We start from the raw sequence: 144,179 nt of genomic DNA on the forward strand, positions 1-144,179 counted from the left end.
ACTCGTTGATGTTGCATATGATGAAATATATCATGAATAAATACATGTGGTTTAAGGAAGAGAATTTTATGGATGTCAACTTCTTTATTATGAGGAACACAACGTTTCAGAGTATATACATACTCCTTCTTTACCTGATAATAAAATCTCTTCCTTAAATGTATCACTTCTAAATGCCAAACAAGTTTAGAAACTGTCACTCGTGCATAAACTGGTGCCACTTTTGGTTTGGGCTGCAAGACAAGTGCTTGTAGAAATAGTTTAAGGGGAGGAGCCCAGTCAAGCCTTTTACCTGTTGTTAGGGGATGCTTTACTTTTGGGTGACAGGTATTAGAAATTCCAAAAGTGCTTAGAAATTAATTTTAGAGATCTATTCTGGTGTTTTTAAGTAGACAGGAAGAGCACCGCCAACATGAAGAAATCAGAATATTACGATTTATCTTTAACATAAGAAATATTGTCACGATCCCTCTGTCTTCAAATTAGTTATTTTCATAATAACCCTGAATACCATTCTGAATAACAAGGCCATTCAGACCACTGCTGGTGACTCCAAACACTCACTATATAGGCAAGCAACTTTACTTTTCATGCATCTGGGCCTGTCCAGAAATAACGAATTATTTGTGCTGCTGTTATACCACATGGGAGCATGTTGTTCATTTACAGGTTCAGGAGGCCCAATGACAGGTGCCTGTTCCAAGATAATTAAATGTGAGCACGTGTCCTGTTACATCTTCCACCATGTCCCTCGGCTAGCTTCAATGGAAACTGACGACACCTACATTAACACCTGTCATCCATTCAAAGCACGATTGGGATGCAAGACAAGCAATGTCCTTCTCTCATAACACTGCCACACAACAGCAGCAATGATGGTTGAAGTTTGGGGAGTACATATACATGAATGTTAGTTAGGTCACATGGAAAATATGAATGAAAGTGAAACAAACACAGAAGATATTCAAGCTCATCTATGTACAATTTGATACAAGAGTTTGACATTGAAGAGTCAGTGACCAGTTTTTCTTCATTTAAGAGGCATTCAAAAATGTAGAGCTAAGTGTTGGCATGTGTGCTCTTACTGCTCATCTGATCAGTTTTTCTTCACATTTTATCCTGACATTTGCAATTACATTTGATAAAAAATCAAAGAGGTACGTTGGAAACAGCCATCTTGAATACAAACATTTGGAAGAATTGTTGAAACAGAGACAACAGTGGGTTATACTGCTTTCTGTAGTATTTCTTTAAGGAATTTCTTCATTAAAATTGAAAGGAAAAAGAATAAATTTTTCAAAATGCCAAAGGTTTTACTGTCAGAGAATACGACATTCAAATGGAAAACTGAGACAAGTATGCATCATCTATATTTTATATTTCATACTCAAAATAGATCTGATGTTAATCAATGAATAAAAAATTAAATGCCCAACTTCCAGGTAAAGTAAACTTTCCATGTCGGCCAACTATATTGTTCATTTCAACATGCCAACATTCAAGAAACAGTTAAAATTGCTGTAAAACAACTATTAAAATAAGTTAAAGTTATTTCCTCTGCCTATAATTTCATGTGCACCTAAAGAGGTACATAAAATTCTAATTGGCATTGACTGGGTTTGTTCTAGAGTTTGCATTTTGATATTGTATATATTGTTCTGGCACAATCATGCTTTGCAATTTTATCCAGTATGTAAGCATTGCAACAGGCAAGTTTGTTTCGATTTCAATGTGCATTCGGCCATCACTATTGAGTTATGATAATCATGTCACAACAAAGAATTGTGAGTTTCTTTGGTAGGGACCACAACTGACAAGCAGATAAAAGACAGTTAGAACTGAAAGATAGTAGTACAATACAAAACAAGCAATATGATCATGAAAAGTGTTACAGAAAACTGATTCTGACATGAAAAGTTCAATTCCCGTGGGTAGCATTTGACAATGAAAGAAATGCCAGGTAATGTGAGCTTTGAGAGAAATATCCAAGAGTTAACACAAACTTCAGAAACATACTTTTGCTGATGGCTGCAGGAGTATTCTTAGAAAGTCAAGTCAGAAGCCCACTTAGAAAGGCAACGCAGACTTTTCTGAACCTACACACATGAGCATTAATTAAGCACTACGTGAGTAAGTGAGTGAGTTTAGTTTTACGCCGCACTCAGCAATATTCCAGATATATGAAGCACTACCTGAATACAAGACGAATTTTTAAATTTTGTTTCGAACATATGATCATACCGTAGCATACTGAAATACATGTTTCACACAAAATCTCAACAGCTATTGTCATATGTTCACGTGTTGCGAAGGCAACAATCACATAGTGGTTCAAAGACACCAATCATAAACATTAACATTTCTTCACATCACAAGACATTCAGAAAAGGCATGGTGGCAAGTTATTGGCATGCATGACACAAAACCGTCCTGTCGCAATATCAGTGCTAACTTGAACAATAATCACAAAGTTATTGGACAACTTGCCAAGACGCAATCCAATGACCCATGCCAAAGACCCACGCCAGCAATGGAGGGTGGGAGTCTGACTTGAGGATATTGTGTATGGTTCATATCTTCTACCGACACAGATGTCGAATATGGAGACTATCAAGGCAGGTCACCATCTGATAATCCATGAAGCTGAACCCTTTGGTGATGGTTTAGTGATGGTGTGGGGCTGCGTCTAGTATGACTACCTGAAATATTCAGTGGCCAACAATTCCACAGGAAGTACTGTAGTCCTGTTCTATTACAAGTAAATTGTTACCAAATTTCAGTTCCAGCAGCATGTACAACATGTAGTGTTTTTGTAGCATATAACAAAGGTGGGTGGTGCTTGATTAATGCCTCTGTGCATAGTTTAGATGTCTGAGACTGCAGCTAAAGCCATGCCAATACTGAAGGCTTACAAGTCAACTGACGATCACATTAAACAACTAGACAGATTATTCATTACAGCTTTCCATACTGCATTCAGAAGAAAACAACTCAGTGACTTTGAAACAAGTTTCAGTTATTGGAATGTGTTGACGTGGATACTGGAACAAAATACAGAAACAACGCTGCAGCATGTGTGTTTATTAAATCTATTGCCAGTTCCCTCAATAAGGAATCCTTTCCTGATTTGAACGAGCAAACTATGTCACAATTCTCAGTCAGTACGGATTCAGCTGTCCGGTTTTGTGTAATATGTTAGTCAGTCTGATGAGGTTCTTTCTGTCCATGCTATATCAGTGGCAATAGCCCAATGTCATGAAGAAGGTGTTCTTGATGGGTTCAACTATGCTGTTTAGACTCTTGGCATCACTTAGAATGATCTAGTCAATCCAGAAAGTCTAGGGCCATATTTACTATCAGTGAACTTTGATGGTGCTTGAATTATGCCTGGCTCTAAAGAGCAGTAGCCGCAAATATACAGAACAATGCCAGTCCATTGTTTAGTCAACATACTAGAACTAGATTCAGTGAAGGATTTGCCTCAACCAGCTAATTTTTAACTGAAGCAAATGTTTTTATTTCATAACTACAGCCCAAAAGTGAAAAAGAGAAGTGAAGAAGTTGAAATATGTAATACTGATCTTGTGAACCTCAGTGATGTGAAACAAGTATGTTGGCTGGTCAGCAAGATAAGAGCATTTGTAAATCAGTTGCAACTGGCAGAACTGAACAAAGAGCAAGAGCAAAAAGTTGACTCCAGAGTTCTTCCTTTGTGAAAATAATGAACTATTCTGGCTTGATGTTCTTCATATCTTACAAAACATGAAGAACTTCTATGACAAGTCCAACCATGAGACCTGTTCATATGATGGCCTCAGACACAGAGATGCATGTAAGCCTTTGACTTCAAGGAAGACTTTCCTCATATCTATGGTTGATGGTACACCAAGTATCTTGACAAAAGGCTGAAATGCTTCAATGTGTCTGACTTTACTGAACCACGCTTTGATCGGGCCACACTTTGTGTACATGTAAACACAAGAGACTACAAGAGACTACAAGGCCATTTTATACACTGAATGCAAAGAACATTTGCAAGGCTACGAAAGACTTAAAGTGGAAACATATCAGGGATTGCTTACAAACAAACCTGAGGGATTCTTGCAGCTCCTGAAAGTAATTGACCTCATGCTTGTTATCAAGTCCTGGTCCAACGATTTAGGGGAGGCATGTATCCAGCATGAACATTGTTAACTACAACCATCGCAAAAGACTAAATTCAGAATCAATGAAAGACACATTGACAATAATGACACATGTCCAACAAAGACTTGCAGACCTCTCCCCAAGACCAGATTATTTCAAAGGAAGGAACAATCACATGGTAGTAGAGAGATCTTATGAATAGTTCAGGATGTAAAACCTTCTAAATCCTGACAATCGGCTACCAGCAGCAAACAAAAAGCTTTCTGAGCAGACTGAGCAAAAGGTGAGAATTATTTTAAAAGAACAGTAACTTCAACACATGTATATATTGGACAGTGACCTTTCAAGTTGATATTGAACTTAACATTAAATATTATTAAATATCCAGAAAAGTATTGATAAAATTACTAGAATAATAAAGGAAGAGATTTATTCAAATGCGAATGATATCACGATATCAATGCAATATTCAATGAGGTAAAAAAAACACAATATAATATTACGAGGCAGAATCTATTTATGTTTTTCTTATTTCTAAAATATGGGCAAGTTTTAAGTATGTCTATCATTGCCAACACTAAGTGGCAAACTGAGATCACCCACCAAAGTACAATCGACACTTAGTGGCAACTGAGATCACTCACCAAAGTACAAATGACACTTAGTGGCAAACTGAGATCACCCACCAAAGTACAACCTACCCTTGGGGGACATTGAGGTCACTGATCATAGTATAACCTACACTTGTCAGCCAATAAGTCACTCACACAACCACCATTTGCTAGCCACTGAGATCCCCATCTATCTTACAACCATATGCCATACTCATTGAGGACCTACAGAATGACTACACATACTACACTCGGGCTCACCCACCATCTCTCAATCTATCATTTTACTTGTCAAATTTTCTTTTTGGAGAAATCCCTTTCATATTTTGTTTTCTTCACAAAAAGATAAGCCATTAAGTAGCTTCAGCAAACAAAAAGACTGGCATTGAAAACTTACAGCATCAGGACAGATGCCTGCAAATGTAGTTCAACTATCTCTTCGTCATCACCTTTTCCATAAAAAATACACCTGACAAATACTTTGAATGATTGTATCTGGAACTGATGAAAACATTTTCCTCAAGGCAACTTAGTCATTAAAGAGATGACTATTTTGGTAGTCATTGTGACTCCATTCTTGGCTTCGCATTTGCTCCTGGCCATTTTCATCTTGTGATACTGTGTGCTTATCAGTAAGGCCTCAACAAAGTCAATATTTTTAATCAGACTTGCTGCTACCCTTTTTGTGTTTTTTAAACCCATTAAACATGCTGAGCTTCAATCCTCCCAAAGTAATAACTCACCTGAGTGCTTTTTTTAAATGTTCAACAAAGTCAAAGTTCTAATAGAATAAAGAACAAAACTATCCATGCAATATTTTAGAGTCTTCATTACAAGAGATGAACATTGCTATTTCATGAGAGGCCATAGAAGAGTCAAAAACAGACATATGCCCATAGTCATATCAAGTGTCACTCCTTATACCACATTCCTGGGAAATGTACAAAAGACACAAGTAATAGTATAAACATAACACAGGCAGTGCTACAACCAATAGTTCCAGTATAAACATAACACAGGCACTGCTACAACCAATAGTTCTGGTATAAGCATAACACAGGCAGTGCTACAACCAATAGTTCTGGTATAAGCATAACACAGGCAGTGAAACAACCAATAGTTCTGGTATAAGCATAACACAGGCAGTGAAACAACCAATAGTTCTGGTATAAGCATAACACAGGCAGTGCTATAACCAATAGTTCTGGTATAAGCATAACACAGGCACTGCTACAACCAATAGTTCTGGTACAAGCATAACACAGGCAGTGCTACAACCAATAGTTCTGGTACAAGCATAACACAGGCAGTGCTACAACCAATAGTTCTGGTACAAGCATAACACAGGCAGTGCTACAACCAATAGTTCCAGTATAAACATAACACAGGCAGTGCTACAACCAATAGTTCTAGTACAAGCATAACACAGGCAGTGACACAACCAATAGTTCTGGTATAAGCATAACACAGGCAGTGCTATAACCAATAGTTCTGGTATAAGCATAACACAGGCAGTGCTACAACCAATAGTTCTGGTACAAGCATAACACAGGCAGTGCTACAACCAATAGTTCTGGTACAAGCATAACACAGGCAGTGCTACAACCAATAGTTCTGGTACAAGCATAACACAGGCAGTGCTACAACCAATAGTTCTGGTACAAGCATAACACAGGCAGTGCTACAACCAATAGTTCTGGTACAAGCATAACACAGGCAGTGCTACAACCAATAGTTCCAGTATAAACATAACACAGGCACTGCTACAACCAATAGTTCTAGTACAAGCATAACACAGGCAGTGAAACAACCAATAGTTCTGGTATAAGCATAACACAGGCAGTGCTATAACCAATAGTTCTGGTATAAACATAACACAGGCAGTGCTACAACCAATAGTTCTGGTACAAGCATAACACAGGCAGTGCTACAACCAATAGTTCTGGTACAAGCATAACACAGGCAGTGCTACAACCAATAGTTCCAGTATAAACATAACACAGGCAGTGCTACAACCAATAGTTCCAGTATAAACATAACACAGGCACTGCTACAACCAATAGTTCTAGTACAAGCATAACACAGGCAGTGAAACAACCAATAGTTCTGGTATAAGCATAACACAGGCAGTGCTATAACCAATAGTTCTGGTGAAGATCCGGGGTAGAATAGGTCTTCAGCAACCCATGTGCTTGCCATAAAAAGGCGACTATCTTGTCGTAAGAGGCGACTAACGGGATCGGGTGGTCAGTTTCGCTGACTTGGTTGACACATGTCATCGGTTCCCAATTGCGCAGATCGATGCTCATGCTGTTGACCACTGGATTGTCTGGTCCAGACTCGATTATTTACAGACCGCCGCCATATAGCTGGAATATTGCTGAGTGCGGCATAAAACTAAACTCACTCACTCACTCACTCTGGTATAAGCATAACACAGGCAGTGCTACAACCAATAGTTCTAGTATAAGCATAACACAGGCAGTGCTACAACCAATAGTTCTAGTATAAACATAACACAGGCAGTGCTATAACCAATAGTTCTGGTACAAGCATAACACAGGCAGTGCTATAACCAATAGTTCTGGTATAAGCATAACACAGGCAGTGCTACAACCAATAGTTCTGGTACAAGCATAACACAGGCAGTGCTACAACCAATAGTTCCAGTATAAACATAACACAGGCACTGCTACAACCAATAGTTCTAGTACAAGCATAACACAGGCAGTGAAACAACCAATAGTTCTGGTATAAGCATAACACAGGCAGTGCTATAACCAATAGTTCTGGTATAAGCATAACACAGGCAGTGCTACAACCAATAGTTCTGGTACAAGCATAACACAGGCAGTGCTACAACCAATAGTTCTGGTACAAGCATAACACAGGCAGTGCTACAACCAATAGTTCCAGTATATAAACATAACACAGGCAGTGCTACAACCAATAGTTCCAGTATAAACATAACACAGGCACTGCTACAACCAATAGTTCTGGTACAAGCATAACACAGGCAGTGAAACAACCAATAGTTCTGGTATAAAGCATAACACAGGCAGTGCTATAACCAATAGTTCTGGTATAAAGCATAACACAGGCAGTGCTACAACCAATAGTTCTAGTATAAGCATAACACAGGCAGTGCTATACAACCAATAGTTCTGGTATAAACATAACACACAGGCAGTGCTATAACCAATAGTTCTGGTACAAGCATAACACAGGCAGTGCTATAACCAATAGTTCTGGTATAAGCATAACACAGGCAGTGCTACAACCAATAGTTCTAGTACAAGCATAACACAGGCAGTGCTACAACCAATAGTTCTGGTATAAGCATAACACAGGCACTGCTACAACCAATAGTTCTGGTACAAGCATAACACAGGCAGTGAAACAACCAATAGTTCTGGTACAAGCATAACACAGGCAGTGCTACAACCAATAGTTCCAGTATAAACATAACACAGGCAGTGCTACAACCAATAGTTCTAGTATAAGCATAACACAGGCAGTGCTACAACCAATAGTTCTAGTACAAGCATAACACAGGCAGTGCTACAACCAATAGTTCTGGTACAAGCATAACACAGGCGGTGCTGCAACCAATAGTTCCAGGTATAAACATAACACAGGCACTGCTACAACCAATAGTTCCAGTATAAACATAACACAGGCAGTGCTACAAACCAATAGTTCCAGTATAAACATAACACAGGCACTGCTACAACCAATAGTTCTAGTACAAGCATAACACAGGCAGTGCTACAACCAATAGTTCTGGTACAAGCATAACACAGGCAGTGAAACAACCAATAGTTCTGGTACAAGCATAACACAGGCAGTGCTACAACCAATAGTTCTGGTACAAAAGCATAACACAGGCAGTGCTACAACCAATAGTTCTGGTATAAGCATAACACAGGCAGTGCTACAACCAATAGTTCTGGTAAACATAACACAGGCAGGTGCTATAACCAATAGTTCTGGTATAAGCATAACACAGGCAGTGAAACAACCAATAGTTCTGGTATAAGCATAACACAGGCAGTGCTACAACCAATAGTTCCAGTATAAACATAACACAGGCACTGCTACAACCAATAGTTCTGGTACAAGCATAACACAGGCAGTGCTATAACCAATAGTTCTGGTATAAACATAACACAGGCAGTGCTATAACCAATAGTTCTGGTATAAACATAACACAGGCAGTGCTACAACCAATAGTTCTGGTATAAGCATAACACAGGCAGTGCTATAACCAATAGTTCTGGTACAAGCATAACACAGGCAGTGCTATAACCAATAGTTCTGGTATAAGCATAACACAGGCAGTGCTATAACCAATAGTTCTGGTATAAACATAACACAGGCAGTGCTACAACCAATAGTTCTGGTATAAACATAACACAGGCAGTGCTACAACCAATAGTTCTGGTACAAGCATAACACAGGCAGTGCTATAACCAATAGTTCTGGTATAAGCATAACACAGGCAGTGCTATAACCAATAGTTCTGGTATAAACATAACACAGGCAGTGCTATAACCAATAGTTCTGGTATAAACATAACACAGGCAGTGCTACAACCAATAGTTCTGGTATAAGCATAACACAGGCACTACTACAACCAATAGTTCTGGTATAAACATAACACAGGCAGTGCTATAACCAATAGTTCTGGTATAAACATAACACAGGCAGTGCTACAACCAATAGTTCTGGTATAAGCATAACACAGGCACTACTACAACCAATAGTTCTGGTATAAACATAACACAGGCAGTGCTATAACCAATAGTTCTGGTATAAACATAACACAGGCAGTGCTATAACCAATAGTTCTGGTATAAACATAACACAGGCAGTGCTACAACCAATAGTTCTGGTATAAGCATAACACAGGCACTACTACAACCAATAGTTCTGGAATAAACATAACACAGGCAGTGCTATAACCAATAGTTCTGGTATAAGCATAACACAGGCAGTGCTATAACCAATAGTTCTGGTATAAACATAACACAGGCAGTGCTACAACCAATAGTTCTGGTATAAACATAACACAGGCAGTGCTACAACCAATAGTTCTGGTACAAGCATAACACAGGCAGTGCTATAACCAATAGTTCTGGTATAAGCATAACACAGGCAGTGCTATAACCAATAGTTCTGGTATAAACATAACACAGGCAGTGCTACAAACCAATAGTTCTGGTACAAGCATAACACAGGCAGTGCTACAACCAATAGTTCTGGTACAAGCATAAATTCACAGGCAGTGCTACAACCAATAGTTCTGGTACAAGCATAACACAGGCAGTGCTACAACCAATAGTTCTGGTACAAACATAACACAGGCAGTGCTACAACCAATAGTTCTGGTACAAGCATAACACAGGCAGTGCTACTACAACCAATAGTTCCAGTATAAACATAACACAGGCACTGCTACAACCAATAGTTCTAGTATAAGCATAACACAGGCAGTGCTACAACCAATAGTTCTAGTATAAACATAACACAGGCAGTGCTATAACCAATAGTTCTGGTACAAGCATAACACAGGCAGTGCTACAACCAATAGTTCCAGTATAAACATAACACAGGCACTGCTACAACCAATAGTTCCAGTATAAACATAACACAGGCAGTGCTACAACCAATAGTTCCAGTATAAACATAACACAGGCACTGCTACAACCAATAGTTCTAGTACAAGCATAACACAGGCAGTGCTACAACCAATAGTTCTGGTACAAGCATAACACAGGCAGTGCTACAACCAATAGTTCTGGTACAAGCATAACACAGGCAGTGCTACAACCAATAGTTCTGGTACAAGCATAACACAGGCAGTGCTACAACCAATAGTTCTGGTATAAGCATAACACAGGCAGTGCTACAACCAATAGTTCTGGTACAAGCATAACACAGGCAGTGCTATAACCAATAGTTCTGGTATAAGCATAACACAGGCAGTGAAACAACCAATAGTTCTGGTATAAGCATAACACAGGCAGTGCTACAACCAATAGTTCCAGTATAAACATAACACAGGCACTGCTACAACCAATAGTTCTGGTACAAGCATAACACAGGCAGTGCTATAACCAATAGTTCTGGTATAAACATAACACAGGCAGTGCTATAACCAATAGTTCTGGTATAAACATAACACAGGCAGTGCTACAACCAATAGTTCTGGTATAAGCATAACACAGGCAGTGCTATAACCAATAGTTCTGGTACAAAGCATAACACAGGCAGTGCTATAACCAATAGTTCTGGTATAAGCACCAACACAGGCAGTGCTATAACCAATAGTTCTGGTATAAACATAACACAGGCAGTGCTACAACCAATAGTTCTGGTATAAACATAACACAGGCAGTGCTACAACCAATAGTTCTGGTACAAACATAAACACAGGCAGTGCTACAACCAATAGTTCTGGTATAAGCATAACACAGGCACTGCTATAACCAATAGTTCTGGTATAAACATAACACAGGCAGTGCTATAACCAATAGTTCTGGTATAAACATAACACAGGCAGTGCTACAACCAATAGTTCTGGGCATAAGCATAACACAGGCAGTACTACCAACCAATAGTTCTGGGGTATAAACATAACACAGGCAGTGCTATAGTTCCAATAGTTCTGGTATAAACATAACACAGGCAGTGCTACAACCAATAGTTCTGGTATAAGCATAACACAGGCACTACTACAACCAATGCTACAACCAATAGTTCTGGTATAAACATAACACAGGCAGTGCTATAACCAATAGTTCTGGTATAAACATAACACAGGCAGTGCTATAACCAATAGTTCTGGTATAAACATAACACAGGCAGTGCTACAACCAATAGTTCTGGTATAAGCATAACACAGGCACTACTACAACCAATAGTTCTGGTATAAACATAACACAGGCAGTGCTATAACCAATAGTTCTGGTATAAACATAACACAGGCAGTGCTATAACCAATAGTTCTGGTATAAACATAACACAGGCAGTGCTACAACCAATAGTTCTGGTATAAACATAACACAGGCAGTGCTACAAACCAATAGTTCTGGTACAAAGCATAACACAGGCAGTGCTATAACCAATAGTTCTGGTATAAGCATAACACAGGCAGTGCTATAACCAATAGTTCTGGTATAAACATAACACAGGCACTACTACAACCAATAGTTCTGGTATAAAACATAACACAGGCAGTGCTACAACCAATAGTTCTGGTATAAGCATAACACAGGCGGTGCTACAACCAATAGTTCTGGTATAAACATAACACAGGCAGTGCTATAACCAATAGTTCCAGTATAAACATAACACAGGCAGTGCTATAACCAATAGTTCTAGTATAAACATAACACAGGCAGTGCTACAACCAATAGTTCTGGTATAAACATAACACAGGCAGTGCTATAACCAATAGTTCTGGTATAAACATAACACAGGCAGTGCTACAACCAATAGTTCTGGTACAAAGCATAACACAGGCAGTGCTATAACCAATAGTTCTGGTATAAGCATAACACAGGCAGTGCTACAAACCAATAGTTCTAGTATAAACATAACACAGGCAGTGCTACAACCAATAGTTCTGGTATAAGCATAACACAGGCAGTGCTACAACCAATAGTTCTGGTATAAACATAACACAGGCAGTGCTATAACCAATAGTTCTGGTATAAACATAACACAGGCAGTGCTACAACCAATAGTTCTGGTACAAGCATAACACAGGCAGTGCTACAACCAATAGTTCTGGTATAAGCATAACACAGGCAGTGCTACAACCAATAGTTCTGGTATAAACATAACACAGGCAGTGCTATAACCAATAGTTCTGGTATAAACATAACACAGGCAGTGCTACAACCAATAGTTCTGGTATAAACATAACACAGGCAGTGCTACAACCAATAGTTCTGGTATAAGCATAACACAGGCAGTGCTACAACCAATAGTTCTGGTATAAAGCATAACACAGGCAGTGCTACAACCAATAGTTCTGGTATAAGCATAACACAGGCAGTGCTACAACCAATAGTTCTGGTATAAGCATAACACAGGCAGTGCTACAACCAATAGTTCTGGTATAAGCATAACACAGGCAGTGCTACAACCAATAGTTCTGGTATAAACATAACACAGGCAGTGCTATAACCAATAGTTCTGGTATAAACATAACACAGGCAGTGCTACAACCAATAGTTCTGGTATAAACATAACACAGGCAGTGCTATAACCAATAGTTCTGGTATAAGCATAACACAGGCAGTGCTATAACCAATAGTTCTGGTATAAACATAACACAGGCAGTGCTGCTATAACCAATAGTTCTGGTATAAACATAACACAGGCAGTGCTACAACCAATAGTTCTGGTATAAGCATAACACAGGCACTGCTACAACCAATAGTTCTGGTATAAACATAACACAGGCAGTGCTATAACCAATAGTTCTGGTATAAACATAACACAGGCAGTGCTACAACCAATAGTTCTGGTATAAGCATAACACAGGCAGTGCTACAACCAATAGTTCTGGTATAAACATAACACAGGCAGTGCTATAACCAATAGTTCTGGTATAAACATAACACAGGCAGTGCTATAACCAATAGTTCTGGTATAAACATAACACAGGCAGTGCTATAACCAATAGTTCTGGTATAAACATAACACAGGCAGTGCTACAACCAATAGTTCTGGTATAAGCATAACACAGGCACTGCTACAACCAATAGTTCTGGTATAAACATAACACAGGCAGTGCTATAACCAATAGTTCTGGTATAAACATAACACAGGCAGTGCTACAACCAATAGTTCTGGTATAAGCATAACACAGGCGGTGCTACAACCAATAGTTCACAGGCAGTGCTATAACCAATAGTTCTGGTTCAAAACACAGGTACAATAAACATAACACAGGCAGTGCTACAACCAATAGTTCTGGTATAAGCATAACACAGGCAGTGCTATAACCAATAGTTCTGGTATAAGCATAACACAGGCAGTGCTACAACCAATAGTTCTGGTATAAGCATAACACAGGCAGTGCTACAACCAATAGTTCTGGTATAAGCATAACACAGGGCAGTGCTACAACCAATAGTTCTGCAGTTCTGGTATAAACATAACACAGGCAGTGCTACAACCAATAGTTCTGGTATAAACATAACACAGGCAGTGCTACAACCAATAGTTCTGGTATAAAGCATAACACAGGCAGTGCTATAACCAATAGTTCTAGTATAAACATAACACAGGCAGTGCTACAACCAATAGTTCTGGTATAAAGCATATATAACCAATAGTTCTGGTATAAACATAACACAGGCAGTGCTACAACCAATAGTTCTGGTATAAGCATAACACAGGCAGTGCTACAACCAATAGTTCTGGTATAAACATAACACAGGCAGTGCTATAACCAATAGTTCTGGTATAAACATAACACAGGCAGTGCTACAAACGTAAGTTCCAATAGTTCTGGTATAAACATAACACAGGCAGTGCTACAACCAATAGTTCTGGTATAAACATAACACAGGCAGTGCTACAACCAATAGTTCTGGTATAAACATAACACAGGCAGTGCTATAACCAATAGTTCTGGTATAAACATAACACAGGCAGTGCTACAACCAATAGTTCTGGTATAAACATAACACAGGCAGTGCTATAACCAATAGCATAACACAGGCAGTGCTACAACCAATAGTTCTGGTATAAACATAACACAGGCAGTGCTATAACCAATAGTTCTGGTATAAACATAACACAGGCAGTGCTACAACCAATAGTTCTGGTATAAACATAACACAGGCAGTGCTATAACCAATAGTTCTGGTATAAAGCATAACACAGGCAGTGCTACAACCAATAGTTCTGGTATAAACATAACACAGGCAGTGCTATAACCAATAGTTCTGGTATAAACATAACACAGGCAGTGCTATAACCAATAGTTCTGGTATAAACATAACACAGGGCGCAGTGCTATAACCAATAGTTCTGGTATAAACATAACACAGGCAGTGCTGCAAACCAATAGTTCTGGTATAAGCATAACACAGGCACTACTACAACCAATAGTTCTGGTATAAACATAACACAGGCAGTGCTATAACCAATAGTTCTGGTATAAACATAACACAGGCAGTGCTACAACCAATAGTTCTGGTATAAGCATAACACAGGCAGTGCTACAACCAATAGTTCTGGTATAAACATAACACAGGCAGTGCTATAACCAATAGTTCTGGTATAAACATAACACAGGCAGTGCTATAACCAATAGTTCTGGTATAAACATAACACAGGCAGTGCTATAACCAATAGTTCTGGTATAAACATAACACAGGCAGTGCTACAACCAATAGTTCTGGTATAAAGCCTAACACAGGCAGTGCTACAACCAATAGTTCTGGTATAAACATAACACAGGCAGTGCTATAACCAATAGTTCTGGTATAAACATAACACAGGCAGTGCTACAACCAATAGTTCTGGTATAAGCATAACACAGGCAGTGCTATAACCAATAGTTCTGGTATAAACATAACACAGGCAGTGCTATAACCAATAGTTCTGGTATAAACATAACACAGGCAGTGCTACAACCAATAGTTCTGGTATAAGCATAACACAGGCAGTGCTATAACCAATAGTTCTGGTATAAGCATAACACAGGCAGTGCTATAACCAATAGTTCTGGTATAAACATAACACAGGCAGTGCTATAACCAATAGTTCTGGTATAAACATAACACAGGCAGTGCTACAACCAATAGTTCTGGTATAAGCATAACACAGGCACTACTACAACCAATAGTTCTGGTATAAACATAACACAGGCAGTGCTATAACCAATAGTTCTAGTATAAACATAACACAGGCAGTGCTACAACCAATAGTTCTGGTATAAGCATAACACAGGCAGTGCTATAACCAATAGTTCTGGTATAAACATAACACAGGCAGTGCTATAACCAATAGTTCTGGTATAAACATAACACAGGCAGTGCTACAACCAATAGTTCTGGTATAAACATAACACAGGCACTACTACAACCAATAGTTCTGGTATAAACATAACACAGGCAGTGCTATAACCAATAGTTCCAGTATAAACATAACACAGGCAGTGCTACAACCAATAGTTCTAGTATAAGCATAACACAGGCAGTGCTACAACCAATAGTTCTAGTACAAGCATAACACAGGCAGTGCTACAACCAATAGTTCTGGTACAAGCATAACACAGGCAGTGCTACAACCAATAGTTCCAGTATAAACATAACACAGGCACTGCTACAACCAATAGTTCCAGTATAAACATAACACAGGCAGTGCTACAACCAATAGTTCCAGTATAAACATAACACAGGCACTGCTACAACCAATAGTTCTAGTACAAGCATAACACAGGCAGTGCTACAACCAATAGTTCTGGTACAAGCATAACACAGGCAGTGCTACAACCAATAGTTCTGGTACAAGCATAACACAGGCAGTGCTACAACCAATAGTTCTGGTACAAGCATAACACAGGCAGTGCTACAACCAATAGTACTGGTATAAGCATAACACAGGCAGTGCTACAACCAATAGTTCTGGTACAAGCATAACACAGGCAGTGCTATAACCAATAGTTCTGGTATAAGCATAACACAGGCAGTGCTACAACCAATAGTTCTGGTATAAGCATAACACAGGCAGTGCTACAACCAATAGTTCCAGTATAAACATAACACAGGCACTGCTACAACCAATAGTTCTGGTACAAGCATAACACAGGCAGTGCTATAACCAATAGTTCTGGTATAAACACATAACACAGGCAGTGCTATAACCAATAGTTCTGGTATAAAACATAACACAGGCAGTGCTACAACCAATAGTTCTGGTATAAACATAACACAGGCAGTGCTACAACCAATAGTTCTGGTATAAGCATAACACAGGCAGTGCTATAACCAATAGTTCTGGTACAAGCATAACACAGGCAGTGCTATAACCAATAGTTCTGGTATAAGCATAACACAGGCAGTGCTATAACCAATAGTTCTGGTATAAACATAACACAGGCAGTGCTACAACCAATAGTTCTGGTATAAGCATAACACAGGCAGTGCTATAACCAATAGTTCTGGTACAAGCATAACACAGGCAGTGCTATAACCAATAGTTCTGGTATAAGCATAACACAGGCAGTGCTATAACCAATAGTTCTGGTATAAACATAACACAGGCAGTGCTACAACCAATAGTTCTGGTATAAGCATAACACAGGCAGTGCTACAACCAATAGTTCTGGTATAAACATAACACAGGCAGTGCTATAACCAATAGTTCTAGTATAAACATAACACAGGCAGTGCTACAACCAATAGTTCTGGTATAAGCATAACACAGGCAGTGCTACAACCAATAGTTCTAGTATAAGCATAACACAGGCAGTGCTACAACCAATAGTTCTAGTATAAACATAACACAGGCAGTGCTACAACCAATAGTTCTGGTACAAGCATAACACAGGCAGTGCTACAACCAATAGTTCTAGTACAAGCATAACACAGGCAGTGCTACAACAAATAGTTCTAGTACAAGCATAACACAGGCACTGCTACAACCAATAGTTCTGGTACAAGCATAACACAGGCAGTGAAACAACCAATAGTTCTGGTACAAGCATAACACAGGCAGTTGTTATAGGGACTAATTCAGGACAGCCATCGTCCAAATATTTAAAAAGTAAAAAACTATGTACTCAAGACATGTGAGACTTTATTGTAATATATATATATGACGCTAACCTGTATTCTTAATCACTACCGTATTGTACATTGACTTGTCAGCCCATTAATTACTGTATAAGACATTTATAACCTTAATTGGTCTCCCCCCTTGGCCGTGTCTGCCATCACATCAACTGGTCAAGGAAGTGCTATTGTTTCTCTATGTGTCCATTGTTGAGTCGTCACCTGTCCATTCTTTTTAAAAACTGTATATATATATGTGCTCACATCTACATGTATATGGAAGAAGAAAAACAGAGACGAGTCCGGTATTCCGACTGTCTGTAGGGACGACCACGAGCAGGAGAATGCCGCTCGTAGGAAACGCCCTAGGGTTGTGCAGGTACTCCGCTCACCTCATTTATGTCTTGTGTATTTGTTTGTCATGTAACTAAAGAAGTTTGAACTCAACTATGCCTTCATCTTCGTCAACGTATTCCTTCGTCTTAAATATTACCTAGTTCCCAAGTCGACACATATCCACGTGTTGACACAGTGCTACAACCAATAGTTCTAGTACAAGCATAACACAGGCAGTGCTACAACCAATAGTTCTGGTATAAGCATAACACAGGCAGTGCTACAACCAATAGTTCTGGTATTAGCATAACACAGGCAGTGTTATAACCAATAGTTCTTGTATTAGCATAACACAGGAAGTGCTACAACCAATAGTTCTAGTATAAACACAACACAGGCAGTGCTACAACCAATAGTTCTAGCTATAGTATAAAGTTATTAGCATAACACAGGCAGTGCTACAACCAACAGTTCTAGCTATAGTATAAAGTTATTAATATAACACAGGCACTGCTACAACCAATAGTTCTAGCATACGCATAACACACAAGCACTGCTACAACCAATAGTTTCGGTACAACCATAACACAGGCAGTGCTACAACCAATAGTTCTAGTATTAGCGTAACACAGGCACTGCTACCACCAATAGTTCTGGTATTGGCATTACACTTATGCACTTTTCCAACGAGAATGCTTCATCTCTAAGCATTTAACCCAGGCATCGCATGACTCAACTTATAGTTCCACTCGCTGTGCCAGCACTCAGAGGAATAGCTATTAGAGATTAGAAGCGACGTTACTTCAGGCTGTCAACACTTGACACTGCACATGACATTTACCATTAAGCCATCTATATAATCCTGTAATAATACCTGTAATTTACACCCCATTCATCAAGTGTTATGTACCATTTATTCCCTTTTAATCCTATTTTAATGTGTGCATTAGCCTTAGCCCTAATCATAAGGCACCAAATTTATTTTTTAATTCTCATCAATAGGTGGATGAAGCCACACGTGGAATCAAATATTTAACTTTTATAAACATCTGTCATCACTTGTGGTCTAGGACGCCCATTTTGTTGTCCAGGACCTCTGAGAATTATAAGCATGAGTCCAAGGGACACTTAAATACAGGACTCAAGGTAAATCCTTGTAATACCAGTTTGTGGTACACATCCTTCACTGATGCAATTGTTGAGCTCAGATAGGCTCTAGAGAGTAACTAAGCTCAGAAGAGTTGCTTCACCTTACAAGCATAGAATCAGGCATGGAGACACCACAAATACAATTATATTTTACTGCTGCTTCAAATACTGCAATCTAAAATATGAACGAGGAGAGTTCTATGGATATACAACTACTTTAATATAATTTCTTTGATATAATATGAGCGACGTTTCGGCATAGCTACCAACACCGTTATCAAATAAATGATGTAAAGGTTGTATCACACCAACTTCTAAATGCCACTCAAACAAATCACTTCAAATATGCCTTCAATGGCAGAAAGGAATGAGATGAAACGTGAATCTTTTGTTAAAGTGTTAATATGTACCCATGGCGTTTCAATTAACATCTGAATTTGAAATGGCTCAACGGAACTAGTCAGAGTTGACATGTGAGTGTCTGCTGATGCTTGTATAAGCCAGACTAATGGAGGTTGTATACTGCCCGCCACTCAGATACCAAACTCAGACACATATGACCAACTGACCAGTGGTTTTAGCCCCCAAGGTGGGGTTACAAGCACTACCATTCCCTAATGCTTTTTGGTATGATAGACCAGTTGACTGAGGTAGCCACCTTCAGACACAGTCCACTACACCAGGAGATTCCCAGTACTGACTGGCGTTTCAGTACAATTCTTACTTTCACATAAAATTGTTTTGTTTAACATGGCAACAAGCATTATCAAAATATTAGAAGTGTTATGTTTAGGAAGATCAACTAATTGAGTAATTCTTCATGCCAGCATTGAAAGATTATATACCTACATGCTGCAAGCAAAAATATGGAGCGTCATCATCGAAAATACAAAGATAGTTTTCCTTCAAAGCTAAATTATTTAATGCAGTAAAACACAATCGTCTGTTACAATGTGGGTTTGTTCAGTGAGGTTGGGACCAATATTTAGGGACGGTTAAAGGAAGCTCAGGACTGCACAGTAACTGCATGCTGTGCGATCTTCACAATGGATATTTGTTTCAAACAATGGGGACATTTACATCGTTCGTACACCTCAGTTCAAGCTTACCTGTAACATCTCTTTCACGTGCTCGTCCAGCTTTTGCATCGTCGCAATAACATCATCTGCGCATGTCTGAATAGACTGGCTGAACGTGTTTCCAACAAGACGTTTTGACAAAAAGGTCAGAAACTTTATGCATGCAAAGTTCTTTATCATATTATGATTTGATGTATTTCGATATAGAATCTTACACAGTTGTCGAACAAAAGTATAAGACAACGGCGTAAGAATCTATACCGAACTGTCGCGTCATAATATCATAGAGACGTTGTCATCCATAAAATAGCTTTCCTTTCTTGCAACTCTCCAAATTCTAAAATGCCAATCAAACAGAATAGTTCTTCAGTAAGGGACTGTTCATAATTTATTTTTTTTAATTATTTTTTTTGGGGTGTGTGTGTGTGTGTGTTTGTGTTTGTGTGTGTGGTGAAGAAATGATGTTTTAGGGGTCACCCATTTTGTTATGGGGAGGTAGGGGGTCATCAATTTTGTACATAAAAATATTTTAAAATTATGCTTTAAAAATATGGAAAGGGGAGGGGGGGGTCATGTACTTTGTACATAACTTTTAGGGGGGTCATTTACATTGTACATGCTTTTCCATAAAAATCATCATCCCTAAGCCATAAATTATGAACGGTCCCTAATATAATAAACCCGAGACAGCGTTTCCAAATGCATGAAAAACTGTGCAAACAGCAAGTGTTCATTCATAACTATTTTGGACTGACTGACTGACTGAGTTTGGTTTTACGCCGCTTTTAGCAATATTCCAGCAACATCGCGGCGGGGGACACCAGAAATGGGCTTCACACATTGTACCCATGTGGGGATTCGAACCCGGGACTTCGGCGTGACGAGCCAACGCTTTAACCACTAGCCTACCCCACCGCCCCTTAACTATTTTGGAACAATATTCCATAGTGTTTCTCTGTGTTTTGCCTTTTGTTTGCATGTGAGACAGTATAAATACATTTGTTCACATTGTAGAACATAGTGTATACAAGAATTGAGCTCTGCAGTTTTAAAGAAGAATACAGATGTCGAACAGTGCACACTAATTTTGCTTGGTTGTAAACATTATATATTGCATCGAAAGGAATATATTTTGATATGTTATGTTTTACAGGCAGAGCACCGACATGAAAAGTAAAAGCGGCTTTTAATCTGTGTGCAGGAGTGAGTGAGTGAGTGAGTGAGATTATTTTGCGCCGTACTCAGCAATATTCCAGCTATATGCCGGTGGTTTGTAAATATTCGAGCCTGGACCAGACAATCCAGTGATCAACATCATGAGCATCGATCTACGCAACTGGGATACGATGACATGTGTCAACCAAGTCAGCGAGCCTGACCACCCGATCCCGTTAGTCGCCTTTTGAATATACCACAGGTCCGTGACGCATTGTTATCTACGGTTTCATTAATTTGTGAGTAAAATGGTGTCTTATCATGAGGTTCATCTAAAAAGACCGGGGCAGTGGGGTAGCCTAGTGGTTAAAGCGTTCGCTGGTCACGCTAAAGACCCGGGTTCGATGTGTGAAACCCATTTCTGGTGTCCCCCACCATGATATTGCTGGAATATTGTTAAAAGCAGCGTAAAACTAAACTCACTCACTCACTCTTTAAAATCCTGACATCACAGAGGAATAACGAACATGCGTCATCAACGGCTGACATAGCAGAAGAAGAATGGGTGTACGTCATCAACCATTGTGCCCCACATATGGTGAAGACAGCCCAATGAAAGAGATAGAGTTGCCTGAACGATACTTTTATCCAATTCATTACTAATAGAAACAGGTAGATATAATAACAACACATTACCTTGGAGTTGGCGGTGATAGAGATTGTGTAATTATTCTAACGGTTGGCAAATAGAAAATCGATTGCATTTTGTGTTACCGTACCCTCTGTATAACCTCTTTATCAGCTGATACCGCCGACAATACTGATTAAACATTGTCTCCAAACAACATATCGAATGTTATGAAGATCTGAAAATAAACCTCTGTTTTGGAAGAAAGCAAAATATCTGTATGTATTGATTAACGTTGAGAACAGGTAAGCCTGAGTGCGTGCGTGTATACATCCGTCATGACATGAATGCGTGTGTAAAAATAATAGACAAAATTATTAGGTCCTCAGGTTTCACAAATAAAAACGCATTCATTTGAGGTGCTGGATTATGTACTTGTACTGATCAAATAACGTTACTTCTACTTCTGGGGATGAAATCTAATCTTCAGAACATCAGATATCACATCGTCTATGACCTGCTGTTGATAATTATCGACTGACGTACCTCTCAAGTACCACTATTCTACAAGTAATACCCAACTGTTATAAACATTGCTGCTGTCGTCATTCAACTTCACACCTGACTTCTGTCTTCCGCCCACCCACCACCCTGAACTACCTCGAGAGCGGCAAAACGAACGCTCTTGGACCCTCTTTTCATTGCAAACGTGTCTGTGGTCTTCTGATTTACTTATAGGAGTCTACCATCAATTGTCAAATTTCTTGACTTCCACATTTCAAATCTTTTCTTTAGACTTTCTAGTGAATCGTCAACATTATCATGAAAACAAACAAAGTCATTAAGGTCTAACATTATGCCTAAGTATTTGTATCTCGATACTTTCTGAATTTCATAAGGTGGGCAAAAGTCCTCTTTTCTTAGAGACATTAGGACTGATTTGTCTAAATTAAGTTTTAGGTCCCTGAAATCCATTTGTTGAACATAAAAATCAAGGGTCTTCTGGATTGACTTTTTATCTTATAATAATGGTGCAGTCATCAGCGTAATACATACCTATCAACTCTTCCTGCAGACTGTGAGCCATTGATGTAATCTATGTTACGAAACTTGCTGTTTATTAACTCAGAACAGTATATATGGACTAACCAGACACCCCTGTCTTGTTCCTCTAAAGTCTTCAAACCAACCTGTAGATCAGCCACCATTAATAACACATGGTGAAATGTCATTATAACAAAGGGTTACTAGATTAATAAACATAGCTGGAAAGCCAATTTTTTTCAGAGCATTGGTAATTAACTTAAATTCAACAGAATCAAATGCTTTCTCAAAGTCTAAACATAATATATGTCCCTCATCGTCGTATGTTCCAATGATATCTAATAACAATCTCACATTGAGTGTCGTGAATTATATAATCTAAAACAGACTTTTTCCTATTTGCTAAAACTTAAGCAAAAACTGTATAATCAATATTAAGTAAAGTAATAGGCTTCCAATTTATCAAATATGTTACATCTTTATTGGGTTTGTCAATTAATGATATAACACCACGTACGTCTTTTGTGAAACACTTAATGTATGTATTTCGGAAGAATATTCCAGTGATCTTTTAAAAGGAAACTTTTAAATCTTGCCAAAAATATGTATACAATTCACAGGTTAAACCATCACAACCTGGCGTCTTATTCGGCATTATAAAGCTCATGGAAATCAATATCTTTCATAAACATGGGTTTATCTTCCTCTTGAATCTGAGGTACATCTTGATTAAAATACTCTAAAATGTCTTCATCAGTATTTGTGTTTCGACTTGAATAGAATAAAAATCTTTAATTTCTGACAGTATATCTTGATCATTTTCTATTCTGACACAAGGCATTTCAAGGCTTGTTCATCAGACAAGCTGTATATCATTGCCCCCATAAGTTGTCAAGTCTATTAACAGAGAGCTATTTATTGCTATTTGGAATAGCAAATCTGAGAAGGTTTCAAGAAATCGTCTCATACAAGGTTATGAAAATGGGGGCGTTAAAGCTATAGATTTTGATTTTTTTAGTAAAGCACTTAAACCAGTATGGCTTTCTAAATATTTCAAGAATAAGAAATTTTGGAGCTATCACGTTCAACCAATATTAGAAACTGTAGGTTCCCTTGAGTTTTTATTAAACTGCAACTTTTACCTACACAAACTAAATTTAAACATTCCACTATTTTATAAGGATATCTTGAATATCTCGAAATTCCACTTTAAAAAGATATTGACATTTTAATCAAATTATTTGGAACAATAAAAATGTGCTTATAAACAGAAAAAGTTTATATGACTCAGATTGGAAAGAGCAGGTATTATTTATGTTTGGCAATTACTAAGAGAAATTGGAAATTTCCTGCAAAGACAAACATTAGCTAGGATATATGGATTAGAAATTTCGCAAAGAAAATACAGAGTGTATACCAATGCCATAAAAAGAGCTATTGGTCAAAATGTTTATTACACATATATGACTTGTTCTTTTCAAAGTGATGTGTGCCCAGATGTAAACGGTGTAAAAGTTGCTGATATTCAGAATTAGAAAATAAATACAAACAATTACAGTTTGAAATTCCTCACTCAATTTTGCCTTGCAATTTATATCTGAACAAGTTAAATGCTAAATATAGTTAACTATGTGAACACTGTGGCAATGCTGACACTATCAGACATTATATGTTGTTTTTTTGCTCTCATTTAGCCATTCTGGCTTTCCTATTTTAAATGGGCTAAAGCAAATATTCAAGATAAGGTATATCCAAATTACAGAGATGTTGTATTATATGGGTTGAATGGAGACTCTGAAGACTGTAAATTATTTAATTATGTATTGATGTTTGCTAAATTTATAGTGTATCGCTACAAAGTCACTGGAAGTGATTGTAATTTTTAAACTTGTAGATCTAAAAGTACATTATAAAATACTGAAACATACTGGAAAAAATGTAAAATCTCTATGTGCATAGTTTTTAACACTTATGACAACTGTATTATTAATTATGACCTATCATTTTTAACCCGAAAACCCTGGTATGTCCATCCACGTGACACTGTACAGGGAATGTAAAATCATGAAATTTTATTGCTAACAAATGATGCTTTAAAGAAAACAAAAACAAACAAACCGTGTCTGTGGTGTTGGTTAGTTCTCTCGTTAAATGTCTACTGAGCTGGAAATGTGACGCTGCGGTCTGCCAACTCCATATATCGTAATTCTCTGAATCATGTCTGGTGTTGTTGATGTTCCAGGCCTTCCAACACTGGGGTCGTTTTCAAAGCCTTAAACTCCACCGTCCGCATCCTTCCACGGTGTTTTTCGTATATCTTTATGGATGGCCTTTTTTTCTGAATGTACTGGATCATTGTATGTTCCTCAGTTTTTCAGCATTACCCAAAGGTCTCTGTCCCAGCTTGTCACAGTCAAACAATTTGCCCCGTTGACACAACGTTTGTGGGTATACCACTGTGACGTCTTGACCGAAACAAAAGGTTCCATTGTTATCAATCAACCCACGTGACCCGAATAGTCTATGGCGACAAAACGCTTGAGACGGGAGGATGCACCCCCGCATTTAGACTTGTAACATCATTCCCGTGGTATTTTAGGTGAACAATTTACTTGTCTTTCAATGTGTTTATGACAGGTGCTCCTGGTAGGACAGAATAGCTCACCTGTTCGCAAACACCTGCCTACATCATTATTTAAAAGTGATTCATAAACACATGATTATGGCGTTGTCGGAATGGCAGAATCGACCGTTTTGTCAGGGAGTTCTAATGACAATAGAAATTGTTTCTGTTGCCTTTATTTTGCATACGTCCTTCATGCATACGTTCCATTTTAAAACTATTACACAGAGACAAGAAAGTCATGCATACGTCATGATAGACAAATGGTAACGGCAGCACTTGCTGTATAATACAACACTTAGAGTGGTTATTCACTAAGAAAGATGGCGGTGGGGTAGCTTAGTGGTTCAAACGTTCGCTCGTCACGCCAGAGTCCCGGGTTCGATTCCCAACAAAGTTACAACGCATGAAGCCAATTTCTGGTGTCCCAGTGATATTGCTGGAATATTGCTAAAAGCGGCGTAAACGCTCAACTACAATTGCACAGTTTTTGGAGTACCATGCTTTTCCCGAATACAACTACTTCTGTGTTTTCCAAAAGTCACTTTTATCGGCGTTTTTCGTTAGTATCAGGTTGAGTTTGTAATTCTATTACGATGACAACAGGTATGCCGATGTTGGAACTAATTCAGAATGAAAACGAAGCATCGCTTTGTTGGACAAATTCTGTCTGTAGGTTTTTTAATAAAAGAATAAGAACAGAAATACGTCGAGTTGTGATTCCAACTCAGCTTCTAATCAGTCCAGCAAGCAGCCGTATCCTGTACACGGGATACTGTCGGAATGCCAGACTGACCAACCCTAGAGATGTAAACATAGATATAATGGACAACGGTGGACAGAAGAAGAAACAATGACGTTGCCCTGGACATGGAACCTACGGATGTGATTACAAAAACTAGCGTTCATTTCCTTAATGATATAATACACTACACTGTTAAGAAATATGTACTTTGGGAGCAATAAGAGTTAATACGTTCAAAACAGAGTGCAATTAAGCTGCTCTGTGCCAAGACCGTCAGATTCAAGAGTGACACACAACTCCTGGCAGGCACGTTTCACGATCGCATGTATCACATGTAGACGCGAGCTAAACTGACACTTAGCAATAGAAATGAATATTGTTTTGACAGTTGTTTGTTCATTGTATTTTCTTGAGAACAATGGTAATTTGGCACTCTTGTAACACTGTTTGTTTGGTGAAGTGGACCTTATTTCAAGCTGGATTTTGATAGCATCACTAGAGTACTCATAAATACTTACAATCGTCTCTTCTGTCAGTTTGCTAACCAGTTCCTGCTTGTTTCAAAAAGACAGGGATATATCTATGATAGAAGACGAAAAAGGTTTCCTTTGCATGACCTGTGTGGGTGACCCTATTTTGTGGTGGGTTGACCAGAGAGATTGTGAGTGTGTGTCATGTATTCCTTTGGATGTAGGATGTTGGGTGACCAGAGCGATCGTGAGTGTGTGTCATGTATTCCTTTTGGAGGAAGTATGTAGGGGTGACCAGAGAGATTGTGAGTGTGTGTCATGTATTCCTTTTGGAGGTAGGATGTTGGGGTGACCAGAGAGATCGTGAGTGTGTGTCATGTATTCCTTTTGGAGGTAGGATGTTGGGTGACCAGAGAGATTGTGAGTGTGTGTCATGTATTCCTTTTGGAGGTAGGATGTTGGGGTGACCATAGAGATCCAGAGTTTGTGTCATGTATTCCTTTTGGAGGTAGGATGTTGGGGTGACCATAGAGATCGTGAGTGTGTGTCATGTATTCCTTTTGGAGGTAGGATGTTGGGTGACCAGCGAGATCGTGAGTGTGTGTCATGTATTCCTTTTGGAGGTAGGATGTTGGGTGACCAGAGAGATCGTGAGTGTGTGTCATGTATTCCTTTTGGAGGTAGGATGTTGGGGTGACCAGAGAGATCCAGAGTGTGTGTCATGTATTCCTTTTGGAGGGAGGATGTTGGGGTGACCAGAGAGATCGTGAGTGTGTGTCATGTATTCCTTTTGGAGGTGTAGACCAGAGCGATGTGAGTGGTGTGACCAGAGATGATCGTCAGAGTGTGTGTCATGTATTCCTTTTGGAGGTAGGATGTTGGGTGACCAGTAGGATGAGATCGTGAGTGTGTGTCTTGTATTCCTTTTGGAGGTAGGATGTTGGGTGACCAGAGAGATCGTGAGTGTGTGTCATGTATTCCTTTTGGAGGTAGGATGTTGGGTGACCAGAGATCGTGAGTGTGTGTCATGTATTCCTTTTGGAGGTAGGATGTTGGGGTGACCAGAGAGATCGTGAGTGTGTGTCATGTATTCCTTTTGGAGGTAGGATGTTGGGGTGACCAGAGAGATCGTGAGTGTGTGTCATGTATTCCTTTTGGAGGTTGACCAGAGATCGGATGTGTGGGGTGACCAGAGAGATCGTGAGTGTGTGTCATGTATTCCTTTTGGAGGTAGGATGTTGGGGTGACCAGAGAGATCGTGAGTGTGTGTCATGTATTCCTTTTGGAGGTAGGATGTTGGGGTGACCAGAGAGATCGTGAGTGTGTGTCATGTATTCCTTTTGGAGGTAGGATGTTGAGATCGTGAGTGTGTGTCATGTATTCAGAGATGATCGTGAGTGTGTGTCATGTATTCCTTTGGAGGTAGGGATGTAGGGGACCAGAGCGATCGTGAGTGTGTGTCATGTATTCCTTTTGGAGGTAGGATGTAGGATGACCATAGAGATCCAGAGTGTGTGTCATGTATTCCTTTTGGAGGTAGGATGTAGGGGTGACCAGAGAGATCGTGAGTGTGTGTCATGTATTCCTTTTGGAGGTAGGATGTTGGGGTGACCAGCGAGATCGTGAGTGTGTGTCATGTATTCCTTTTGGATGTAGGATGTTGGGTGACCAGAGAGATCGTGAGTGTGTGTCATGTATTCCTTTTGGAGGTAGGATCTTGGGTGACCAGAGAGATCGTGAGTGTGTGTCATGTATTCCTTTTGGAGGTAGGATGTTGGGGTGACCAGAGAGATCCAGAGTGTGTGTCATGTATTCCTAGAATGATGTTCATGCTGTTGGTCACTGGATTGATTGGTCCAGACTCTGTTATTTACAGCTTGCCGCCATATAGCTGGAATATTGCTGAGTGCGTCGAAAAACTAAATTCACTCACACTCACTGTAACATCATATATTCCTGGCTCAACTAACTCAGTGGTTTTGTGGATGCCTGTACCAATAAGTCTAGAAGATGCAACCCTGAACCACAGACAGCTGTAGACAAAAACAAAACTCTTCACATTGTTGTTATTGTGATTTATTCATCGAATGTTTATTGCAGTTGATATCCTCTGACAAGTGCACCCTTGATTTGATGATGCCCAAACAAGGTAACAAGGATTTCCCAAAACAGCAAAGTCCTGACTCATCTGGTTGCATGGTGGTAAGGGGAGTAGGCATTGTGGTCCTGTTTAAACAATTTATACCCTGGTCATACTACACTTCACACGCTCCTCTCACTTGAAGGGGGGCCTATATCAATCACTGTAGATTCACCATCTACACCCTGAGTCAACCCTCTACACTGTAGCTCCATCACCCACATCCAATGCACACCAGCTACAGCCAAAGAACACCATTTACACCCATGGTCTGCCATCACCAACATCTACAACCAAGCATTATCAGCAACACCCAAGGCCCACCATCTGCACCAAAACGGTCCACCAATGTAACCCATTTACACTCAGGGGCAACCAAGTACACCATCTACTCCTATGGTCCAGCAACATCCACCATCTACTCCTATGGTCCTGCGACATCCACCATCTACTCCTATGGTCCACCAACATCCACCATCTACTCCTATGGTCCACCAACATCCACCATCTACTCCTATGGTCCACCAACATCCCCCACCTACTCCTATGGTCCTGCGACATCCCCCACCTACTCCTATGGTCCACCAACATCCACCATCTACTCCTATGGTCCTGCGACATCCACCATCTACTCCTATGGTCCACCAACATCCACCATCTACTCCTATGGTCCACCAACATCCCCCACCTACTCCTATGGTCCTGCGACATCCACCATCTTCTCCTATGGTCCAGCAACATCCACCACCTACTCCTATGGTCCACCAACATCCACCATCTACTCCTATGGTCCACCAACATCCACCATCTACTCCTATGGTCCACCAACATCCACCATCTACTCCTATGGTCCACCAACATCCACCATCTACTCCTATGGTCCAGCAACATCCACCACCTACTCCTATGGTCCACCAACATCCACCATCTACTCCTATGGTCCTGCGACATCCACCATCTACTCCTATGGTCCACCAACATCCACCATCTACACCATCATCCCCCACCTACTCCTATGGTCCTCAAGGTCCACCATCTTTTCCTATGGTCCACCAACATCCACCATCTACTCCTATGGTCCTGCGACATCCACCATCTACTCCTATGGTCCACCAACATCCACCATCTACTCCTATGGTCCACCAACATCCCCCACCTACTCCTATGGTCCACCAACATCTACTCCTATGGTCCACCAACATCCACCATCCACTCCTATGGTCCACCAACATCCAACATCTACTCCTATGGTCCACCAACATCTACTCCTATGGTCCACCAACATCCACCATCTACACTGAAGGTCCATCGTCCACAGCAATCATATTCAAGGTCCATCTACCCTCGATGCCACGGACACTTAAATTGCCCATATCCGTCTCTCAGCATCAACACTGCCCCCCCTCGTCTTAGCCCCCCTCCCCTCCAGGCAGCCAGGTGAGTGTGTGGGACAGTATGTGGTACAGGACACTAGCTACAGGTACTGCTAATTGTACAAGGCAAGTCAGTCATAGCCAAACACTTCTAGTCTGCTTCAGCAAACTAGTGAGAAGGGATGTCATCAAATATCTGCAAGTACATTCAAATGCTTGGTAACAACCAAGGGTGCATACATATGAACTGCCCCCATGAAGATGTGGTAACAAATGTCACATGCATCAAATGCCACTTGATAAAATGTGCTTCTCCCAGAAACTTGACGACATCCTTCTTATACATAGCTAATCATTCTTGGGCAGTGTTTTGAGTCAGAGCCTTACAAACACCAAACAGTCATTGTCATGGCAACATTCAGCTCCAATCTACTTTCCATGATATCTCCCTATCCTGGCAGTAACATCTGACTGCTAGTCCGTTACTAGACAGCTACTTTGTTATGGAGAATTCATTTGTCTGGCAGTGTCTGATTGGATTTTGAAGATGGCATCTGACTCAACAGCACTTGACAAAATGTTTCTAGTTACTACAAATGTCATGGTAAGATTATCAACAAGCCAGTAGCAGAACACCTACCCATCACCAAAATGTAAGGCTAAATGGATCCAAATATACAAGTAAACTATGAACATAGAAATATGCTATTGTATAACCTGGTGTGGTGGGTACAATCATGGTGATGGAACACAGGACAATACACTGTCAGAACAGACCATTGTCAACATACATGTCTGGATAGTATCATAACAAAATATAAACATTAGTCAAAATCAATGGAAATTTAACATACATTGTCTTCAAAAAAACTTTTAATGACCTATAAACTTACTAAACAAGAACATTGTCAACAATTTTACATTTGCCCACAAGATGACATACATACCATATTATGTAAATAATTGTCCCAGTACAGAACTAATAACAGGAGACTCCAGGCTGTGGCATGTTTCATACTGAAGAAATGTCAGACTATCATTAACTAACAATCATCCCATACTGCATAATTTTTCAATAAGTTGTTTAGAGATGTATTGATATTTGTTTCAAAATCCAGATATAATATAAATTGCTTTACAGAGAAAGTAGTTTCAACCAATCATATGCACACCAGAATGTTTTTCTTCCTTGGAATTGTTTAGCATTACTGTTCCCTTCATGATGATTGGCCTGTATTGTATAACTGTGTTATAACAGCGTTATAGCAGGGTCAGTGTGGTGAAGCTCATATGCAATGCATAGTTCCATATTTTGAAACCTACACATTTACCCCTTGGGTGAAGAACTGCCTACATGGCATAGCCACTGATGGGAAGAACTGCCTACATGGCATAGCCACTGATGGGAAGAACTGCCTACATGGCATAGCCACTGATGGGAAGAACTGCCTAGGTAGTATAGCCACTGATGGGAAGAACTGCCTAGGTAGTATAGCCACTGATGGGAAGAACTGCCTACATGGCATAGCCACTGATGGGAAGAACTTCCTAGGTAGTATAGCCACAGATGGGTTGACAGTTCAACTGTGACATCTCACATTTCCATACAACACATACTGACATGAAGATGGCCAATGTTCCCGAAGAATAATTGAATTTACACTGTCAGAGATGGGATGTGTATGCATGGCCAAAGTTCATACATCTACTTAAAAAGATCATTAGGCATGAAACAGTTTATATCTAGGAACAAAAATATGTTCACCCAAATAACTAGTGCATGATAAACTATGAAGTTCTGATGGCAAATGTGATATATAATTCAAAAACAGAACATTTTCCCTCTAACATAGTCTAAACAGTTATCAGGAAGTATTAACACATGGTAACTCTCTTGTCAGGAAGTGTTATAAGTTTGCTTTTTTTCTGAAACCTAATTACATTGTGTCAAATATATCTGCAAAAACTGTTTCCATTAACATCAAACCAATGCTGTGAATCCTTTTAACACTGTAATCATGCAATATGAAGCCAGTTAAATGCTCCACACCGGAGCTTCATTGCCCAATGAGTGTCTTGAAGTGCATGTCAGTCTAGAGTATTATGGGAATCAATGGACTGATGTCTACTGACAGGATGTTCCGTCCCGACAGCAAGTACAACGATGCGTGTAGATCAGCTTGTAGGAATGCTGCTGACATCTCTTCACCATTTCATTGATATGTCATGGGGTCGGAACCCTGGTATTTTCTATAAAAACAAAATGTGAACTTGTGTATTTTGTCTCAGTTCAAAAGATTACATTCAATCAGCCAAATGAAGTGTCCATCAATGTGATGTTACAAGAACTATTCACAGAATTTCAACATTTAGTTTTCCTATTTCACAAATGTCTTGCAAAATCCCAATCTCTGTAAGGTGATTGATAAACAGCTTCCTCCAACCCAATTGGTGGTACAACCAATGATCCTTGGTAACAAACCAGTCTCTCATATATATAATATAGTTTCCATCACATAATATAGAAAGGGGTCACAAAAAACACATATTTTGCCAGTGTCCTCATGTCTGTCAGAATCCTCCCCTGCAAGCTGCCACTGATTTCTCACATTACAAATTGAGTGAGACACGTAACCACAGACACAAAACAATATCAAAGATACTGGAAACGTTATCTTAAAAGCACAATACACAGTGCAAGGAAACCACTAGCAACTTCTGACAGAAGATATTGTGACGTCTTCCCCAGGGTACTTACAAACATACTCTCAACCGATCATATCATGTTTCCCTGGTTTTTAACCTACATTGAGGTAACTTTTTGCTTGACAACAGTCAAAATGTGCGTTAATCGATATGTCATGAAAACTATATGATCACCTCACCCATGAATGAGTAATTCAATATACCTGCATAACCCAAGGTCATGACCTCGGTGTTTGTTCACAGACTGGGATTATGCTTTAGCCAATGTTGAACAACAGTATTTTGGATAATTGGTATGAAAACATGTATGAAGACACTTTGCCAAGATACACCAAGCTCAATTTTGTTTCAGATTTCCCTAGTTCCTGATTAATGAAGACCCAACATACTTATCTAATGGCTTTATAAAGTAGTTTGATGATGATTTTGCAGCGTGTAATTGATGTGGTGAGAGATGTGTGCTAACATAGGAAGCAGAACCTTCAATAAAGTAGATAGACAGTTCTTGCCTTTCACAGTTGATGTAATCAGCCCGAACACCATTACTGTTACCTTGTTGATGGCCATGCCAGGCTGGTGCAGTACACTTTGGCACACACAGCATTGACAAGTGCACTAATGAATGATTCATTTCAAGATTCACCAGGCCATACACCAACATTTCACTGTATTTTGCAAGAAAGTATCAAATTTACTTTACTGACATCAGCTTGGGGAAGGGGGCACATTTTTTTTACATGACTCAGGAAAGCAAACCACTCACACATTCAACTTGAAGCAAGATACAATGAAATGCTCATTTAGATTGTTAGCACAGAGGAACTACCATACAGTATTAAAAATTAATTCTACTGCATCATGAGGGCATCATTTAATTTTTTGTAAAGAAACATATCTGGCTCCATTCTAAACAAATACTTGATACCGTTTAGATTGTAACTAATGCCTGCAACAGATTCTGTGTTTTACAAATGATCATGGAGGCCAAGTTAAAAGCACTAAATTGCAACTTAAGTATTTGTTTTGCCATGTTAAATTTGTCAGCCAATCTCTCAAAATTGTTTTAACTTCTTTCCTTTTCAGTTTTCAGTTTCAGGTCAAAGAAACTCAACAGATGGAAGAGTAAACAACACAAGATCCTACTTGAGTTTTCTTAAAATTTACACTGCAGTTATGTGTTTGATGCCTAATAGAATCTGATTAGGTAGGTCATTGTGACTGATTGTTGCCTGGTGTTGAGGTGATATATTTCAGATAACAAGCCTGCTGCGTGCAGTGGTAACAGCGGACATGAGATACAACCTCTATATGCAACAATGTAGAGTCCCCAGCCATGCTGGTAACAAACAGAATGGAGTTACCCTTGTTCATAAGCTTCTGAGCCGGCATGTTTACAGCCCTGAAGCACTTATAAAATATTGATAGTGCAGTGTTCTAGAGAATCAATGAACTTTGAAGCATTCGTAAAAGGTCCAGCAGCCTTCAGGGAAGATGGTCAAATTACGATTCAAGTGGAAGAATTTATCACTTCCTTTGTCGTCAGACATTGTTTTCTTGCTTCAGTCATAATCCAATTGGCTCATATGTTACGAAAATTTTGAAATATATGGAAAAGTTTGAGATGATAAGAAAAGAAAGCCCATCTTTCAGGTCTGTTCAGTGAATGCAAGTTGTTTCTTATGCATGTGTGATATTCCGATGTTGTCAGAGATAGTGGACTGTTTACTCTTCATGTCAGTGTGGTGTTCACACATTCGCGAACACAATCATGGACAGACATTTGAGACTTACATAAACTCCACAGAGAGTACAAGTAATATATATATATGAATATATTCAGCTGAAATGTGATAACGGTTTGACAAAGTGTCAAGATGGCATCACTCATTCAGAGGTGGCATCTGCCTTGCCCACCAGCCACAAGTAGGCTAATCACCCTCCACAAGCATCCTCTACAACCATAGAACACAGAATATGGCAGTTCACCTCCAGAGCACAGAACATGCCATTTCACCTCTAGAACACAGAACATGCCATTTCACCTCAAGAACACAGAACATGCCATTTCATCTCCAGAACACACAACATGCCATTCTGCTTCTTGAAGGCAGGATATGGCATTCTGTTTTCTGGACACAACATGTGCAGAATATTCCTTCTCCTGGTGGGTAGATGACATAGATATGCAAAATGTGAACATACAGCAGCTCTTGGGCTGGAAACAAAAGTATTAAAAAGATGAATGATGTGGTATCTCCTCCGGAAAGGACACAAGTTGAATGACATGAGCTGGTACAACTAAACCAGGAACCTGTCTAGGTGGGGAAATACAACACAAAACCGGTTTGACATCTTCATGCAAACTCTAGTATGTAAGCAATGGCAAACTATTTGTTGGTTTCATATTTGTCAATGTGTGAGTATAATATGCGAAAAGATTCTATGAACAGAGGCCTTGAAAGTGCAAGATCAGATTTTGATAATGACCTTTTCTGAACAAGAAACTTCATACTGGCTTTTGGGTTTACATGAAGTGTAAGGAAAGGTTTGTTTATAAAATCTATTCACCGTCATGTGAGCATTCCCTTTGTATAAAGGACTGGTATCTTTGCAAAGGGCAGATAGAGTAATGTCACATTAAAAGATTTGTAAAACATAATCTGGTTTTCCAGTCATGATAAAGTGTGTTCAAATAAGACACGACTAAACCACTATCCTGCTCTATCTGTCAGTATATGCACATCCAAACCTTAACGGGGGATAACAACATAAATCTTGCTGTTTTGGGAATGTGTGGAGGGAAATCTAAAATGTTAAAGGGGCTCTTTGAATGACAGTAAAGCACTTCCACTGTTAAAATTTTCATATCTTTCAATCTTGTTTCAAGCACAATGAACTTTATTCATTAACTACTCCATTGCTGAGCTTTATGATACACCATGATCAGAGAGCCCCTTTAAAGCAACTGTCATGCTAATAGCTGCTGCAATCTGGCTGAGGTCACCAGAAGCTGCTCTAGAATATGTCCAGCTGCACCTGTACACATATATACAGGTGCCTGGTCTTACTACAGAAAGCACTGACATATGCAATATGCATGACACCATGCATACACTTCATACAAACATGATGATTCCACCACAAAGACAGGGCCCTGCTCTTACAAACAGTTGCCATGGTGATATGAAGTTGGTCCGTATTACATGAATTTGTTGTGGGCTCTTTCTCCGGGTAATCCATCTGCATCAGGTAAGATTTACCTTTGTAACAAAAACATTTTCTCCACATATCTATATACATACAGAGAAAAAAAACCAGGAAGGTACACAGCTCGAAAATGATTGCCCTCAATTTCTCTTAAAACTGTTCATTGAATGCAAACTGCATTGGCTGGATCAATGTTGGTAGTTTTATATTCAAAAGTACTTTTTGCTAGAAGACATACTTAGAATACCTTTTTGTGTTAGTGGTAAGCTAATAACTGTATTGGCTGAGTTCAGTTTGCTTCTTTATAATTCTTGAAAAGTGATGACATCAGTTGTTACAGAATCACTTCCTGTGAATGATCTTGACCTTGACCTTTGTCTCACCTACTCATCTCTCTCTGTGCACAGAGTTATTTCCCTTGCATAAATCCAATACATATATCTTTTGATTTGAAAATGCATGTTAAGGCCCATTTTCCTGGTGAGGCATGTGGAATGAGAGTGTGGTATTACTCCTTCGAGGCTTCTGCATCTGCTGTCAGCATCTGGTACAACATCGTGTCCTCCATACAACCTTTAATAAACTCCTCCTTTGTCAATACGCCATCTTTGTTCACGTCCATTGTGTCAAATATTTTTTCTGTCCGTACTGTTGGCGAGTCTGTGACATCTTCCGACAGATGGCTCCCCAGCATGCTGTAGATGGCCTGGAACAAGAACAGAAGGGTTAAGAACATTTCAGGACATTTTGGAATATTTCTGAGCAAATTCAGAAGGTACAGCTTCTGAAAATTACACATTGCAACCTAGACATTCAAAACAAAGAAGTGTCTATGGGGTCTGCACTTTTCAGAAATGCCTCTTGTGATGATCTGTACCTGTAATAACATCGGTTGGAAAGGAAAGGATGTAGCATTTCACAGATGTGTGTTGGTGATTTTTGTTTCATGTGAGTCTTTGGCATTCAGTTTGTGCTTGATGATTTACTGTTGCTTTCTAGAGATTCGTAGTCTTATTCTCACCTCTTATAAGAAAAACGTTTCAAATTCACTTGTTTGTCTTATCCACTGAGTGTGATGTGTGTCTTGTGTGTGTTTCCAACAACTAGCCAAATAAGATGAAATATTACAAAACAATTTGTGTCCAAGAATTAATCAACCAGTCCACAGTTCAGTAACACCAGTCCACGTAACAGCAATCAGTAATCAACCAGTCCACAGTTCAGTAACACCAGTCCACAGTCCAGTAACAGTAACAGCAGTCCACAGGTCAGTAACACCAGTCCACAGTCCAGTAACAGTAGTCCACAGGTCAGTAACACCAGTCCACAGGTCAGTAACACCAGTCCACAGTCCAGTAACAGCAGTCCACAGTCCAGTAACAGTCCACAGTCCAGTAACACCAGTCCACAGTCCAGTAACACCAGTCCACAGTCCAGTAACACCACAGTCAGTAACACCACAGGTCCAGTAACACCAGTCCACACAGTCCACAGGTCAACAGTAACACCAGTCCACAGGTCAGTAACACCAGTAACAGGTCAGTCCACCAGGGTCAGTAACACCAGTCCACAGGTCAGTAACACCAGTCCACAGGTCAGTAACAGGTCAGTAACAGCAGTCCACAGGTCAGTAACACCAGTCCACAGGTCAGTAACACCCACAGTCCACAGTCCACAGGTCAGTAACACCAGTCCACAGTCAGTAACACCAGTCCACAGGTCCAGTAACACCAGTCCACAGGTCAGTAACACCAGTCCAGTCCAGTCCACAGTCCAGTAACAGTAGTCCACAGGTCAGTAACACACCAGTCCACAGTCCAGTCCAGTAACACCACAGTCCACAGGTCACAGTAGTACAGGTCAGTAACACAGTCCACAGGTCAGTAACACCAGTCCACAGTCCAGTAACAACAGTAGTCCACAGGTCAGTAACAGTACCAGTAGTCCACAGGTCCAGTCAACCACAGGTCAGTAACACCAGTCAGTCCACAGTAACCCAGTAACAGTCCACAGGTCACCAGTCCACAGGTCAGTAACACCAGTCCACAGTCAGTAACAACACCAGTCCACAGGTCAGTAACACCAGTCCACAGGTCAGTAACACCAGTCCACAGGTCAGTAACACCAGTCCACAGTCAGTAACACCAGTCCACAGGTCAGTAACACAGTCCACAGGTCAGTAACACCAGTCCACAGGTCAGTAACAGTAGTCCACAGTCCAGTAACAGTAGTCCACAGGTCCAGTAACACCAGTCCACAGGTCAGTAACACCAGTCCACAGGTCAGTAACACCAGTCCACAGGTCAGTAACACCAGTCCACAGGTCAGTAACAGCAGTCCACAGGTCAGTAACACCAGTCCACAGTCAGTAACACCAGTCCACAGGTCAGTAACACCAGTCCACAGGTCAGTAACACCAGTCCACAGGTCAGTAACACCAGTCACAGTCCACAGTCCACAGGTCAGTAACACCAGTCCACGGTCCAGTAACACCAGTCCAGTCAACAGTCCACAGGTCAGTAACACCAGTCCACAGTCAGGTCAGTAACACCAGTCCACAGGTCAGTAACAGTCCAGTAACAGTCCACAGGTCAGTAACACCAGTCCACAGGTCAGTAACACCAGTCCACAGGTCCAGTAACACCAGTCCACAGGTCAGTAACACCAGTCCACAGGTCAGTAACAGCAGTCCACAGGTCAGTAACAGCAGTCCACAGGTCAGTAACAGTCCACAGGTCAGTAACAGCCAGTCCACAGGTCAGTAACACCAGTCCACAGGTCAGTAACACCAGTCCACAGGTCAGTAACACCAGTCAGTAACACCAGTCCACAGGTCAGTAACACCAGTCCACAGGTCAGTAACACCAGTCCACAGTCCAGTAACACCAGTCCACAGGTCAGTAACACCAGTCCACAGGTCAGTAACACCAGTCCACAGTCCAGTCACAGCAGTCCACAGGTCAGTAACACCAGTCCACAGGTCAGTAACACCAGTCCACAGGTCAGTAACACCAGTCCACAGTCCAGTAACACCAGTCCACAGGTCAGTAACAGGTCAGTCCACAGGTCAGTAACACCAGTCCACAGTAACACCAGTCCACAGGTCAGTAACCCAGTCCACAGGGTCAGTAACACCAGTCCACAGGGTCAGTAACACCAGTCCACAGGTCAGTAACAGTCCACAGGTCAGGTCAGTAACACCAGTCCACAGTTCAGTAACACCAGTCCACAGGTCAGTAACACCAGTCCACAGGTCAGTAACACCAGTCCACAGGTCAGTAACACCAGTCCACAGGTCAGTCCACAGTCCACAGGTCAGTAACACCAGTCCACAGGTCAGTAACACCAGTCCACAGGTCAGTAACACCAGTCCACAGGTCAGTAACACCAGTCCACAGGTCAGTAACACCAGTCCACAGGTCAGTAACACCAGTCCACAGGTCAGTAACACCAGTCCACAGGTCAGTAACACCAGTCCACAGTTCAGTAACACCAGTCCACAGTCCAGTAACACCAGTCCACAGGTCAGTAACACCAGTCCACAGGTCAGTAACACCAGTCCCCAGTCCAGTAACAGTCCACAGTCAGTAACACCAGTCCACAGTCCACAGGTCAGGTAACACCAGTCCACAGGTCACAGTAACACCAGTCCACAGGTCAGTAACACCAGTCCACAGGTCAGTAACAGTACCACAGTAACACCAGTCCACAGGTCAGTAACACCAGTCCACAGGTCAGTAACACCAGTCCACAGGTCCACACCAGTCCACAGTTCAGTAACACCAGTCCACAGGTCAGTAACACCAGTCCACAGGTCAGTAACACCAGTCCACAGGTCAGTAACACCACAGTCCACAGTCCAGTAACAGTCCAGTAACACCAGTCCACAGGTCAGTAACACCAGTCCACAGGTCAGTAACACCAGTCCACAGTCCAGTAACACCAGTCCACAGGTCAGTAACACCAGTCCACAGGTCAGTAACACCAGTCCCCAGGTCAGTGATACTATTCTTGTTCAAGAACTGGTGTTGGAGACACAGGCAGCCCTTAAAAAACTCATTTAAAACTACACAACATGCAGTAATAATCCAATACTGACATTCCCCAGCCTATCTGCTTGTTCAATGACAAATGTTTCTCCTTGAACAATAATGTAGTAACTCATGAAGTGGAACTATAAAACCTTGAGCTTTGTTGTGTGATCGCATTCTCGTACCATGCTGAAAAAGCCGACGTTCCTGATGTTACATCAGAAAGCTGCCAGTGGATGAGTTTGGTGTAATACAATGCTTTATCTCTCCACTCAGCCACACATGGCAAGTCGTTGGATTTGCACATGTGAGTGCACATGTGAGCAATATTTCTATATTTGTCAGTGGTGTTGACACCTAGTGCAGTGGCTGGTGAGAGAGATGACAGATAATGTTAACTTGATGTTGTCACCCAGTCAGGCAGGAGGCCAGTCCCCACATGGCAGTGAACCATAGCTGGTCTCAGTGGTGGCAAAAGTTGACTATTCTGAGAAGCAGTTGTTTTCATGTGTCAAGTATTCACTTTCAGGTAACAGATCAGGACTCTGCAGATTTCTCTAGGGTTTTCATGTGGTGAAGGATTGCATTAGTCAGCTGGGCTTCACTTGATGGAGATCTCACAAGTACTGGTACAGACATTTGGAAACAATGAAAAACCTTCTTGAAGGAAACAAGGCTGAAAGACGCCAATGACCACATGACCTACATGACAATTGAAGTCCCAGTTTCCATGACACCTGGTACAGTTCCTCCTGGTGTTATACTTAGGAAGACCTCAACAGTTAGTGTAAACCTTGATTTGGGGTGATCAACAACCTGTTCTACAAAGAGCTTTGTATGATGATTATAACTCCTATTGCTTCACATAAAACTTCTGAAAATTCAGTGAGTGAGTGAGTGAGTGAGTGAGTGAGTGAGTGAGTGAGTGAGTGAGCAAACTGGGTTTTCATTAGCTTTGAACAATATTGTTGGTTTTAATTTAGTTGGAAAGCTGAAAATGAAGAAGGACTCAGACAATAAAGATTCAATGAAATTGAGTACAGTGTTGACAGACAAAGGATGACAACTGCCATGAATCTGCACTCCAACAATCAGATCCTGGTAGAACTCAAGAGATACAACTCTCTCCAGCAAATTACTGTACCATTAGCAATACCTTAGGCCACTGTGCAACAAATTCCCAAAAATTTCATAATCAAAGTGTGTTGAAACAGTAACCTATTCTTGAAACAGTTATTCAGTGGTAGTTTTAGCAATAAGCCAACTTTCTCACAGTGCATGTGGCTATCCAGATGAGCCTGTTAAAAGTTTAGGAAGAATGAGTTATGACAAAAATTGTGATAAGGAATTAAACCACACAGAGGTCAATTTGTGAAGAAAATCACATTTATTGCCACGTGACTTTATTGAAACCAAATGTTTGGAATCAGAACAATATCAACCCAACCTTGCTGAGAATAGTTACCAGGGGATGTATAAAATATAGCTCACACTAAAGTGGGAATACATCAAATACAAAAACTAATGAAGTGTTATAATTGAAATTTTTGTTTTCTGAAAATTACATTTTTCCATTTGAATTGACACCAAAGGCATTTTCTCTGAAATAGTTTCAGCGACTGTAAAGTGATTTTCTTTTTGTGTGGCTGAGGTTAGAAGCATGTTTAAATATCAAAGCCTGATGTCTCCCTATCTCTCATAAACTAATCATGGATCTCATTTCTCCGCAGTAGAAAAGGTCATTCTTGCGACAATAACAAGGCTTGATTGTGGCAATTTCAAATATTACAAAAAGCATCTATGGTCAGGAATATCAACTAACATGTTCAGTGCTAAAGAGCATTTAAGACATAATAATGTTGCAACCATGAGTGTGGACAAGCATTTGGTGTGGCCCATGTGAATTACTGTAATTGGTCAAGCTATACCAATATCTGACCAATTACAGAGAGTTCCAATGTTCCTGACAGTGATATAGGTCTTGGCGCCTGATGCCCTGGTGCCAGGGTTGGCAGTGGAACGTCTCTGTATATAGCACAGTATAATTGGATAATATTGATCTAGCACTGCCAAGAGATGAATGCATCACTTTTAGACCTTTCATAAACTTATCTTTTTTATGTGTGACAAAACTTGATATTTCTCCACACGAACACATGTAATACTTATGACGTCCGTTGTCATGACGGCAGGGAGTATAAAACCCTTCTTGAAATGAATAACCACCAAATTTTCTGTTAGATTGGAACTGGTGGAACATAATTGACGCAAAGAGAATCCTTCACAAAGGCAGGGATGCAGCGCTGCCCTGGGTTTAAGAGGTGGAAAATGTCAAGAGTTGTACATGAGAAGACTTGTGCTACTCGGAGCAAAACTTGATACATTCTCGTTGAGATCAGTCTATAATTTTTTGCCAAAATGGATGACATCCTGCTTTGACAAGCCCTGAACATAAAGATTCCAGAATCACTTTCTATGGAAATGGCACAATCCCTGTAGAAGCAACTCTCCTATCTGCTTCTCTCCTTCATACAACATGCTATACAATTACAGCCACTTCTGACTCCAGCAGGTGATATCGAGGCCGGAGTAAATGCCTTAAAATGCCCTTCAGCTGTCTGTTTAATAAACCCAAATGTCAATATTCCAATAAGACAAACATAGATTGTCATGCTATTTGAAAAGGAATTGCAAAATGAAAGCAAAAGATACATAATATCTGATATACAATCCATCAAAGAAAATATCTCCATTGTATAAAAAAATTAAAGTTTTAATTGAGGTTGAAGCTCAGTTAAGTATTCCTCAACAACGCCAGTTTAAACCATTATACAGTATAGCAGGAATGTAGTCGCAAGTTGTCTCTCTTATCCTTTCAAGGCTACTGTTTTTGCGAGTCTACAGTCTCTTCCCAACTGCCCCTTTGTTCTCAAGCTCCAGTCAGGTGAAAGTAACTGACATAGAGGTGGCATGTGGTTCTATGTACAGAGCACAGACTACAAGTCAGGTCAAATAGAGCAACACTGGTTATGGAGAGTGAGTGAGTGACAATGTTTGACAACTTAACCCCTGACAGTGTCTAAGAATGTGGTTATGGCATCCACTGAAACCATGTTACATGTGGTGTCACGGTAGGCATGAGACTTTGTTTGTTGCCGCTGTTCATCTCGTAGAGAACATGGGCCTTGTAGAATGAGATGATTAGACACTAATTAGACAGCTTGGGTTGGATACTCCCCATGAGCTCACAATGGTCCATTCTCAGCAGGAATAATGCAAGCTTTAGGGTGTGGATTTGATACATCATACATATGCACATCACCACTGACCACATTATAAGCAGCATAAAACTCACTTAAAAGTAGTAGTATGATAGAGAGTAAATACTGCTTAACACTGTAGGCCAAACCAGAGATTGTACTGCCAGTCACAAGAGCAGAAATGTAGGTACAGCATTCTGCCATGCAGTCCGAGGGCCCATTAACATTATTAGTGGGGAAACAGGGCAACAGTCATGGCCCTTAATTGGATGTCTCCTTTATTGAGGCATTATGAGCATAACGGAAATAACGTTCAACCTCAAGGTGACCCAGATCATGTAGGCAAACATGGGACGAATATAACAGTGCAGGTTAGATAGGGAACCATTATCTATATTTATGAGACAATTATTAGTGGATGAAGGGGCTGACTCTCCACCGACAGTACATACTAAGGCATAAGTCTAGGATGAAGGAGGCTACACATTTGGTAAACTAATCATTGAGATGGCAGATTTGGCAATAGCTTCTACTGTTATTGATGTGAAATGACCTGCTATGGTTTGGTATGTACACAGCCAATTTGGAAAGTGATTTTTCTGGGAAAAAATCAGATATGAAGGAATCATTGTGAAGCTGACTCTAAAGCAGATTTCTAATCAGTATTTCTTTGATGCTGTTTTTAGGACGTATTCTGGAGTTTACCAGCTGTCACTTCCCACCAATTGCCTCATTTCAAATTCTGTATAATAATTTGTATGTAGTGGTTTCAACTACAGCTTAAGGCAATCTGAAATATCACCTTCATAATTACAAACATACAGTCTGCTGCATGCATGTCACTGACCTACATAAGACAGAGAGCTTGGAGCTCTGCAGCTCACCTTCATCCAACTGATCTTTGTAGGGGAGAGTGAATGATGAAACAACAGTCGTGGGATACAAACTGTCTATGTTGAAGCTCGCTGCATGCCAGCCACAAACTTAACCAAACTACCTGATAAAATGGCCCTAAAATAATAGTTTTAGCATAACTGCAGTGAAAGCCAGAAGGTTCTTCAGATAAAGCTGATTTGAACAAACTTGATAAAGATCATTTCAGAATCTTCACTGACCGTTTCAGTTTTCATTCATAGTAGTAAAAGAGAAACAAACAACGTTTATGTTTATATGTTTGAAGGCTTAATTCAGATATACATGGGATTTTTACAGTCAAATTATTTGAAAGTGGCAGAATTTACATTTAGCTGACTATATCTCTTTTCCCCCCCCCCACCCCCCAGGCTGACAACACCTCTCCCTCCTGCCTGACCTCTCACTCACTCACGCACTCACACACACACACACACACACACACTCTCTCTCTCTCTCTCTCTCACACACACACACACACACACAAAAAGCAGCAGAATGTTGTGTTCTTTTATGTCGCTGATTATATATACGATTATGATTTACATTGTAAACTATTATTTCATGAGTGTGACATTGGGATATTTTTCACCTGCATCCTCTATCAGGCCTCTTTGAAACATGCAACTATGAAACCATTAACCTAAGCCTTTTGTGAGGTAATGCCATTTATAATATTCAACTATCTATATTCTGTATTATAGTTACATAGTTTCAATCTGCAATCAACAGTTTTACAAACCCTACAACAGCTGAATTTTATCGCATGGACGATATACAGCTGCTGCCAGCTGACCTAGCTCTGTCAGTACCTGATGCTCTGCACCAGCAAGAACAATGATGAATACTAAATTCATTATTGTAAGAGCCAGCAGTTGAGCATATGCTATCAGTTTGTATAATATATATGATGGTTTAATGCCTGAGTACTTCCACACTACTGCGTTTGGGGGGGGAGTGTGGTTCCTTCACCAGTAAATATATATATATTATGTGTGTGCATGTGTGTCTGCATGTGTGTGTGTGTTTTCAGCAGGATACTTCACACATCTTCTGAGTTCACTTTCCTATTGGCTGATTGCACAAGTCAAGTGACTTATACTTTATTGAGCACTCATCTTCAAGAAGTGCCCCGAACCACCTTCTCTACCAAGCTGCAAGTAGCTTTAATTGGAACCTGGGGGAAAACTGCTGTGTTGAAGAGAGTGCAGATTAAACAAAGTAAATACACTACCACGTATAAGCTATATATAATGCATGGAATAGCATGAGGTACACCCATGAATCTTGTTCTAAATCATGAGAAGCATATTTATGTTTTAGTCTTAAATGTATTTTGTTGATTTTATTCATGATTTAATTCAATATCATAAAGTTAACTCAAAATGTTTAAACTGACTTAAACATCAGTAAGTAATCATATTGAGCACCCCTAGCCAAGTCACAGGTAAAGTAGGGGAGCTGTGATAAAACAATGTGCTAACTATTTCCAGGTTATCAAAGACAAAATCACACAAGAAAATATTGACTGCAGCTTTGAGACATTTCAACCAGCCTGGGAAATACAATTCAAAGTTGTCAATCATCTTGCCTAGTAGCCTTTTATCACAAAATTGTAGTTACATTAATGTTTGAACTAAGATTTGTCTCCTCTGCTTGATCCCTGATACCAATTTCAAGTTGAAGTTAGTTGCAGGATGTGCTCCCTTTTGTGGAGTGTTCTGTACACAGAATATACAGACTGTGTACATGTAAGTGGAATGTTATTCGAAAAGATGACCTGGAGGAAGAAAGTAGTCCACGTCAATATTTTCTTCCATCATGATGTGCCTCATAACGTGTAAGATGACGTCAAACATAATGTGATATTCCAATTAAAACATTCTTAGAGTACTTCATGCTTCAGAAATATACGGGAAAATAAATACAATCTTTCCTCGTGTTGTTTGATATCAAACATATTACACCTGCAGGAGCCTCAGAGTTCTGCTATTTCAGTCACCCTTTGTTGACAGATCACGAGTCCAGTGAGGATTCTCTACAGTACAGCACATATCTTGATCACACTAGGAGTGGCATACTGAGACAATTTACACTGTTAGATCACAGCAAAATACATGATTGGGGAACACTAAATAACACAGAAAGTACACTCACTGGGCTTGTGGAACATCAACTAACATAGAGAGTACAGGGCTTGTGGAACATCAACTAACATAGAGAGTACAGGGCTTGTGGAACATCAACTAACATAGAGAGTACAGGGCTTGTGGAACATCAACTAACATAGAGAGTACAGGGCTTGTGGAACATCAACTAACATAGAGAGTACAGGGCTTGTGGAACATCAACTAACAAAGAGAGTACAGGGCTTGTGGAACATCAACTAACAGAGAGAGTACAGGGCTTGTGGAACATCAACTAGGAGCAGGGCTTGTGGAACATCAACTAACATAGAGAGTACAGAGAGAGAGAGTACAGGGCTTGTGGAACATCAACTAACATAGAGAGTACAGGGCTTGTGGAACTAACATCAGAACATAGAGAGTACAGTACAGGGCTTGTGGAACATCAACTAACAGAGAGTACAGAACATCAACTAACATAGAGAGTACAGGGCTTGTGGAACATCAACTAACATTGTGGAACATCAACTAACATAGAGAGTACAGGGCTTGTGGAACATCAACTAACATAGAGAGTACAGGGCTTGTGGAACATCAACTAACAGAGAGAGTACAGGGCTTGTGGAACATCAACTAACAGAGAGAGAGAGTATAAGGCTTGTACAGGGCTTGTGGAACATCAACTAACAGAGAGAGTACAGGGCTTGTGGAACATCATAGAACTAACATAGAGAGTACAGGGCTTGTGGAACATCAACTAACAGAGAGAGTACAGGGCTTGTGGAATATCAACTAACAGAGAGTGGAACATCAACTAACATAGAGAGTACAGGGCTTGTGGAACATCAACTAACATAGAGAGTAGGGCTTGTGGAATATCAACTAACAGAGAGAGTATAAGGGCTTGTGGAACATCAACTAACATCAGAGAGTACAGGGCTTGTGGAACATCAACTTGTGGAACAACTAACATAGAGTACAGGGCTAGAGAGAGTATAGGGCTTGTGGAACATCAACTAACATAGAGAGTACAGGGCTTGTGGAACATCAACTAACAGGGCTTGTGGAAGTACAGGGCTTGTGGAACATCAACTAACATAGAGAGTACAGGGCTTGTGGAACATCAACTAACTTGTGGAAGATCAACTAACAGAAAGAGTATTGTGGAGAGAGAGTATAAGGCTTGTACAGGGCTTGTGGAACATCACTATTGTGGAACATCAACTAACAGAGAGAACTAACATAGAGAGTACAGGGCTTGTGGAACATCAACTAACATAGACAGCTTGTGGAACATCAACTAACATGACAAGGCTTGTGGAACATCAACTAACATAGAGTGGAACATTAACTAACATAGGGCTTGTGGAACATCAACTGGAACGTACACATAGAGAGTACAGGGCTTGTGGACATCAACTGACATAGAGAGTACATCAATCCTCTACGGCTCGTGAACTCGAAGTATCCCTATTTGTATCAGGCAGCCTCCATAAACGTGTACGAACAATGTCCAGACACAAGGTTTTAGACAATAAATATTAGAGATTGCTTACATATACGGACATAACTAAGTTTAAGCATTATCAGCCCATTCATACTGGCTGTATCATCCATAATCATGTTATTCTGGCGTGCTTCTTACATCTCAGTTACGACATGACAATTGGGATTAACCCATAATGTGATATGGTGAGTTCATGTCAACAAATATCAGTAATGGCAAACCTGATTAGGTTTACAAGGCAATCATTGGATAAGTCAGTTTTATACTTAGTTCATTTGATGATGTATTTCAAAGGACATCTAAATGGTGATTGATATGAATGTATGTTACACAGTGCAGTACAAATTATATTTGTGTAAATCAAAGTAGCATGATCTTCTTCTAAAAATATTTCTAGTGAAAAGCTAAGATTTTGTTAGCAATAATTAATGCTAAAACCATGATGGAGGAATCTGAAAACAGTAATGAATCCCATCATTTTGAGTTTGTATATGTGAACAATTTTGGACAACATTTAATTGATGATTAATAACACATCAATTGAATTTCAGTAAATGTAAGTCATGCATGTAATATGATGAATATGTTGTTCTATCCTGTGACATTTGGCACTGAGCATCCTGGGTAATACCGAGCCTACAACCAATCATCATGTACACGCCAGTACTACACCAAGCAGTTCCATATACGGAGATATCCTGTGTTTCTGGAGGATCATGATGAGTGACCTTTGTCTACAGCTCATGATACACTGGTTTCCACGATTATTCAGTCTAGACTTTACTAGTGGAACTGAAATAACTAGTGTTGCTTCACGGATGACACAAATTATGTCAATAACTGGCACCAATGTCAATCAAGAAGGCCTTTCCTGAAGTGTACCTGCATCCTACCATTATGACCTGCCATCAGTGTCTCTCAGACAACTGACAACTCCATCATAACAAACGTATCCTGTCAATTTGATAAACGTCTCCATCTGTGACGGCGATGTCGTGGCTGCTGATATTGATGGCTCATAAAACAAAGGCACTGTCCTGCATACAGACACTTGATTAGTTTCTGCTCACGCTTGGTGTTTGATTGTGACTTCACCAGCCAACAACATAACATCACCCTCACACTTATCTCTCTCCTTAAATATATCTGCTTCAACTTGGCTATACATCCACCTCACCCAATGTATCTATCTCACCTCTAAAGATCTATCTCACCCCTGCTATATATCAACCCTATCCTTTGGTGGTGGGGTAGCCTAATGGTTAAAGCATCTGCGTGTCATGGTGAAGTCCCAGGGTGATTCCCCACATGGGTTCAGTGTGTGAAGCCTTTTTCTGGGGTCCCCGTCATAATATTGCTGAAATATTGCTAAAAGCAGCGTAAATCCATACTTACTCACTGACTCACCTACTCCACCCATCCAATATATCTATTTCACCTCTACAGATCTATCTCACACCTGCTATATATCCACCTCACCCAATATATCTATCTCACCTCTTTATATCTATCTCAACCCAGATATATATCCAGTTCACCCGAATAAATCTATCTCACCTCACCCTAGATATATCCACTTCAACCCTGATACATATTCAACTCACCCATGCTATACATGCATGTTACCCCTGCTATATATTCACCTTATCCCTGCAATGCACCCACTATAGTCTTGCTATGAACTGTCCACCTTACCTCTATAATGCTCTCCATCTCATTCTTCTCAATGGTTCCATTACCATCAATGTCGTACATGTCAAAGGCCCAGTTGAGTTTGTCCTCTGCTTTTCCTTTTTGTGATGTGATGTTGATCGCCATTAGAAACTCCTTGAATTCTATTGACCCACTTCCATCACGGTCAAATGACCTGAACACATGCTCACAAAAGGCATCTGGATTTCCTCCCGGGAAGAAGTTGGCGTAGACATTCTTGAACTTCTCCTTTGACAGCTGTCCATCTGGACAGTCTTCCTGCAAGACAAGACAAGGGGCATTAGCAGCAACTTCCACTGAAAACATTCTATGATCATGTACCATATTATACACCAGTCAGTTAGCAACCCAAAACATGCTTTTGAGATAGGTCAGTGGACAAGCACAAGCATTGACACAGGTTATGAACCATAACTGACAGGATCTTCAAAAGGGTGGCTGCAGAGCAGACATTCATCTGGGTGCATTCATACTGATGGACTTCAGACACTGAATTTGCCAGTGCAGCCTTACACACAAAACAAAAAGGTATTTGATCCTGTATATACAGGATAATAAGTGTCAGAGCCTTCCTACCACAGAAACATTTAACCTCCTGTTTACAAATAATGAACCAAAAATAGCACAGAAATAATCTGCTACCATATGTACAACTTTATACAAATCTAGAAGATCTCTACATTGTCCTATGAGTGTTATACAGATTTGTTTTAGTGTATGCATTGTTACTTTGATTCATTACATTCTTGTTTATGTAGTTTATAGAATAACATCACTGTTTCTACATGGCATATTTGCGCAATCAAAATATCTTGTCTTATCTTATCTCATACAGTGTACACACCTGTTCTATGGTTCACCTAAATTGGCCACAAAAGTAGAAACTCTGTAAACTCAGATGATTTATCCTACAGAGATTCACTTATGTTTATCAATAATCTAAAAACCTTTACACAGATTCTGTTTTGCCACTGAATATCTGCTGGCATAAAACTTTCAAATTCAATTTCATAAAGTGGACATCCCTTAAAGTGACAAGCATCTTTTATGTCAATGTAATAAATAACTTTTGGGATGAAATTCAATATTTGCTACAACATCTCCAACATTCAGTTGATGAAGATGTTCCCCCCCCAACATATCTGTAGTAATAATATTCACAATCACTCAGAGTTCCAGACCTGCAGGAATGCTGTTAGGAAAGGAAGTTCTGATATTCCCAAACTCTTATTTTTACAATTGCATGTGGATCTTGAATGCTCAATTGTCATGGTAAGCAAAAACTGAACAAAACAGAGAGGTGCAGAAAACAACCTGTGATATTAAGTAAGAGTGAACATATAGGGCAATGGGACAGTCGTCTGGGTAACAAATCAGGTAGAGACAGGCAGTAATCCATCTACATTGTCTGACTCTAGTGCAGCAGGTGCTCCCATGCCCAGAAAATAGTTCCTTACACGGGAAGTCGGCAAGTCTCCATCAATTTCCTTCATTTCTCGTTTTTCTTTTAGAAAAAGAGCAGGTTTTCGAAGCCTCCAGTAGAGTAAACAAGCAGCATGCAATAGATCAAAGGAAGGAAGTAAGTAAACCAACTGGCCCCGGATTGAATCAAGGTGGTCCCACGTTTCTCTGTAATGTCACCTGGGGAACTGTCACAGTTTGAACCATGTAAAGTTCAGTTGCGAGCCCAGAGCCCATACTGCATGCATTGATTATGGTAACTCTTAAATATTTTCAAAACTGGTAGTGTTAGATGCCGATGGAAACTACAACAACATAAAACATTGCCAGTTAAAGTTGATCACATTGAAATAGAAGAACTTCTATCCAAGCATTTTCCTACACAGTGAATGCATATATTATTAGTTTATCCCAAATCTACTCATCACATGTCATCTTCTACATCTTCCAGCTCTGAAGATAATGGCAGTGCCTGTCAGTGTATCCACATTGCTGCCTGTGACAGAGCACTAAGCTGCACTCAGCAGAACATTGTTATGATGGCCAGAGGTCCCTTGAGTTCCAGTAGCCTTCATAACCCATCTGGAAACTACAGACAGGCCCAACAGTTCTGACACTGACGATAATGTGTCCTAATCCTAACTGGGTATTACACCATGAGCTCCCCGCAGTGCCTGGTACATGTCAGCTCCTGACACCATGTTCCTGGGAGACCAGTAGCTCCTACTTGCCACCTGCAATGTCAGACAGGGTGAACACACCATCTTGTCTCATTGCAACGTCAGACAGAGTCTCACTGCAATATCAGACAGGGGCGAACACACCATCTTGTCTCACTGCAATATCAGACAGGGGCGAACACACCATCTTGTCTCACTGCAATATCAGACAGGGGCGAACACACCATCTTGTCTCACTGCAACATCAGGCAGGGGTAAACACACCATCTTGTCTCACTGCAACATCAGACAGGGGCGAACACACCATCTTGTCTCACTGCAATGTCAGACAGGGGTGAACACACCATCTTGTCTCACTGCAATGTCAGACAGGGGCAAACACACCATCTTGTCTCACTGCAACATCAGACAGGGGAGAACACATCATATTGTCTCATTGCAACGTCGGACAGAGGTGAACACACCATCTTGTCTCACTGCAACGTCAGACAGGGGCGAACACACCATCTTGTCTCACTGCAATGTCAGAGAGGGGAAGGAAGATATTTAACTTTTGAATGAGTAAATGAATTTGACTGTTTTCTTTTCTTGATATCTAATTAGATGCACTGTCATCCACATGAAAGTTACAAGTATGAAGATGTTCAACAAAATGGTCATACATGCTGTACAAAATAGTTGGCTTTCCTACTGGATATGATATTACTGGAATGGTATGGTGGATAGACATTAAGCTCCGGCTGCCTCCAACAAGTGCAATGGACAGGTGAAGTGACACAAATAATGAATGCTTGTGAAGTGAGAACTTTTGCATCTGTTCTTGATTTAAATGTTTCCGACATTTGGAACTAAAGTGCCCCTAGCCACAAAAGAAAATATGGAATTAAACTGCCCTATGATATGAATGAGCCACAAAAGAATTGGTTTCGTCTTCAGAGGAATATAACCACCTGCCACAACTGTAAAGAATTGTCCAGCTGAACTCGTTATCAGAAATGTCAAAGATATTAATTCATTATGCAACACATATTGCTGAGGGTGACTGGGATGTTCTCTATTGCAGAAATCTGTTATAATTCAGTCTTCCATTTTAAAATGACATTTTGCCTAATATATTTAGTGCATGACTAATATGCCATAAATGCACATTCATCTAAAACTGAATTGTGTAATTTAAGCCATGACTCTGTAGTAGTCATATGCCTCCAGAAATAGCCCCAATAACTTGATCTCACCTTGGGAGTTACTTGTCCTTTGAACACTCAACAACATTTAAACTTTAATAGAAATCCAATAGTGGCAAAGATAATGGGATGAGCTGGGGTTTGAATCCTGCTTTCACCAATATTTCAGTTATATTATGGCATGTCATTTCACAGCCGGTTGATGATGTTGACAGACATAGGATCAGAATCAGATGTTTAAAGAATCAGTAGGGGGATATAACACAGAAATACACAGAGAGAACACATCGCAGGATTTATCTTTTCTAACACATCTGCATGTGTAAAACCTACACATTGAATAAACAGCCAAATGCATAAACTTTTTTTTTTAAACACTATGATTGCCATGGACACAGGATTGCATTTGAAAGGTGATCAATACAAAGATTTTATATACAGTAATCATACTGAATAATCAATAAGCCATGGACTCATTGGTATCCTTATTAAATGTCACAAAGTACAGAGCATGTTTAGTTCATTCAAGAAAAGGTCATTCAGAATGTCTGCCCACATTAAAACTGTCTGATTTGTCTTATATGTTGGACGCCAAGCACTAACACTGTTTTTGTCAACTGATCCTTGCTGAATGTTGGAATCTGTGGAACTACCAGCAGTAATCAATGTTTCTTCAAGGATTCCACTTGCCTCTTGTAAAGTCACAAAGGCAGTGTTGTATATGGACACATTAAACAGCCTGCTCCGAGTTTCATGCTGATTAGAAACTGATCCCCACGTATTTGATTAACTGTTAAAAGTAACCAGTAGTTCCTAAAATACACATTCCGAAGTTACTTGATTCGATAAACAGCCGTTTTTACTAGCTGGCATATACACTCCAGAGATACATCATGTCTATATGGAACAAGTTTAACACTCAATACTATATTTGCCATAGTATGTGCCTTGGACAGTTAGAGAATTTACATGCTTGAGTTAACTTGATGTTCATGATACTGTAGAAACATTCAGATTAGTTCCAACACTGATGAGACCATTACCATTTTTATTATAGTTACTATGCAACTACATAACCCTTCTACAATGCTGCATTTTCTGTAAAAAGATACACTATGTACACACAAAAAATGTGATTATTTGCTGATTGTTTTAAAAGTTTGTCAGGGGGACACTTATTACTACAAATCCGGTACCTGTATATAGATAGTTGTCCTGCTGCCACCAGGAGGGAGGGAAGGGAAGTGTACGAAATCAGAGAAAACATCACTACAATGAGTGACAGGTCCTTCCTCTTGTCATGCCCATAATAGAGCAATAGATAACATGTTAGACACTCACAGATATTGATCAGTGAAGCAGTTCCTTGTTTAATGCCTTGCCGATAGCATATTGTTGTTGTTATGTTTATTCCCGGCTACTGATAACCATAGTTATCAGTTATCGCAGGACCAGAGGACACACTGTAACCTTTTCCCCTTTATTAACTGATCAATGAGTAATATCACCCTGCAGGTGATTTCTCTTATTACACATGGTCACAGCTAGGCCATGTGTTTGTCTTACTACGAAAACCATCTGGCAATCACTGGCAATTAGGGTAAAGTAGTTTGTCACTATGAAATATATTGGATGTAAAAATCAGAAGTTGTGTCAATAATAGTCTGTCATAATTATCTAAATTCACTAACATCACCAAATACTGTCAACATACATTCTCAGTTTCTTCCCACTAAAAGTCAGTTGTACTCCTAACTCGGAAAGATAAAGTCTACTTTATTCCTTATCTTAATACTTCTAGCCTACTTATTCAAAACACATGCACTTAAATCTACTTGCCATTATAATCATGGCTTTAGAAATCTCTTCCAATTTTAAAATAGGAATCACACTTTCAAAAAAGCCACCAAAAGAAATAGTAAATCTAACTGTTCAAGGCATTAACAGACACGTAAATAGAAAATCCCAAAGCATCTCAACTATGCTTACCCTGTTTGGGAACATCTGATGTCATCAATGGTTTTCAGTGATCCATTAAGGTAATTTTCAATGGTATTTTGCCACTTAGACCCAAACTTATGTTTCAAACTAATCAGAGGCCTTGATAGCTTTTGGTATAATCACATTAAATGTGAAAGATAACATTTCATTGTATTTTCTATGCCATGTATTTATATATGTGTTTTACATAAACCAGTGGACAAATAATTCCTATACAAAGTTGAGTGTATATTTATAAGGCAGCTAAGTAATAATGCTCCATCCCAGTAACATACAGACAGCACTGACACATCTGTTTCATCTCTTATACTGACTGTTTTATGCCGCTTTTAGCAATATTACAGCGGTGGACACAGAAATGGGCTTCACACATTGTGCCCATGTGGGGAATTGAACCCGAGAGCCTTCGGCGTGACGAGTGATCACTTTAACCACTAGGCTACCCTACCTCCCCCACATCTTTTTAAAACTGCAACAACTATACTGATGTCACCATGCAGGTGATGGCAGGATGGCAGCAAGAGAGAAGCCATGTAATAGTTATCTGTTTGTCTTATCAATTACAAAAACAAGGAAAACAAACACCCACAGTGACTGAATGAGAGATGATTTAGTGAGTGTGGTTAAATACTGTTTGAACATTATTATTCTTTTTGTGTCATCTTGATATTGGCGGAAGAACCTAAAGGGATGGATATCTTAGATGTTTATGTTTAAGGTGAAACATGGTAATGGTGCTGAAGGAAATTAGAAACATAATCATACGGGGACAAACCAACAATCACATGTTTCGGGCATGCCAGGGGCACACAACTTGGCACAGCGAAACGCAGCACTTTAGATGACTGGTGATCTGCATGACCTTGTACCTTTAAATAAATTTGAAATAGATGGGATGTAGCTGCAGCTCAGAGCATACCAACTACAGCTCATTTGACTCCTTAGAAATTAGGGATGTGGTCTCAGAGTTAACCGACCACTGGAATATAAAGACATTTGACTTGAACAACCAGCTGAGCGTAAAACAACCGCTTGATATGTATGTTAACATACATGGGTGTCATATATAAGATATAGCAGAACAAGATAGCACATGTGACAAGTAAGTCTCCGCATCATATGTGATAAATGAGCTGATCACCTAGGTTTACCCATGATGCACCAGAAACCAGCTTTCCATACAGGATGCAAAATAAATGTGTCTCCTGTCGGTAAACACTCTACTCAGCACTGTTAAATGGCCCTGGACATCTCCCTGAGTTAAGTGGAACCACCAGACCAATCTGTCGGTCCTGGCTGGTTCTCCCGAACACAGTCTGCAGTCAAAGATGGATGAATTATGCCCAGTATTTGAAGTAAAAACCCAGGCATGGGTTGTCCAAGACCTTCTGATGGATCAGATGTGTCCGCATCAGAATGACTTGCTTGATAAAAACATAGGAGTTTCCAATAAAATACCGACGCCAAGACAGCTGTTGTACATTACCACGACAGGAAGGGTGGGCAGACGTCTGATGAGGTCACTATCTGGTTGTACAGGTTTACTGTTGTGTTGCCTCTTCTTGTACCGACTGCTTCAGATTTGTGGATCTAACACTATGATCGTTATGTGGGGATCAGTCTGTACAAAACCTCTGTGTCAGAGAGTAAGAGATTATTTGAAATGGGTTAACACTGGGTCCCAATGGGTTATCACTTCAGATTGATATATACATAGGTTACACAGTCACAAGTACAACACACTGCATCAGGTTATAGCTGAGGTGAGGTGAAATGAGGCTTCATACAACAGTCTTAGTTCAGTTGTACAGCAATGTGCATGAATGCGTGTGGCTGCTGGAGTAGAACGGGGAAAAGCTGGTTTTAATGAGCTTGCCCACAGAGATTACCATATGGTGCAGTTTAATGGATTCCAAGTGGGAATCTTCCAGAACAGCCTGTTGACCCTCACTGGTTTGCCTGGTCCAGGCTGGTCTATACTGAAGAGGGCTATCGTATAGACTCCAAGTGGGAATCTTCCAGAACAGCCTGTTGACCCTCACTGGTTTGCCTGGTCCAGGCTGGTTTATACTGCAGAGGGCTATCGTATAGACTCCAAGTGGGAATCTTCCAGAACAGCCTGTTGACCCTCACTGGTTTGCCTGGTCCAGGCTGGTTTATACTGCAGAGGGCTATCGTATAGACTCCAGGTGGGAGTGAGTGATTGAGTATGGTTTTACGCTGCTTTTAGCAATATTTCAGCAATATCACGGCGGGGGACACCAGAAATGGGCTTCACACATTGTGCCCATGATGGGATTTGAATTCCAAGTGGGAATCTTCCAGAAAAGCCTGTTGACCCTCACTGGTTTGCCTGGTCCAGGCTGGTTTATACTGCAGAGGGCTATCGTATAGACTCCAGCTGGGGATCTTGCAGAAAAGCCTGTTGACCCTCACTGGTTTGCCTGGTCCAGGCTGGTCTCTACTGAAGAGGGCTATCGTATAGACTCCAGGTGGGAATCTTCCAGAACAGCCTGTTGACCCTCACTGGTTTGCCTGGTCCAGGCTGGTTTATACTGCAGAGGGCTATCGTATAGACTCCAAGTGGGAATCTTCCAGAACAGCCTGTAGACTCTCACTGGTTTGCCTGGTCCAGGCTGGTCTATACTGCAGAGGGCTATCGTATAGTGGAGACCTTTCAGGGAACCTTTTATTATCTATACCAATTTAGCAGTGCATGACTACCCCAGTCACAGAGAGACAAAGTCCAAGTGATATTAATTTCAGTGTCTAGACCAAGACAGAATATAGCCTGTGCAGCACGATTTACTGGCCAAAAGTTAAGGGCCACCCAGTACCTTCATATTCCTATAGTTCATGTCATGGCATAAACCATTTGGATAGTCCATAAGTACTTTGAGCAGTATACTTCACAGAATTCACTAATGATGAGGGCACTGGCCTTGTAACACATATATGGAATATTCAGTACACCAGTGTAAGTGTGCTAACAATGTATTTATCTGACCTACTTTATTCCTTTAACAAGCTATTACAACAATAGCTGCTACTGCAGCAGACTAGGAGCACCTGTTCTCAACCTTGATGCTCATCTTTGGGCTCATTCCCAGACTCAGTCGTGCATGTCAGGCATCACTCATGCCTAAATATAAACCACTTTGTTCAAGGCTGAGTGTTTTCCAATCTATATCTCCTCTTTGACTTGTACTGTCATGTTCAGTCTACAGACGGACACTTTTTGGCTGGATCAACAACTATTTAGGAAACAAGTTGACATAAGATCAATCTTGTCCTGGACAAAATGGCCATCTGACGTGTTTGATGACAAAGGTCTACTCATGTGTGTTGTTCGTGGTGTAAGTGAGATGCTGAAATGGGTTATCAGTTCCAGGAGTTGCGATGTCTGAGATGCAGGTGAACACATGACTTGTCACTGTCTACCCGTTATCTTGCCTCTGTGAGCACAGTCAATACCTCCTGCTGCTGCCGCAGACGTCATGACAGGCGGCGACTGTAACTTCATTGGGTCTGCGATGCCAGACATCTGTGATACCTTGTTAACCTCGGGTCCTGTTTGCAATTAGTCTCACATAACTGTGGAAATTATTCTATATTTGTCTCATGTCCCTGTCTACTGCTGTCCTGTATACATATGGCAGTGGTGCATGGGCATCTGCCATGGGTATCAGGCCATGTCTTGATTTATTTCCACAGATCAATAAAAACAAAATTATTAAAATCAACATGTTGTCAACGAATGTTCTACATAAATATCTACATGATACAAATAGGTTGTTCACATTAAGAAGGCAGGTTATTTTGGGGTATTCAATCAATTTTTAAAACTTGGGATAGCACTTTTCCCTTATGTTTAATGTAATCTGTCTGATGACTGTCTACTTAGTTGATGTTCTATTAACATGTGACATTTTGTTGTCCTTTAAGATTCTAAACCTGAATGTAAGTTTCAAAAACTGACAACTGCTATGTAAGACACTTTACAGTTCCAAGTCAATGAGTGAGTGAGTGAGTATGGTTTTACGCCGCTTTTAGCAATATTCCAGCAATATCACGGCGGGGGACACCAGAAATGGGCTTCAAACATTGTACCCATGTGGGGATTCGAACCCGGGTCTTTGGCGTGACGTCCAAGTCAATGAATATGTCAGCTATGTTCTAATTAATCAAGTTTGCAACAGATGATAGCAGAACATCAATATATGTGCATGATTCATGTAAAATAGCTACATTCTTCCAATGCATTCAGGCATTGTCATGGACACACAGAAATGAGACAAATTATGTCCATGAAGGACAGCAGCTGTGTTTTGATAATTTTGCAATACCACCAGAGGAAACTGTGAGCGTGTTTCTTGAACTTTGGGGTAGTGTAACATCAATAGTGATGCTAAGATGGACCAACAGTCTTATCAGGTATGCATTACTGTTCCACACCCTGGTCACCTTAGTGCTCTGATATCACCTTGCAAATACCACACCCACGAAGTCATCAGACTTACTTTACACACTGAGGGTTGTAGGTGTTGGATAAGGCACAAAACGCATTGGGTAACACACTGAGAGTTGAAGGTGTTGGATATGGTGTTGGATGAAGGTGGGATATGGCATAACACACATGGGTTACACACTGAGGTGTTGAAGGTGTTGGATATGGCACAACACACATGGGTTACACACTGAGGGTTGAAGGTGTTGAGGGTTGAAGGTGTTGGATATGGCATAACACACATGGGTTACACACTGAGAGTTGAAGGTGTTGGATATGGCATAACACACATGGGTTACATTGGGTTACAACACACATGGGTTACACACTGGGTTGAAGGTGTTGGATATGGCACAACAACATTACACACAGGGTTGAAGGTGTTGATGGAAGGTGTTGGATCACACATGGGTTACACACATGGTTGAAGGTGTTGGATATGGCACACTGGGTTACACACTGAGGGTTGAAGGTGTTGGATATGGCACAACACACAAGGTGGGTTACACACACATCACACTTGAGGGTTGAAGGTGTTGGATATGGCATAACACACATGGGTTACACACTGAGTGTTGAAGGTGTTGGATATGGCACAACACACATGGGTTACACACTGAGGGTTGAAGGTGTTGGATATGGCACAACACACTGAGGGTTGAAGGTGTAGGATATGGCACATCACACTGAGGGTTGAAGGTGTTGGATATGGCATAACACACATGGGTTACTGAGGGTTGAAGGTGTTGGATATGGCACAACACACATGGGTTACACACTGAGAGTTGAAGGTGTTGGATATGGCACAACACACATGGGTTACACACTGAGGGTTGAAGGTGTTGGATATGGCACAACAAACTGAGGGTTGAAGGATATGGCACAACACACTGAGGGTTGAAGGTGTTGGATATGGCACAAAACACATGGGTTTTCACACTGAGGGTTGAAGGTGTTGGATATGGCACAAAACACTGAGGGTTGAAGGTGTTGGATATGGCACAACACACATGGGTTACACTTACTGAGGGTTGAAGGTGTTGGATATGGCACAACACACATGGGTTACACACTGAGGGTTGAAGGTGTTGGATATGGCACAACACACATGGGTTACACACTGAGGGTTGAAGGTGTTGGATATGGCACAACACACATGGGTTACACACTGAGGGTTGAAGGTGTTGGATATGGCATAACACACATGGGTTACACACTGAGGGTTGAAGGTGTTGGATATGGCACAACACACATGGGTTACACACTGAGGGTTGAAGGTGTTGGATATGGCACAACACATGGGTTACACAGAGGGGGTTGAAGGTGTTGGATATGGCACAACACACATGGGTTACACACTGAGGGTTGAAGGTGGGTTTGAGGGTTGAAGGTGTTGGATATGGCATAACACACATGGGTTACACACTGAGGGTTGAAGGTGTTGGATATGGCACAACACACATGGGTTACACACTGAGAGTTGAAGGTGTTGTTGATATGGCACATACACACTTACACACTGAGGGTTGAAGGTGTTGGATATGGCACAACACACATGGGTTACACACTGAGGGTTGAAGGTGTTGGATATGGCACAACACACATGGGTTACACACTGAGGGTTGAAGGTGTTGGATATGGCACAACACACATGGGTTACACACTGAGGGTTGAAGGTGTTGGATATGGCACAACACACTGAGGGTTGAAGGTGTTGGATATGGCACAACACACATGGGTTACACACTGAGAGGGTTGAAGGTGTTGGATATGGCACAACACACTGAGGGTTGAAGGTGTTGGATATGGCACAACACACATGGGTTACACACTGAGGGTTGAAGGTGTTGGATATGGCACAACACACATGGGTTACTGAGGGTTGAAGGTGTTGGATATGGCACAACACACATGGGTTACACAGGAGTGAAGGTGTTGGATATGGCACACACATGGGTTACACACTGAGGGTTGAAGGTGTTGGATATGGCACAACACACATGGGTTTTCACACTGAGGTTTGAAGGTCTTGAGGGTTGAAGGTGTTGGATATGGCACAACACACATGGGTTACACACTGAGGGTTGAAGGTGTTGGATATGGCACAACACACATGGGTTACACACTGAGAGTTGAAGGTGTTGGATATGGCACAACACACATGGGTTACACACTGAGGGTTGAAGGTGTTGGATATGGCACAACACACATGGGTTACACACTGAGGGTTGAAGGTGTTGGATATGGCACAACACACATGGGTTACACACTGAGAGTTGAAGGTGTTGATATGGCACAACACACATGGGTTACACACTGAGGGAGGTTGAAGGTGTTGGATATGGCACAACACACATGGGTTACACACTGAGGGTTGAAGGTCTTGAGGGTTGAAGGTGTTGGATATGGCACAACACACATGGGTTACACACTGAGGGTTGAAGGTGTTGGATATGGCACAACACACATGGGTTACACACTGAGGGTTGAAGGTGTTGGATATGGCACAACACACATGGGTTACACACTGAGGGTTGAAGGTGTTGGATATGGCACAACACACATGGGTTACACACTGAGGGTTGAAGGTGTTGGATAGGCACAACACACATGGGTTACACACTGAGGGTTGAAGGTGTTGGATATGGCACAACACACATGGGTTACACACTGAGGGTTGAAGGTGTTGGATATGGCACAACACACATGGGTTACACACTGAGAGTTGAAGGTGTTGGATATTCTGATTTTCACAGGTTACTTTCTTACAGGTTAGTTCTATTTATAGTTTTGGGAAGTTGAAGGACAGTTTAATAGGGACAGCAATGATATAGCAGGGTTATTGTCATTCATTCTGCTGTGATGAACTGCATTATGTACAAAATGCATGTTTACATTGGACTAGTCATACTGAACAGCCTCACAAGACCTGTTTTCAGATGAATGGCCGACTTTTTTAACACAGAAAATACTATTTTTACCTCCATAACTTTCCATGTGATCTCATGCTTGCCAGGAGACAAATTCAGTCTCAGACAACTGTCATTTGTATTCTCCTCAACTTCCTTTTCACTTCATACATTATACACACCTTCTGTAAACACATTGACGTCCCCAGAATAACAGTCAGCCATTGACACATGCAGTGACATGAGGACCTTGTGCTTGTGGAAACCTTGCTGTTAGTTTAAGGCATTCTATAACACCCACAGAGCATTGTGGGCCATTCAGTGTTATAGGTAGTGAGGAGCTGATTGAGCTGGTTACCGTCCCAGTAGGATGTCAGCTTAATAAGACATCAATACAGATTACTAGAACTAACACAGTCCACCTGACTCTGAAGAGTTTAAGATTCATCAACACTTGTATTCTGACAAGTTATTCACTAAGGTGTTCATGAAGAACTCCTTTGTGTTTCGGGAGCTATTACTGGCAGAGTGGACTTGGTTACAAAGTCAAACGACTGACTCACAACCTGTATGAATTAGTGTAGCTTCAGATAATTACCTACGCAATGTTTAGTATATATTTGTTTTCGATATATATCAGCTGTCAACATGACATTCTCAATACATCCTACCAAAGTAAACGGATGCTATGGTACTCGCAAAGTCATCAACCTTCAAACCTTTTACTGTAATGAAAACCATCTCAGTGAAACAGCCCCAACTCCCTACACAGAGCATTAAACAAGAATCATCAGAAAATGTCAAATCCCCCTGGCCCCCACAAATTAGAAAGAACAAATTATCTGATTGTTACAGCATGTTCTCCAAGAGAGTCCAACTTGATGAGGTTTGTCCTATCTAATCTGTCTGACTGTATACACGAGTACCATATGTATTGAGTTATAACTATATCATGGAATGGTGATTTGGAACACAATAACTGAAATTCTGTCAAGAATTAAAAGCACCACCTTACAATTTGGTAATTGTGTGCACATACTGAACAATACCAGTAGTTTTGAAGATATACTACTAAAAAAACAACATTACTGTCTTGTGAGAAAGTTAAACTTGTTGCTTTAAAAAAAATATAAATTCTAAAAATCCCGAAATAGGAAAAGGAAGGAGTTTCCAACCATCTCTTTGTGTGTGCACAGTTTCATGAAGATAACATACTCAATAGTCTTCGAGATATGATTCAGACAAAAAAGGATAGCAGAAGGATAGACAAATGGAGAGACTACAATATCACACTGGTGTGTAATATTGTCTGTTGAAGGTGAAACTACTGATGCTTAAGCAAGGGTTTTGATCATTTGGAAAAGTGATACAGTGATGTTCATAAACCATTATCCAATATCTTTGAAGATCCAACATGTGTTCAAGATGTATAGTCCTGTCATGAATGTGTTCAAGTGAGTGAGTGAGTGAGTTTGGTTTTAGGCCGCTTTACCAATGTTCCAGTGAGTGAGTGAGTTTGGCAGGGGCTTACCAATGTTCCAGCAATACCACAGAATGAGTTCAAGACTTGTAGTCCTGTCATAAATTTGTTCAAGACTTAAGAAGCCCTGTGTTTCAAGACTTGTAGTCCTGCCATGAATGTGTTCAAGACTTGTAGTCCTCCTCAGACTTGTAGTGTGTTCAAGACTTGTAGTCCTGCCATGTGAATGTGTTCAAGACTTGTAGTCCATGCCACAGCACTGTTCAAGACTTATTAGTCCTGTTCATATAATGTGTTCAAGACTTGTAGTCCTGTCAAAATGAACAAGTCCCCAGTACCCCTGCTTGCCATGTTGATCTTAGGAGCACTTGTAGTCCTGCTTATCTGTGAGATGTCAGGTCAAGATGTCTTCCTTGTAGTCCTGTCATAAATGAGTTCAAGACTTGTAGCCCTGTCATAATTTTGTTCAAAACTTACCATGAAGCCCTTGTACCACTTGAGAATTTCACCCTTCTCAAAGTTGGTGTTGGACACGAGGAACTCGATGTCCTCATCTGGCAGTTTCTTGGAGTTGCAGCATCCCATCCTGGCCTGAAGGTACGCCTCTGGTCATCGACCTGCAACAACAGAGCAACTGTACTCATCCATGTGATGCAGACTCCTCTGTATCTCATATCATGTGGACAACATATGTCTTCATTCCATGCTCACTAACACAATGATGTTATTCTTGACAAACTCTTCATACCATATTCATTGTGCAAAGCCGGAAACACATGCCATTCTATGTGGATGCCAAAAAGACAAGTTGCCCTATGACTGCAAGACAGAAAGACTGATAGGTGTAAAAGACCCCATGTCATCAAGCTGCGATACCAGCAATCCTATCACCATCAATCTGCGACTATGACAGACAATTATGGGCATTATGTCTAAAACCAAGCCCTTCCTGACGCAAACTGTATGGTATTTAATTACAATCTTCTGCAACAGCTGTAACAATCACCTTGGTCAGTTGAACATAATCACCTCATTTTCAAATGATTACTGCTCACTTAGAAAACTACTATCCATACAACAAATTAAAATAACTAAGGCATCCAAGAAATCTCAGGCTTACAGGTCAACATATCAAGGCAACACAATCATCATTGTTCAATATCACAAATGCAGGGCATGTATTTCAAAATTATTTAACCATTCCATGGATAAGCATTAATACCCGAGTGGTGACAGGATATAATTACACAACTTGTCATTACATTACAAGGTAATTTTTTACACCTTCCCATCATGATGTGATTTTCCTATCAATATTCTGGGAGATATGTCACCTTTACGAGACAATGAGGTAAACCCCCAGCAGCCAGCTACACAACTCATTATTATGCATTAAAATGGTGGCTGCCTGTTACCACTGCCACACAGATTACAAAGGCAGCAGATACTGTGCGAGTAACACTCCGCCTTCCACCAGGGACAAATATCAGTGGGAGCAGGCATCGAATACAAATCAACTAAATATGCATGTAAAACAGGAATATAATCCACACGATCAGTAAGTCAAACAATAATGCAGAGGTTTGAGAGAACTCAATCAAACTAGTTCTGCATCATTTTACAGTTTTGGGAAGATAATTAAGTTGATAATTACCACTAATTACCATTCTGCAGTAGCTGGACATTTTTTTTAAAATCAGTTTATTGTGTTCTAAAGAAAAGTTTCTAAAGATGTCAACTATAAAGTTTCTTGTATGTTGTAGCACCTCAGATGACTGGCCATCCATAGCTGTCCCCACTTCCGAAAGAAGATACAAGACTTCCCTTCAAGTCAGTGACCCAGCATCTCTCAACGCACAGATTGTATGTAGAGCTTCCTCAACCAAAGCACCACACCTCTTACACAGAAATCAATAATATATTCATTGAAACAAAATTTTAAGCAAATCACCAGTTTGAAAAAGATGTTTCGAGGATGTTTGTTGTCTTCAGAAAAGATAATGAACACAGCAACTGGGGATTTGCTTCACTTGATGAATGATAACGCTAATTGTATTGACAGTTACAGGATCACACCAGAAATTATCAACCAGATTTTGATGTTTTTCTCTCCATGAAGACTTCCTAATCTTCAATTTGTGGAAAGTGTCTGGCCAATAAGCATTGTGTTGAAGCATCTCTACCTGACACAGCTGTTACACAAGCTATCACACTTCTGTAGACAGTTACAGTAGGTATCTACTTGTTACCATAGCGCATTACCCAGCTTCCATTGTTTCAGAAGCAGACGTGAGTACTTCATCGTTTGATTACAGATGTAGCGCAAGAAAAGATTGGCAACCAACCCAAAGAAGGAAAAGAGAGGGACAAATTTCATTAGTATACCAGGTTTGGACCAAGCAAACCTGTGACTGAAAACAGGAGCAATGATCGCTGCAGCACAGCACCTAGTCACCCAAATCAGTGTGGCCACCCAACAGTCTTTTGGGGATAAGTTGATATACTCGGGGCCAACTCTCACTGGCAATCTGTGTCAGGCAAGTCACATATGTAAATGACTATTTCCTATAAAACCTAGACCTGTAAAATGAGCAAGCAAGGGCATGTACTGCTAGACTTCAAGTACAAATTGAAAGAAATAACACAAAATTGATTGTCATGGGTTTGAATTCTACATTTGAAAGCATTATGATCCATGGCACCAGACTCATCACTGTGATGGTAATGCCCTCCATCCATGGAACTCTGGACTTACAGAATGTTGACAGGGTTAAAAACACAATATGTAAAACTCACTCACACAAAGGAATTGATTTCATCCAGCTTAAGAGCAGACAGGCATCTTTCAAGCATATCTTGTTACTTTATGACATACATTTCTTACGAAATCCCCTGAAGGTTTTCCGAGTGGAGGGGGTTAGATATCCAAGGCTGATAGTTTTACAGAAGAGAATATGTAATGACTGCACATTCTAGGACATAGGGCTTTCTTTTTCCTATTGAATAATTAATAATTCAATACAAAACAAGTTTTGATATCCGCTGGTTTCAAACTCCAAACTGAAATTACTATATTTTTCACAAATTGTATGGCTTGAGCAAAGGCTTTAAAAAATGTTTGGATAGAAATTGAAATCAGATATTATGAAACATGAATTTGCTTTTACAGCTTGTCAAAGCTGTTGTGACAGCTCCTCTGTGGAGATGCATGAACAAGCTGGTATCACTTCACTGTCAGAGACATACAGCAGCAGCAGCCAACACATCATGAAGAAAGCATCTGGGTTATTGCCTCAAGACTGAGGGCACCCTAAAAGAGCTATCTTACACATCTCTGTAATCTATTAGAACACATAGAGAACAAAAGTAGGACAAGCAAGGTTCTTTAAAAAGACATAAGAGTGCCTTAAAAGCAACTATTACTACTGAGAAATATATGCAATTAAGAAATTAAATATTTCAGTTTCATATGCACAACAGACTTCTTCCAATCTGTCTCAGCTGGAGAGAAGGAAGGACTTCCATATGTTGGGATGAGACAGTGGATGACTACGGGGGATGAGTACAGGCTACTTGAGCTGAGAAAGGGATGGGTACAGGCTCTTGAAGCTGAGAAGGGGATGACAACAGGCTCCTGGCTAAGTATGGATTGAGTACGGCTCTGGCCTGACAGCTCCTGAGGGATGACTACAGGCTCCTGGAGCTGAGAATGGGGATGAGTACAGGCTCTTGAGTACCGGCTCCTGGAGCTGAGAATTACATGAGCTTGAGAATGGACGAGTGGTCAGTACTCTATTTCCATCTAAGATTTATCAGCCTTTGCTCATCCCTCTCTCATCTCTACCAGCTATACTCATCCTCTTCTTCTAATCTCTACCAGCCAATACTCATCCCCTTCACACCTCTACCAGCCTATACTCATCCCCTTCTAATCTCTACCAGCCTACACTCATCCCCTTCTCACCTCTACCAGCCTATACTCATCTCCTTCTCACCTCTACCAGCCTATACTCATCCTCTTCTCACCTCTACCAGCCTACACTCATTCCCTTCTCACCTCTACCAGCCTATACTCATTCCCTTCTCACCTCTACCAGCCTATACTCATTCCCCTTCTCACCTCTACCAGCCTACACTCATTCCCTTCTCACCTCTACCAGCCTACACTCATTCCCTTCACACCTCTACCAGCCTATACTCATTCCCTTCACACCTCTACCAGCCTACACTCATCCCCTTCTCACCTCTACCAGCCTACACTCATCCCCTTCTCACCTCTACCAGCCTACACTCATCCCCTTCTCACCTCTACCAGCCTACACTCATTCCCTTCTCACCTCTACCAGCCTACACTCATTCCCTTCTCACCTCTACCAGCCTATACTCATTCCCTTCTCACCTCTACCAGCCTATACTCATTCCCTTCTCACCTCTACCAGCCTATACTCATCTCCCTTCTCACCTCTACCAGCCTATACTCATTCCCTTCACACCTCTACCAGCCTATACTCTCGTCTCCTTCCTTCACCTCTACCAGCCTATACTCATCCCCTTCTCACCCTCTACCAGCCTACAGACATTCCCTTCTCACCTCTACCAGCAGCCTATACTCATCCCTTTCTCACCTCTACCAGCCTATATACTCATCCCTTCTCACCTCTACCAGCCTATACTCATCCCCTTCTCACCTCTACCAGCCTATACTCATCCCCTTCACACCTCTACCAGCCTATACTCATCCCCTTCTCACCTCTACCAGCCTATACTCATTCCTTCTCACCTCTACCAGCCTATACTCATCCCCTTCTCACCTCTACCAGCCTATACTCATCCCCTTCTCACCTCTACCAGCCTATACTCATCCCTTCTCACCTCTACCTCTTCTACCAGCCTATACTCATCCCCTTCTCACCTCTACCAGCCTATACTCATCCCCTTCTCACCTCTACCAGCCTACACTCATCCCCTTCTCACCTCTACCAGCCTATACTCATCCCTTCTCACCTCTACCAGCCTATACTCATCCCCTTCTCACCTCTACCAGCCTATACTCATCCCCTCTCACCTCTAGCAGCCTATACTCATCCCCTTCTCACCTCTACCAGCCTATACTCATCCCCTTCTCACCTCTACCAGCCTATACTCATCCCCTTCTCACCTCTACCAGCCTATACTCATCCCCTTCACACCTCTACCAGCCTATACTCATCCCCTTCTCACCTCTACCAGCCTATACTCATCCCCTTCTCACCTCTAGCAGCCTATACTCATCCCCTTCTCACCTCTAGCAGCCTATACTCATCCCCTTCTCACCTCTACCAGCCTATACTCATCCCCTTCTCACCTCTACCAGCCTATACTCATCCCCTTCTCACCTCTACCAGCCTATACTCATCCCCTTCTCACCTCTACCAGCCTATACTCATCCCTTCTCACCTCTACCAGCCTATACTCATCCCCTTCTCACCTCTAGCAGCCTATACTCATCCCCTTCTCACCTCTACCAGCCTATACTCATCCCCTTCTCATCTCTACCAGCCTATACTCATCCCCTTCTCATCTCTACCAGCCTATACTCATTCCCTTCTCACCTCTACCAGCCTATACTCATCCCCTTCTCACCTCTACCAGCCTATACTCATCCCCATCTAAGATCTAGCAGCATTACTCAAATGGCTGAACGTAAGCGTGCGACTTCTGAAAGTTTCCTGAGGAAAAATGTTGCCTGCTATATCAGTGACTGATAAGTCATTACATGGATTTTGTAATATGGGAGCACACTTCAAATGTGATGTTTCAATTTTATGGGGTTTGTTTCAAAAGAAATGTAGTCTGGACATGCTATATGGTTAACGAATGTACAGCCAGAGACTGTAGGTTCCCCACTGAGCAAACACAGGACTCATCTCTGACATGTCCTGTAATTACAATGAGCGACAGTGAACAATGTCCATTACGTCCATAACACCTACTCTTCATCCAATGAAACCCTGATATCTCCTGGGCTATAATAATTGTATCTTCCTCCTTTTGATTGGTTTAACCAACAGCACACCCAGCAGCCATGATGATAACTCACAGACAACAATAAGTAAACACTTCCCAGGAGGCCATTGGACACTAGTCTCATCAGTCAGCAGTGAATGTTGGAATAAACCTAAATAATACCACTGTCTCTTCAACATGATTCAATGAATAAATACGAGCAGTTTATACCACACACCTACACATTACGTCTGTCACATGTAGAGGGCTGAGAATGTACAATGTTGTACGGGGAGGCAGTAGGCCACAGATGGTACACTCACATGCAGGAGTGAATACTTGGGAGACTTGGACTGAAACCACTTAAAACAGTATTTCTGTTCCATCACGGTAGCTGCAGATGTAGGAATTAAACATGGACACATGGTGTAATGAGAAGATGCTGCAACCACTGGGCTACTGCAAGCAGTGCAGGGTAGCAATGCAGCCAGTGTTTCTTCCAGAAAGTGGTGGCTTAATGCAACAACTGGAACTGCCTAATTACCACAACGGTAAACAGTCCTGTATTGTGGTCCTGACAACTCAGGGTTCAACATCAGGGTGAAACTAGGATTCAAACCTACAAAAAGGTGACACTTAAGAGCAGGGACTCTTGGATTGGTCACAAACAAGGAACAGTAGTTAGTTTTCTTAGTAACCGTTTCTTATGTCAATGTCTCACTCTCATTCATGAAGACACAGTATTTGCATAAAAGAACAAAACACACATTACCAATACAATGGGCCTCCTTCCAGAATAATATTTGGAATCACATGAAATTCACGTACAAGATATCAACACATACTATTAACAGTTTGTTGATCATGATAGTCGATAATGATAACACAGAATAACACATGAACATCATCATTGATGATTAATTGATGATAAAGGAAACCATTGATGACAAATCTTTATTCTTCTGCAGCTTGTTTACATTAGTCATCTAGTCCCATCAGCTAAATGTCCACACTGCGTAACATGTACACAAGGAATACCATTCTAAACGGCATTGTGTATTTCGAATACCATACCTATGGAAACAGACCAGCAGCATGCGCTCGGTCCATCTTCATACTGTGTACTCTGTTATTGAGATGATAGACTATTGAGCTATCTCACTGCTAGGTAAACATCTTACTGAACAAGACAAACTTAATTCATTTACTGAATTATCACTGAATCGATGACCACACCTGCAACTTCCCACAACACTCGATACATCCATGCACTGGTTGGTTGGATGGTTAAAAAATAACACAATATAAAAAGTGGCAGAAAAAGCTTAAATCTTAAAAACATTTATACAGGAATGTAAAATGATTTAAATATAAATATTCAACACCAATAAGAACCATGTGTTAATCAGATTGGGAGGCTAAATAATGGATAGTTTTTGAAACTGTTCCTCACATAAGCCTATCTGTATAGCTGTGCTGGAACCACAGCAAGCAGCAGTGTCAGAGTCTAGCCTCTGAGGCCTCCCATGCCCCCTTGAAGATTGAAGAGAAACACAAACATAAGATGCAAACCTTTGATCTTTAACAATTACATCAGTTTGGACTAGACAAACCAGTGACTGAATGCAAGGATCCTCAACATCAAAGCATGTTGATACACAATCAGTCACAGGTCCTGACCTCGGCATCCTAACATAGAGTTTTTCATGACAACATCATGAGGTAGTGGGGGCCTATTTTGATCTTGAATTCACAGAACATGTAGTTGTTATCTAATGCCAGAAGGCTAACATGTAGATTATCTAAGGCTAGCTTTTTTAACATGGTGAAAATCTTATGGTAGTTGGCTAATGAGCTGAATATCTGATGGTAGTTGGCTAATGAGGTGAATATCTGATGGTAGTTGGCTAATGAGGTGAATATCTGATGGTAGTTGGCTAATGAGGTGAATGTCTGATGGTAGTTGGCTAATGAGGTGAATATCTGATGGTAGTTGGCTAATGAGGTGAATGTCTGATGGTAGTTGGCTAATGAGGTGAATGACTGATGGTAGTTGGCTAATGAGGTGAATATCTGATGGTAGTTGGCTAATGAGGTGAATATCTGATGGTAGTTGGCTAATGAGGTGAATATCTGATGGTAGTTGGCTAATGAGGTGAATATCTGATGGTAGTTGGCTAATGAGGTGAATATCTGATGGTAGTTGGCTAATGAGGTGAATATCTGATGGTAGTTGGCTAATGAGGTGAATATCTGATGCTTTAAGCCAACATGCTGTCCACTCCTGATCAGCCTTGCAGCGGCTGCCATAGATGCAGCCACTACCGAGTTTATGGACTACAACTTCTTCATGTGGTGAGAAAGCTACCATTAATAATTCACGCTTTCTGCCGTAATATTGATAACTGTTTCATTAACTGGATCACAGACATATTTAGGTGGGACCCTGCAGATGGAAAACAAAAAGGACAATAAACACCAAAAGATCTTCCACCAAATTAATGATTACATGTTATTTATTCAGCAGGAAAATGATCAAACAATGCAAACAATGATAAATTACTTTGTACTGTGTTGTCATTGACTGGAAGGGACACGGAAATCTGTAGTGCAGCTCCCTTTAAGCTCCCTTTAATTTAGAATAACTGATTATAACATGAAAAGAAAACATCCAAAGTATTAAAGAACTGACAAATCTTTAACCATGTAAAATCAATAGTTAGCCTTTATGAGTGAGTGAGTTAGGTTTTATGCCGTTTTTAGCAATATTCCAGCAATATCACAGCGGGGGACACCAGATTGGACTATAGGAACAGAAATAAAAACAACAAAACCCTTATCATAATCATCAGACATCTCTTCATTGTACGACTCCCTCTATATCATGAACATGTGAATCACTATTAAAGAGAGATGATGATAGGTGATAACAAAAGGTCATCGTATCCTGCTCCATTGGTGGCACCATCACAAACACATGCAAAGCCAATTTAAACGTTCAACACAAAAATGTACAAGAAAATATGGTATAAGTCAAACTAGTGAATTGCATTGTATTGCATTTGTCACTGATGCATTAAATATGGAGATATCTACCATAAAACATTTTGAAAGCTTCCCAGAGATCTTTTAAGCTGTAAACCAAACCAAGCAACTTCTGAGCAAAGATAATATGATGCTATACGACATAGTCATAGGGCAGCATTGTACCATAAAAGTTGTGAAATGTAAATGCAAAGCTTTGCCTAAATGAACAGAAACTTAAAACGTATTTCCATGATAACAGAAAGGGTGTACTATTACTGGTTATTAATGTGAGAACCCCTTGGTAGGATGCTGGCCTCCCTTGTGACACAGAACCATTATCACTTCACTAAAATCTTGTACACTAGTATGGATACCAATCTCATTACATCAGACCTACAAGTAACATACATCGCAAGATTGATCATGTATATTCATGAAGATGTCAATACATAAAGATATGAGATCAGGATTCCCAAAGGAATTCTAGTATAAAGATTATTGAATTCTCTATGCTGCAATAGGTTTATGATATGGGCAGACAGATTGTTTCTGAAACCTGATGTACTTTACCTGATGTACTTTAAAGGCAAGAGTTTTATGGATGTCAACTTATTTATTGTGACTGACACAATGTCCATCACAATCAAGAAGATGACATCCATAAAACTCTTGCTGCTATGTGTAGCACTTCTAAATGCCATTCAAAGACTCTGATGTACTTTAGTTTTGTTTTGCAACTACTTAAGTCCAGTTGATGAGATTAGACCAATAATCCTGCAGTGTACAGTGAGATGATGAGATTAGACCAATAATCCTGCAGTGTACAGTGAGATGATGAGATTAGACCAATAATCCTGCAGTGTACAGTGAGATGATGAGATTAGTCCAATAATCCTCCAGTGTACAGTGAGATGCTGTTCATACAAAGATTCTTTCCTTTTTTTTCTATAGTATATTTATATAGCGTACATATCCACGCAACTGGTGCATGCTCATGGTGCTGGTATTTTTTCCCTCGATCATTGGATGTCAATCTCAACAGCACATTGTATTATCAATCTCAACTCCCTGGGGAGTATACAACTCTTGCTGCCACTAGGCGCACCGAGTTATTGTGGCTTTCTCATCCTAACTAGGTACCCATTGACAGTTGGGTGGACTGGGACACATAGTTACAGTACTTTGTCCAAGTTCACTGCACGTTGTGGTACCAGCAACTAGGTGTCTGCACGTATTCATGTGGCCACCATCTGGTCATATACCAATGGATTCGTGGGTTCTTTTAAGTGCACAGGGTTGTGTACTTTACACTAGGGGTTGTGACAACACTGAGTCTGCACACAAAGTTGACTCCAAGGTTTTTACACCCGGTCACAGGTGGGCTCGATCCCGGCACCTCAACCTCGCTGGATCACTAGCCTGGCACCTTAGTCAGCTCATCCACCGCGCCGGGCCTCTAATAACCGCCGGGGATAAAGCAGTGCTTTAAGAAATAAGCGCCGGGCCTCTAATAAGCGTCGGGTCACTTATAAGCCCCGAGTATAGACCTTTGCATTTTTTTGCAAATGTATTCTCCCTTGGTCTAAAAATAAATATATTAAGGAATGGTCCCTTAAATCATAACTTCATGTACTCATCCCCGCTTTTAAAATACAGGGAATTTAATAAGCGCCGGGCATCTAATAAGGGCCAGGTCTGGAGGTCCGTTGAAAAAATAAGTTCCGGAGGCTCTTATTAGAGAAAATACAGTATTTGAATGAATGATCGTGTACAGGGAGATGTTATTGTGTGAGGACAGCATTATAACGGACCTGTGGCTATGATTTAGTAGAGGAAGGGTATTTGAAGGAATGATCGTGTACAGGTGGATGTTATTGTGTGAGGACAGCATTATACCGGACCTGTGGGTATGATTTAGTAGAGGAAGGGTGTTTGAAGGAATGATCGTGTACAGGGGGATGTTATTGTGTGAGGACAGCATTATAACGGACCTGTGGCTATGATTTAGTAGAGGAAGGGTATTTGAAGGAATGATCGTGTACAGGGGGATGTTATTGTGTGAGGACAGCATTATAACGGACCTGTGGCTATGATTTAGTAGAGGAAGGGTGTTTGAAGGAATGATCGTGTACAGGTGGATGTTATTGTGTGAGGACAGCATTATAACGGACCTGTGGCTATGATTTAGTAGAGGAAGGGTGTTTGAAGGAATGATCGTGTACAGGGGGATGTTATTGTGTGAGGACAGCATTATACCGGACCTGTGGCTATGATTTAGTAGAGGAAGGGTGTTTGAAGGAATGATCGTGTACAGGTAGGTTTTCTGGATAAACAGGGTCAAGACTAGATGGTTTCATTAAAGTCATTGTACTGCACACTCCATAGGTGACAGGAACGTGCTGCACATATTGATCACACAGTGCGTCATTGCTTTTGTTAAAGGTGGTTATTGTTGCTAGGATGGCACTACTCCTTCATCTGCTGGTTCTATAAATCGTTATACCTATCTTCCTACAACACACAGCAATAAAATATAGTTGCTTATTTTTTGCATCAGTTGAACATTTGGCGCCATGCATATCTGAGTCCATGATGCATTTTCATACCTGAACCACCTGTCCGCGTGAAACTGCACCTGGCCTCTAGTAACCAACAGCCAGGTCCCTTCACTGGGTTAATTTACACTGCTGATAACACCTCACTGAAAAACACTCATCACAATGCCAGTGACTCAGGAAATGTTTTTGTTTTGAAACATATATTTGCATCCATTATAAAAAAGAAAAGTTCTAATCAGACATACATGAAATGCGGAAAAACTGTGTGAGACAATGACCCCGAAGTTGAGGAGACTGTTGTTCTATGTACAGACAACTGATACTGATCTAGTCTTCCCAACAAAACACCTTGCTCTGCTTCAGGGTGAAAAGTGACTACACCAGTGCCTCTATTGATTAAATGGGGAAATTGCCCATCTCTCACAGAAAAGGATATTCCTGGTAACAGGGAAGTGTCTATGCAATGTTATCAGTAGTAATGGTTAATAAGTCTCTGTGCTGACTACATCAACAACTTTGTTAATGTGCAATGTAGTCGCTAATTGTCAAGTACAGAAATAGCAGGGACTAAATCATGCTCACCTCCATTGTACAGTTAAACAGTACAGCTGGAACATACAGGTTAACTGGCTCTGCTGAAATATGAGCATGTACTTGAAAACTCTCATCTGTGATACTCTTGATCATAAGAAGGATCTCATCTGTTTCATCCCTTTAGAATATGGATTCCTCAACCATGTTAGCCTTTCAAACAAGGATTGATGCCATATTCGTTTTACTCATCAAAAGGACATAATCTCTGTTCTCAGCCTTAAGAAAGAATTCTGTCATTGGGCAATAAAATATTATTATTATTATCAAAAATATGGAAACATTATCTGTTTTCAGCCTATTGATCATGATGGATACCTTATAAATTTCACATACAAAATATCTACTATTGATATTATATCCCTTTTAAGGTTAGAAGGACAATCTATATAACCCTATACTCGTTTAACCTTAAAACACTGATTCATCTCTATTAATATTGCATCAATGTATGAAACAATATGTCACCACCTGTGTAGTTCAGGTCTCTGTTTCTAGCAGCTTCTGGAGCTGGTACTAGACCCCTGCCTCTTGCTCCTGCTGCTCTCATGGATGGGTACGATTGTGAACAACTTGCCTTGGGTTCAGATGTGAGGAAGACATTATGATCTCGGGCAATGACTCAAACCCATAATTCCCAGTGATGTGCCAGCAAGGTCACATCACTGTGTACTCCCAGAAACATTTATGACCGATTTGTCCTCATCCCGTCAACAAATCGATTCAACAGGGTCTGAGAATTAAGGATGATATTTGATACAACCTTCAGAGAGGACAGATATGCTTTTAAGTACATTTGTTGTGATCTCCAGTCAATTTTTGTGAAAAGGAGCCTGAGGGAACAGACACATTCTACAAGGACAGTTTTATGTCCACTACAGCAGTGAGGGCCTTATCATGTAGTCATCATATACACAGCCTGATTTCATGTTTGAATATCGATGACTACCAAGTCGATTACCGACTGTGGGGATATGAATGTCAGGTGTGAGCTTCACGAGACACGAAGTCTGAGACAGACCAGTGATGGCTGGAAACAACGCAAGAACAAATGGGTTGAATACATAAATTGTGTAAAGTACCAAAAAAAATTGTATTGACCCGTCATATCAAGCATGTGTCTTACATCCAGAGAGCCTCATGGTCGTGTGATGTGACTGAGTCAATGAATAGAATTTCTACACTAAAACAACTTTAAGAAATCTCAGCAAGGCAAGTTAGTTGTACACTGATGAAAGTCGTGTCCCATTCTCCTCGGCCACAATGACACATGAAGTAAGTCAGTGAGTCTGACCACCATTCCATGTGATCACCTCTCATGGCCACCATGGGTTGCCGTAGACCATGTGATCACCTCTCATGGCCACTATGGGTTGCCGTAGACCATGTGATCACCTCTCATGGCCACCATGGGTTGCCGTAGACCAGTTCTAGCCCAGAATACCAACTGGACTGTCAATGATGCTTGGAACTATAATATTACCAACAACAAGCAGGATATATTCCTTCTTCCATTTTGAAATAAGGTTTCGTTTGTACGTGCTGTGAGTGTTATTACAATAAACCCCAGTGAAGTATGTCTTAGACCATATGTATAGTTAGGAAAGACTATATAATATTAATTAGAGTATGCAATAAATTGTGTTGGTCTTTTTCACATCTAGTAAATTAATTAACTGTTCATAGTAATGTTGTATCATATCTGAATGATTTTATTTCTCTTTTTTCAATAGATGGAAGAAATAGCTTGGCATCCATTTTTGTCAAGAGACAAGAGAATAATTGAAAGAAAACTCCACTTTTTGGTTTTTCTTTACCTCGGCTTTCTTTACGGTTTTAAAATCCCATGATTTATCTTACACAGACACTGAATCTTGTATGCATGCTATCCTCATGGGACATCATGTGAACAGAGGCACTTATAATTAGCACCCAATGTTTGTTATAACAGCTATTTACAACAGGGAATGGTAGGTCAGGTTCTGTGACATGACTCATGTGTGTGTGATCACATATCCCCAGTGTCACCAGATTGTCTGGTCCAGACTTTATTTACAGACTCGAGAGAGCACAGTTAATATACTGCAGGGTACAGGGCTATCAGAGTAGTGAAATATACATTGTTTTGTGTGTTTACACTAGTCCTTTAACACTACTTCTTTCATTGACAAATGGAAGACATAAGCAAATATCACAACAATACTTCAAGATTAGATTTCAGCATGCTGTGGGTAAAAACTTTCTGTAGGTAACATTGTGTTCAGAATTCCATCAATATAATCCACAACATAAAGGGTGTTCAATGACTACTCAAATATGAAAATTGGTTAAAAAGAAACATTTCTTTCTGTGTGTCCAAATCTTGAGTTGAAATCAATGCTGACATTCGACATTATTGACCTCTGCAGTGTTTCCTTAGCGTATTCCACACAGGACAGAGGCTGGAGCCGCAGGAACACGATGAAATGTAAACAAACTAAGCGTGAAAAATCACATAAAACTCTCATTTCTGCCAGGCAAATTCTTCGTCATGAGATACGAGCCAAACATTTTTATTGAAGAGGCACCTCAGGCAAAGGAGCTTAGCATAACCTCACCACATATTTTCCCTTAAACCTCAAAAAATGATTCCACAAATATGCATTGATTTACACATCCATCCCAACTTAAGATCTGCTAAATCCATACAATTTGCAGGAAGATATGAAAAGGTCCTGTGACAGTAAAAGATCCATACAAGTCCCAATGAAGAGATTTTTCATATTTTTCATTTTCATATACAGTGAAGCACAAATGTAACTTTTCTTTGATCCTTATATCTGTCTGATGAGAATAAATCAATTTTCTCCATATCTAGAATCACTGATGAATGATATTGATCTTGGACATGAGCAGATTTTCAATTCTTAAAAAGCAGATGAGACAAGCATTGAAATTATAGCTGTTTACAAGGCCCACTCTTGATTCAACACTGATTCACTTATCCCTGCATAGTGTATGTTTGACATGACTGAAATATGATGACTGGCTTTACTTCAAGCCTAAAAATATACTTCAAGCATTGAGGATCTGCCCTGAAAACTTCTGAAACTTTACCAAGCCTATGAGACTGGAAAGATCAATTAGTTTCTGAGTTTGAGAAAGGAAAGTTTGAAAAAGGACACGTGTGACAGGCATGATCAAAGTGATCTTGAGTGAACTTCATGCACAGAATGATCAAATTCCGTGACAGTAATGAGTCATCATGTCCATCTGTTTCTGGCTAGGTCCACACGTTCAATGTTCCTTTGTGAAAGGCCTTTCGTGCGATACTCCCTGTAGACAGTACAGATACAGGTATAGGGGTGATCTCCCTGTCAGACAAACTCTCGCTCAGCGCAGACGTCCAAGTTTGGTTGCTAATCAATTAACGAAGAATACTCAAAGTTAACTTTGGAAATCAGAAGAAACTTCACCATGTTGTGCTTTGATGGAGTCAGACACTGCAGCCATGCATAGAAATACACTTCTAATGCAACATCAATATAAATTGATAAAATATTTAACACACTGTAACCTCCAAGCTTGATTTACCAACTTCAAAGTACAGGCCACAAGTTTGCTTCCTTCCACAAAGAACAGCCTCAATTGATCAGGCTCTTACAGTCACCTTCACAGAATAGATAACACACAGTTCCACATTCTTCAGACATTTCAAAGAAACAGCGTAACATTATCCCTGTCAGTAAATAATAACTTCATCCCTTTGGGCAGTGGTCTGTCATCAACAATACTCAGAGACCCAATACCAAATCTCCTGAAGCCAGTATATGTGGCATATTTAACACTATTTAGGTGTTTGTACAAACATCAGCAGGCCTGCATGGGGACACTGTCACAGACATTCACAGAGTGGACGAAGGGTAGGCTGCCTCTCAAATATTTCATAAATGCAATCGAAGAATCAGACAAGTGTGACCAGATGAATATATGAACATCTAGTGTCTAGATTGTCTCCATGGTGCAAAGTGTTTCCAATTTGAACTGAGTGAGGTGTGACTGTCTGATTGCTTCAAGGCAGTCATCTCTGTGATCCTTTCAATCAAGGTAAATTTGATTCCCAGAAAAAGGACTTCTCGGTGATGTCAATTGCTCCACAGATCAGTTAAAGATGGCCTCCCATCAGATGGGTCAGTGCCAGTGACAACTCGAGATGCTACAGCTTCAGCCCAAATTTGATTGAACAACATCATAAAAGATGTTTTCCTCCTGTTGGGTCTGTATTGCCTGTATTTACATGAAAGAAGGACAGTGTTTCTGTCACCTCTGGTTGGGTCTGTATTGCCTGTATTTACATGAAAGAAGGACAGTGTTTCTGTCACCTCTGGTTGGGTCTGTATTGCCTGTATTTACATGAAAGAAGGACGGTGTTTCTGTCACCTCTGGTTGGGTCTGTATTGCCTGTATTTACATGAAAGAAGGACAGTGTTTCTGTCACCTCTGGTTGGGTCTGTATTGCCTGTATTTACATGAAAGAAGGACGGTGTTTCTGTCACCTCTGGTTGGGTCTGTATTGCCTGTATTTACATGAAAGAAGGACGGTGTTTCTGTCACCTCTGGTTGGGTCTGTATTGCCTGTATTTACATGAAAGAAGGACAGTGTTTCTGTCACCTCTGGTTGGGTCTGTATTGCCTGTATTTACATGAAAGAAGGACAGTGTTTCTGTCACCTCTGGTTGGTATTGCCTGTCTGTATTTGGGTCTGTATTGCCTGTATTTACATGAAAGAAGGACAGTGTTTCTGTCACCTCTGGTTGGGTCTGTATTGCCTGTATTTACATGAAAGAAGGACCTCTGGTGTTTCTGTCACCTCTGGTTGGGTCTGTATTGCCTGTATTTACATGAAAGAAGGACAGTGTTTCTGTCACCTCTGGTTGGGTCTGTATTGCCTGTATTTACATGAAAGAAGGACAGTGTTTCTGTCACCTCTGGTTGGGTCTGTATTGCCTGTATTTACATGAAAGAAGGACAGTGACAGTGTTTCTGTATTGCCTGTATTTACATGAAAGAAGGACTCTGGTCACCTGGGTATTGCCTGTATTTACATGAAAGAAGGACCTGTATTTACATGAAAGAAGGACAGGTTTCTGTCACCTCTGGTTGGGTCTGTATTGCCTGTATTTACATGAAAGAAGGACAGTGTTTCTGTCACCTCTGGTTGGGTCTGTATTGCCTGTATTTACATGAAAGAAGGACAGTGTTTCTGTCACCTCTGGTTGGGTCTGTATTGCCTGTATTTACATGAAAGAAGGACAGTGTTTCTGTCACCTCTGGTTGGGTCTGTATTGCCTGTATTTACATGAAAGAAGGACAGTGTTTCTGTCACCTCTGGTTGGGTCTGTATTGCCTGTATTTACATGAAAGAAGGACAGTCTTTCTGTCACCTCTGGTTGGGTCTGTTTGAGAGTATGCAACCGAAACCTGCAATCCCTTACTGAAAGGTTATGTGGGAGCTGTTTGGTGATCACAAATGGTGCATAGGCCTTAGAAAAGTTGGCAAGGGACATTGTTCCAAGGCAATGGTGTTGTTCTAGAGTTGCTTGAGAGTTGTTCTTGGGGTTAAGTAAGATGTTGGGGAGTTCTTCTGAAATTTCTGTGAGATGTTTGAGAATTGTACTTACACAATGATACCAAAGAACCTACATAATATAACCTGAAGTTGATGTATTCTGTAATTCATTTAATTGATTTAACTGTCAGCACCTTTCACATGACAGTGCACATAATTTGTTCATGGTTCTCAGTTACATGGCTGCTGGCACACCTGTCTACAGTGTTCACCATTTACTAACAAACATTACAAACTTCATGATTACTAAACACATTTACACTTCACTGCTTCATTTACAAAACACATACACTCACTGACAGTATCACAGTGGATGTGTCAGCAAGTACTGCAACTATTTCATAACATCACATGACAGCACACATGCTTCACTGAAACACAACCCCTGTGTCAAATACTCTACATACAGTAAATTTATTTATTACTGTGTTCCTAAAGCAAACACATATTCAGATATTCAATCCTCATTTAGCCTAATTAGTACTTTGGCCAAAAACTGATGCAAAAATTAATATTTTTGGCCCAAAATTAGTACTAACTTTTCCAAAGAATTTTCAAATTTAATTAAAAAAATGTATATAGTTATTCTAAGAACTTGTTATTAACATTGTACTCACCTAAATCAGTAGTAAGTATCCACATACAGATGATACTGAAGAAAATGTGGTTGAAATTTATTGTGTATGGTATGTATGCTATTTGATAATTTAATGAAATGTACTTTTTTTAAAATTCATATATTTTTACTGCTATGATAAAAAATGCAATGCCAGCAGATCTGCAAAGTATGCCCGTGTGTCCTGTTGATTTATTACCTGGTTATATTTAATGTTCAATGTATTCTGGGTATAATTTTTATGCATTTATTCATTAGTGTTATTCAAGAACTCAACACTGTGCTTATCAGTGTTGTTCATAGCAGCCATGATGAGATATCTGTTGTTTATGGGGTAGAATGTTAAAATTATCTAAGTCACACACCAAGGAGAACACCAGTAACACTGAGGTCAAAATATCAAGGATGCCTTTAATATTAATGCTAAAACAGAGAAAAACACCTTAAATACTGAGGGTAAAACATCATGGAGAACACCTGTCACACAGGGCAAAACATCAAGAACACCTGTAATAGTGACGGCAAAACATCAAGAATACCTTCAATAGTCATGGCAAAACACCAAAAATACCTGTAATATTGATGGCAAAACATCAAGAATACCTTTAATATTCATGGCAAAACACCAAGAATACCTGTAATATTGATGGGCAAACATCAAGAATACCTTTAATATTCATGGCAAAACACCAAGAATACTTGTAATAGTGATGGCAAAACATCAAGAATACCTTTAATATTCATGGCAAAACACCAAGAATACCTGTAATAGTGATGGCAAAACATCAAGAATACCTTTAATATTCATGGCAAAACATCAAGAACACCTGTAATATTGATGGCAAAACATCAAGAATACCTTTAATATTCATGGCAAAACACCAAAAATACCTGTAATATTGATGGGCAAACATCAAGAATACCTTTAATATTCATGGCAAAACATCAAGAACACCTGTAATATTGATGGGCAAACATCAAGAATACCTTTAATATTCATGGCAAAACATCAAATATTGATGGCAAAACATCAAGAATACCTTTAATATTCAAGGCAAAACATCATGAACACCGTAACACTTGTGGCAAAACATCAAAACAACCAAATGTGAGGTTTTATTAGAATTTTGCAGACTTTCTGAACAGATATAAAATATATAGTTATTGTAAGAACAGCTTTACCTACATTTGTTTGTTACAGTTTCTTAACAAGTGAAATTCCATGAATAATTTTTTTTATAATAGCAGGTAACAGGTCTGTAGCGTTTGAAACTAGAGCCTCAGTTTGTCGCCAGAGAGTGTCAGACCATCAACCAGTAGCCAGATAGTGTCAGATCATCAACCAGTAGCCAGACAGTGTCAGACCATCAACCAGTAGCCAGACAGTGTCAGACCATCAACCAGTAGCCAGACAGTGTCAGACCATCATCCAGTAGCCAGACAGTGTCAGACCACCAACCTGTATCAGACAGTCAGACCATCAACCAGTAGCCAGTGTCAGACCATCATCCAGTAGCCAGACAGTGTCAGACCATCATCCAGTAGCCAGACAGTGTCAGACCATCATCCAGTAGCCAGACAGTGTCAGACCATCAACCAGTAGCCAGGCAGTGTCAGACCATCAACCAGTAGCCAGACAGTGTCAGACCATCATCCAGTAGCCAGACAGTGTCAGACCATCATCCAGTAGCCAGACAGTGTCAGACCATCATCCAGTAGCCAGACAGTGTCAGACCATCATCCAGTAGCCAGGCAGTGTCAGACCATCAACCAGTAGCCAGACAGTGTCAGACCATCAACCAGTAGCCAGACAGTGTCAGACCATCAACCAGTAGCCAGACAGTGTCAGACCATCATCCAGTAGCCAGACAGTGTCAGACCATCATCCAGTAGCCAGACAGTATCAGACCATCATCCAGTAGCCAGACAGTGTCAGACCATCATCCAGTAGCCAGAGAGAACCATACCATCAACCAGTAGCCAGAGAGAGCCATACCATCAACCAGTAGCCAGGCAATGTCAGATCATCAACCAGTAGCCAGTGTCAGACCATCAACCAGTAGCCAGATAGTGTCAGACTATCAACCAGGAGCCAGGTAGTGTCAGACTATCAACCAGTAGCCAGACAGTGTCAGACCATCAACCAGTAGCCAGTGTCAGACCATCAACCAGTAGCCAGACAGTGTCAGACTATCACCCAGTAGCCAGTGTCAGACCACATCATCCAGTAGCCAGACAGTGTCAGACCACATCACCCAGTAGCCAGACAGTGTCAGACCACATCACCCAGTAGCCAGACAGTGTCAGACCACCATCCAGTAGCCAGGTAGTGTCAGACCACATCACCCAGTAGCCAGACAGTGTCAGACCACATCACCCAGTAGCCAGACAGTGTCAGACCACATCACCCAGTAGCCAGATAGTGTCAGACCATCAACCAGGAGCCAGACAATGTCAGACCATCAACCAGTAGCCAGAGTTTCAAATCATCAACCAGTAGTCAGAGAGAGACAGACCATCAACCAGTAGCCAGGCAGTGTCAAACCATCAACCAGTAGCCAGAGAGTTTCAAATCATCAACCAGTAGTCAGAGAGAGACAGACCATCAACCAGTAGCCAGGCAGTGTCAAACCATCAACCAGTAGCCAGAGAGTTTCAAATCATCAACCAGTAGTCAGAGAGTGCTGACTGTGAATCAGTTGCAACAGTCTTGATCAATCAACCAGAAGCGGACCACCAACCAGTTCCCAGATAGAGCTGAGTAATCAACATGTACACAGTTTGTTCACAATGCCCTAAAGGGACTTTCTCCTTAGCTGAATCACATCATTAATTCCAAAAGATTAACTCTGATGAAGAAGTTGAGGATTTGTATCTGTTGCTAATCCAGCAACAATACTGTCATTATCAGCAAACGGAATTAGGATGCAGTCTGAGCATAAATGTGCATATACTCTGGCAATCAAATATGAATTTATTCTGATGTCTGGCAGTTTGTATAATAGTGTTATCGATGCCAGCCACCATCGCAGACATCGTAGAAAGGTCCATCGCCTACAGGCCAGACTTGTACAAACACTCAAGTTGTCCTTACACAACAAGTCACCACAAGGCACAGTCACTCCAGCTGTACAACAAGGCACCAGGCTCACACTACAAGCCCTGGTGATGTTGAGGTTACACAACAAGGCACCAGGCAAGTCCAAACCATACAAGCCCTGGTGATGTTGAGGTTACACAACAAGGCACCAGTCAACTCACACCATACAAGCCCTGGTGATGTTGAGGTTACACGACAAGGCACCAGTCAACTCACAACGTACAAGCCCTGGTGCTGTTGAGCTGACACAACAAGGCACCAGGTTTCTGCTTAGTTTGCAATTAGTTTTGTCAAATCTAATTTTGATGTTTTTGTTGTTATTTATGTAACAGCTGTACATAAACTGCATTGAATAACTCCATGACACTGCTTGTAGTATAGAAACCAATCTACCACTTCAATCAGCTGTAAACATTCCTGTATCATTCCAAGATATTGAGAAGTTCCAGTGTATTCATTTGACAAATCTGATAGCATGCAATCTTGATGCAGTGTCCCAGATAAAGTAAATTATCACCACAATGAAATCAGCTGTTTGGGAAATTGCAGTTTGCCAGTGCATGAGCGTGTTTTAAATATTGGTGGTAGGGAAACAGTTTTCAAACAGGACATAATGGTTCATTGCTACAGGTGACAATGGGTAATTGTGTTCAGGTATTGTGGGACTGATGTCTATTGACTTGTATTCAGCATTGAATATACATCTGAAGTATTCAATCTGGAGGGTATTAATGAACTTTCAAACCTCAGTGAGGTGAGATATTTATTATGTGCATGTCTATCACACAGCAAGCAACAGATTCAAGGATATACTACTTTCGATAAAGATATACAGACACATGTTTCTTATTACAAACATGTGCAAATACATTTCATAAATAATTGGTGTGCAATGAAAACATGGTATAACCCATAAACATTACAGTAGTGTACTAAGACAGCTGATACTTCACTTTCACAGTGGAAATTATGGTTTAGAAAAAAACTTATCATTAACTAAAGCAAAAGTCTACAGATATTTTCAAATGAATAATTTTCCTCTCTTTCATCTTTGCTGAAGGGTATCAGTATCTAAACTTGTAAGTGTGATACTGCTTGAAGACAACACTTGACAAGTTGCTGATATTATCTCTACAACTACTAATGATGAGAAACACAATGAAGCGTTTGGAAAAGTTAAGCAACATTAAACAAGAAGCATTATACAGATGTTACTTTCTTGAAGATTTTTCACTTTATAGAAGGCACAGTTTACCTAGAACAACATTAACGGTTTCATATAAAATCTGATATGGAGTTAGTACCTCTACTAAATTCGCTCTCAAATCATTAAAACAGAATTGAAAATCAATTGCTAGCGCCTACTCAGGACTTTAACATGCACTATGAATGAAGTGTTGATGAGACATTTATTGCATATTGCGAACCAAAGTTATTACACATGAAAGGCCACTACACCAAGGCGGAGGACAAAAGTCTCTGGTTCTGTCACAAGACATTGGGGATACAATGTTTTGGCTGGTTAAACACGATATCCCTTTGATGAAAATTTCAAAGAAACTGAAAATTGACAAATCCTGTTTAGTGTCAGTCCTAATTAAAATTGAAGCTTTTATGAAACAATTATCGTATGACTGAAATCTGGCATTTGTTTCAAATCTGAAGAAACAACGACCATCTCCTGATAAGCACAGACACCTGGAAGTTGTTAAATGAAGACAACATAATTTTTGTACCCATTCCATCCATTTTCATAATACTGTTTTCCATATTTATAAACAAAATGTCAACAAAGAACAGTCTGGTAAAAACAACAAGGTGAAGTCTGATATAGTACAGTCTGTGAAAACATGGTGAAGTCTGATATAGTACAGTCTGTGAAAACATGGTGAAGTCTGATATAGTACAGTCTGTGAAACATGGTGAAGTCTGATATAGTACAGTCTGTGAAAACATGGTGAAGTCTGATATAGTACAGTCTGTGAAAACATGGTGAAGTCTGATATAGTACAGTCTGTGAAAACATGGTGAAGTCTGATATAGTACAGTCTGTGAAAACATGGTGAAGTCTGATATAGTACAGTCTGTGAAAACATGGTGAAGTCTGATATATAGTACAGTCTGATGAAAACAGTCTGTGAAAAAGCATGGTGAAGTCTGATATAGTACAGTCTTTGAAAACATGGTGAAACATGGTGATATAGTACAGTCTGTGAAAAACATGGTGAAATATAGTACATGTGTGAAGTCTGATATAGTACAGTCTGTGAAAACATGGTGAAGTCTGATATAGTACAGTCTGTGAAACATGGTGAAGTCTGATATAGTCTGTGAAACATACAGTCTGATATAGTACAGTCTGAAAACATGGTGAAGTCTGATATAGTACAGGTCTCTGATATAGTACAAAAAACATGGTGAAGTCTGAATAGTACATGGTGAAGTCTGATATAGTACAGTCTGTGAAACATGGTGAAGTCTGATATAGTACAGTCTGATGGTGATCTGATATAGTACAGTCTGTGAAACATGGTGAAGTCATGGTGGTGAAGTCTGATATAGTACAGTCTGTGAAAACATGGTGAAGTCTGATATAGTACAGTCTGTGAAAACATGGTGTCTGATATATAGTACAGTCTGTGAAAACATGGTGAAGTCTGATATAGTACAGTCTGTGAAAACATGGTGAAGTCTGTGAAACATGGTGAAGTCTGATATAGTACAGTCTGTGAAAACATGGTGAAGTCTGATATAGTACAGTCTGTGAAACATGGTGAAGTCTGATATAGTACAGTCTGTGAAAACATGGTGAAGTCTGATATAGTACAGTCTGTGAATAGAACATGGTGAAGTCTGATATAATACAGTCTGTGAAAACATGGTGAAGTCTGATATAATACAGTCTGTGAAAACATGGTGAAGTCTGATATAATACAGTCTGTGAAAACAACATGGTGAAGTCTGATATAATACAGTCTGTGAAAACATGGTGAAGTCTGATATAGTACAGTCTGTGAAAACATGGTGAAGTTAGATACAGGAAAAATACTAATCAGATATCAAAAAACAATTATCTTGGACAACAATTGTTTGATGTTGAGGATTGTCAAATACATCATACATAAATGGATTATTGATAATGAACTAGGAATCTTAAACTAAATTGAGCCCTTTCAATAACTCCTAAACCTATTGAGCAGAGCATTGGCCTATGCAAGATATATTCTCATTTAAATCAATTTCTCTTTGCAAAGCATGAATTATGGCTGATAACAACATAGACGTTGGTCTTCAAAAGTGCTAAAATAGCCCACTGAACACCCCTCGTTGCCTTTTATCATTAAGTACATCGATAATCCTAGATGAACAAATTAACTGAGGAAGTATGGGGCATTATGTTGGAGCATGGATCAGCAGTGCTGGAATCAATGGCCGAGGTAAGCAACACATTGTATGGGCTGCTCATTACATTCCTGCCGCCTTAACTATTGGACAATGTGAAAAGTAAGGAGATGACAGATTGATTCACGGAAGGCATCCTATGACAGATTGATTCACGGAAGGCATTCTATGACAGATAATGATTCATGGAAGGCATCCTATGACAGATTGATTCACGGAAGGCATTCTGGTGTACAGAAGGACATGGTCAACATGATGATGACAAGTTGATGAGGAGGCCTGGGCAGGATGCTCATATTCCACTAAGAGGAACTGTGCTGCCTACTGGTTCAAGCCTCAGCCCCTCTCACTGATGGACTCTTTTCTTTCTCCAAAAGTGTGAAGCCAGTTCTTGGTGCCCCAGTCTCACATATGGTTGCATTAAGGCTACAAGCAACACAAAATCCAACTCACTCACTCACTCACTCTCTTAACATGAAGATGAAGTCATCGATATACCCCCTGCAATGGTAAATACTTGTTTTGAAAACATCAGCTAGTTAAACTGATCGCATGTAAGATGTAACAGTGTTTGAGGAGAAATTTTCTTCTACAAGAATAAGATTGTAAAAACATTTCTGTTCACAAGCTATCAAACTATCTGAATTATGTTTTCAATCTTCATTACCTGTGATATTGGTTTTAGCAATGATAACTTTACTAATATACTTCATACCTACAACATTTCTGGTGTCCCCCACCATGATGTTGCTGGAATATTACTAAAAGTGGCGTAAATACAAACTCAGTCAGTCAGTCATACCTACATTGTATCACTTCTGTGCTGGGTTTCACTATTCATAAACCTCTTCCCTTTCATGTTAATGCTTCTCTTTGCTTTATTGCAAGAATAATGGCAATGTGACATTGAATTTTAACTTACTCAGTCTGCCAAGTACCACTTTTCACACTTTTCAGCCGTTGGTGGTTTGCACACAACAACGTTACATCAATATGGGTGACACATGACATCGCTTGAATCGCAGTGGGAGAGACATATGATCAATTTCTTCTTTGATGAAAATTTCTAATCCATGCCGTGTATTGGAAAGCAATGTGGTAACAATTAGCACAGAGTCATGCATGATGGGTGATCTGCATTTGCATATAAACTGTACTGAAACTGTTTGCTGGACATACTCAGTATACCTATACTATGATGAAAACAACTATCTCTAATTTAGAAAAAGCAAAGAAGAATCACTGATATGGTGCCAGCCAGCATTAACATAGCTTCCAGCCTGTCAAAGTTGTTGACATTGGAACTCAAAAAACATATTTAAAAAATTAAAAAAACTACCAAAAGGCAACAATTCACCACTACTCCTAACAATGTGCAGACTTCGGTATTGAAATATGCTATGTTTTTTCAAGATCTGCTTCTTAAATGCGCACTGCCACAGTTTCAAGCTTAAGTCCAACTGTTGCTCCAGAAACCCGACAAATATGTTTTTGAAACATCCCAGACTATCAGAAGGGACTGGTTCATCACTAGACCTATCTATTTTCCAAATTTGGAAAGAAACATTGTATGTTTATCATCCGTGTCTATTCTAATACCTCCCACAAAACGCCGTTGTGGGAATAATGAAGACCTTCATGCCATAAGAGGTATAGTCATCTTCTCATCTCCGGTACAAGAAAACAAACTGATATGAAGTGATCCTATAAGTAATTAAGTCTCAATTCATTGTTTATAAGAGGTCTTCAGTACGTGTTACTTGTTGCAAGAGCCATTGTCAGTGGTGCTAGGTGCACGAACACAGGTTATTGTGTGATGACTGAATGCTGCTCTTGTCCAAAACATGGCCACTCCAGACCGGAAGCATGAGAATATGCCAACTCTTCAGAACACAGTGACATGCAGTTGGCCAAGACACTGGGGCAGAGTGACATGCAAATCACCAATGTCACAGACATGTTGACACAAGCTTAGGTTACTGCACACTCGTCTCCCATTAGGCTGTAAAGTTAGTGAGTGAGTGAGTTTTGTTTTACGCTGCACTCAGTAAATATTCCAGCTATATGGCAGCAGTCTGTAAATAATCAAGTCTGGACCAGACAATACAGTGATCAACAGCATGAGCATCGATCTGCACAACTGGTAACTTATGACATGTGTAAACCAAGTCAGCGAGCCTGACCACCGATCCCTTTAGTCGTCTCTTACGACAAACATGGGTTACTGAAGGTTCATTCTAACCCTGACCTTCATGGGTCGGTTGTGGACAGCTGTGTCATCTTGTCTGGATGTCATGACCAGGTGCTGATGCAGCCAAACTCGACGGACCAGGTGTCCTGTACGTGAGATTGGTATCCATGTTCATGACGATGACTTACAACTTTCCCTCTACTGAAGGACGGCACATCCACAGTAATCACACCACCTGTTATCGCTGATGATTAAAAATGGTTTGTCCTTGCAGTTTCCTATGGCATGTGTATATAGGGAAACAGTCTGTGATGAAAAGTATGGATTCAGTGCATAACACTCTCATCTGTGGATCAATTTCATACCCAGTGAGGTACTGGATAATTGCTGTGTCTGTATTGACTTTGTGATAAATCTATGTAGGAATTCATGGAAATTGTATATAAAATAAACACTGTACTCCTTCCAACAGCTTGTATACACCGACTGGTAACCTTGCTGTAATGTGCAAGCCGCAGATTAGCTAATTTCACCATTGTGCCAGGCGTAGTATTGTGAACACCCTTACTCTACCGACCAGCTAAGTCTGTCCTCATGAAAGCCTAAATCCACCACTGTGCAACCTGCCAAGTTTGTCAGTGTGTACCCTTAAGTCCACCATTGTGCAGCCTGCTAAGTCTTCAGTGTGTACCCTTAAGTCCACCATTGTGCAGCCTGTTAAGTCTTCAGTGTGTACCCTTAAGTCCACCATTGTTTAGCCTGCTAAGTCTTCAGTGTGTACCCTTAAGTCCACCATTGTGCAGCCTGCTAAGTCTTCAGTGTGTACCCTTAAGTCCATCATTGTGCAGCCTGCTAAGTCTTCAGTGTGTACCCTTAAGTCCATCATTGTGCAGCCTGCTAAGTCTTCAGTGTGTACCCTTAAGTCCATCATTGTGCAGCCTGCTAAGTCTTCAGTGTGTACCCTTAAGTCCATCATTGTGCAGCCTGCTAAGTCTTCAGTGTGTACCCTTAAGTCCATCATTGTGCAGCCTGCTAAGTCTTCAGTGTGTACCCTTAAGTCCATCATTGTGCAGCCTGCTAAGTCTTCAGTGTGTACCCTTAAGTCCATCATTGTGCAGCCTGCTAAGTCTTCAGTGTGTACCCTTAAGTCCATCATTGTGCAGCCTGCTAAGTCTTCAGTGTGTACCCTTAAGTCCATCATTGTGCAGCCTGCTAAGTCTTCAGTGTGTACCCTTAAGTCCATCATTGTGCAGCCTGCTAAGTCATCGGTATGTACCATGAGGTAGATGCTCTATCATTGTGGTACAGAATCCCAGAAACAAATTTTATATCGCACAGCACATAGGAACACTTACAATCACAACAGGTGACACAAATACATTTCTACTGTCAAATTTATTGTTTTCCATACAGACCTTTTTATTGCCATCAGGAAGATATATCACACCTAGCATTATATAGTGTCCTCGGTCTTTAACTAGGATATAGTCCTATCCTCTACCAAACCTTATTACTTTGTAAGGATTGACTCACAAGGCTGTTTACAGCTGGATATATGACACTAGATAATACAGAGAGTCACATGTATCACACATGATCTCCTGCATCAAAGAGCTGCACTTGTTCCACTTCGGTACTGTTGGGTGTCCTGGGGTAAACTGTCTTCTGCTCAGCATCTGCCGGGGTTGTCCACTCTAACAAACATGTCCACTTCCTCCATGCCCGCTGTGACCCAGTACATCCTTCTGTTTGTCACCCCAATCAGTGGGGTGTAATTAGTACTCAGACCTAATAACCTTGTACGGGCAGCCCCAAGACTCATTCTGCTGATCATTTTCAAGATGAAGAATTTGCTCCATTACTTCCAGCTCATACCTCATGTGTCTCTCCATCGGGCTTCACACTAGTATTGACTGGTCTACACCTATAACTGGACCTCTTCCACAAGTTACCAAGTGCTCTCTGTTACTGTAAGTGCATCTCATCAAACACTGGTGACAGTTTCAATATGTCTGGGGAGTTCACCCAAAATAGTTCAGTGTGTTCTTGGGTGGCACTTCACTGAAATGACTTATGTGACCACACCATCAACAAGGTCCAACAGGGACCTGATACAGCCTTGAAGACATGCATGGTTGAGTCCCAACACACAACCCACATGACTTATATAGCCACACATGACAACAAGGTCCAACTGAGACCAGATACAGCCTTGAAGACATGCATGGTTGAGTCCCAACACACAACACACATGACTTATATAGCCACACATGACAACAAGGTCCAGATACAGCCTTGAAGACATGCATGGTTGAGTCCCAACACACAACCCACATGACTTATATAGCCACACATGACAACAAGGTCCAGATACAGCCTTGAAGACATGCATGGTTGAGTCCCAACACACAACACACATGACTTATATAGCCACACATGACAACAAGGTCCAACAGGGACCTGATACAGCCTTGAAGACATGCATGGCTGAGTCGCAACACACAACACACATGACTTATATAGCCACACATTACAACAAGGTCCAGATACAGCCTTGAAGACATGCATGGTTGAGTCCCAACACACAACCGAAATGACTTATATAGCCACACATGACAACAAGGTCCAGATACAGCCTTGAAGACATGCATGGTTGAGTCCCAACACACAACCGAAATGACTTATATAGCCACACATTACAACAAGGTCCAACAGGAACCAGATACAGCCTTGAAGACATGCATGGTTGAGTCCCAACACACAACACACATGACTTATATAGCCACACATGACAACAAGGTCCAACAGGAACCAGATACAGCCTTGAAGACATGCATGGTTGAGTCCCAACACACAACACACATGACTTATATAGCCACACATGACAACAAGGTCCAGATACAGCCTTGAAGACATGCATGGTTGAGTCCCAACACACAACCCACATGACTTATATAGCCACACATGACAACAAGGTCCAGATACAGCCTTGAAGACATGCATGGTTGAGTCCCAACACACAACACACATGACTTATATAGCCACACATTACAACAAGGTCCAACAGGAACCAGATACAGCCTTGAAGACATGCATGGTTGAGTCCCAACACACAACACACATGACTTATATAGCCACACATGACAACAAGGTCCAACTGAGACCAGATACAGCCTTGAAGACATGCATGGTTGAGTCCCAACACACAACCGACATGACTTATATAGCCACACATGACAAGGTCCAGATACAGCCTTGAAGACATGCATGGTTGAGTCCCAACACACAACCGAAATGACTTATATAGCCACACATTACAACAAGGTCCAACAGGAACCAGATACAGCCTTGAAGACATGCATGGTTGAGTCCCAACACACAACCGAAATGACTTATATAGCCACACATTACAACAAGGTCCAACAGGAACCAGATACAGCCTTGAAGACATGCATGGTTGAGTCCCAACACACAACCCACATGACTTATATAGCCACACATGACAACAAGGTCCAACAGGAACCAGATACAGCCTTGAAGACATGCATGGCTGAGTCCCAACACACAACCCACATGACTTATATAGCCACACATTACAACAAGGTCCAGATACAGCCTTGAAGACATGCATGGTTGAGTCCCAACACACAACCCACATGACTTATATAGCCACACATGACAACAAGGTCCAACAGGAACCAGATACAGCCTTGAAGACATGCATGGCTGAGTCCCAACACACAACACACATGACTTATATAGCCACACATGACAACAAGGTCCAGATACAGCCTTGAAGACATGCATGGTTGAGTCCCAACACACAACCCACATGACTTATATAGCCACACATTACAACAAGGTCCAACAGGAACCAGATACAGCCTTGAAGACATGCATGGCTGAGTCGCTACACACAACAACACACATGACTTATATAGCCACACATACAGCCTGAAGACATGCATGGTTGAGTCCCAACACACAACCCACATGACTTATACAGCCACACATGACAACAAGGTCCAACAGGGACCTGATACAGCCTTGAAGACATGCATGGTTGAGTCCCAACACACAACCCACTGTCATATAAATTTACACTTCTAATTCTGTCGAAAAGCTATTACGTGCATACTGTGATGTAATGTAATAAGAACAGGGAACTATCTAGGTCGAGATGTCCTGAAACACCTTCCACCTGTTCCTTCATTACATATTTCAGCTTTGATTACATGTTACAGCTGTGACTACATATTCCACACAGTTGTCTATTCTAAGTACTTCTGTATTTCTGCCAAAATTTGACAAAATATATACGGTACAATGAATAATTAAAAACAAATGATACTTGTTCATATCTGTTTGTAATTTGAAACCAATGGTTCTAGATACATACATTTGGAAGACACATGGCACATGAACAGGGCTATATTTATCATGACTGACCATGCAAAAAGCTCACCCTGAAGCTGAATGGTTGCAAGGGACACTTAAAACACGTCTTGTTATTCAAACTGAAGCCACTTTTTGTTCTTTATTAAGACAGCACTGGGCCATAATGATCGATGACACATTTATTATGGTCTCTCAGTCGGATGTGGAAAGAAGGTCCAGTTTTATTATGGTCTCTCAGACGGATGTGGAAAGAAGGTCCAGTATTACTATGGTCTCTCAGTCGGATGTGGAAAGAAGGCCCAGTTTTATTATGGTCTCTCAGTCGGATGTGGAAAGAAGGTACAGTTATATTACGGTCTCTCAGTTGGATGTGGAAAGAAAGCCCAGTTTTATTATGGTCTCTCAGTCGGATGTGGAAAGAAGGTCTAGTTTTATTATGGTCTCTCAGTCGGATGTGGAAAGAAGGTCTAGTCATATTAAGGTCTCTCAGTCAGATGTGGAAAGAAGGCCCAGTTTTATTATGGTCTCTCAGTCGGATGTGAAAAGAAGGTTCAGTTTTATTATGGTCTTAACAGGGACCTGATACAGCCTTGAAGACATGCATGGTTGAGTCCCAACACACAACCCACTGTCATATAAATTTACACTTCTAATTCTGTCGAAAAGCTATTACGTGCATACTGTGATGTAATGTAATAAGAACAGGGAACTATCTAGGTCAAGATGTCCTGAAACACCTTCCACCTGTTCCTTCATTACATATTTCAGCTTTGATTACATGTTACAGATGTGATTACATATTTCACCCATACCACAGTTGTCTATTCTAAGTACTTCTGTATTTCTGCCACAATTTGACAAAATATATACGGTACAATGAATAATTCAAACAAATTGATACTTGTTAATATCTGTTTGTAATACTTGAAACCAATGGTTTTAGATACATACATTTGGAAGACACATGGCACATGAACTGGGCTATATTTATCATGACTGACCATGCAAAAAGCTCAACCTGAAGCTGAATGGTTGCAAGGGACACTTAAAACACATGTCTTGTTATTCAAACATATATTCAAGCTGAAGCCGTTTTTTTGTTCTTTATTAAGACAGCACTGGGCCATAATGATCCATGACACATTTGTTATGGTCTCTCAGTCGGATGTGGAAAGAAGGTCCAGTTTTATTATGGTCTCTCAGTCGGATGTGGAAAAAAAGCCCAGTTTTATTATGGTCTCTCAGTCGGATGTGGAAAGAAGGTCCAATTAAATTACGGTCTCTCAGTCGGATGTGGAAAGAAGGTCCAGTTATATTATGGTCTCTCAGTCGGATGTGGAAAGAAGGTCCAGCTTTATTACGGTCTCTCAGTCGGATGAGGAAGGAAGGTCCAGTTTTATAATGGTCTCTCAGTCAGATGCGGAAAAAAGGCCCAGTTTTATTATGGTCTCTCAGTCGGATGTGGAAAGAAGGTCCAGTTATATTATGGTCTCTAAGTCAGATGTGGAAAGAAGGTTTATTACGCTCTCAGTCGGATGTGGAAAAAAGGCCCAGTTTTATTATGGTCTCTCAGTCAGATGTGGAAAGAAGGTCCATTTTAAGATGGTCTCTCAGTCAGATGTGGAAGGAAGGTCCAGTTTTATCAAGGTGAGTCAAATATATGGAAGAAATTCCAAATGTTTTCATGGTGTGTCAGCAGGAACTGTCCTCCAGATGCCAATATGGGATTGAAACATGAGCAGCAAATCCTGGTGAACAAGGGTAGCAACTCTAAACAGTAAAATGAATGGCGTAAGCCCATTCATTTGACCCATTGAACCCCTCATTCAATAAATGATACTGCCATATTCTCTCACTCACTTACTTCAGCATAAATGTGTTTGCACTGCAGGGCTCACTGGATCAAACATCATTACACCATAACAATCACTTGACAGAAGTGGATGAGGTCATCAAACTAATATAGATGTGAACTTAACATCAGTGATGAAAGTTGAGACTATCTTGACCCAGTACATCAAAGACCCATTGCAAGTATCTTGGCTCAACAAACACAGCTCCATCAGATAATGTTCAGCATTGAAAAGTAATTTCCACTCCAAAGCCATCAAAGTAACACTTGCTCCTTGATAGAATCACCTTTCCAGCAAAGCATTACTTTGAAATTCTCAAAAGGCCTGTTTCCTGGTTCAATGGTCTTAAAATACACATTTATTGTCTCCGATTCCCTTGGTCCCAATCAAGATTCGTAGATAGACTTGCTGGAGGCATATCAGCTTTATTGAATTTCCAGTATAAATCACACAAGGCCGGCGTTCCTGAAACAAACCTGCAGAAATTCTGAGACGATCTCCTTGATTACTATCAATACATTTGTCTGCTAGTGTCAAGTGAATCTTCACGAATGAGATGTAGATGTAGAGCTAGATTTGAAAACAAACAGTAAAGAGGTCAGACTGATGCAATGCTGTTGTATATAGTATCACCTACAGAAAACAGATGGGTACATCAACTAAATACATCAGATGGTTACATCAACTAAAGGGGTCAGATAGATGCAATCATGTTGCATACAGACAGTATCACCTACAAAAACTGATGGGTACATCAACTAAAGACGTCAGATGGGTACATCAACTAAAGACGTCAGATAGATGCAATCCTGTTGAATACAAACATAATCAAATGCAGAGGTCAGATGTGTGCAATACCATTGGATAAAGATTATAATCTACAGAAGACAGAATTCAACACTTGCCATACTGTTGTATACAGAGCGTATCACCTACAGAAGTCAGGTGGGTGCAATACTGGTGTATACAATACTTTAACACTTGCCATACTGTTGTATACAGAGCGTATCACCTACACAAGTCAGGTGGGTGCAATACTGGTGTATACAATACTTTAACACTTGCAATACTGTTGTATACAGAGCGTATCACCTACAGAAGTCAGGTGGGTGCAATACTGGTGTATACAATACTTTAACACTTGCCATACTGTTGTATACAGAGCGTATCACCTACAGAAGTCAGGTGGGTGCAATACTGGTGTATACAATACTTTAACACTTGCCATACTGTTGTATACAGAGTCAATTATCACCTACATGAGAGTCAGGTGGCCGGCGCGGAGTAAGAGAATGATCGGTGCCGAATACTGGTGGATGGGATACAATACTGTTAACACTATGGATGCCATACTGTTGTATGTAACAGGTAGCCAATGAGCATTCAACACTTGTTGGGTGCAATACTGTCACCTACAGAAGTCAGGTGGGTGCCTACAGAAGTCAGGTGAATACTGGTGTATACAATACTTTAACACTTGCAATACTGTTGTATACAGAGCGTATCACCTACAGAAGTCAGGTGGGTGCAATACTGGTGTATACAATACTTTAACACTTGCCATACTGTTGTATACAGAGCGTATCACCTACACAAGTCAGGTGGGTGCAATACTGGTGTATACAATACTTTAACACTTGCAATACTGTTGTATACAGAGCGTATCACCTACAGAAGTCAGGTGGGTGCAATACTGGTGTATACAATACTTTAACACTTGCAATACTGTTGTATACAGAGCGTATCACCTACAGAAGTCAGGTGGGTGCAATACTGGTGTATACAATACTTTAACACTTGCCATACTGTTGTATACAGAGCGTATCACCTACAGAAGTCAGGTGGGTGCAATACTGGTGTATACAATACTTTAACACTTGCAATACTGTTGTATACAGAGCGTATCACCTACAGAAGTCATATAATGTTGTTTACAGAGCGTATCACCTACAGAAGTCAGGTGGGTGCAACAGTGTTATATAACAACTGACAGATGTGACACTGTATAAGATGAACCCTATTGCTTGACCTATTGAAGGATGATAATGTGATATACAACACACCCAGTAATCCACATCATTGAAATCTACTGCATAAAAAGCCCTTTTCTTTGGTATTGTGTAATTCTGAAATGTTATTGGCCTTGGGTGGATACACATGACATATTTAAATGATTTTAATGATCCTTTTTCAAACAGGAAACAGCAAACAGTCTGGTGAAACATTCAGGTGTACCCACCATACAGATAGTGTCAAAGAGTCTTATAGAAACGGAACTCATAAAATTCCAAAATCATAACTCATGTCTGATTATATACAAGTTCTGGGAAGAAAGACATATTTCGCATGAATTTCTGTTCTTGTTTAACACAACTGTTACTTGATGATCTAAGCTGCAAGCTGCATTTATCAGAGTTTCGTCATGGAACTGAAACTGAATACTTTACAAGTAAGTAGGTGTCGCATTTACATAAACCACACGACATCAAAGAACATCTATAGCAAACATTGCTAAAGGCAATAAACCAGAACTTGTTATCCATAAAGTTATACATGTTCTTATTGATATCTTAGGTTTTCATAGAGAATGTATTCAATGGATTACATAGGATGCAGTGTACATAGGTACCAAATTTCACAATAACCTGCTAATTAAGAACTCAAGCTGAGTAACAACGTCCAGACTAAATAATCACAGGTAATCAGCGACATCAGTTTATACAGTGGTTCCCAAAGGAAGAAGGATTTAAGGCTATCTGGGTTTTGTTGTTTGAGCCCAACAGAAGCTCATGACTCACACCTTACTTTATTGGTCAGAAACTAGTATCGCAGTGAGTAGCCTCCTTCATGATTTCTGTGAACATATCAAGTTGTGACCTACCAAGTATTACTGACTTGCCACTTGTGACAGAGTAGTTAGCATTAAGTCAAATATACTTTGTTATGAATTAATCTACGACAAGTATGTAGAAGGGAATACATTTATCAGAATATGGAAATTAACACAGGCTATCAAGCAATTAATAGCATTCCTTGTTCCGCACTAACTGGCATAAACAACGCAGCTGGTAATGTAAGGTGAGTGAATGAGTGAGTTAAAACACCACTTGAATGTAATTCAATTGTCATGGCCAGTCAGGTTGCAGGAAAGACTGGCGGGAAACTCCAAGGCTTACATACCATTTTTACTCCTGCCAAACCTTACATTTGTTTGAGGAAAATGGCATTGTTAATCAAATGCTTTAAAACACCATTAATTATCAGTTGCCTATGCAATATAAGGAAACATTAAAGCTCAGATTAATTGATACCAAAACAATATTATAATCTCATTCTAGAAAGTAATAATTGTGGTAAATCTGTAGCCATCATAGTCAGTTCACACCTAGAAGTTGAAGCCATGATGTTTGTATCTGCTCACAACAACACTTCTGTGCAGTGACTCTGGTGCCTAAGGCAACCTGGTCACCCTGCCTTTGGTGGTGAACCTTCACACCCTCTCTACACAGCGTGAGGGTCACCTCAGGCAACCTGCCGCCTGCCCCTGGCGTTTGACATTCAAGTCAGACACTGCAAAATTAACCTCTGAACTGAGACATTCCAACAGTCACAGCATAATTGAAAGGATTAATTCTCAGCACAGAAATGTGTAAGGTACCTGTGTATAAACATTCACATAGCCTTGCCAGGGGCATTTACATGCTGCAGAGAATTGATGGCTTCTACCACATATCATGATGCCCATTCCTGACACTGAAGAGTAGCTGAGACTGTCTCTGTTTGTGGATTAATGCCTGTAAAATCTACTGAACTGCATACAAATATTTTAATAATTTGTTGACTGGGGAAGCCAAGACCTCCACCTCAAGTGTCAGTAGTTGGTTGGAGCAAATGAACTTCCGGGAATGAATCTCCTGAAAGACTGAATGATTCCCATAAACAAACATGGCCTTCTGACTCATCCTGGAGGGGTTATGGATGGTATCTGGAAATGATATTATCAAGATGTCACTTTGGTCCAATCTTGGATCACTTTCAGGGTAAGGATTAATCATATAGGAATCAGTTTATACCAGAATCAATGACAACAATTGACTGCACATGTACTTACTTGATATGTCTTAAAGAATGACACTAATATATACTCCAATGTGATGATAAGGATGTGCTCGAACTAGATCATAGCATCATGGTAAGGATTTACTGACCATGAACTACGGTTTCATGGTAACGATTTTGATTGGCACTAAACTCCAATTTTATGTACGGTCAATCTCATACAAAAGCAAACTTAAACACTGAGGAAATCAATGATCTAAAACATTTGATCCAAGATAAAGAATGATCTCATTTGGAAATATGTATCCAAACAAAATTGAATAAAATCCAAAAGAATCCCAGAACAGTTCTCAAACTGAACTACTTAGGCAATGTAGACTTGCCACATCATTCTAGCCTTGAGTTAGACTCCTTTATAATATATTCCCATGGTCTGGGAGACAGACCAAGGAAAACTGGTGCAAAGACATTTAATTAACCAGATTGATTATCTCCACAGGGAATCTGACATGGGTAGAGATTCAGCTGTTGCTGTTTGTCTGGTGCTGTTCCTTAACATGGGGGATGCAAGGGTATTGTCCTATGTCATTGTAACAGGTAACATGGTAGAGATTCAGCTGTCACAGTTACTGGAGCAGCCAGCAGGACAGTGATACCCATCCCTCTAAGGAGGAAGGATTACTCCTGACTGAAACACTAATCTCTGTGAACACCACTTCCTCCATTTTCCTTTGTTGTCCAAATGTGATAAATACCCATGTCACATTGCAGGACAGTGGAAATAACCTTTACTTTAAAAAAGTACATTCTGTACAAAGCAGGGGTTAAGAGACATGGAAACTGTGATACTGCTGAAACATAGCTGATGACACTTCTGAAACATAGCTGATGACACTTCTGAAACATAGCTGATGACACTTCTGAAACATAGCTGATGACACTTCTGAAACATAGCTGATGAAATATTCTGAAACATAGCTGATGTAAAGTGCTTTTATATTTTTTCTTTTTGGGGAGGGTCATGACATATATGTACACTGACAAGGAGAAAAAGCACATCTAAAAATATGAAATCCATTAGAGCAATAATTTCACCACATTAGTGCATCAAAAACCTCTCCGACCCACCCACCCTTGCAAGGAGTGACTGGTTAAGTAAATAGAATTCTTAGCTACTTAACAATATCTATAATCCATGACAGTAGAGACCGCCTCCGTGTTGTAGTGGTTAGAGCGTCCGCCCGGAGAGCGGAAGGTCGCGGGTTCGATCCCCGACCGTGTCATACCAAAATACGTTAAAATATGGTACTTGTTGGTCCCTGCCTGGCACTCGGCATTAATGGGTACATCAAGGACTGGTCGGCTCGCAGTCAGTATAATGTGTCTGAGTGGGGTATTCATGCTTCACTGCAGCATGGTATCTCAGTGGGCTAGCACTATAAAACCAGCTTAAGTCTGGTCTAGTACAAGCAGCCGCACATACACATGAGCGAAATATTCTCAAGCACAACGTTAAACCCAATTCCACCACCAACACCTGGTGACCATCACAGTAGAAACTTCCACAGCATCAGTAGGTAGGTCAGCTATCATGTTACCTCACAAAACACTCTATCAAACACAACTCTAACTTGAAACAGACAACAAAGGACACACACATTTTTTAGCATACAATTGACAACAAAGAAAATGATATCATTAGGTCATGCTTACATGTCTTTGACGTCAATGAATATAGAGAGAGCCAAATAATCTGGACTGACAAAAGATGCTCACACAAGCGTGCTTGTGGCAAGTAGTACACGTACATACAAACACCTTGATCAAACCACAAGTTGAGAAGTTACACCCTGATTATACAATTCTACTACTGTAGTAGGTGCCATTAGTCCAAGGTTCTCAGAGACAGCAGAACAAACAGATGTGTGGTAATGGCCCTGTTTAAGCTTCCTGGTCAGGTTTGAGGTTTCAGTGATAGAAACAAAATAAAAGAATCAAGCTCTTTATGGAAACAGAAATAAGAAGTAACAATGTCATGTACTTCATTAATATTTGATATATTTCTCCTCCCAATCTACTTACTGTTATACTACTAAAACCCATGTCATTCTTTCCTCAACTTTAGCACCAATCCTCCCACATAACTTTCTCCCGTAATCAAATGTCCCTGAACAAACCTATTCTTTCTTTGTCACCCTCACCCACATATAGTTGATATCACCTTCCAATTAACTCAGACAAACCAAAACAGTAATGATAAGCATAGATACAAGACACAGAGCCATCTAAGACTGCCTATTCCCCACCCAGGGTGGATGTAGATAGCCGTACACTGATCGGGTTACCAGACGGACACATGCTCCTGACGTCTCAGCAGTGTCAAACATGGCTGCTGCCTAACTGAGTGTGTCATCTCTGCCCAGTCACTACACCTACATAGGTATATGCTGCTACAATAAATGACTACAAACACAGGTATAATCTCAGCTGCCCATACAAATACCCCATCATGTGAAATGCCAACTGATATTTCTGTTACAAGCATTTACCCCCAAATCTTCAGTCAACCTCACTACCTCAGGTGAGAGGCAAGAAGATAATGCTAGCCATTTGATATCTACTATTGAGTATTAATGTCAGTGCAAGCCCGGAGACAGGAGTGACACTTTGAGGCTATATAAACACCTTGTACAAGGACACTCAATGGGTTTCCACAGAAACCACAGTGAAACCTCGAAAGGAATGAGCATTGTTATATGCAGCACTGATACAGCTGTCTGTCGATAATACAGCCTTGACCTTGCAAACTAGTGGTTGACCCCATCAACAACAATCAACATTATGGAGTACAACAGGAGGTCAGCCCGGTCATACCCTGTAGCCATCCACTACTCAACTATGAGGGCACCCAGCCTGATTTGGCCTGGTGTTCTCACACACAGACAGGCATGGGGTGGGAGCAGGACAATTGCCACCCGGACATTTGCCACCTGACAATTATCACCAGGACAACAGCCACCTAGGACAACTGCCACCTAGGATAATTGCTTTTAAGAAATGTGTAATTAAAAAATTTAATTGGGTATTTATTTGTGCAAGATTTGTCAAGTTGGTTATATGAAAGAATATGTTGTTATTTGTTATGAATTACCATGTCAAACTCAATAAAAGTTAGTAAAGAAACTGAATTATGTGTTTATGTTTTGGGTGGCAATTCACAGTCTGGGTGGCAATTGTCCTGGGTGGCAATTGTCCTTGGTGGCAATTGTCCTAGACCCGCATGGGATACAGGGCAGCGAATCTGGCAGCTTTACATAATGACAAGTGTGAGGCACATGGTGCCTATTCTGTACACAAATTCATTCAAAGAGAGAATTATTGAGTACTGGGGATCTAAATATTTGAAATTTCTGCAGGTTTAAAGCATAATCCGCTGATGACTGCACTTCTAACTGTTCCTGACAGTCATGTAATTCCAACATTTGCAGGACATTGATTGTAGTTATCACACACATGGGGAATAGCATTTCTTATAATGTAGTTTTTATCATCCCAAACAACCCAATACCTAACAAGCTTCATGTGATCAAAATCCAGGGAATATCCCTCAGCTTAATGGAGGAAACATCTGTCAATTATTAATCATGTTCTTCATATAGCATGTGTAGGTGTTTGTGACACTGCAGAGTCACAATGTAGTGTTATAATACTTTATTCACGATATATCATCAGATGTGCTAGGCATACTGTGAGACTGTAATTTGGAATACAAAGGATCAGAAGTGCTTACTTTTGGAAAATGATGTCTTTAAGGCCAGACAAATTATATTTCTTGTTTTACAGACTTTTGTCTGGGGAAGGGAGAAAAAAATAAAAATAAAATCACAAGTCAAAGTAATATTCCTTCTAAATATTAAAAGTATTTTACTTCTGGCAATTTATGATATGTATATGGGGCAAAAAACTATCAAAAAAAATTTTCTTGTAAGTTTACATTTTTGGCCAATAAAAACATTAGGATTTTATTTTTTGAGCAGGGAAAATTAATTTTTATTTTTTTTCTTATTCTTGAAAAAATATGGCCGGCGGATCCGTAAAACAAGAAATAAAATTGGTCTGGCCTAATGTTATTTCTGGACAATACTAAATCATGATCAATAGATTGATAAAACATGATAAAAGTAAAATGTTATTAGTTGGGGCCTGTCAAGTCACAGTGTGTACAGGTAACTGGAGAAATAATGTTACAAGATAATACTGAATAAAGCATGTCATAGATCGTATCCTTGACTGAGACTGAGGCTGTACATTGTTTTTTCATCACGTAAGTTTTACTAATTGTGTCTCATTATCAGCTTCCACTGAAGATAGCAGGGGATTTTACTCAGAAGTTATCCTTCTAAAATAATATCAATAGTACCAAAGGTTTTTCATGATGTGCTAAACTCATGTTCACTGATGGTGAACAGAAGAAAGTACTAGAATCTCTCTTGCCTGAAGGGATAACAGGTAAAATGTGTCACAAGACCAAAGCTGTAAAACTGTTTGGGGCCAACAATTCATCCACTTACTGCCCATAGTTTTACTTTACATAGTTTGTGAACTTTCAACCCAGTGGGTAACTCCATTGGTATAGCCTTGCAGCAGACGGAGTCATGGCAGCCATGTTCTTCTTGTTGACCAGTTGTATAGAGACCACTACAATTCTTGAGTCAGTGAGTGAGTTATTCTTTCACTACAGTGTCAGGCATGGTGACACAAGGCCACTGCAATTTGAATATTTGTAGAAAGGACAGTATATGTACAAAGGTATAATGGAAACTCAGTTCCTCATATATCTACATCACAATCTCTGCTAGAAACATCACTCAGTTCATTACTCAGGGAATTAATCACAATGTTCACCAGTTTCACAGGTCAAAACACTGGGATACAGAATTAAACAAGACACCATCAAGGTTCAGTTGAGATTAACTCTTCAAAATAACTCTTCAAAAGGAATTCATACAAATATAAAGATTGATAAAAGCAGCATTGATCCAATCATCCAATGAGCTAATTTCTATATTTTTGAAATATTAATGTGGTCTTGATGAGACTTACAAAATCAATTCTGTCATTCCTTTGAAATGAGTTTGTAAATGAGACTGACTTGCATGACGGACTAATAATTAGATATTATTCAGCTGCAGCAATATGAATGAAGTAACACCTTGAACTCCCATACAATACATGGTTCAGCCACTGCACACACACACCTTCCATATCGTGGCTGTTACCGGGCAGAGCTAGCTGCAGGGAGGGAACCTGTTTCCGTTCACACACATACATCGTCTCACCGCTTCCATAAAAACTCCCGAACCTGCACCATGCAGTATAATTGCGGCAGGAAATTGCCCCCTGTAGACGGAATATGACAGTTTTTGCTACATTGTTTCCAGAGTGAGGTCTCCTGATAACAACATATTCACTTTTATTTCAACTACCACCTGGAACATAGTTTGCCCAATGTATAATACTTCCAATTAATAAAAGCTGTTAAAATCCTGAAATATTCAATGTTACGTAGCAATGTAACTTTTGCACCAAACTACAAACTTCTTTAATTTACATAGCAGTAGCAATTCAAGATATGAATTATTCTAAATAGACACCACATTGCTTTTTATGTGGAACATTTGTACAAAGTTTGGTGTGACATGCTATTTGGCAGAGTACTAACTTGAGTTCACAATTGTGTATTGCACCATCAGGAATTACATTGATTCAAAATTAAAGTCATTCAACCATCTAACTAATCGTTCCCTGAATGCATGTCAATCAGTCAGCCAAGAACAAATTTCCATAATCTCTGTCGATGTGCACAAATGTATCAATTTCTCCTTGGTATCAAGTCCAGTTCAAATAGCATAATGACTGAGTTTATGCTCCTAAAGTACAAGTTTAGCATATTCCTTTCACCGTGATATTAGCATGAGCAGGAGCTGCCAGCATGAACCAGAACTTGGCTGAAGGCTGAATAATGAGACAACAGTCACAACAACACAGGACAACAACATCCACACAGTGTATTCTGAAAAACAGAGAAATCACTGAGGTGAATAAGGCTCTCCCTGGCAATCACAAACAGACACCGGAAGTCCATACAAAACTATGCAATAACTTCTACCTTTGACTGCTCAAATCCTCTCATTTTATTCTGTATGAATGAGACAGTTTGAAAAGCTATTTTCCAAAACTTTGCTGAATGAATTTATAAATGTGCGGGAAACATTGTCACTGGTTTGACTTCAGGGAAAAGAGGAGATGGCTGCATCTTGAACTGTGGCACTTTTAAATAAATGGCCCTGAGATGTTGTAAAACCTGCCAGAAGGATCAATCAATATGACCACCCTGCCACAGGTGCTTGCAATGATAGGAACCCAGGTGTATTGGACCTCAGTGATTGCACCCCTCCCTACAAAACCCATATCCCCATTTGCTGACCAAAATACCTTCTAAACTGCTAATTAACCTTTCTAGCATGTTTTCAAAAACAATATTTCTTGCAAAGTTCAAAGACATCCAAGACTATCATAAAGTTGCTAGTGTAGGCCCATGGGCCTATCAGATGTGTCAAAGGTTTTGAATTTAGCTAATAAATGTGATTCATCCCTTTCAACTGATACAACTGTAAGAATTCAAAGAAATTTTTCCTTGTGCTTATGTTTAACTTCCAAATTAACAAACCTATTATGCAAATACATGAATTCTTATTATTGTTCTTATCATTACATTTAAGTACACATTTACAGTAGAGTGCATTGCAAAGAGAGGTTGGGTGATCCTGGCAAAGTCAGGCTTGTTAAGCTCATCGTCTTCGAACTCTGTGTCAGAGAATATATCACCATATCAGTCACCATGAACACCTATGAAAGTAAAAGTGTTAAGATGACATTTACCTCAAATACCATATCAGTGAGTAAATCTGTCATTTATCTCAGTTAACCATGTCAGTGAAAGAGTTAATCTTTCAGTTATCTCAGATAACCAGGTTGGGTGATCTTGGCAAAGTCAGGCTTGTTAAGCTCATCGTCTTCGGACTCTGTGTCAGAGAATATATCACCATATCAGTCACCATGAACACCTATGAAAGTAAAAGTGTTAAGATGACATTTACCTCAAATACCATATCAGTGAGTAAATCTGTCATTTATCTCAGTTAACCATGTCAGTGAAAGAGTTAATCTGTCAGTTATCTCAGATAACCATGTCACACTTAATAAATCACTCGACATCCTCCTGTATATCTGATCCTGGCAAGGCCATCACATACATATCGTAGGTGTAATGTACACAAACAAAATGAATGGTATGATTTATGAGGCTTGCCTCTAAATTCAAGATGATAACAATTCCAACTCCCCTTCCATATCATAAATGAAACCCAAAATGTTACTCCAAACCTATTATTATGCTCATACATTGAATTCTTCTTCTTATTATTCCTATTATCATATTTAAGTACACATTTACAGTAACATGCATCGCAGAGAGAGGTTGAGTGATCCTGGCAAGTCCAGCCTCAGCAGTTTGAAGGCTGTGTCATTAGTTATCCACATATATAAACAGTAGTTGTTCTTTAACTCCTTTTGAGTTGAATACATATTGACAATGGGGCCAGCATTTACATCATGTTTGTCTAATTGATTCTATAGCTATATTTTTCTTCAGACTCTGTGTCAGAGAATATATCACCATATCTCAGCTGAGTCACCATGAACACCTATGAAAGTAAAAGTGTTAAAATGACATTTACCTCAAATACCATATCAGTGAAAGAGTAAATCTGTCAGTTATCTCAGTTAACCATGTCAGTGAAAGAGTTAATCTGTCAGTTATCTCAGATAACCATGTCCGAGATAATCTCTTATTTATCTCAGTTATCCATGTCAGTGAAAAGGTTAATCTGCTAATTACCTTAGTTAACTATGTCAGTGGTTTTCTGTCAGTTATCTCAGTTAACCATGTCAGTGAAAGAGTTAACATGTTACCTACTTGCCTCAGCCGTTTTGTCTATGGAACAAGTCCTCAAACCAAAACATTTCATCAAACATAAGCAAGCATACACCTCAAATCCTCTTGGCAGTAAAAGAAACACTTTATGGAGAAAGTGTAATTCTAGATACAACATATGTTCATTTGACACATTTCACTGGATATTCACTCAGTTCAGACACCTCCTGGCACATAGTTATAGTCTGATCCCCAACACTTCTAGCACATGAAGAGTTAATGTTTCCCACTTGCCCTCCCCCCATGCAAGTTCTGTGCAGCAGTCAGTGTGCACCACCCTCCCCTACAGCTAATGAGTACAGTGCTCAGCTCAACAACACACCTTTGTTAAACAAACCACTTGTTACGCCAGTCAGCGGGACCTCGTCACACACCATGTTCCTGCAGATGGACTTCGCTATAAATACACCTCCACTTTCTCATTCCAAATATTGAAGTAACACCCACTCGAAACCCACACCTACTTTTTAAGGAGTTCCATCAAAGGGGAAATATCTAACATATATTTCTCACATTCTCAGACAAATCCATTTCTTAAACCCTCATTGAGCTGGCTATAGCTGGACGTACATTACCACTTTGTGTAATGTGTCCTGAAATACTCCATGTATTTAGATCTACATTCTAGTAAATCAATTCCAAGATATAGAAAATATTCACTTTCATAAATATTTCTACCTATGTGATTCTCAATACATGTATATTGAATATTCCTTCTTCAAAGCAAATTGGTGCTGTTGCTATCAGTATTGCTGGATGACATTTATGCAAACTTCCACATACCTTCACGCAAACTTGATAAAATGTCAGCTGAGTCTAAGCTGAAGCATCCAACATGTGCATTTCACACAGTTCAAGCGAGGAAGTTTTGATGTCTTCTCAGTGATCCCTCACATGTGAAATGTCTTGCATGAGATTGGCCCCTGCTCCTTGCCACTCAGTGCCTCAGTGACTTCACGGTTTAATGAAGCTATGATCACTCAACCATGACATTCACTGACAATAAAACTTCACTCCACCTGAACACTGTACAGAAGTCCATGTTTCCCTAAAACCGGTTCTACTGCACATTGAGTGGGGTACCTCTTCAAATCAAGCTGTGTGACGGCTCAAGGGATTTCAACATCAATTCCCAACATCCACTTTGTTATGTCACAAAGCTCATTGATCCAGCTGTTGATTAGGGTATTATGTCAACTGATGATCATGTAATCAGAACACTTGTAGAACCTAAAAACAGCATTCACTTATTAGACTGCCATAAATCACTCGACATCCTCCTGTATATCTGATCCTGGCAAGGCCATCACATACATAGGTGTAATGTACCGAAACAAAATGAATGAATGCGGATTTATGAGGCTTGCCTCTAAAGTCAAGATGGTAAAAATTCCAACTCCCCTTCCATATCATAAATGAAACCCAAAGTGTTACTCTAAATGCCACCTTAGCATATCTAGAACTTAACACATGAACACAGTTGAGGCAGTTTGTAATGCTGGTAGAAACATCTCTCTAACTCCAGCCTGCAGAACCCCATCACTAAAGGATTTGTAGGAACATGCTGGTCAATATACTAGTGCCAGAGTCCTCTCAAAGACACACCCCAGTCCCGCTGTGAGGCACCAGGGGCCCTTCATAAAGCCAGAAGGCACCATGCATGTAATGTCAGGTAATTAACAATCGCAAATAGCAACACCATGCCATAAAGTACATAGAAATGTCAACGCCATAAAGAGGAGAGTTTTAATACATACACTTTACTCATAATCTCCACAGCACAAACAATGCCTCTATTTCTAAAGGGCCCCCTGAACTGATGGCCATGAAAAGAAAGATCGACTGTGTTTTCTGGGAGAACTGATGCTGAGAAGTTATATAATATGCTGATGGAATATGTAATGTGATTGGTTGGAGGACCAAGTGCTAATGGACAGCTGGGTCAATACAGGAGTTATCAAACACCGGGCTCACCGATCACACATACTGAATCCAGGTATCACCCCTAATCTCTGTCCTAGGTAAATGTGTACACCATATCCTGATTATTACCAGAGACCATTTACAGATAACTAGTCTCTGTCATTACCTCTCTATAACACTCCTGTAATGAGTGAGATTGCACATACAATTTACTTTGTAAAGAAACTAATAACTTTATCCAATCAAACAGACTGCCTCCATCACCTGCTCCTACAACATTTACAGAATCCAACACAAACAGCATGTGCCGCAGACAGTTATCCTATTTAATGATTCAGTTAAATGTAAATAAGCTTCCAAGGAAATGCTAAGCTCCTCAGTACCGAGCAAACTTGGATACTGGACCTGTAATCTACAAGTTCAAACGACTGAATAACTGGCAGTTAGCCCCAGACATTACCTCCTCCATGAGTTAGCCAACCTGTGATATACATCTCGTATCACACAGCTGGAACCTGACATATAACACAGATGTAGTGACAAGTATGACATAACCACTAACTCACCAATTGGTGTTGCTGAGCGTCTCACCACATCCACCAGAGTATTAATCCGGGTGTCTTCCCTGGCTGGCTGTGTACGTATCCAAACCCACGTCAACAGAGTGTCAAAACATTAGGCAGAGGTGGAGGCAGTGTGCAGGTAGACAGCGCTCACCCTCCTCCACTGTCACTGAGCTCGCTCACAGCTATAACAAGGGACACGATGGATCGAGTGTGGAGGCAGGCAGGCCGGCCGGCTGCTTCAGTCAGTGCTGCTGGTTGGTAGCAGGGAGCGGGAGAGAGTACCTGAAACAGATCATGTTAACTTGTTATACTCCGATGAATGAATGTCACTGGTGATAATATACACACTGTCAGTGTGAGGACACAGTGATACTGTCAGGATTAAATGTTACTTTATGAACACATGTATTATTATTATTATTATTATTATTATTATTATTATTAAGGCTACTCTATAGGCACAATGCTCCGGTTAGGACACAATGCTCCGGTTAGGACACATTGTTACTGTTAGGACACATTGTTACTGTTAGGACACAATACTAATGTTTGGACACAATGCTAATGTTAGGACACAATGCTTTGGTCAGGACACAATGCTAATGTTAGGACACAATGCTCTGGTCAGGACACAATGCTAATGTTAGGACACAATGCTCTGGTCATGACACAATGCTACAGTTAGGACACAATGCTCTGGTCAGGACACAATGCTAATATTAGGACACAATGCTTTGGTCATGACACAATGCTACAGTTAGGACACAATGCTCTGGTCAGGACACAATGCTAATGTTAGGACACAATGCACAATGCTGGTCAAGACACAATGCTACAGTTAGGACACAATGCTCTGGTCAGGACACAATGCTCTGGTCAGGACACAATGCTCCGGTTAGGACACAATGCTCTGGTTAGGACACAATGCTAATGTTTGAACACAATGCTAATGTTAGGACACAATGCTCTGGTTAGGAGACAATGCTACAGTTAGGACACAATGCTCTGGTCAGGACACAATGCTAATGTTAGGACACAATGCTACTGTGAGAACTCAAGGACACAATATAATTGTAAGAAAACGGGAAAAAGTCATGATATTGTCACAACGACTAGGATGGATAAAACACTGACAAAAAGTCAGTATCTCTGGACAGGAGTATTTTGTGAATAAAAGAGAGAAACATTGATCTTTACTTTATCCCATCCTGGGAGTACACAGCCATGGCCTGTCTAATGGATACAAAGTTCAAGTGTATTTTACTTAAAGACATATGGAGACGTGCAGTGATGTCATGAGGTCTAATTACAATCACTGGCGACATACACAATCTTCCCTGTGCCTTTCTGTACACCTAATATAGTAACACTGACGTGTTTGTTTTGCCTTCACATTGTACTAAGCAATAAATGTTGGAAAATCGAATTAATTCCCGATTCAAGGGCATATTGGTCGTCCGTACAGATGGTTGTACATTCTGCCACTCAGACAATTAGTAATGAGCATTGATTGTACACAGGAGACATGTTATGTCCTGATATTATCTAAGCTTTGATGAATGGCAATGTAACAGACAACAACAGTCTACTGGGGCCACTACTGTTTCACGTGACAGGAGTACAACAGTCCACTGGGGCCCCACTGTCTCTGTAGACACGAGTACAACACTCTACTGGGGCCACCACTGTCTCAGCAGACAGAAGTACAACATTCTACTGGGGCCACCTCTGTCTCACTAGACAGAAGTACATCAGTCTACTGGGGCCACCACTGTCTCAGTAGACAGGAATACAACAGTCTACTAGGGCCACCAATGTCTCAGTAGATAAGAATACAACAGTCTACTGGGGCCACCACTGTCTCAGTAGACAGGAGTACAACAGTCTACTGGGGCTGCTACTGTCTCAGCAGACTGGAGTACAACAGTCTACTGGGGCCCCCACTGTCTCAGTAGACAGGAGTACAACAGTCTACCGGGGGCACCACTGTCTCAGCAGACAGGAGTACAACAGTCTACTGGGGCCACCATTGTCTCAGAAGAGGAATACAACAGTCTACTGGGGCCCCACTGTCTCAGCAGACAGGAGTACAACAGTCTACTGGGGCACCACTGTCTCAGCAGACAGGAGTACAACAGTCTACTGGGGCCACCACTGTCTCAGTAGACAGGAGTACAACAGTCTACTGGGGTCCCACTGTCTCAGTAGACAGGAGTATAACAGTCTACTGGGGCTGCCACTGTCTCACTAGACAGGAGTACAACAGTCTACTGGGGCCACCACTGTCTCACTAGACAGTAATACAACATTCTACTGGGGCCACCAATGTCTCACTAAACAGGAATACAACAGTCTACTGGGGTCCCACTGTCTCAGTAGACTGGAGTACAACAGTGTACTGTGGCCACCTTTGTCTCAGTAGACAGGAGTACAACAGTCCACTGGGGTCCCCACTGTCTCACTAAACAGGAATACAACAGTCTACTGGCGGCACCTCTTTCTCAGCAGACAAGAGTACAACATTCCACTGGGGCCCCACTGTCTCAGTAGACACGAGTACAACAGTCTACTGGGACCACCACTGTCTCAGTAGACAAACACAACAGTCTACTGGAGCTACCACTATCTCAGTAGACAGGGATACAACAGTTTACTGGGGCCACCATTGTCTCAGCAGACAGGAGTACAACAGTCTACTGGGGCCACCATTGTCTCAGCAGACTGGAGTACAACACTCTCCTGGGGCCACTGCCATCTCAGCAGACTGGAGTACATTGTGTATACAATCTACTGGGGCCACCACTGTCTCAGACTTTGAAGTGATAGACAGCACATTGTGTATACAATAATATCCTTTGAAGTGATATATATGGTGCATCAAACACAAGACTAATACACAGTAGTGTACATTTCTTATAGCTGAATCATATGTAAATTTTGACACAATGTGTATAACACTCATAAAACAGTCGACTGGGACCACCACTGTCTCAGTAGACAAAAACAACAGTCTACTGGAGCTACCACTATCTCAGTAGACAGGAGTACAACAGTCTACTGGGGCCACCACTGTCTCAGCAGACTGGAGTACAACACTCTGCTGGGGCCACCACTGTCCCAACAGACTGGAGTACAACAGTCTACTGGGGCCACCGCTGTCTCAGTAGACTGGAGTAAACAGTTTTGTAGACAGCACATTGTGTATACAATAATATCCTTTGAAGTGATATATATGGTGCATCAAACGCATGACTAATACACAGTATTGTACATTTCTTATAGCTGAATATGTAAGTTTTGACACAATGTGTATAACACTCATAAAACAGTCTCTATTTTTCACAGTCATCTGAATTTTAAGGATTTCCACTAAGTTATTGTTTGCAACCATCGTCATGATGACAAAGCATTTTCTTGTCAAGTGTAACCCCCTGAACATGAAGCAGTAATATTACAGTTAAAATACCAATGATCAGTGATCCCTGTTGAAATGCTAAACATGTTTCCAGAACCAAACAACTGAATCTCAATGTCAATAGTGACCATCCTCAGACAGACCCTCACTCCATGCATGACCTGACAGAACTGGTACTTAGTGACTTCCTGGTAGCATACATTGTCAGGAATGAGTTGTGTTTAATGTTCAAGAGTCTAAACTGTGTCGTAGAGTGTCAGTTTAATATCACTGTAAAGAATGTCAGTTGTATCATAGTATGTCAGTTAAAGCCGAGAGTGATGCAGGTTACAGACATATACCACTTTGTTGAAACTTGGAGTAACGAGCCTGGAACGGAGTTGAATGTTCTCACATGGACTACCTGGCTGAGCGAGGGATGCAGTAGACTCACACTTGGTCTCTGAACATATACAATTTTAATAAAAACAAATAATTTGTTTTAAATTGAAAACAAGCCCCAGTGATCTAACCTGAAGAAATGTAGACTTGCTTCATTTAGGGCTTAAGCATTACAGAACGGGCTTGGCAGAAGGGAAAATATTGTGGTTCAGGGACTGTGAGACAGTCTAGGGCTGCAGAATTATGGGATGACTGCATCACCCATCATGCATGGTCTGCAGCAGCTATTTGCGATACATGCACTGTGACGATATTTCTTTATGTGCTTCATAGAGCACTGTGGGTCCCACCATGTTACTGACACTGTATATCACACACCTTAAGTTGCCTATACCTGTACTCATCATCACAAGGGTCTGTTGTCAGCGACTTGTGGGAGGATAACCTGACGGATGCAGGTCTCACAACATCCACAACTCAGCAAAGTGAGGTGTGGTGCTAAGAGACTTAAATGGCACGTGTGCCCTCTGTTCTACCTGATCACACTTGTTTAGGGGCACATAACTTAAAATTCCTCTCATTGTATTTATTTAAAGATATATGGCTTACCACACCATGCTTACTTGGGATGAAAATAGACTCAATGACTTTTTAAAGATTTCATTTTATTTCAGGTGAATAGAGAGATCAGTGTAAATGGCTTGAAAGAGTACTCTTACACACAAAATACATTGCTGCCTGAAAGTTTATTACAGATACACAGCCCTATGAGGAAGGGCATGCAAAATTAGTATTTTGGCAGAATCAGCATAAGATTTTAAAACTCAGGGTAGGGTCTTCTGTACATTAGTTTAAAATACCTGGAATGCCAGGAATGAATTAATGACAGGTCCCTTAATCCATTGGACCACTTGTGACATCCACAATACATTGAAGTATTCTTAAAGGAAATAACTTGTACTTAAACTTTCTCCCTCACTACTACAAAATATCCTCATTACTGAGACATTAATATTTGATCCACCAGCCTCTGTGAAAGTAACTCAACTTAAGAAATCCCTGACAGATGGTAAGTGTATGGGTCTAGACCAGTAATAGGCAGATTAAGGAAATCCCATTATGAAATGGACATGTTAAGAAGCAATAGCAATCAAGGCCAGGGTTAGGTGTTGGCACAATCGGGGAATGTGAATCAGAAGACTCATCGACTCGAGCTGACGATTGATTGGCTGATAGTGTGGTTGACTGATGCCACTGGGCAGGTAAAACAATAGCACCACTGATCCGGCAGTAAGGTAGAGGTGGCTAACTTTCTCTGATGTGTCAGGCACCGGTATCAGACGGGGGTCTGTCTATCAATAATAATTACTCTGAATCAACACTGGGCCCCCTGTTTCTGCTGCTGCAATACAGGAAGTCCGGACTGGTCAGTAGTGGCATGCACAAAATCCCGTATTATTGAGTTGGGTGGCAGCAGACAATGAAAGATTCGTGATCAGTGTTTGCACAGACATGATAATAATTACATCCATTAACACAGTGGATTTAGCATATCATTGTGATCAGTTTGGTGCTGGTCACCTTTCAGCACATTATCGACAGCTTGGGTTTTATACTCCCAAGGAAGTTCAGAATGAAATCCCAGTGCATACTGATTCAGTGACCAGGCACCTGTCTAAGGTGGAAGTCAAGTGCTGTATATATGCATCATCATTATTATGTATAGATTAAAATGAATAAAGGCAGAAAAGAAGGTTTGGGTGATCCTCTCACTATCAGACTGGTTAAGCTCATTATCATCCTTGTCCCTTCTAGACACAGCCCAGACAGTGAATGTCGAACCCACCAAGACACCTTCAGAGAATGTGAAGACTCCCCAACACTGCAGCCTTACCCAGAGTGTCATATGTGCTTCTGGCAGCAAACCAGAAATGATTATTCCATGTGATGTATTTGATACGGGTATCATATACATCCATGTTTTATGGTGGCTACAAAATGAAACATACAAGAAATTATTATTCCATGTGATGTATTTGATACAGGTATCGTATACATCCATGTTTTATAGTGGCTACAAAATGAAACATACAAGAAATGATTATTCCATGTGATGTATTTGATACGGGTATCGTATACATCCATGTTTTATGGTGGCTACAAAATGAAACATACAAGAAATGATTATTCCTTGTGATGTATTTGATATGGGTATCGTATACATCCATGTTTTATGGTGGCTACAAAATGAAACATACAAGAAATGATTATTCCTTGTGATGTATTTGATATGGGTATCGTATACATCCATGTTTTATGGTGGCTACAAAATGAAACATACAAGAAATGATTATTCCATGTGATGTATTTGATACGGGTATCGTATACATCCATGTTTTATGGTGGCTACAAAATGAAACATACAAGAAATGATTATTCCATGTGATGTATTTGATACCGGTATCGTGATACATCCATGTTTTATGGTGGCTACAAAATGAAACATACAAGAAATGATTATTCCATGTGATGTATTTGATAATGGTATCCATGTTTATACTATCCATGTTTTATGTGATGTATTTGATCTATACAGAATCAAACATACAAGAAATGATTATTCCATGTGATGTATTTGATAATGGTATTGTATACATCCATGTTTTATGGTGGCACAAATGAAACATACAAGAAATTTTCCATGTGATGTATTTGATACTGGTATCGTATACATCCATGTTTCTTTATGGTGTACAAATGAAAATACAAGAATAATTCATGTGATGTATTTGATAATGGTATTATACCCATGTGATGTATTTGATATTCCATGTGATGTATTTGATACTGGTATATACATCCATGTTTTATAATTGGCTACAAAATGAAACATACAAGAAATGATTATTCCATGTGATGTATTTGATCAATGGTATCGTTATACATCCATGTTTTATGGTGGCTACAAAATGAAACATACAAGAATGATTATTCCATGTGATGTATTTGATACGGGTATCGATTATATACATCCATGTTTTATGGTGGCTACAGAATCAAACATACAAGAAATGATTATTCCATGTGATGTATTTGATACGGGTATCGTATACATCCATGTTTTATGGTGGCTACAAAATGAAACATACAAGAAATGATTATTCCATGTGATGTATTTGATACGGGTATCGTATACATCCATGTTTTATGGTGGCTACAAAATGAAACATACAAGAAATGATAATTCCATGTGATGTATTTGATACGGGTATCGTATACATCCATGTTTTATGGTGGCTACAAAATGAAACATACAAGAAATGATTATTCCATGTGATGTATTTGATACGGGTATCATATACATCCATGTTTTATGGTGGCTACAAAATGAAACATACAAGAAATGATTATTCCATGTGATGTATTTGATACGGGTATCATATACATCCATGTTTTATAGTGGCTACAAAATGAAACATACAAGAAATGATTATTCCATGTGATGTATTTGATACGGGTATCGTATACATCCATGTTTTATGGTTGCTACAAAATGAAACATACAAGAAATGATTATTCCATGTGATGTATTGGATACGGGTATCGTATACATCCATGTTTTTTGGTGGCTACAAACTGAAACATACAAGAAATGATAATTCCATGTGATGTATTTGATACGGGTATCATATACATCCATGTTTTATGGTGGCTACAAAATGAAACATACAAGAAATGATAATTCCATGTGATGTATTTGATACGGTGATGTATTTGATCACGGGTATCATATACATCCATGTTTTATAGTGGCTACAAAATGAAACATACAAGAAATGATTATTCCATGTGATGTATTTGATACGGGTATCATATACATCCATGTTTTATAGTGGCTACAAAATGAAACATACAAGAAATGATTATTCCATGTGATGTATTTGATATGGGTATCATATACATCCATGTTTTATAGTGGCTACAAAATGAAACATACAAGAAATGATAATTCCATGTGATGTATTTGATACGGGTATCGTATACATCCATGTTTTATAGTGGCTACAGAATGAAACATACAAGAAATGATTATTCCATTGTGATGTATTTGATATGAGTATCAGAGCTGTGGTTTGGAACTTTGCTGCATTAAGGCTAACTGTTTCAGCTAAGTAATTATAAGTTGTCCTTGCAAAACCAGTTCCCCTTCTGACTCCTTTCTGCTCCATGTCAAATGTTTTAGTCACATGATATGTAAGATCTTCTGTAGATATTTTCAGCACATCAACAAGTTGTCATTGTATGGTGAAATCTAATTTTTATGTGTATAGTTTCTTTTTGCCATCAGTATTTATCTTCAATATCTGTGTATTACATTAGGATTGAATAGGACTGATCTATTGCCAATTTTGTTACAAGTCGGAAAATTAATATTGAAAAAGAAAAAAGAGAATGATTTTCTCCTGAACAATATTTTTCTCCATTCTACGTACATCTATAAACATGATGCAGTGCTCTGTTTCTGCAGCTGAAGAGGCCTGAGGTACGCTGAAACCCGAATCATTCAGCAGCCACAAGACATGCCCTGCCATGTCCTCACACACAGCAAAAGATAAAGGGCCCTTCACATGATTCATTTAATTATTGAGCATAAATCCACTATTAATTGTTTCAGTGAAAATGGCTCTCAGATTTTTTAAGAAGTTTCCCTGAGGTAAAGATAAACCTTGCCGATCCTATTTGAAAGTCATCATTATTCATGTGCTGTTGACATTGCCTGTTATGTATTACAGCAGTTACTGGGAAAAACAGCTGGTGGATATATCCCATATCTCAATATACTTGTTTTAACATCCCCAGTTACAATGTAAACAAATTTGCTGCAACTAAACCAGGGATCCACCAACTCAAGTGTGTGGAAAACTTATCTCCATGCTTTGATGTTTTTGAAATGTTAAACACATCAAATCCTTTGGAGTAACAGTAATACCTCATAAAATGGTAACAAGACCTATAATTTACACTGGTTTGATTGCATTCAGTGTGATACATTGTACAATGATCACATGGCCATTATGAAAGGTTTAAATATAGACACCTGTCTCCCATATACAACTGTGTGGTGACATAGAGGCCCCTGTATCCCCTATACAACCGTGTGGTGACACAGAGGCTCCTGTCTCCCTATACAACTGTGTGGTGACACAGAGGCTCCTGTCTCCCTATACAACTGTGTGGTGACACAGAGGCTCCTGTCTCCCTATACAACTGTGTGATGACACAGAGGCTCCTGTCTCCCTATACAACTGTGCGTTGACACAGAGGCTCCTGTCTCCCTACCATGAACACAGAGGCCCCTGTCTCCCTATACAACTGTATGGGTGACACAGAGGCCCCTGTCTCCCTATACAACTGTGTGTTGACACAGAGGCTCCTGTCTCCCTATGTCTCCCTACAACTGTGTGGTGACACAGAGGCTCCTGTCTCCCTATACAACTGTGTGGTGACATAGAGGCCCCTGTCTCCCCTATATACAACTGTGTGGTGACACAGAGGCCCCTGTCTCCCCTATACAACTGTGTGGTGACACAGAGGCCCCTGTCTCCCCTATACAACTGTGTGGTGACATAGAGGCCCATGTCTCCCTATACAACTGTGTGGTGACATAGATACCCCTGTCTCCCTATACAACTGTGTGGTGACATAGATACCCCTGTCTCCCTATACAACTGTGTGGCAATCCATTACATGCATACAGACATATACCATGAATACAGTTTGCTCCACCCATCCCATTTGGGTGTATGAGGTACTTTTTACAACATTGGTGATGATGATGATGACAACGATGATGATGACGATGATGATGATGATGATGATGATGATGATGATGATGATGATGATGATGACGATGATGATGACGATGATGACTGAGGTTTCATGAACACCATGGCCATAACTCTGGGATAGCTGCAATGCTACCAGCAGTGTAGCCAGGGTTGTGTATGCCCACTTGTCAGACTGGGCCACACAGTCTGCTGGCAGCCCACATCTTCAGCTTCACTGGAGAAAGCAGACAGGCCATGATGAAACACTAACATCAAGCACATGTTCCTTACACGCCAGTGAGTATGCTCAGCATATGTACATATAAGCTTCTGCAAGTTCTTATATTTCAGATGTTTTTGATTCAACCCTCAAAGTATCAACAAAAAAGCCTCAACCTTCATTTATCACATAATATGGTAGATTTATAATAGTCCATTTGTTTGGAGCTTTTGTCATGCAATATATCATGCTGAAAGTGAACCATTATGCCCCAGAATCAGTGTGCACTCAAATATCTATCTCAGCTCTGTGTGCATGTGTGGTTCCTGAAGGTAACACTGTTATCTCACCCTACCAGGTACCCATTTCATGACTGGTGGAAAGAGGCATATTTCAAAGAAGTCACTGGCCTGAGAAGACATGGCATGTGTTACACGGAACAGTAGTTGGAACAGTGAAACAAATGCATGTGCGGTGCGCGATGAGCGTTTACTTAGACTACCATAGAAACCAACCCTTCTTCTTTTGGGAGTTTCATTTAATGTGTATACCCCCTTGTAATACAAACCAATTATAGCATTTTGAAACTATTATCGTTTGTTAAACAGTTTTTATCCTAAGTTGAATAAAATTGTGAGATTTTAATGTTCAGTTGGCAAGGTAAAGTTATGAGGATTCGCAATCTTAATTTCACTTTATTTGATTTACTTTTTTGTTTAAAGTGAAATTCATTGGTACGTTTTCACTGCAAACAAACTCTAACTATAAACTGCCTCTGTTGTTTTATGCTGAAACGTAAATATGTAGCCATGGTGACTATTTATTATCTCATGTCATCAGACCTCAATGACAGCTATCTTCACTGCAATACATATAATATGCAAATATCAGATAAATTATTTGAATATAATTAGATTGTCTTGACAAAACATATATAGTTAGTATGAAAAGAGTTAGTTTATTAATGTAAGGTGAAAAGTATTTTATCATAAAAAATAACTGAGTCTGCATAATGCAGTAGTCAGCACTATCCCAGCTGTCTGTAAATAATCATGGGTCAGCAAAGCATGGGACTGGAACAGGAACAACACCTGACGAAAACAGAAGAAGACAGCACTGAGAGGAAACCCAAAGTTTCCTTTCCTACAAGCTCAACAAAAGCTTCTTTTACAGGACATTCACAAGGAGGGAGCAAACATTGACCCTGACGTGGCAGTTTCAGTGTATTATTTCAGTGTGTAAAGGTGTTCCCTGACGTAGCCGTCCACCCCACTCCCACCAGTACTAATAAACCTGTAATCACACTCGTTACTTGATCATATCATCCAACAACTGTTTCAAGTCCCTAGGGATTCAGGGGACAACTCTCTACTTGAAATATTTTCCTGTAAATATGTTTCAAAATGTTAAATAAATTATCAGTCTTCAGGATCATTGAGGTGGTACACATTTAACAGATTGGATCAAACTGTCATTAAGGTGTAATTTGCTTTGATGAATTGTATTTCATGAATGTGTAGCATGTAGCCTGAGTCAGACACATGATGGTGCAGGCTGGAGGCTGCAGGTCCAGCACTTCCCATTATCCAAGTGTTCGTCCGATAGCCAATCACCGACAACCATGGCAATCTATCACTTTCACCTGACAAATTCAATCTAATATTCATCCAAACTTCAGTTCTCATACTTTGGTTTTAAAAACCGAACCACCTGAGTTTTTTATATAAGTTGACACATGCCAGAAATAGTACAGAAATAGTAGAAATAGATGGCAGAGGAAGAAAAAACTCAATAATACTGAAAAAACATTGCGAGTAAGGTAGGACAAGAAACATTGTCAGAGCAGCATAGGAGGTGTCAGATACAGATGGAACTATAATGGATTCCGCCTTGTTCAAAACAGTGATCTATGGAGCATGTGTGGTCTAGTCAGGTGCCAATGTTTAGGCCTGTCCAACATTTTAGACAGCCAAAATTATGTGATTCTGGGTTTGAATCTCTGATTCCCCATAACATGTTTCTAGTCTTTTTGCCCCATACCTCAATCATTTGCAGCAGAACACAGGGAATCATTTAAATGTGCATCAGTTCAGTCTCATCCCCTGGCTACATTGATACATGCCATTAAACAGTGATATGTTTCAAACTGGCATCAGTCTCGGTTTCAAACTGGCATCAGTCTAGATCCCCTGGCTACATTGATACATGCCATTAAACAGTGATAGGTTTCAAACTGGCATCAGTCTCGATCCCCTGGCTACATTGATACATGCCATTAAACAGTGATAGGTTTCAAACTGACATCAGTCTCGTCCCCTGGCTACATTGATACATGCCATTAAACAGTGATAGGTTTCAAACTGGCATCAGTCTCGTCCCCTGGCTACATTGATACATGCCATTAAACAGTGATAGGTTTCAAACTGACATCAGTCTCGTCCCCTGGCTACATTGATACATGCCATTAAACAGTGATAGGTTTCAAACTGGCATCAGTCTAGATCCCCTGGCTACATTGATACATGCCATTAAACGGTGATAGGTTTCAAACTGGCATCAGTCTCAGTCCCTGGCTACATTGATACATGCCATTAAACAGTGATAGGTTTCAAACTGGCATCAGTCTAGATCCCTGGCTACATTGATACATGCCATTAAACGGTGATAGGTTTCAAACTGACATCAGTCTAGTCCCTGGCTACATTGATACATGCCATTAAACAGTGATAGGTTTCAAACTGGCATCAGTCTGCCCCTGGCTACATTGATACATGCCATTAAACAGTGATAGGTTTCAAACTGGCATCAGTCTGCGTCCCTGGCTACATTGATACATGCCATTAAACAGTGATAGGTTTCAAACTGGCATCAGTCTCGTCCCCTGGCTACATTGATACATGCCATTAAACAGTGATAGGTTTCAAACTGACATCAGTCTCGTCCCCTGGCTACATTGATACATGCCATTAAACAGTGATAGGTTTCAAACTGGCATCAGTCTCATCCCCTGGCTACATTGATACATGCCATTAAACAGTGATAGGTTTCAAACTGGCATCAGTCTCGTCCCCTGGCTACATTGATACATGCCATTAAACAGTGATAGGTTTCAAACTGGCATCAGTCTCATCCCCTGGCTACATTGATACATGCCATTAAACAGTGATAGGTTTCAAACTGGCATCAGTCTGGATCCCCTGGCTACATTGATACATGCCATTAAACGGTGATAGGTTTCAAACTGGCATCAGTCTCATCCCCTGGCTACATTGATACATGCCATTAAACGGTGATAGGTTTCAAACTGGCATCAGTCTAGATCCCCTGGCTACATTGATACATGCCATTAAACAGTGATAGGTTTCAAACTGACATCAGTCTAGAGTCCCTGGCTACATTGATACATGCCATTAAACAGTGATGGGTTTCAAACTGGCATCAGTCTCATCCCTGGCTACATTGATACATGCCATTAAACGGTGATGGGTTTCAAACTGGCATCAGTCTAGATCCCTGGCTACATTGATACATGCCATTAAACGGTGATATAGGTTTCAAACTGACATCAGTCTGGAATCCCTGGCTACATTGATACATGCCATTAAACAGTGATAGGTTTCAAACTGGCATCAGTCTCATCCTGGCTACATTGATACATGCCATTAAACGGTGATAGGTTTCAAACTGGCATCAGTCTAGATCCCTGGCTACATTGATACATGCCATTAAACGGTGATAGGTTTCAAACTGACATCAGTCTAGATCCCTGGCTACATTGATACATGCCATTAAACAGTGATAGGTTTCAAGCGGACATCAGTCTAGTCCCCTGGCTACATTGATACATGCCATTAAACGGTGATAGGTTTCAAACTGGCATCAGTCTCATCCCTGGCTACATTGATACATGCCATTAAACAGTGATAGGTTTCAAACTGGCATCAGTCTGTCCCCTGGCTACATTGATACATGCCATTAAACGGTGATAGGTTTCAAACTGGCATCAGTCTCATCCCTGGCTACATTGATACATGCCATTAAACAGTGATAGGTTTCAAGCTGACATCAGTCTAAGTCCCTGGCTACATTGATACATGCCATTAAACAGTGATAGGTTTCAAACGGACATCAGTCTAGTCCCTGGCTACATTGATACATGCCATTAAACGGTGATAGGTTTCAAACTGGCATCAGTCTCATCCCTGGCTACATTGATACATGCCATTAAACGGTGATAGGTTTCAAACTGACATCAGTCTGCGTCCCTGGCTACATTGATACATGCCATTAAACGGTGATAGGTTTCAAACTGGCATCAGTCTCGTCCCCTGGCTACATTGATACATGCCATTAAACAGTGATAGGTTTCAAACTGACATCAGTCTAGTCACCTGGCTACATTGATACATGCCATTAAACGGTGATAGGTTTCAAACTGGCATCAGTCTCGATCCCCTGGCTACATTGATACATGCCATTAAACAGTGATAGGTTTCAAACTGGCATCAGTCTAGATCCCCTGGCTACATTGATACATGCCATTAAACGGTGATAGGTTTCAAACTGGCATCAGTCTAGATCCCTGGCTACATTGATACATGCCATTAAACGGTGATAGGTTTCAAACTGGCATCAGTCTAGATCCCTGGCTACATTGATACATGCCATTAAACAGTGATAGGTTTCAAACTGGCATCAGTCGTCCCCTGGCTACATTGATACATGCCATTAAACAGTGATAGGTTTCAAACTGGCATCAGTCTAGATCCCCTGGCTACATTGATACATGCCATTAAACAGTGATAGGTTTCAAACTGGCATCAGTCTAGATCCCCTGGCTACATTGATACATGCCATTAAACAGTGATAGGTTTCAAACTGGCATCAGTCTAGATCCCTGGCTACATTGATACATGCCATTAAACGGTGATAGGTTTCAAACTGGCATCAGTCTAGTCCCCTGGCTACATTGATACATGCCATTAAACGGTGATAGGTTTCAAACTGACATCAGTCTCGGCCCCTGGCTACATTGATACATGCCATTAAACGGTGATAGGTTTCAAACTGGCATCAGTCTCGTCCCCCTGGCTACATTGATACATGCCATTAAACGGTGATAGGTTTCAAACTGGCATCAGTCTCTGATCCCCTGGCTACATTGGATACATGCCATTAAACAGTGATAGGTTTCAAACTGGCATCAGTCTAGATCCCCTGGCTACATTGATACATGCCATTAAACGGTGATAGGTTTCAAACTGGCATCAGTCTGATCCCCTGGCTACATTGATACATGCCATTAAACGGTGATGGGTTTCAAACTGGCATCAGTCTCGTCCCTGGCTACATTGATACGCCATGAAACAGTGATGGGTTTCAAACTGGCATCAGTCTCGTCCCTGGCTACATTGATACATGCCATTAAACAGTGATAGGTTTCAAACTGGCATCAGTCTAGTCCCCTGGCTACATTGATACATGCCATTAAACGGTGATAGGTTTCAAACTGGCATCAGTCTAGTCCCCTGGCTACATTGATACATGCCATTAAACGGTGATAGGTTTCAAACTGGCATCAGTCTAGATCCCTGGCTACATTGATACATGCCATTAAACAGTGATAGGTTTCAAACTGGCATCAGTCTAGATCCCCTGGCTACATTGATACATGCCATTAAACAGTGATAGGTTTCAAACTGGCATCAGTCTCCGAGATCCCTGGCTACATTGATACATGCCATTAAACAGTGATAGGTTTCAAACTGGCATCAGTCTGCGTCCCTGGCTACATTGATACATGCCATTAAACAGTGATAGGTTTCAAACTGGCATCAGTCTAGATCCCCTGGCTACATTGATACATGCCATTAAACGGTGATAGGTTTCAAACTGGCATCAGTCTAGATCCCCTGGCTACATGCCATTATTAGGAGTTCAAACTGATACATTGCCATTAAACGGTGATAGGTTTCAAACTGGCATCAGTCTAGATCCCCTGGCTACATTGATACATGCCATTAAACGGTGATAGGTTTCAAACTGGCATCAGTCTAGATCCCTGGCTACATTGATACATGCCATTAAACAGTGATAGGTTTCAAACTGGCATCAGTCTCGTCCCCTGGCTACATTGATACATGCCATTAAACGGTGATAGGTTTCAAACTGGCATCAGTCTAGATCCCTGGCTACATTGATACATGCCATTAAACAGTGATAGGGTTTCAAACTGGCATCAGTCTCATCCCCTGGCTACATTGATACATGCCATTAAACAGTGATAGGTTTCAAACTGGCATCAGTCTAGATCCTGGCTACATTGATACATGCCATTAAACAGTGATAGGTTTCAAACTGGCATCAGTCTCATTCCCCTGGCTACATTGATACATGCCATTAAACAGTGATAGGGTTTCAAACTGGCATCAGTCTCGGCTCCCTGGCTACATTGATACATGCCATTAAACGGTGATAGGGTTTCAAACTGGCATCAGTCTGCGTCCCCTGGCTACATTGATACATGCCATTAAACGATGATAGGTTTCAAACTGGCATCAGCAAACTGGCATCAGTCTAGATCCCCTGGCTACATTGATACATGCCATTAAACAGTGATAGGTTTCAAACTGGCATCAGTCTCGTCCCCTGGCTACATTGATACATGCCATTAAACAGTGATAGGTTTCAAACTGGCATCAGTCTCGTCCCTGGCTACATTGATACATGCCATTAAACAGTGATAGGTTTCAAACTGGCATCAGTGATTGATACATGCCATTAAACGGTGATAGGTTTCAAACTGGCATCAGTCTCATCCCCTGGCACATTGATACAGCCATTAAACTGATAGGTTTCAAACTGGCCAGTCTCTGGCTACATTGATACATGCCATTAAACGGTGATAGGTTTCAAACTGGCATCAGTCTAGATCCCCCTGGCTACATTGATACATGCCATTAAACGGTGATAGGTTTCAAACTGGCATCAGTCTCATCCCTGGCTACATTGATACATGCCATTAAACAGTGATAGGTTTCAAACTGGCATCAGTCTGGATCCCTGGCTACATTGATACATGCCATTAAACAGTGATAGGTTTCAAACTGGCATCAGTCTAGTCCCTGGCTACATTGATACATGCCATTAAACAGTGATAGGTTTCAAACTGGCATCAGTCTGCGTCCCTGGCTACATTGATACATGCCATTAAACGGTGATAGGTTTCAAACTGGCATCAGTCTAGATCCCTGGCTACATTGATACATGCCATTAAACGATAGGTTTCAAACTGGCATCAGTCTAATCCTGGCTACATTGATACATGGATAGGTTTCAAACTGGCATCAGTCATTGATACATCCCCTGGCTACATTGATACATGCCATTAAACAGTGATAGGTTTCAAACTGGCATCAGTCTCATCCCTGGCTACATTGATACATGCCATTAAACAGTGATAGGTTTCAAACTGGCATCAGTCTCTGATCCCTGGCTACATTGATACATGCCATTAAACAGTGATAGGTTTCAAACTGGCATCAGTCTAGATCCCTGGCTACATTGATACATGCCATTAAACAGTGATAGGTTTCAAACTGGCATCAGTCTCGATCCCTGGCTACATTGATACATGCCATTAAACAGTGATAGGTTTCAAACTGGCATCAGTCTCGATCCCCTGGCTACATTGATACATGCCATTAAACAGTGATAGGTTTCAAACTGGCATCAGTCTAGATCCCCTGGCTACATTGATACATGCCATTAAACAGTGATAGGTTTCAAACTGGCATCAGTCTCATCCCTGGCTACATTGATACATGCCATTAAACAGTGATAGGTTTCAAACTGGCACAGTCTCGATACATTGATACATGCCATTAAACAGTGATAGGTTTCAAACTGGCATCAGTCTAGTCCCCTGGCTACATTGATACATGCCATTAAACGGTGATAGGTTTCAAACTGGCATCAGTCTCGTCCCTGGCTACATTGATACATGCCATTAAACAGTGATAGGTTTCAAACTGGCATCTCGTCCCCTGGCTACATTGATACATGCCATTAAACGGTGATAGGTTTCAAACTGGCATCAGTCTCCGGTCCCCTGGCTTGATACATGCCATTAAACAGTGATAGGTTTCAAACTGGCATCAGTCTAGATCCCCTGGCTACATTGATACATGCCATTAAACAGTGATAGGTTTCAAACTGGCATCAGTCTCGATACATTGATACATGCCATTAAACAGTGATAGGTTTCAAACTGGCATCAGTCTCATCCCCTGGCTACATTGATACATGCCATTAAACAGTGATAGGTTTCAAACTGGCATCAGTCTCATCCCCTGGCTACATTGATACATGCCATTAAACAGTGATAGGTTTCAAACTGGCATCAGTACATGCCATTAAACAGTGATAGGTTTCAAACTGGCATCAGTCTCATCCCCTGGCTACATTGATACATGCCATTAAACAGTGATAGGTTTCAAACTGGCATCAGTCTCGTCCCCTGGCTACATTGATACATGCCTTTAAACAGTGATAGGTTTCAAACTGGCATCAGTCTCAACTCACTAAATACTGCATTTATTCCCATTGTGCATGGTGCCCAGTCAGTCTTCTAAGGTGGAACAGTTCACCGTGCAGAGTTGAAGTCTTTGGGCACACCTGAGCCTATGACTGTAGGTTCAAATCCTGCTTAGCCCTGTTTGGTTTGTCATTATAATATATAGGGCGTTACGCAGGTTGTCTACACCCGGCATCACCTCGAACCTTCCTCCCATGTATTTAGGTAACATGCTGTGTACAACCGGAATACTGTACTGCCAAACCCAACTCACATACTCTGACTTCCACACAATAACATGACAATGTAAGTCCTTCACCCTTCTATAGTACTGACTTGGAGCAGATAAAACATGGAGAGGATTTTGTCATCACCAATAGTCATGTATTATTCATCATGGACAATTCCTACTGTTCATGTGGGCTTGATGACAAAAATGTCTGTCAAAGAATATTAGAATTATGAAACATAAAAACAGCAAATACATATTTTCTTTCTGTTCTTGAACAATGAACACTAAGATAGCCCATTGTAAATGTTCGATCAATGTAACTGACAAACTACACAAAGACCCTGCACTGGAACAATTGGTCAAATGTATAGCACAGCAATAGCTGGCCATGGGCCACATATAATATGCAAATTCCCCAAACTAAACAAAAATAAGGCCAGTTGATTCATGTGAACTGCGTTCAGCAGGATGTTCAGGCAGGCTGACAATGAATATATTAATAACAATAAATCTTCAGCCCTTCATGTAGATATGACATAGGTCTGTACAGAGCTATTATGTCCAAGGAAATCAGCTTTCTTAAGTTGGATGCTTAGGAGCACATAGATTCCTACCACCTGAAGCCTTTCACACACAGTGGGTTGTATCTTCAGGTTCATATATACTGAGTCAAAAAAGAAACTTCACAAAATGTAATTTGAAAAATAATGAATAATTTTTCTCCTATGATACATCTATGTATCCGAAATGGGATCCCTATCTTTCGACTCTAGAAAAATGTTAGCAAAACCCACTCAAACCCATCCATTCGTCGTGCAAATGACGTTAGTGCCAAATCAGGTTTTGCATGTGCAGTTGATCACGTGATCTTCGCATCAAAGTTTTCTTCATATGTGAGACCGTGGTCCAGGGGTATAATACTCGTGTCTCTGAATGACGCTGCACATACAACAGTCAACCAGGGCCAACTATGAATGTTCTTTATTATGGATGGTGAGATGACTGTGTGCACATGCCTGCATATAGAAGGAGAATGTCTCTCAGTGAGGGACAGGTACACACACTGTCACATTTAACAACTATAACAGTACAGTTTGGCCAACCATAGCAACATTACATGAATATTACAAGCACTACATCAATGAACAGTATGTGACTGTACCAAACACATGTGCCAACAATGACTTTACATAATGTAATGGAAAAACTGTCATGGCCGACGCCAACAAGCACATGGCCATTGTTAAGTTTATAAATTGACCAGACATATAAATGTTAATTTAAATTAAAGTATGTTCTAGTTGATAGTTAATAGTTGATAATTGTAATAAATGTTTAACATGTTTAATAAATTTAGTGAGTGAGTGAGTTTAGTTTTACGCCGCACTCAGCAATATCCCAGCTATACGGCGGCGGTCTATAAATAATCGAGTCTGGACCAGACAATCCAGTGATCAACAGCATGAGCATCGATCTGCGCAACTGGGAACCGATGACATGTGTCAACCAAGTCAGCGAGCCTGACCACCCGATCCCGTTAGTTGCCTCTTACAACAAGCATAGTCGCCTTTTATGGCAAGCACATGGGTTGCTGAAGACCTATTCTACCCCGGATCTTCACGGGTCTTTAATAAATTTAGTAAACCTATGCCTAACTTATCTCCAATGAAACTGTGAAAGGTTGACTCACCTGCATATAGAAGGAGAATGTCTCTCAGTGGGGACAGGTACACACAATGAGGAACAATCTACAGGTGAGCAACAAGAAAACTATGGCAAACCAATAGGGCCAATCACAGCCAAGAAGAGAATTGTTTGGCATATGAAACCAATCAGTGGCAGGTAAGTGGCAATAAGGTGAGTCTTCTTATAGAAGAGAAGAATTGAAGTGAATTGGGATGATTCCCAATTCAGAGAAAGAAGAGGGTGAAAATTGGAAGAACCGAGGAACCAAGATGGTGACCAGTGTTAGTAAACAATCAAGACCAGACAATGACATGACATGCCTGCTATTACAGCACCCACATGGCACTTCAGGTAATTTTAATATTTTATGAAAAAGGTAGTTTGTTTTTGGTTTGTTTTATTTTTATTTTTTTTATATTTTTGTAATAAAATGAAATATGAACTGACATATGCCCAAACTATGTACAAAATACCGCACTTTCTGTTTTAGCAGAATGAAATATCACACAGCTACATATGCACATGTTTGCATTGGCCTCAAGAATTGAAAAAAACACTTTTAAACCACAGTTCTAAAGGTACTTGAAATGCCACGATTGTCAAATGTGCAACGTGAACGTGCCGTTGGCATGTTGCAAGCAGGAAGATCAGTTATTGACGTCGCAAGAGCAATGGGATGCAGCCGTCGTACTGTGTATGACTTGCGAGGTCGTCTACAACAAACTGGCACCACTTCTGATCGCCCAAGGTCGGGTCGTCCACGTGTGATGTCACGAGCATAAGACCGTCAAATCGTCCTACGTCACCTACGTAACAGATTTCTGCCGGCTACACGAACCAGGGCTGAGATGTTTAGAGGTCGACTGTCCTCACAGACCATTCGAAATCAGTTGCGGGCTGCCAATGTCAATTCTCGATGTCCATATCGAGGGCCAATATTGACGCCGTTTCATCAACGTCAACGTCTGCTGTGGGCCCAACGTCACCTCCGATGGACCCTGAGAGACTGGAATCGAGCCGTCTTTAGCGATGAATCCAGGTTTACCCTCAGATTCGCGGACGGCAGGCATAGAGTCTGGAGACAGTGAACAGTGTGCCCAATGTTGTGTACAGGAAGTCGACAGATTCGGGGGAGGAAGTTGCATGGTGTGGGGTGCTTTCTGAGGGAACAACCGTTCCCGACTTCTGGTCATCCGTGGAAACCTCATAGCTGCTGCATACCGCGACCAGGTGCTCACCCCTGAACTCGTTCCTTTAATGGCGGCTCATGGCCCAGGTCTACAGTTCCAGCATGATAATGCTCGGCCGCATACCACAATGTTGACACCAAATTTCCTTCAAAACGCTGGAATCAACGTCATGGACTGGCCATCGAGGTCCCCTGACCTTAATCCAATAGAGCACATTTGGGATGCACTTGGGAGAAGGCTTCGTGGTCTCAGGAACCATCCTCAGAATTTGCAGGAACTTGGCACTGCCTTGCAAGAGCAATGGCGCAGTATCCCCAACCATGTGTTCACAAGCATCAGGCAGTCGATGAGGAGACAGTGTTTGGCAGTGGTGAATGCACGGGGCGGCCATACACGATATTGACCTGAGAAATTTTCGCATTTTTATTCTTGTGACTTGACATTCTGAATACCCAAAAATTTTGGAACGGCGGTGTAGCCTAATGGAACTGATTATGGCACTGTCAGTGTATCGAGTACATCACACATCTCAGCAATGAAATAATAACAATTTCTTCTATCTCTTGTTCTTTTATAGTGCCCTGATGTGAAGTTTCTTTTTGGTATATTTCAATGTGTGTGAAGTCCATTTCTGGTGTCCCCCGCCATGATGTTGCTGAAATATTGTAAGCAGCGTAAATCCCAACTCACTCACCCTCCTTGTTCACGGTACTTCTGTTGCTCTGTCTGACCAGAGACCATATACCGATATATGGTCTCTGGTCTGACTGATAGTCATGTGTGAGCGTTCCTGTATTTTTCTGTATGTGTGTATCTATATGTGTCTATCCACACATGCCATTCTGTTATGTCTGTGACATCAGACTATATGTGTCTGTCCATGTATATGTTTCATCGGCGGATCCAGGAATTTTGAAAGGGGTGTGTGTGTGTGTGTGTGTGTGTTTCGATCCCCCTGGAAGCCCAATTGGCTCCAGCAATGCAAAAATAATCTTCAATGTGGTCTTAAGTCATTTTTTAAAAGGGGGGGTTCGAACCCCCTGAATCCCCCCTCTGGATCCGCCAATGTGTTTCTGCTTGTTCCTCTATTTACCTGTATTTGGCTGAATATGTCTGACTATCATGTCTGTCTACCTGTCTGTAAAGGACATTGATCTAATGGTGCCTGTCAGTGTTTCTGCTTGTGACTGTCTACCTGTATGTGCCTGCCCAAGTCTAACTATCTGTGTCTGTCTACCTGTCCTTCTCTGCCCTTTCCTGTGTTTGTGTCTGTCTACATGTCAATCTGACACTGTCCTCTGTGACATCATCTAACTATCTCTGTCTGTCTACCTGTCCTTCTCTGCCCTCTCCTGTGGCTGTGGCTGTCTACATGTCAATCTGACACTGTCCTCTGTGACATCATCTAACTATCTGTGTCTGTCTACCTGTCCTTCTCTGCCCTCTCCTGTGGCTGTGCCTGTCTACATGTCAATCTGCCACTGTCCTCTGTGACATCATCTAACTATCTGTGTCTGTTTACCTGTCCTTCTCTGCCCTCTCCTGTGGCTGTGGCTGTCTACATGTCAATCTGACACTGTCCTCTGTGACATCATCTAACTATCTGTGTCTGTCTACCTGTCCTTCTCTGCCCTCTCCTGTGGCTGTGGTCTACATGTCTACTGCATGTCAATCTGCCACTGTCCTCTGTGACATCATCTAACTATCTCTGTCTGTCTACCTGTCCTTCTCTGTCCTCTCCTGTGTTTGTGTCTGTCTACATGTCAATCTGCCACTGTCCTCTGTGACATCATCTAACTATCTCTGTCTACCTGTCCTTCACTGCCCTCTCCTGTGGCTGCCTGTCTACATGTCAATCTGCCACTGTCCTCTGTGACATCATCTAACTATCTGTGTCTGTCTAGCTGTCCGTCTCTGCCCTCTCCTGTGGCTGTGGCTGTCTACATGTCAATCTGCCACTGTCCTCTGTGACACCATCTCACTATCTCTGTCTGTCTACCTGTCCTTCTCTGCCCTCTCCTGTGGTTGTGTCTGTCTACATGTCAATCTGCCACTGTCCTCTGTGACATCATCTGACTATCTTTGTCTGTCTACCTGTCCTTCTCTGACCTCACCTGTGTCTGCACCTGTATCGTCTGACTGTTGATGTACCTGTACAGTCTGTGTGTCAATGTTTGTGGGTCACCTATGTTTCTTGATGACTAAAACTGTCAAAACAACCTGTACCACCCCATCAATCAGTCATCAGTTATTTGTAACCTATATTACTTATCCCAAGTCACATGACATGTGTGACGACAGTAGAATCTGTTTTAATTACAGTTATTGTATATTTTTGTGTTATATGATGTCATTTAAGCATAAAACGCTTCCTGTGCCCTCAGTATCTCCATGGTGTAATGAGAAGGTTGCTATGTTACAAATAATCATGTGATTGTCTGTTTGCATAACATATAGTATATATATATTCTGTGGTATTTATTTTTTAAATCAATATTCCTACACAACTGAAAAATCACTCAGAGAATACTGGTATCAAATATATGTGTGTGATCGAATTGCAGGTCCGTGATGATGACCCAGAGTCAGGCGGATTACTTTCCTGATGATAATGTATTGATAAGATTATTAATACTCACATGTCTGTGTTGAAACTTTATGGGTTTAGAGTGTTCAATAAATGTTTATTGACTCTATCTAGTTTGCATTATCACCATTATCCTGATAACCCATGGAAAAGACAAAGCCACTTTGTGGAAGGCCACACAACGTGTGATCAGTAAGCAGTAAGTATGTGCCAATACTGGTATCATAGATGTCAACGCTTTATAGCACCATCAGGGTGTGGTATAACTGGTATACAAGCTGTAGTCCTATCAGCTCATAACACCATCAGGGTGAGGTATAACTGGTATACAAGCTGTGGTCCTATCAGCTCATAACACCATCAGGGTGTGGTATAACTGGTATACAAGCTGTCGTCCTATCAGCTCATAACACAATCAGGGAGTGGTATAACTGGTATACAAGCTGTGGTCCTATCAGCTCATAACACAATCAGGGTGTGGTACAACTGGTATACAAGCTGTGGTCCTATCAGCTCATAACACCATCAGGGTGTGGTATAACTGGTATACAAGCTGTAGTCCTATCAGCTCATAACACCATCAGGCTGTGGTACAACTGGTATACAAGCTGCCGTCCTATCAGCTCATAACACCATCAGGGTGTGGTATAACTGGTATACAAGCTGTGGTCCTATCAGCTCATAACACCATCAGGGTGTGGTGTAACAAGCTGTAGTCCTATCAGCTCATAACACCATCAGGGTGTGGTATAACTGGTATACAAGCTGTGGTGCTATCAGCTCATAACACCATCAGGGTGTGGTATAACTGGTATACAAGCTGTGGTCCTATCAGCTCATAACACCATCAGGGTGTGGTATAACTGGTATACAAGCTGTGGTCCTATCAGCTCATAACACCATCAGGGTGTGGTATAACTGGTATACAAGCTGTGGTCCTATCAGCTCATAACACCATCAGGGTGTGGTATAACTGGTATACAAGCTGTGGTCCTATCAGCTCATAACACCATCAGGGTGTGGTACAACTGGTATACAAGCTGTGGTCCTATCAGCTCATAACACCATCAGGACCTGGAAGTAACGGTATTTGTGCTGTCATCCTATCAGCTCATAACACCATCAGGGTGTGGTATAACTGGTATACAAGCTGTGGTCCTATCAGCTCATAACACCATCAGGGTGTGGTACAACTGGTATACAAGCTGCCGTCCTATCAGCTCATAACACCATCAGGCTGTGGTACAACTGGTATACAAGCTGCCGTCCTATCAGCTCATAACACCATCAGGGTGTGGTATAACTGGTATACAAGCTGCCGTCCTATCAGGTCATAACACCATCAGGCTGTTGTACAACTGGTATACAAGCTGTGGTCCTATCAGCTCATAACACAGTCAGGGTGTGGTATAACTGGTATACAAGCTGTCGTCCTATCAGCTCATAACACAATCAGGGTGTGGTATAACTGGTATACAAGCTGTGGTCCTATCAGCTCATAACACCATCAGGGTGTGGTATAACTGGTATACAAGCTGTGGTCCTATCAGCTCATAACACCATCAGGGTGTGGTACAACTGGTATACAAGCTGCCGTCCTATCAGCTCATAACACCAACAGGACCTGGAAGTAACGGTATTTGTGCTGTCATCCCATCTGTTTTATAGCACCATCAGGGTGTGGTATAACTGGTATACAAGCTGTCGTCCTATCAGCTCATAACACCATCGGGACCTGGAAGTACCGGTATTTGAGCTGTGGGCATCCTGATGGTATCAGGACTGTAATGCTAGTACACATCCAGATCGCCGGATGTTGCAGGTCTACAAGCCTTTCTCCAAGGCTGTACTGAATGCTGACCCCATGGATGCATAGTGATTTCATCCTTCGAAGAGACAAGTCAAGATAAGCAGTCAGACCCAAGACTGTTATTTATTATTTTTTAGAAATTATCATTTAAACTTAGAGACTTGTGCAAGTCTACAGGTCTACCTGATCCTCCTTCTGACGCAGACTGGAAGCCATCAATACTTTCATATGATGAGATTATTTCAGATTTCAATTTCCAATCACGCAATATAACATAAAACATAATAGCTAGTAAATCTTTGATTGAGTTTTCTTGTAGGTGTCTGCAAATCCACTCTCCTTTGACGTCACAGCTATTAGTATGTCAATAATAAAACATATCTCATTGATATTAAACAGTAATGGCATTATACTTTGACATGCAATGAATTCACTGCACAGTGCTATGGCCTACAAAGTACAGTCCACAACATTGTGGCCTTACTATGTAACCATAGTAGCAATACTATGGCTTTACACAACAGAGTAACAACATTTTGGTCTTACATAACTGAGTAACAATACTATGGCCTTACACAACCAAGTAACAATACTATGGCCTTACATAACCAAGTAACAATACTGTGGCCTTACATAACCAAGTAACAATACTGTGGCCTTACATAACCAAGTAACAATACTGTGGCCTTACACAACCAAGTAACAATACTGTGGTTTTACATAACTGAGTAACAATACTATGGCCTTACATAACTGAGTAACAATACTATGGCCTTACATAACTGAGTAACAATACTATGGCCTTACACAACCAAGTAACAATACTATGGCCTTACATAACCAAGTAACAATACTGTGGCCTTACATAACCAAGTAACAATACTGTGGCCTTACATAACCAAGTAACAATACTGTGGCCTTACACAACCAAGTAACAATACTGTGGCCTTACACAACCAAGTAACAATACTGTGGCATTACATAACTGAGTAACAATACTATGGCCTTACACAACTGAGTAACAATACTATGGCCCTAAACAACCAAGTAACAATACTATGGCCTTACATAACCAAGTTACAATACTATGGCCTTATATAACCAAGTAACAATACTATGGCCTTATATAACCAAGTAACAATACTATGGCCTTACACAACCAAGTAACAATACTTTGGCCTTACACAACCAAGTAACAATACTATGGCCTTATATAACCAAGTAACAATATTGTGGCCTTACATAACCAAGTAACAATATTGTGGCCTTACATAACTGAGTAACAATACTTTGGCCTTACACAACCAAGTAACAATACTATGGCCTTACATAACCAAGTAACAATACTATGGCCTTACACAACCAAGTAACAATACTGTGGCCTTAAAAAACCAAGTAACAATACTGTGGCCTTACATTACCAAGTAACAATACTGTGGCCTTACATAAACAAGTAAAAATACTATGGCCTTACATAACCAAGTCGTCACGCCGAAGACCCGGGTTCGAATCCCCACATGGGTACATTGTGTGAAGCCGATTTCTGGTGTCCCCCGCCGTGATGTTGCTGGAATATTGCTAAAAGCGGCGTAAAACCAAAACTCACTCACTCACTCCACTCACATAACCAAGTAACAATACTGTGGCCTTATATAACCAAGTAACAATACTGTGGCTTTACACAACTGAGTAACAATACTGTGGCCTTACATAACCAAGTAACAATACTATGGCCTTACATAACCAAGTAACAATACTGTGGCCTTACATAACCAAGTAACAATACTATGGCCTTATATAACCAAGTAACAATACTGTGGCCTTACACAACCAAGTAACAATACTGTGGCCTTACATAACCAAGTAACAATACTATGGCCTTATATAACCAAGTAACAATACTGTGGCCTTACACAACCAAGTAACAATACTGTGGCCTTACACAACCAAGTAACAATACTTTGGCCTTACACAACCAAGTAACAATACTATGGCCTTACATAACCAAGTAACAATACTATGGCCTTACATAACCAAGTAACAATACTGTGGCCTTACACAACCAAGTAACAATACTGTGGCCTTACATTACCAAGTAACAATACTGTGGCCTTACATAAACAAAGAAAAATACTATGGCCTTACATAACCAAGTCGTCAAGTTTCGAATCCCCACATGGGTACATTGTGTGAAGCCGATTTCTGGTGTCCCCAGCCAAGATGTTGCTGGAATATTGCTATAAAGCTGTGAAAGAAACCAAACTCACTCACTCACTACTCACCTCACTCCACAATACTGTGGTCACTGTGGTAACAATACTGTGGCCTATACACAACCAAGTAACAATACTGTGGCCTTACACAACCAAGTAACAATACTGTGGCCTTACATAAAAGTAACAATACTATGGTTAACAATACTATGGCCTTACACAACCAAGTAACAATACTGTGGCCTTACATAAACCAAGTAACAATACTGTGGCCTTACATAACCAAGTAACAATACTGTGGCCTTACATAACCAAGTAACAATACTAAGTAACAATACTGTGGCCTTACATAACCAAGTAACAATACTGTGGCCTTACATAACCAAGTAACAATACTGTGGCCTTACACAACCAAGTAACAATACTGTGGCCTTACATAACCAAGTAACAATACTGTGGCCTTACATAACCAAGTAACAATACTATGGCCTTACACAACCAAGTAACAATACTGTGGCCTTACACAACCAAGTAACAATACTGTGGCCTTACACAACCAAGTAACAATACTGTGGCCTTACACAACCAAGTAACAATACTGTGGCCTTACATAACCAAGTAACAATACTATACCTTGGCCTTACACAACCAAGTAACAATACTGTGGTCCTTACACAACCAAGTAACAATACTGTGGCCTTACATAACCAAGTAACAATACTGTGTGGCCATAACCAAGTAACAATACTACACAAGTAACAACCAACTGTGGCCTTACACAACCAAGTAACAATACTGTGGCCTTACACAACCAAGTAACAATACTATGGCCTTACATAACCAAGTAACAATACTGTGGCCTTACACAACCAAGTAACAATACTGTGGCCTTACATAACTGAGTAACAATACTGTGGCCTTACACAACCAAGTAACAATACTATGGCCTTACATAACCAAGTAACAATACTATGGCCTTACATAACCAAGTAACAATACTGTATGGCCTTACATAACCAAGTAACAATACTGTGGCCTTACACAACCAAGTAGTAACAATAACTACTGGCCTTACATAACAATACTGTGGCCTTACATAACCAAGTAACAATACTGTGGCCTTACATAACAAGTAACAATACTGTGGCCTTACATAAACAAGTAACAATACTATGGCCTTACATAACTGAGTAACAACACTATGGCCTTACACATCCAAGTAACAATACTATGGCCTTACACAACTGAGTAACAACACTATGGCCTTACATAACTGAGTAACAACACTATGGCCTTACACATCCAAGTAACAATACTGTGGCCTTACACAACTGAGCAACACTAATCTCACACTGAACAACACTGCCGGCTGGACATCAGGTGTTTATGCAAAACATTATTTGGTGTTCGAAATACACATCTTTTTTTACATTTGATAAGAATGTGTAAGAATAAGACAACAATGTAATAGTTTCTACATGTGTCTGCTTTCCAGAGTGGTAGTACATTCCTCAAGATGATTTCACTGGAGTCTTGCATACATCATACCACATCTTATGTAGCACGTGTCCTTCATCAATAATAATAATAATAATAATAAGTCATCTTCTATAGCACACAGTCTCCAAACACCAAACACCAAGCGATTGCTTGCGGTGCTTAATCAGAATCTGATTCTTATTACCCCGGATAACCCAAGCTGCCTGTTAGGGGCTAGAAGGTTATAGTCACATGACTTTATCCAACCAGGTACCCATTTTCTGCTGGGTGAACAGAGGCAATTTGAACAAACTCACTTGCCTAAGGTGAGACCAAATGCATCACATGTCCTTCATTGTGGGGCTGGACTGAAGTCCTAGAAACTCTCAGGAGTCAAGCTGCCAAACACGGTCACCCATCCAAGGATGGTCCGAGCTCGATGTTGCTTAACTTCAACTGATTCATGATCTGAGCTCTGTGCACAGGACCACGCGCCACCACCAATAATGAGGCTTTTGTATCAAACCAAATAATATCCGTCAAAAAACATTTTAAAGTGATTGTCAGAAAACCTGCAAATAAATTTTGGTAGATATTATATTATATTACTATTGGAACAGGAAGAAAAACTGTATGTTGAAGGATGCTAGGTACGGTTAGAGACAAGATTTGTGAACTCTAGACTTTGATAGTTCTTTCTTGAAAATGCAGGGAATGATAACTTTGCCATGAATACTCAATTATTTTGAATAAATGCATGAACCAACTGATAATGTACAATTTACAGGAGTCTAGAAACAAGGATTCCCAACCAGTATGTCCCAACCTTATGCACCCACAGGGCAGTATGAGCTGTTGTGTGTGCTAACATCACATGGATGTTATTAAGAGTGATTATCACCTCTCAGGCATCCACATGGGGCATATATTACACAACCAGCATTGTCAAGTATTGACCTAAACCCTTCATGTTTAGAAAACATGCATGAGAAAAAAAAGTCCGGTCATCGGTTCAGTCTCATTATAAGTGACAATAGAATCCAACTGGATGTAATCTTGCATAATGTCATGCTTCAGTTGACAGGAATTAGACGGCAAAGAACTTAGAAGGCAAGTTCCATGTGTCCAAAACCTTTGTGTATGCATTTATCACAAATGTGATCGATATAATTTTCCCATAAGGAGAATCAATAGATATATTTCATTGTTTGCTAACCACTTACATACACTGCAACTCGCTCATCTGGACTTCATTATTCTACTTTAATTGAACATTTTATTAATATCACCATATTGTGACACACTTCCAAACTTTGTGAAGTACTCAGCACAAATTAATATGAAAAAAAACCCCCAGTTTTCCAGAGTACATTTACATCAATACTGATGAACTGTGTTTGGAATTCAGACATGAACATAAACGGTAGGCTTCTGTGAGAGATGAAGGTGGTTATTGGAAGAGTAATATAAGATTTGATCCACATGTATGTGCTGCAATAACTAATCAGTTTATGCTTGATAAACACACCGACATGACATTAGGGAGTGAGTTAATTACAACATAATGAATATGAGGTGGGAATTATGTTATGTGGCAGAGTTATTTATTGTAAAACAGTGATGTAATTGTATTACATTGTTCCTGTATAGATTCAGTGGAGGGAAGTTGTGTGCTGGTTGTTGTATTTGGGAGTACACTGTATGTCTGATTCTTGATAATCAATATAGATATGATATGGTACAAAGTTTGGGAAAAAACAACACTTATGAAATATCCATCTTCTTGTAAAACATTCTGTAAGAAATACTGAGTCTGTACCACTCAAAATAAAGGTAAGGACTATCAGATTCCAATTCATGACAACAGTTGATCTGTCATGGCAGCTAACACAGTTCCAAATAATAATCATTACATTCTGTGGAACAACATATCTCTGTAGGTCATCTTTACCACTCACAACTAACAGAACCATTTTGCACACTTATGTATTACTTGCACATATGGCTGGGTAACACAAGTCCTACGGGATGTCATACAAACGTAAAGCAGTTAGGAAAGTAATGAGAAAATGACTTACCACATATCCCAGTTGTCTCATACCGAGCTTATCCTGATTTACTCCAGCAAACTGATCTGATCTGACCCACCTCATCGACAGTTAAAGATACACACCCAATAAGTTGTCCTGGTCCATCCAGACTTCTCTGAGTTGATTACCTAACTAAGTGCATCATATCAAATCTGTTTACTAAATTTAAAGAACTGTATGAAACCATATACCTCATTTAAGAATACTTCCCCTCAGACTGGCTAATGACTACCGTAATGAATAAAAGAGTCATTCCCTAAACAACTGTTGAACATGGCTGATAATCAGATAAGTACTTACTTACTGATTACTTATGAACAGTTGGAATATATTAACATGTGAAAACTGTTTGCTAGGATGACAGCTCATGTAAACTCACTGCCAGAGAGCTGTATGACTTGATTATCTACTCAAAACACATAGTGATGTAAACAATATGACTAAATCAGTGCCGATGACAGGCTTCCCACAAATCCAGGATATGCATGTCCTGGTTTACCAGAAGCACCTGCCACTCACACAGTATGCATGAAGAGTAACTGGTTGTGTTTTGT

The 144,179-nt window shown here is 40.5% G+C and overlaps 1 protein-coding gene and 1 long non-coding RNA gene across 6 annotated transcripts; both read right to left on the reverse strand.

Moving 5' to 3' along the window:
• Window positions 1-29,388: 29,388 nt before the first annotated feature.
• On the reverse strand, window positions 29,389-30,100 carry LOC124272792. Of its 2 annotated transcripts, none has more exons than XR_006897431.1 (3): window positions 30,086-30,100; window positions 29,678-29,917; window positions 29,389-29,437 (listed from the first exon to the last, which is right to left on the reverse strand). It is a non-coding gene; the product is annotated as an uncharacterized LOC124272792 (long non-coding RNA). The 2 variants fall into 2 exon arrangements; XR_006897432.1 differs by lacking the exon at window positions 29,389-29,437 and adding an exon at window positions 29,473-29,587.
• A 1,518-nt stretch (window positions 30,101-31,618) lies between these two features.
• Window positions 31,619-112,198, reverse strand: LOC124272791 (neuronal calcium sensor 2-like). 4 transcript variants are annotated; one of them, XR_006897430.1, is made up of 5 exons: window positions 111,920-112,198; window positions 64,464-64,603; window positions 49,747-50,022; window positions 35,051-36,921; window positions 31,619-34,994 (listed from the first exon to the last, which is right to left on the reverse strand). XR_006897430.1 is itself a non-coding variant. In XM_046708001.1 (5 exons), exons 3-5 carry the CDS (start codon window positions 64,569-64,571, stop codon window positions 36,724-36,726), a joined length of 582 nt encoding a protein of 193 aa, XP_046563957.1. In that variant the 5' UTR covers window positions 64,572-64,603; window positions 79,936-79,940; window positions 80,727-80,737; the 3' UTR covers window positions 31,619-36,723. The 4 variants fall into 4 exon arrangements, 3 of the variants coding, with proteins under 3 accessions (XP_046563957.1, XP_046563954.1, XP_046563956.1); XM_046708001.1 differs by lacking the exon at window positions 111,920-112,198 and adding exons at window positions 79,936-79,940; window positions 80,727-80,737 and having other exon boundaries at window positions 31,619-36,921; XM_046707998.1 differs by having other exon boundaries at window positions 31,619-36,921.
• Between the last annotated feature and the right edge of the window lie 31,981 nt (window positions 112,199-144,179).

The sequence above is a fragment of the Haliotis rubra genome, unplaced genomic scaffold (assembly GCF_003918875.1).
Source record: "Haliotis rubra isolate DU_JTF1 unplaced genomic scaffold, ASM391887v1 Scf173, whole genome shotgun sequence".
NCBI lineage: Eukaryota > Metazoa > Mollusca > Gastropoda > Lepetellida > Haliotidae > Haliotis > Haliotis rubra.

Coding starts and splice junctions, on each gene's coding strand:
- LOC124272791 (XM_046707998.1), bottom strand. CDS start 64,571: ATGGGATGCTGCAACTCCAAGAAACTGCCAGATGAGGACATCGAGTTC. Junction 50,023..64,463: donor AGTGGTACAAGGGCTTCATG/GTAAGTTTTGAA, acceptor CTTGTCTTGCAG/GAAGACTGTCCAGATGGACA. Junction 36,922..49,746: donor AGATGGAGAGCATTATAGAG/GTAAGGTGGACA, acceptor TTCTTGTTCCAG/GCCATCTACAGCATGCTGGG.